Raw genomic sequence first — 140,349 nt, forward strand, 5'->3', positions numbered from 1 at the left:
CCCGCACAGCGTGCTCTACACGTCCGTAATGCCAGCACTGCTGATTTGCAGGAGCTGGAGGAGTTTTGCTTCAAGTTCGCGTTAAACCACATGACGGCTGTGACACAGACGGAGAACTTCGCCAGGTTGGACGAAAAAACGGTTAAGACCTTCATCTGCAAGGCCGCCCAGTCCGGCATTTTCAAGACGTAATTTGGTCCAGCTTAAGAAAGACGTCCACGGTGGTCACGGTAGCACGCGTTCGGACGAAAGGGAGCCTCGGTTCGTTTCGCCCGAACCTCCGCCGTTCCTTGTCGCACGCACACATGTGATTACATATTCGGTAGTCGATTAAGTCGAGGCGCACGTTAGTTAATCAGGAGGCGAAGTCGCCGATTTCTCTCGTGCATTTCCTTCCTTCCCCCCTCCCCCCGCCTCCGCATTTCGTCGTTAGCATTTCCCGCGCGAATGCCCGGCCACTTCGAGTGTTAGTCCGCGATAGCGCACAGTCGTCCGCGTGCGAACGAGCGCGCACGCGGACCATCCTCGCTCACCAATGCTCTCCGCTCGAAAAGAGGCTGCTCTCTACGAAACGAGATATCCTAGATTATTCTCTTTCATTAGATTTTACGAGATTCACTCTGTAGGTTTTACTCTATTTAGGCTTTACTTTCGCGTATCGACGATGGAGAAAAAAGAAATGAAAGGGAAAAAAGACGAGTTCGCCTCGATCGCCTCACAGTTGTGAGAAAGGCTCTCTTTTTTTTCCGCAAGGATTCATTACTCTACACGAAGCGTTGGCTACACATTATCTAAGGTATCTTTTTGGATAATACATAGTTGAGATAATATGTAGCAAGACAGCTATTTGGTGTAACGCGTACTGTTCCTTGCTGAAAACAGCCCAAGATTCAATCTCGCGTTGTACGCGAGATTAATCCGTCAATTCGAGAGCGATCGATCAAGCGCGACAACGAGTACTTTATCTTTCCGTCTATATCGTGTCATTCCTAAATGGTAGTTTAGTCATTTTTTTGGTATGTGCGTTTAGCTGCCCATGTGCCCGGCTCGCGAGAGGCCGGGGTCTTTCCACGATTCTTTTTTCCCACCGGACCGGCGTTCCCGCCCGCCCGCGGGGTTCGTGTCTATGTAGTACTCTTCACTATATACTTGTATGTTAATAAAGTTTTATATCATTGTTCGACAACGTAACATTGTCGTTAAACATTCTTACTCCCGGCGCTATTAATAGAGGGCGGAATAAATAAACTATAAATAAACGTTAGAAGAGAGTGAGAGAGAGATAGAGAAAGAGAGAGAGAGAGAGAGAGATGGGGAAGGGTCGATGAGAGGGAGAGAGTCTGCATTGCGTTCGTTCATACATCATTTTATTACGATATTCTCAATATATACAAGCGATAAATTTTGTCGATCGTATAATACGTACGTATCTACTGATTAATAATCATCATCATGAGATGTTTAATATACATACATATATACTTTGTGAAACACAGGAACGACCAACGTCGCTCCGCGACTCGGTGTGGATAAACTCCGATAAATCTGTACATATAACTTCTTTCCGCCCCGCGGTCCCTCCTCCACCACCATCTTCTCCTGCTCCTCCACTCCTCCTGCCCGGTTGTCGTCCGAGTCGCCGGAATGCCGTCGGTCCTTCTTATTTCAAACCGTATATAGAAGTATACAAGATATACATATACGGAGCGTCTCTATTTTACAGTGGCCAACCGCAAAACGTACACTCTGTGCACATATATACGTATCTTTTTTTTATTTTATTCATTTATTTAAATATATTTATATATGTATAAGTAATTATTATTAAATTAGGTAATCGGCCGAGAGTTCGCGATTCGCCGACCGGAAACCTCTCCTCACTTGTGTTCACACCGACCAGCGCGTGCAACGGCGAGCGCGTCGTCTCTCATTACGATGCGAATAAAAATCGTACACGCACACACATATTTTCATACACTCTCTCTCTCTCTCTCTTTTCCTCTCTTTCTCCCCCTCTCTCTCTCTCGCTTTCATGATCGAGAAAGAAGCTGCACACCATTATCGCTCGCGGTATTTCGATCGCCACGCGATACACTCGATATACCAACGGGATTCTACTCCCCCCGTATTCGTGATGATAACGCGGAGCGGACGATGAATTACACACGCAAATTCGCGCCGCCTCCGGCGAGCCGGAGGCTCGTCATTGTTCGAGTCCATCCAGACCGTCGCTCGTTCGACGTTATCGCGATGGATGCTGAGAGTACACATAGCACGAGCACACAACACGGATAGCAAATTTGGCTTCCACGAGGAACCAACTTGAAAAGAATTTCTCTCTCTATCTCTCCGTACGATCGAATCTGGGCGCGCGGTTGCACGCGCTCGCGCGTCGCCGATCGCTCTTCGACGCGTCGGGGCCGTCGAAGACGCAATCGGCTACCCCCGGGTTAGCTGGAACGGCTCACCGTCGATCTCCCTAGTTTCATTAGCGTAGTAGTCGTTTTCTCTTCTCCTCCTCTTCTTCTTCTTTTTTTTGAGTTTTTTTCCTTTTGGTTTTCTTTTGAATTAATTAGAGCGTATTTAGGCCTGCGGGCTACTTTTCTCCAGCGACGCGCTGTAGATCCCATCAACGACAAAAGTGAGACTTGCCCTCCTTCCCGTCTTCTTCTTTCTCTTCCTCTTTTTCCTCTTCTTCGTCTTCGACGTCTCTCGCACGCGCCAATCGAATATCATCCCTCGTTAGATAAACTCGTGAGGTGGCGAAATGAAAGAAAGAAAGAGAGAGAGAGAGAGAGAGAGAGATGGGCAACCTTAGCGATTTTACCGGTGTGTTATTTTTTCCTTTCGTTTTTTGTATAATCATGCGGCGTTCCTGCGCCCTTCGGTGAACGTCCGGTCCTCCCATCGCACGACAGCACAGCGACCCGTCCTTACCGACCAACAGAGCGTCGGCGAGCACCGACTTGGACAAATCGTAGTCCTCCTGCGCGATCTGCGCGCGATTTTCTCTTTCTCTTTTTTTTTTTTTGGTTTTTATACACTAACTTAACGTGTCGTCTGCGTAGAAACAAGTGTGGATTGTCCGTGCGGCGTTTACCCCGCCGCGTTTTCGCCTTTCCCACCTTTTTTCCCCTTTTTTGCATCTTTTTAATTTTCCTCCGTTTCGTCTGATTTTCCCGTATATTTATTTCTTTGTCCCCGTCGCTACGCAGGATCGTCGATCACGCACGGCTATAACGAGAGATTTACGGAGAGTTTACGGTGAAGCAGCGGTGGTTCTGCGGGAGGAAGGCTTACACGACACACATGTTCACACACACACACACACACATACATACACACAGCTGATAAACTCCGCGCTTATCTAGACGGATCGCTCGGCCGCTCTAACGCTACACTCCTCTCCGAGATAATCGCTATTTCGAGACTTCGCGCCAAAGTCGCGCCGCGCTTCCGTCTCTTTGTGTGCGCGGCTTTTCTCCTTTTTTTTTCTTTTATGTCGCGCCAATGGATCACCCGTTGTTGTTTACCGCGCCGTCGTGAAGAGAGGAGGGGGGAAAAAAGTCGCTCGACCATACCGTTTACGTAGATAACGCAGAAACGCGCGCACGTACACGTCGACACGTGTGATCAGGGATGGATCTCCCTTCCCCCGGAGGGAGAGAAGATGGAGGATGGAAGAGAAAAAGTTTTGGAAGTGCGAAGACCGAAGGAAGACCGATCTCTCTCGAGTTCCCTTCTGTGCACTCCCGTCTCCTCTCCGTGTTCTTTTGCTTTCTCCCCCTCCCCCCTCTTTTTACCGAAACTCGCTCGTCACGCCTCCGTCATTCCCCCTTCCTTCGACCTACCGGAACCGATACATCGTTACTTTTATTATCTCGCCGCTATTGGCTCCCTCCTAGTACCGTTAACGCTACTAGTTTATTCATTTATCGTTATAATTAGCGTTACCATTATCATTATTATCGTTATCTTTTTACCGTTATTGTTACAGTTATTGGTATTATTATCATATCATCATCATCATCACACCGTCACATCATTATCCTCGTTATCTTTTTTTGCCACTGTTAATCGTATCCGATAGCATAGCTGCGCACCGTCTGCTTCTTATCACTATTTGTATTATTATTCTTAATCTTATTATCATTATCGTTATTATTTTATTAGCGTGATTAGAGCGTCGCGTCCCTTAACGTATGGTCGCCGCGCCGTCGCGCACCGTTCGCAGGACAAAAAGGAGTAAAAATGACGCCTGTGTGTCGGATCAGGGCTCGGGTCAACGACCGAGTTATCGATATTTCGCGGAGGACCGGCGTATGTACCTCTCTCTCCCTCTCTCTCTCTCTCTCTCTTTCGCTTCTTTTTACTGTACACATAAAATCGCTGTACACGGAGTCTCGCGATTAACCCTAGAACGCCGACGGCCCGCCGACGAAGGAGCTTGCCGAGGACTCGGCGGGTGGCGGACAAAAAATGACGGTCGTAAATTTAAATCGAGTAATCGCGCGTCGGAAAAGAGCTGGCGTGCGATAGGTTCGAGGCTCTCCTAAAGAGATTACCCACCGGAGGAGGAAGGAAGAGATTGGATCACGAAGGTACCGGGAGTGGAAGTCGGGAGGGAAAGTGAATATGGCAGGATCCCGAGGATACCGCTTCTTCGCGTCCTAGGGTTAACGGCGCGATCACTTCGATCGCGGCGCCGACGAGAAATGCGTCGTGACTGAAATTTTGGGATATTTTGGGCTACCTCTTCGTCTTTCCCGAGGAGAAAGGAAGGAACCTCATCTCAAGGGAAAATTGTCGCAACTTTAAATTATTAATTCTACACATCTGGCGATTTTCCCGATTAATTTCTCGAATCACTTTTCTCCATCAGATAACATAGGCAGTAAGCAGCTTTGTGTCAAATCTAATGTTTTCAGGGAAAAAAATGTAGCAACCCCGAATTATTAATTCTGCGCATCCGGCGATATTTACGATTATTTAAATTTCGGTTAATTAAATATTAAATACGGTTAATTAAATTTCTTTAATTTCTTCTTTTCTGTCAAATAACATATCCGAAAATATTGTGTTAAATTTAACATTTTTCCACACGTTCCAGTTTTTGTGTTAATTTAACACAATATGAATATGTTAGAAAGTAACACAAATATTGCGTCAAAAATGAACACGCAAATTTAATATCCATAACATGTTAATCTACACTGAAGCATAAAATGTGTTACTTTAATACTTTACACGTATTGAATATCGGCTCAACACATAAAATATTAATATAACATATTACAAAATATTAATATAACAAACACAATATGTCGAATAACACACGATTATGTTAAAAATTTGACACAAAATTTTAACAAGGACCGATTTTAATTCAAGTACAAAATGATCTTTACCGTACGTCGAGAAGCGAAGAGTATTTGAGAAGAACGGAAGACAGCAGTTTTTCACGGTCTTCACAGACGCGATACTTTTCTCGTCGGTGCCCCGTCGACTCGCCTCTCCCTTTCCTCTTTTTCACTCCTTCATTTTTTCTCTACAGATATATCTTATAATTAATCGCGCTGCTCGGCTCTTTTAATGGACCGAGAGCGTATCCTCGTCTCTCTCTCTCTCTCTCTTTCTCTCACTCGCTCGCTCGTTCTCTCTCTTTCTCTCTCTCTTTCTCTTTCATCTCCTTTTGTTGCTATATTACTTTTGATCGATCTCGACGATTTTCTCCGTGTCGTGCGACTTTGTCGTGGACGACGCGCGTCGCAGTGCTCATCGCGCGGGATTATCGTTTAGAGTCCTTTGTACAGACTTCTGATAAATCGTACCTATAACTTTTGCCGTTTGTCTTATGTGCTAAACTTTTTTTTCTCTTACTGCAAAGCTAACTCACTTTTCTCTCTCTCTCTCTCTCTCTCTCAGCGCTCGTTCGTTCTCTCGTTCGTTCTCTTTCTCACGGTCTCTCTTTCTCTCATTCTCACTCTCTCACTCTCTCTCTCTCTTTATACATCTGTATCTATTTTTAACGGTGCTTGTACAGCTAAATCAGCTAGATATGGGCTAAGGGGCTCCAGGATGAGGTGGAAACTCCGATTCTCCCGATCGCTCCCGTGGATCCCTTCGTCTTTAAGCCGAGGGGATGCTGCTGCTCCGGAGACCGGCGTGCGTGCTGGAGCGGCGCCAACGACCCAAGGAGAGACGATCTCCGAACTCGAGAAAAACGATCACAACGCGAAGCAATTCGCCGGCTAAATATAGACCGGACTTTTGTGGCTTTCTGTTTATTAGCTAAATATAGCCGCGTCTCACTCTCTTTCTCTCTCTCTCTCTCCCTCTCTCTCTTTCTCTCTCCCTCTCTTTATTAACTGAGTACAGTTACGTTTACATTCAATTAGCCAGTGTTCGGTGGCTGGAACTCCCGGACAATGGGACTTGCGAGGCAGACGGTCGCAAGTCGTCATCCTCGTCATCGTCGCGATTATCATCATCATCATCATCGTCGTCGTCGTCGTCATCATCATGCGCTCGACGGGGCCGGAGTGCGCTCGTTATCGAATCAAGCACGGTATAAGCGCGCGCGTGTTTGTGTGTGTATGTGTGTGTGTGTGATGTGCAATAAGTAGCTACTATTATCTAATCGAAACCGGAAAAAATGCAAGTCCGATGCTCACCTCACTGGATTTACGTGCCCCCGCCTCTGCCTGCCGCTCGCCCGCCTGCATCCGACTCGTTTCTGTGGTTATATCGTCCGCGAGAGCGGCCAGGATTTACCGATTTGTTTCCCGATTCGGCGTCGCGATTATTCTTTCTCGCCGGGAGCGCATATGAGCGCACACGAAACAAATATTTCGCGCGGCGCAAACTCTCGCGAGACTTGCGGTCTTTCACCTTGCAGCGAACGCGTGGGTGACACACACACACACGCGTGCGCGCATACAAACACGTGCACACGTTATAACCGGTCTTTTCTTTTTCTTTTTCTCTCCCTCTCTCTCTTTCTCTCTCTTTATCTATTTATTTCTCTCGCCCCCGATACGGTAAAATCCGCGCCACGAGCGGATCCTCTCTCGGCCGACTAATAACGTTGTAATTTCGTGCTCGGCGAGCGACACGAGGACGAGAAATCGACTCGAGCCTCCCCTACGGCTCCTCCACAACGGAGTTCTAGAAGGCTGTGGTTGATATGGGAACGAGGTTTCCGAAGGGACGTCTAATTTCGCAAACGGGCGCACGCGATGCGCCAACGTGCCCGTTCGCCCGAGAAAAACCAGTCGACTTAAGCGGAGCGGTTGAAAAAGGCGATAAGGCCGACCCGTCACTGAGTGATGGCTGAGAAAGAGGATAATTGCGCCCCCCCCCCCCCTCTTTCCGCCTACAAGATGCCTCCGATCGAATCGCTGACTCGTGTCCGCTGACTGACGTCTAGACGGAAGAAGACGAAGGAAGAAGAAGAAGAACACGAAGATCCGCGCGAGGCTCGCACGCCAGCGGCGAAAGCGAAATAAAAATCAATAGAGCGCGAGCGGCCCTCCTGGAAATATTCCAGCTGAGACGCTATTATTCGGCCCGAAGTCGCTCTTCCTTCCAAGACGAGGAGGAGGAGGATCGCACGAAGAAAAGCGACAACGACGACGACAGCAAGAAAGTATGCCGCGCGCTGCGCCGCGTTCTTGTCGTCCCGTTCTTCCCGATCGATTCTTTTTCTATTTCGCCCTTTTCCGCCGCTCTTTCTCCCCTTTTTTCCTCCCTTCGCAAAATCGAGTTTCGCGTTTCCGGAGTACACAGCCAGCCGGGTCGTCGCGTTCGCTTCGCTTATAAAGAGGCGGGAGAAGCGAGCCGCGAAGCGTCATTTAATTCTTTCGGTTCGAGCGGGCTTAACTCGCGCGTGGCGCAGTCTCTCCTCTCTCTCTCTCTCTTTCTCTATCTATCTATCTATCTCTCCCGCCAGGGAGAAGCGCGTTCTCGGAAGAGGTCAAACGTACACACGGAGCCGGATATCGCGCACCACTGCTGCCGGGCCGGAGAGAGATAGGGGAAATTTTTACGTGCGCGATCGACTGTACAATTCGCGCATTCGTGTACGTGGGCGAACGTGCGCGCGTATCGGGCCGTATAGATCGAATTGCGGAGCCCATTACCACCTCGAGCCGCGGCGAGCTAGGCGCACGTACACTCTCTCTCTCTAGTTTGCTTTAACAACGCTTCGCACACACTCCTCCCGATCAAGTTACGCGGAGCGTCTAGAAATGCATCGAATGCTCACGATCTCGAAAGCGACTACTTGTAAGCCCGCAATCGGTCATGACAGCGGCCGAAGCGATGGCACATCGGACAGCCGACGGAGTCACATGCGCGACGAAGGACTCGGGAAAATGTTTAAGGCTTAGTTGCACAGATCTTCGATAGGAACCTTCCAAGTGGCAATGTATTTTCATTACCTTCGGGGCGGCAAGCAGGATCATTTATGTCTTCCTCGATTTTTCTTCTCTTGAAAGAACTACTCGAAAAAAATCTCCAAAATTGATCGGCATTTCCCTTATCCTCCTGCTTGAAGAGCACACAGCTGTTTTGTCAACGATAAATTGCTAAATATTTTATTTTTAGCGATTTTGTTTTGAGAAGCATTTCTTGTAGTAGTCCGGATAAAAGTGGCCCTGGTTGCCACTCGGAGGTTTAAGCGACGATTAATTTGCAGGGTTGCAACTAAAATTTCCAACTCCTTCCGTGTCTCTATTTTTCTTCCACGACAAAAATTTCAATCGGTGGTAAGTTAATCGTCGCTCAGCTTAATCGAAGTTTAATGCAAACTTAAATCACTTTCGTCGTTACTCTGCCTCTAGAAGCGAGCCGGAACGTTTACGAAATGTCGGAAACAAACCCATAAAGGCCGCGATATTAAGCCGGAAGCCAGATCGATCAAAAGTGCAGGGATTTTTATTGTACCTTTATCTATCGGGTGAGATTACCGTGCACAAGCCCGTGCGGGCAGTGGCTCGCAATTATGGCCATTGCCGCGCGCCCGACTTCATCGAGGAAAAAAACATGTGCGAACCGTGATGCAAATGTAGTGCGCACGTATACTCGGTATTTCGATACCGTTTGAACTCTTTTTATCTTTCCCGATACAGCTTGGAACGCAGCCGATGGTTTAACAAGAGAGCTTAAAGTAGCTGTAGCGTAAAACGAGATTTTTAAGAATTCACTCGAACTCACGTTATACATAGATTTAAATGTGACCCAATTATCGGCGCAATTAGAAAACGATTGACCTGAAGGTGACATTTTTTGTACATTTTATGTATTCCTCGAGGTTAATGTCCTATTTTTAATTTCCTCCGAACCATATTTAGCATTTTAATAAAATACTACTGACATTGAGGATTAATATGGAAACGTTATGCGACAATTTTAGAATTATTGAAAATGTAGCCACAGAAAATTTACAATCTGGAGTAATATCCGTGATACATATTTCAATACTTATATATCACTTTCTATTACGTGTGTACCTATATTAATTCAAATGGCATATAAATGAAGCACTAATAAGGAACGTAAAAAATAAATAATATATCTCCGTATTTGTAATATTGTGTATATATTTGTCTTAATTTCGTTCAGAAAATTAATATTTATTACTTGGATAATTAAATAAAGTTACAGGAAAGTTCTTTTTTCACTAAATAATAAACTTATGTAGGGGCACTGATTTACGATACAACTATTTTAACTACTGGAAATTAATAAAAAAACAAGTTCTCTTATCGGCCTTGTACCGAGAAAAAGAGTTCGAACCGTTTTGAAACCAAGTGTACACACGGACTGCATAAAGACGATGACGACGACGATGCAGGTGCAGATAGAGAGACGCAGCCGGTGATGAACGGTAGTCTGTCTGTCTGTACATTGCTCGGGGGGCCGACGGCAATTTCACGCGACATTGCGCTCATCTTCGTCGGCTGTTAGGTATGAATACGGCGCATGCCGTCGCCGAAGAGCGCGAAAGCACCTGTGCGCCTTCTCTCTCTATCTCTCTCTCTCTCTCTCGAGGGGATCGCGGGGGGATCGCGTTTTTTTGTTCCACTCGAATTCTTAAACAGAGGATGATTTTGACGCGGGGGATACGCTGCCTGGTTTTTCGGGGAGTATCTCGCGAAGGGATGAGATCTTTCTTTTATCAATGCGTCCGCTTACGTAGACCGGATCTTTAATTCGACATCGAGAACGAGAGAGAGAGAGAGAGAGAGAGAGAGAAAGAGAGAGAGAGAGAGGTGCAGAACCGCGTTCTATACATCGTTTGCGGGTGCAATCGGAAATTTAGATCGAGCAGCGAGCCCGCGTTGCTGCACGGGCAGCACTTGCGCGTATTTGCGTCGCGGTAATCGAATGGAGTAAGAGACGAGATAAGGGATTTGTCGAATCTGTCAGATAATTCGACTTGTCTCAGCCCATCACGTAATACGCGATTATATTGCGGTGTTCTTTTAATCCAGCCGCATCCCGCCCTGAAGATGAGTTCTTTCTGGAGAGCGAAAGGAGGAGAGGGGGACATACGGATACTCTCGCTCGGATTTTTGGCACGGTTTCCGACGTGCCGGCTGAATTTCCGCGGGTTGCTGCGCAACGAGGACGTGACGTGATCCAGGTGGACCGTGATATTACGCCGCATGGGTCCGGCGAAGCTTTCGAGGAGAATTACGATCTTACAACGGATGCTCTCCGTTGTGGCTCGATATAGTCCCCCCCCTTCCCGATATACGAGCATGCCTGGTCCCCCGGGATAACGTCTGGGCAAACGCGACGCGACACGGCGCGATTCGTGTTCGTAAAACCCTCGCTGACGGCGGCGGTGACCCACATAATAACAGCCTGGCGGCGCGGGGGGAGGAGGGGGCGTCGTTGATGTTTCACAGCCGGGATATGCGCGTTCTGGGGCGACGGAACGTCGAACCGGCGAGTTTTATGATACGCGGACGCGGCAAATTCCTCCTCGCGGTATCGTTGTCGATCAGGAACGTTTCCGCAGTCTCGAATCCTCACGGACTTCGCGGAACCCCGCGATTTGTCGTGCACCCTCGCGCACCTTCCGGGCCGTCCGTTAACCGTCCGCGCGCTCCCGGATTTCTCGCATTCCCATATCATGCCTCCGAGTTCTCGCCGCATTGGAGTTTCCGGCGGGCCGCTTCGTTGCGAGCGATCGTTCTCGCAGCGAACCTCGTAGGAACTGATAATTGCTGGTAATTAACCACCGGCGCGTGCAGTTTCGCCGATAGTTTTGCGAGCTATTCTCTCTCCCCTCCCCCTCCTTTCTCTCTTTATCTATTCAACTATCTCTCCCACCCCGCTCGGACCGCGCTCGCAGAGTCTCGCGTTGTATTTCTCTTACCTCCTCTCTCTTTCTGTCTCTCTCTCTTTCCCGTGAGTCGTCGTCATTGTTGGATCGTTGTTCGTCGCCTGTGTCCTTTCATCATCGATCCGTCCACTCGTTTCCTTCGGCCTCTCGATCCTCGTGCCCCTCGGCTACGCATACGACATGGCGGCGGGTCGAGCTCTCTCGTTCCTTCTTCCACCGAACCCTGGAGCCCCCGGGAGTTTTGCCGACGCAAGATCTTTTCTCTCTCGTTGGCGGGCGCGTTCTCTTTTTTCTTTTTCTCTTATTGTTATTTTTTCCTTTTTTTATTCTTTTTTACTGTTGTTGTTGTTGTCGTCGTCGTCGTTTCGTCATCGTCGATCCCCCGGCGATCGAGCACTCGTCTACTACTGATATGTCTGTTTCTCTCGCGGTTGCCGTCATTTCCCGATTTCGCTCTCGTCTCTCTCTCGCTCTCTCTTTCTCTCCCTCTCTTTTTCTCGCTTCCTTTCGCTCTCTTCCTTTCGCTCACTCTCTCTCGCTCGCTCGCTCTCACTCTCATGTCCGTTCGCGCTCGCTCGCGCTCGCGTTCGTACGTTCATTCTCCTCCTCAGGGAAACGGGCCGCTCGACGGAGCTAGGACGGCTCGGCCGACCGAACCGGCCGGGAGCTAGACGATGTCGTCGGGTAAGAGGATAGTGAGGCCGGTCAATAACAGGCTCAGGATCTGGAGTATCCAGGTCACGCGGGAATCGGTGAGGCTGGTGCCGCTGCACGTATCCTTGGACGCGACCTCCAGTTTCGCTGTAACAGAAGCGCCGATCCCGTAGTATCTCTTAGCATCGCTGAGCTTCACGTGTCGAACGTGAGAACTATCTTAAAGCTACATGGGTGTGTGTGTGTGTGTGTATGTGTGTCTATACAGACCGTTCAGTCTTACGAGTGCAAACTAATTTCACTTTCGCGCGCTTGACGAGGAGGAAGCGATTCCCGAGCGGCCGGAAGACTGTTCCCGAGCGCTCTCGAGAATACGTGTGTGTATTCGCGCTGATATCGCGGATGTATCGGCTCGTGTTTACCTGTTAAATCTCTCGGGTCAAATCTTTTACAGTTGGAAGACCGAAATGAGGAAGTTTTACACACTCAAAAATATTTTGCGGGTAGATCGTTAATTATCTTGAGGACAGCGAAAAGATTTGCTACATGGAAAAAATAACTTTGCTGTTGTAGCAAAATTTGCGACAACGATCAAGATTTAGTTGGTATAATCAAGTTATTTTGTTGTACATATGTCCCACAAACGGCAATTAATACACTTACCAAATCCTTTTGCTGTTCGAACAAATTTTTCTGCTATCTCCACAGTAACTAACAATTTGCTGTACCAGCAAAATATTTTTCGCCGACTGCGTCGACTGGGAGCCGCGATGGATCATCGGTGACTGGTATCATGATTTTGCCAAAGTCTCATTAATTTACGGATAAGACCTAACTAATTGCACAGATCGAATAAAATACGCGTGGGGTCAATAAGGAGCTGTGATGAAACTAGTTAGCAAATGTATGCATCGGGAAATATGTGCACGAAGAAAAATAATTTTGCTGTTGTAGCGAAACCGTCGTTGTTATCGCATACTCGTTGCAACAGCGATAAAACTTAATTGGCATAATTAAACTAACCAATTATATGTAATTGCAGAGCAGAAATAGTTTTGCCGTCAGGATAGAAAAATGTTGCTGAGTGAATTTGTCCTTCGGACACGTCGATTTGCTGTTAGAACAAAGTAATATTTTTCTATATTTGCTAATTTGTCCTTAATCCAGCGAATAGCAATTAGTACTCTTGACAGATCGTTTTACTGTCTACACAGTAATCGACAGATTTCGCTGCGGCAGCGTAAAATTCGATTATTTTTCGATTATTTTTTCTCCGAAATATATTTAACTTAGCTTTATCTCTCCGAGATTTATTTAACTTACTTAAAGCCGTAACTTTACTATAAACTTTGATTAGTCAACCTAGCCTAGGAATCAAGCCTAGGAATAATTCATTGAAATCAATGTAGCAGTCAATGTGTTAATAATGGGCTTTGAAAATTCGCCAGAATATACTCTGCTGATTCAAGTCCTAACAATTGTGATGTCGTAACGGCACATTCATGTACAACGCCAAGGCCGAAGTCGGCTCACGCATCAACGAGCCACGTGCCGCGCCGGTTATCGTCGTTCCGACGATTTCTTACAGTTACGTACCGCTAACGAGAGTCCGACGAGCTCGGGTTATCGCGTCTCGGGTTAAATGTCACAGTCTAAACATGACATTTCCGAAGGTGCACGGGGAGCACCGCAAATCGCACGAAAAGCAACGTCGTACGCTGCATTCGCGATCATTTATCTCCTGTCCGCGCGGCGGAGTACCTGAGGAGGTCTCTTGGACGCCCGGAAGAACAGCACAAAGAAGCGTATATCAGAGAATACCAACTATCTCAAATACAGAGCGGCGCGATAGCCTTAATACGTGAAGTCATACCATCACTTTAGAGCTTCCCATCCCGTGACACACAGATTGACATGATAGCCTCAATATGCAACGCAACTAGATTGTTAGGTTTTCCTAACACAATCGTACAAGCATTGTTGATTTATTATTTATTGATTGTTCGAAGAAGGACAACGTCAACAATATGTCAAAGCGGCAAACTGTCATTATGATAGTTTTATGTCACCTAGAAAAACAAATATATTAGTAAAAAAAAATTAGTAACAAAAAAGCAAATAAAAATATTGGTATTCTGATTAAAAATATTAGTATAACTTAGGAAAAATATTATATTGATGAAAAAATACTACATTCGAGTAAATAATTAGTTAGTTCTCCAATAGTTCGGAGCAAATTTTTACTTGGATCAAGTAAATATTAATTGAATTTACTAGAACTTTTTGGTTGCATTCAAGTAATATTTACTTGATCCAAATAAAAATTGTTCTCAGAACTATTGGAGTAATTATTTACTTGAATGTAGCACTTTTTTTTCGGTGTAGCAATCAAAAATATAACAACAAAAAATATAACAAATATTAGCAACAGAAAATATTAGTAACTTGATTATAACTTGATTAATGTGTTAAAGCTGTTGTTCCGTTTATCTATGTACAGTGTATATTTCAGAAGGGTATACTTCGCGTGTACATCACGGGAAATTTCAAGCTGAAATTTCGAGATAAGATCATTCTAAATTCGCCTTCTTCCACCTTCCTCGTCCTTTCTTGGTGTATCCGCCGTCGACAAGAACGTCGGAGCGTTGAGACGCGCGTTGACGAGGCGTCGAACTTGTTCTACCTACTTGTTAGACTCGAAGAATTTCTTCAACAGCAAGCAACCATATGCAAGCTCGCGGATTCAACGCGCTTTCGACGCAAGAGTTTTCACAGCATCGACCCGCCCTGCCTGCCTGCCTGCCTACCTGCCTGTATACCTGCCTGCCTGGTTGACTGGTGGTCACTATCACTCCCTGCGCCCCGACACGGCTAGTGCTGATCTAGTATACTATCCTCGTTTACTCCGCTTTGCTTTGTCCGTCTGTCCGTCCGTCCGTCCGTTCGTTTGTTTTGCTACGCCACGTCGAGGCGAACGTGCGCGATCGGCCATCCTTCTTCAACATCCCTCTTTTCTCCCCCCTCCCCCCTCCCATTTCTCTCTCTCTCTCTCTCTCGTCGATTTTGCGACGCACATCGTGTAATTTGTCTATCTCTAGTCTATGTTACTGATTCAAAGAAACCATCATGTTCCACTCGGTCGCGTAAAAGCTTTTTTTTCGTTTTCTCCTGGCCGCGAGATCACTCGGCTCGAGCAATCTGCAGCCTTGTTGCACGTGGACAGCTTCCGGTGGAACGTTCGCAGGAAGAAACATATGGTAAAATGCTCAGAGCAGAGCGAGGAAATGAGTGGAGGAACAAAGGAGGGGAGAGGGAGGAGGGTGGGGAACGTTTTTACGGAGAAATAACAGACACACGCACACACTCCGCGCCTCTCTGGACCGGACGGATTTCAAACGTCGGCGGCGTGCCCCCGACGTTTCTCGTGGGAGTGTTTTCTTTCCTACGGTCGGCCCGAAACCGGCCCCCTAATTCCATCCGAAGTTATTCAGGCAATTTACGGGAGTTCGTTATCGCGGCTCTTTTTCGTCTCGACCTCTCGATGTCACTCCTCCTGTCAGCGTGTCATGGACTGATAGAGTCCCTAACGAGGCTGATATTTTCGTATGACCCACGTGGCGAGAAAGAGAGAGAGAGAGAGAGAGAGAGAGAAAGAGAGATAGAGAATAGGGGGGAAAAGGAAGAGCGAGAGAAAGAGTTTCACAGTATAACTATCTTCATTACCGGATCCCCTTTCTCTCTTTATAGATTTTTCTTTCTCTCTCTCTCTTTTTCTCTCTTTCTCCCAGTCGTATGCGACACGATCGTCGTGAAACGGCGCGGCATTCACTCACTTTCGTGACCGCGATGACACGCTCGCACGCCACGCCGTTTAATCTCGGCCCGTGCGTGCGGTTAAGCCGCGACAGAGCTTACCGTCGTAATTATCATATAAAGCGACGTTGTTACTCGGGCGACTACAAATTTCAGACTTTTATCGCGAGCGTGGAACCATGTAGACCGGGAACTGCCGGTGAAACAGTCCATTAACGAGCCGCGAGCCCACGCGGACGATAAGAATTTCTGGTGCGCGACGCGATCTCTCTGTGTACGAATAAATTGTCGTCGTGACGGCATTCGTTCGTCGAACGTTCGCTCGAGGAGACGTCGGGGGAGGTGGTAGAGAACGGGGGGATGGGTCTGGATTTAGAAAATTGGATAATTACGAATTTATGGGTTATCAACACATATGTTTCGGCGGAAACACGAACGCGGTGGCCTGCTTCGGCAAGTAATCAAAATGAATATTACAAAGCCGAGCCACGTGAGCACGACGTGGAGACCACGTCGTCTTTCGTGGCTTGTCTTATAGTACGGAGGGCTTATTATTATTAACCGGCAGCTATAATCGTCGCCGAGCCCTTGTTTATTACATTGAATTAGCATCGATTCGCCGGCTGATCCGGAGTTGTAATTAATTGAGGTTTGCTTCGACATCCGTCGAACCGCTTACTGACCACAAACGCGACGCGCTATTTCTCTCGGAGCGTCAACGTGCCGCGCACAACACCAGCGACAGGGCTGCAGGGAATCGAAGACGAGATCGAGGAAATGGAAACGCGACGCCCGAAAATATGTATTTTAATTACTTCCTGTTACGTGACGTGCGACGAGACTATTGAATCCGTCGTGTTCATCGACCCGATCGCGAAGTAATCCACGATTCATCGGCAATTTTTCGACTAGAGAATCGTACTTTCGAAGGAAATCAAGTCTCAGACACAATGAATGGAATAAAGAATAATGAATTAAATATAAGGAATTGGAGATAAGGAATTAACTTCAACATGTAGACAAACATGCTTCAATACATAATAAAAGAAATAGAGAATTAAGATTAGGAACACTGTCGGAATTCTGTTCCTTATAATTTGTGTGCTTATATTGTTGACTGCATGTTAACTTTTAAAATATTGAATAATCATCAATACATAAATAGAAATCAGTTCGAATCAATCAACAATTGTCAAGAAATTGATGAAAGTGTTAAAATAACGACAGTAGAGATTTGTTAAAAAATAGTAAAAGAGGTGATCTCGTTTTAAAGAGTTCTTATATTTTATTCTTTATTTTTTTTACTGTGTTTTATGTCATAACTTATCTTCAATATTTTATTTCTAATTTCCTAACAGAGAAAATGGTTTTTTGGATTTAGAATACGAATTTGTTCGACTTGGGTTTGTTTAATACAAACAATATAATTTAACATCAAACATCATTTTATTTGAATAAGAATATTATTTTACTAGAGTAAACCATATTGTTTGACAGAAAAAAACATTATTTGGAAGAAAAAATACTTCGTTTTTAATAAAACAATTTATTTAATTATATATTAAATATTGTTCTATTAAAATAAAAAAAGTTCTTTAATATTTTTCTAATATAGTATTACTTCTTTCAAATAACTTATTGCTTGTAACCAATGTAATGTTTGGAATATGTTATTTGACGTAAAGATATTTATTGTTTGACAAACTGAAAAATTCTATTTGTTCGATCAAACAGTCATTTATTTTCTCTATTTCAAAAAGCACACTTAGTTCAAAGAAATTTTATTAAATCACAAAAAAATCCTTTTCTCCGTATATTTAATTCCTTTTTTCTCTCACTGTATCTGAGCCCTTGACATTCTGATGTGCTAATTGGCATACAAACCACAACGTGAATAGCAAGCCGCATTGTTAACATCGCGAAAACTTTTCCGGGCGTCTAAAATTTTTTTCAGAATTTTCATCCAGGATTTCCGCCCTACTGCCGTTGTGAAAATTTCCTCTCTCCCACGACTCGACCCTTTTATTTATCGTTTTTCTTCCGCAGTTTCCCCTCCAATTATTCAGATTTCAAATTACACGTTGCTCCCCCCACGACTTGTAAACCCGAGCGCGAAGCTATTTACGCTGTTATCGCGTCCGACCAGTAACCGATCCGCGAAGGTGCGATTATTCGTCGAGACTACGATGAGTGACTACGACCCCGGCAATAGCCGTAGTAGAAGCGGTGACACCCCATCGCATCCGTCGAGGCGATGAGACTGCGAAAAAGGTGAACAGACGGCGCGAGGACTGTACACGTCGTCTCCGGGACTTTCTCACGAGATCTCTCATCGTCGAAGCCGCGCAGTCACGCGGCCACGTACAGCCCGGCGGCTTTAAGTGGGACACTTGGCGAGGCGCACTTGATAGCGGTTCTGAATAAATGATGTAAACTCGAGCGTCGGTAGAGTGTACATACAATAGCGTCCTCTGCGAACCGACGGAGAGAGAGAGGGAGAAACCGTTCTGCAGGAAAAACGTCCGTTCTTCGGTCTGACCCTTTCGCGCAGGCCGATCAGCGCTTCACGCTTCACGCTTCCGCGCGGCACCGTCGCCAAATGCGTTCGGCACGTCGTAATTACTCTCTTACCCCCCCCCCCCGGGTCGCAGTTGGAGCGAGTAAAAAGGAGAAAAGGTACGCTCCAGTTTGCCGCACGCGTCAGTTTGCTGATTCGAGCAAAGCGGCTTTTATAATAAAATAACAGCCGATTATGTGTTGCCGGTGCGATCAGCCGAGGACGAGCGCGAGGGACGAGGCGATCTCTCCCACGGCGGACGGAGGCGTCTCGTCGGTTCATGTACGCGCACGCATTGTTCCACGTAAGTTATGTTGGAGCGATTTCAGCAATCGCGCCAGCCAGTCGGCCGTGCGAACAATCAAACGTACTTGGCGGCTCAACAGGTGTCATACAAGACAATCCGCGCGGCGCGGCGCCGGCGACGTGAGTAACGCGGCCGATTCGACGAATCAGTCGCCTCGATCGGCGAGCCCGGCGAGAATTGAACTCGCGGGATCATCGATCCGATCATCTCGATGTCGAGTCTGCCGACGGTGTATACTCACACGTGGCGGTGAGCAGCTGCGGCAGGTATTTCTTCCAGAAGGTGCACTGCCTCACCCTGGGACCGCTGCCGACCTCCGTATTATTGACGTCCAGGGTCAGGTATTCCTTGTTCACGGAGGTGTGCTGCGGCCACTGCGCCAGCATCCACGAGTCGATCTCACCCGTGTTCGGATCCCTGCCCGAAACGAAAGGGACACATGTCCGTAAGATGCTCGTGGCACTACGCGCTGCCCACGTCCGCGAAACGACTCTCTGGGTCTTGTCGGAATCCGCGAGCAGTCGACGTTGAATCTCTCGTAATGCGGGATATAAAAGAGGTATTTTTTCAAGCACAGCTTTGAGGATGAAATTTCGATGAATTGTCACGTTTCACGGACTTCCAAAAGTGTTTAAGCACGTTTCGAAATTCTCTTACATTCTCTTGTAAGTTTGATATTAAAATTCTATCGGAGCAAAGTCCAAATCGATCGAAGAATATCCAAGCAGTTTACTGGAAGCTCTTGTTTTCAATTATTAATTATAACCACGTTACGTATATATTTTCCTCGAGAAAAGGAACGATCTCGATTTTATGATCAAGAAATCCACTACACAGTGAAAAACGTTTTGTAATTGTTAAAATCAGTTCTTGTTAAAACTTTTGCGTTAAATTCTTGACATACCCGTGTGTTAATTTAACATATTTTGTGTTAGCACAATATTTTGTAATGAGTTGATATTCAACGTATATAAATGCTAAAATAACACATTCCGTACTTCGGTGTCGATTAACACATGGATGTTAATTTTGTGTCAATGTTTGACATAAATGTGTTGTTTTTCAACACGTTCGCCTTGTGCTAAATTAACGTAAAAATTTGTATGGACTGTTTAGGATACGTGAAATGTATGTAAAACTCAGCACAAAACATTTTTACTGTGTAAGAACGAAAGTAGCCCTTCGCGATTGCGTCGAGCCGCGAATTAAAGCGCGCTTCTTACCCCGTTTTCGCGAAGTTCGCCCAGTATCTCATCATCCTCTTAGAGAGCTGCACTTCCTCGGCTGTGTAGCCCCTGGACGGGTCCAATGGTTCCCCGAAGATGTAGTTGATCTCGTCGGCGTGCATGACTCCGGTCCACCTTGGCCAGGGGTTGTTTGCGGATCTGCTCGAAAGCGGGGTGGTGTCACATTTTTCTCGTAACTCGCGGAAAGCGAAGAGAAGTTCATTCCGAGAAGAGAAAGGTGTCTCATTCTCGCTCGAGGGCGATTTACCTGTGCTTGAAGTAGTACATGTAGACGTTGTTGCCGGTGTCGGCGTATCGGCCGGCAAACTCGTTGACGTTGCAGGTGAACTGATAGTCGCCGACGATCTTGTCGATGGCGTCGCGGTTGAGATTCGGGTCGTCCGGGTGCAGCCAGTCCGTGTACTCGTAGATGATGGCGTGCCGACCGATTTGATTGACGTAGGGATTCAGCTCGGATATCGCGCTAATGAACTGATCGCGCGACACCTTGACATCCTCGGCGCCGTCGATGCGGAATAGCTCCGTGAGATAATAGATGATGAAGTAGAAGCCCTCCTCCGTGTTGGAGCCCATCATGATGTTCGTCTTCTTGAAGGAGGACGTGGCCAGCGAACGCTGGGGCGTCTCATCGAGGAACGAGCCGTCGATCACCGGCACGAAGGGGAATTCGCAGATGCCCAGGGTGCCCCATTCGTTCTTCACCAGCTCCAACGCGTCCTTCTTCACCAAGCAATCGATTACCTCCCGCAGATTGCTGCGATCGTGCGGACAGCCGACCGCCTCCGCCAGCCTGATGCCGCGTACTATCGATTCTTCGCGCGAGATTATCGCCCAGGGCGCGGTCGGCGATCCGGACTGCATTATTGCCTGGTTGAAGAGGTGCCTGAAACCGAGCAAGCGGTGGCTCTCGCGCTCGAGGCTCGCGCCTACCTCGCGGGAGGATGCGAGGGAGATCGAGCACGCAATGTTAACCCGTCGCAGCGGCCACAGTGTCTGTCTGCGTTCATGGGACACGCCTCCCCCCCCCCCCCNAATATCACTCGATTTGACATTTGAGGCTTTTGCGATGCGGAGAAATGATGGATTTGGCTCCCGGGCTGCAGCCCTTGCTTTTTGCGAATTCGTTTCGCAAGCGCGTTTCAGTTCGCTCCGTCCGGCGGACTGTTCATAAAACGTTCGCGAGAAACACTGTGGAAGCAAATCCACAAAAAAAAACGCCACTGTAGTCCGGGAGCGCCGAATTCGGCGAAATCACTTATTGATGTGTCATTTTATTTGGATGTTTTCGCCACCTGATTCTCTCTCCCGGTTATATCCACGTCCTCGATAAAAATGCTTTCGAAATATTAATCCGAGGCTCTCTCAGGCAAATGAACTGACTAATGTTCCAATTGAAGTTGTTGTCTGTAAAATATAAACTTGATTCGGAGTCTCTCTCTCCATGGAATACACGTTTTTCCGGCATTTTTCTGTTCGAAAATTTTTTTTGGTTTTACGAGAAAAGACTTTCAGGTTAACGTGAGCTCGCGTCGCGATTCTCTTCGTGTTTGCTTTCACGAGCAAGATACTCGATCTCTCTCTTTCCTCGTTCAATGAACTGAAGAAAAAAAACTGACCTAGACAGCGGCGACAACAGATGCATGGACACGGAGACGGCACCGGCGCTCTCGCCGAAGAGCGTCACATTGTCGGGATTGCCGCCGAAGTAGGCGATGTTGTCGCGCACCCACTGCAGGGCCATCATCTGGTCGAAGAGCCCGGCGTTCCCGGGCACGTCGGAGGTGCCGAAGTACAGGAAGCCCAGGCTAGCCACGCGATACTGCATGGAGACCAGTATGACGTTCTCCTCCGAGACGATCGTCTTGTGATCGTACACGTCGAGGGTGGCCGAGCCGGAGTAGAAGCCACCTGGAAGACAGGTCGAGACTCGGTCGTACTCGGGCGCATCTGGGCGTCCTTGTTGAAAAAAAGAACCAAGTAGGAATCCATGTAGGAAGTCCACGTGGAATCCTATGATTATCTCTGGGGCCGAAAACTTAGGTCCTCTTAACCTTCTAACGACAAAGTGGACTTTCAACGTATCCAGGAAAATGGGGGTTGGACCCCGTTTTGTTCGCTTTTCATATAATTAACGTACAAAATGGACGAAAGAAGCAAATAATAACGTGAAGTATTCCTTAAAAAGAGAAACGGCGCGCTGTAAAATAAACGAAGTCACAGGGTCAATCTGATCTCACCTCACCGATAGAGAGTGAAAAAAACCGGGGAGAAATTGGAAAAAAACCGAATTTTCTCCGAGCCTTTAAAACTATAATTTCAGATAACAATCCATGTGGATTCCTGTATGGTTTTTTTAATATCCTGCATGGATTCGCAAGAGTTCCCTTGGAGATTTCCGTGGGAGTCCACCTGGTGATTTTCAACAGGGGGGGAGTACGGGCGTGCTGGGGAATCGATTCTCTCGTCACTGGGAACTCACCACCGAATATCCATACCATGACAGCGGCGTTCGTAGGCCTCGGCCGCGGCACTACCACGTTCACATACAGGCAATCCTCGTTCAGCTCGGTGTTCGGGTTCCACATGGTCGCGCCCGGGAAGTCGCCGAACACCGTGTCGAGTATCTGCACGCAGCTGTTCGGCAGGGCGGTCGCGTTCAGCACGTCCGACCAGTGCTCAGTCGGCCGTGGATGCCGAAACCTCAGGGAGCCTGCGACAAAGGTCGAGCGTCGAGAGAGCCTCGATTCTCCCGGAGGTGTCGTCGCCGCTCGGTATGCCCGTCCGTATATCGCCGGCGTGCTCGCGCGCCGTACTCGTCGATTGATGACGGGTCGTTCTCAATTTCCGACCGCGAGCGTGATTAGTTATTTAGGACGGTTCTCGTAATCGAAAGTGTCGTCGATCGTTCTCGGCTTTCGGCCGTTCGATTGCGAGCGTAATTGGCGGAAAATCTGCCGAGCTATCCGAAACGAATAATTGACATTTTTCGATTGGCACTCTCTGCGAACGGTAGTTGGAGGAATCGTCGTCATTAATTCGCGCACGATAACAGCGCGACGTTTGATTATCGCATCGAGCGCGCTCGCCGAACGATTCGCCCGGTGAGTTGCTGCGCGATGCGATCAATCGGGACCTGCTTTGATATTTGTTAAGCTACTTACTCGTCATCGCGAACTCGAGCTTCCGTTCTTCGTGAGAAAACGGATTATGCGGAAGAAGAGATCGCGCGCGATGATAGAGGTACGATGTCCGGACAGCGACAGGTTTACGTTCGCTTTTTGTTCCTGCACTGGCCAGTTCGAGTGTACATTCCGATATTCACTGCCGGTACTGCAAATCTATAGTTCATATTGCGTACATTGTAGATTTGCAGGCGGTGAATGTCGGAACGCATACTTCTTGAACTAGTGCAGCCAATGTAGGAACGAAAAACAAATCCTTTAAGTGCACAGTAAAAAATGCTGTGCTAAATTTAACAACAGATAAATATGTTGAAAAGTAACACAAATATTAAGTCAAAAATTAACACGAAATTAATATATTAATCAATATATATATATATATGATCAACATGAATGTTAAATACGAGTGTTAAAATAACACATTTTATATACTAAAGTATATATATATTTTATACAAAATGTCCCAAACCGTCCTCATCACGAGAGCCGAAATTAGTTTGGAACGCCCTGTATAAAATGTGTTATCTTAACACTCACATTTAACACTCATGTTGAATATCTATACAACACAAAATATACATATTGAGATAGCATAAACGCAATATGTTAGATTAACACACGGATACGTTAAAAATGTAACACCAAATTTTACGTAAAACTTCAAAGAAAAATTCAACACGAAAATTTGAACCCAAAGACCGATTTGAACACAAAATGCTTTTTACTGTATGCATGTATATCATTCGTATAATGAACGTCGCTCGTTAACCGGACGGAGGAAGTAATCTCCGCGAAGACATCAGCCGGCATCTCTCTCGGGGATCACCGCGAGGATCACGAGACACGTTTCGAAGGGACGCGCAGACCGACGGGCGATCGCGCGCGATCGCAGGCGGCCGACGACGGGCGTCGACTCTCGGCGCGAGCGAAAACGTACCGACGGGTTTCTGGGCGTAGGGTATGCCGTACCAGGCGTCGACTTCCTTGCCCGTGGTGGCGGTCAAGGTCTTGCCGCGGACGAAGCCCTTCTTGGTGCGAACGATCAGCGGATCGTTGGTGAGGGCGGCAGGTCGCGGGAGCTCCTCGCTCGTCAACCTGGCGCTCCTGGCGTCCTCGCGCGACGATTCCGCGTGCTCGTGGTCGTGCTCATGGTGCCTGCTACGGTGGGACGGCGAGCCGTGGCTGGTGTCCGGCTGGACGAGCAGCAGGATCAGACTCAGCGCCAGCAGGACCTCCGATCTGCTGGTCCGCGAGGAACTTGGATTTCGCGATTTCATCGTGTCCGCTCGGCTGCAACGAACAACCGCGCAACTAGTGTGCAACGGGCTCTCGGATGTGCTCGCGATAATCGAGTATGTCGCGAGCTTTCGGCAGCGGACGCGGCAAGTTTTCGGGATATTTTCGGAGCCGAATGTGTCTGAAGTCTCGAAAGTTTCCAGCGCCTCGACGGCAGTCGCGTTTGGAGGTCGACTATTGTCGCGACGCAGTCCACGATGTGTGCGGGTGTGGGTGTGTGTGGGTGTAGGTTTATCTATACGTCTCTGACGCGGGCACATCTGCATCCGTTATCAATACCTAAGAATCCGAGACTTTCGAGGCACTTTTGGAGGAACTTCTGGCTGCGAGCGATATTCCGAGCGATTCGGGCCGTCGTTCGACCGGTTAATTCGGAGACTTCCGAGTTCGGCGGATCCAACTTGGGGACCCGAACGTTCATTATCAACCGCGACGTTTCCGAACATTGTGTTATCATCATAAATATTATCATTGCAAATATAATTATCATTACTGTTTTCTTGCGTTTCAGGCACCTTTTCTCGCACTTCACGAGGTATTTCGCTTTCCTCGACTCGCGCGTATCTCGCGGACCAGCGGGACGCAAAATCGATGCTTCGGCGACACCCCGCAAGCGTTATCGTGCGCGAGCACTTTAACTGGAAAACCAAAGTTCATGCCCGAAACAAACTTTTTATATATTCGATATCCGTTTTTTCTTTCTTTTTTTTTTATCGATCTCACCGAGCACGAGAATCGAGGAAGAATTAATGACCCGCAGAAATTCGAATCTTCATTGAGGAAAAATTTTTTGCTGGCCCAGTAGATTCAAACAGTAAAGTATTAACTGCTATTTACTGGATATATGAGCAGCAAAATGGCCGTGCCAATTAAATTCGATCGCTGTCGCAACGACGCTTTGCTGCAACGACAAAATTCTCTTTTCCATGTTATTTACAAATTATTAACAAGATACTTTTCTCCGTGTTCGTTATCGAGTTTCCCCTGCAAATTACGAATTAATCGTTCTAGGCAATAACCGCATTTGTAAGCATTCTCTAATCGTTCGTGACGAATTTCCAACGTTCATTCAAGGCACGATCTCGCGGTTCCACGCGAATCGAAAATTCGGCAGGAAAGAGATACGGCCGGCGGATACGAAAGTGAACCGGGCGATTCGGCGGCCGGATCGGGACGGTGACGGGAAATGAGTTCTTTTTCCTCGAGGATTCGGGTGTCCTTTAGGCGCTCAGGCCGGTTCGCACAGCGGCTCTGCGCGCGAGAAATACGTGTGCCCGATAACGCGTCGGCATTTATCCCTCTCTCTCCCTCTGTCTCACACATGTTAGGAGGGATTAGTAGGATAGTATTCTCTAGTTACACACGAAGGTCCACGTTGATTAGCAACTTCCTTCTACGTGTTCCGTGCGTGCCTACGTACGCTCGGTCACACGCAGCGTCCACGGGAACGTCGTACGCGGAAGTTTACACGAGGCGAGACCGTGCGTTAATGTCACGAGAAATTAGGATTTATTGGTCATGCACGACAGAACCCCGAACGCGCGCTGATACTCGAAAGCCGCGGCGAGATCGCGTGCCGTACGACTCGATCGGGACGAGCTTTTCCGTCCGGGCGCGACTGCCGATCGATCCAGTGCTAGCGATTCGATTTTACACTATCGGGGAAAGATTTAATCGCGTCGATCTGGATCGTGGGAAAAGAGAAAGAGAAAGAGAGAAAGAGAGAGAGAGGGAGAGGGAAAAAGAGGCAGGAAGACACAGAGCTCGGTGGGGGTCTCGATCAACTTCCGTTAAGGAAGCGGACAAAAGCGAGAGAAAGTAGGGCGCAGCGAGGGGATCGAATTGATCATGGATTCAAATGTTTTCTTTTTTTTTTCGCCGCTCTCTACAATCAATATAAATTTTCCGGGGATGCACTCACCGTGGTTGCTCTCGACGATGCGACGCTTGTCGTGTGACAAACGACGGCTCGCTCTCTACTACCTCTCTCTCTCTCTCTCTCTCTCTCTCTCTCTCTCTTTGTTTCTCTCTCTATCTTTCTCTCTCCTTCTCTCTCTCTCTCTCTCTCTCGTCTTCTGGTCTCTCGCGCGATACTTATCCAATTAACGACGCGTTCTCGCGCGAAGAAACGCGGGGTTATCGTGGTCTGTCGCAACGTCGCGACGACGAAATAGCGATTTCGGCGAGCGGAGGCGGCGATGACGACGACGGCGACGAGATATGACCCGCTGACGGAGCACTGACGGCTGTGAGAGACGGTCACGAGAGTGACAGCGAACGGTGCCGCATTATTAGAGCGCGGCTAGTTACTTCCCTTGGCACTGCGGCAGCATTATACATGTGCACTACACGCGTGCATTACACGTACGCACGCAGGCACGCATGCACGTACGTGCGTACGTAGGGTCGTCGCGATTCCAGCCAGCCGAGGCGCGAAACAAGGGGAGCCCGTGACGCGCGACTCGCCGATGATCTCCTCTTTCTCCTCGCCTCTGTCGCGAGGATACCTTTTATACCCTGAATTGCCGAGTGTCTTCGGGCCGATTAATTGAGGACTGATTATGGTGAACGATGATAGCGCCAAACAGGAAATTTGTGTTTCCAGTGTTGCCGTCCAGTCACCGGAGCGAAAAAATAGTGAAATAGTGACCGCTTCTTGACAGAAAAGCTAACGAAAAGCGATCTCTTCTCTCCTCGAAATGCACAGAAAACAATAGTTTAAAATCAAGAATAGATATTTTCCTATATTCATACAGCTTAAATGTACGCAAAAAATAGCCCAGAGTCGTCCCAGAGATATTCGGACATTCTGAGAAGTCTGTAGGATGTCTTTATGCTATATGGTATAAGTAAGAATATTATAATCTGCTTAGATTTTTATCCTTGACTTGGTTGAATTTGTATTGATGCATGTACTATTTGAACTCAGTTCGCGACGAAAAATCTTCCAAGAATATTATAATATCCTTGCTTGTGTATGAGAATATCTATTTTGATTTAAGACTAATTTTTTTTCTACATAGTGACTAAAAGTAACATTTTTTGTCAAATTCCTGAGAGTAACTAAGACCATTCAAGCAATAAAGTAACATTTACTCTTACCTTCCTAAGTTTATTTTTGGATAACTTAACACATAGCGGGAGGTTTTTTTCATAATACAGTTTAAAAATTCATAATGAAACCAAGGACATAAACGATACAAATACGCTTTCGAAGCGATGTTATTAAGAGAGACAGCAAAAATATATATAGAAAGTTTATGTTTTACGAATTTAAAATTCAGTTAAAAAGAAAAGCGACTGTAGTGACCCATTTTAAATGATAGTGAATTTTTTAGTAACTTATCAAGAAAAAGCGACAAAAGGTAACTTAAACGACTGGAAGCATTGCACTGAGAAATTTAATTGACTCAAACAAAATGCCTGTTTAGATACGGGCAAACAAATGTTTTGGTTACGAGAGCCAAAATGTGGTTCTCTAAATCAAAGTTTTAGTTTTTTGAATTAAACCTTTTTTTCTGTTTCAGTTCTTCGTTTCAGAGAACAAAGTTTTGACTCTCACAACCAAAACATTTGTTTCTTCACATCCAAACAAGCATTTTGTTTAAGTTAACTGAACAGATTTCTAAACGTGTGTTCTCCACACTGAGAAAAAGACTTAAAAATTTATTTGCGAAATATAAAGTTTACTTCACAAAAATAAATTTTTTTTTTAATGCGACGAAATAAAATTTTATTCTTAGCAAATGAACCAATTAATACAAAAACCTAACTATATTACATAAAAATATATTTCGTCATCATAGCTAAATTTCTTTCTAACCAAATGTCGAGGAAAATGTTAAGGAAAATGTCACAAAAAATATTTACTTTGCAAAATTTCAATTTTTTTCTCAGTGCAGGTTACTCCGCAAGTGTATTGATCATCAACGACATTTTACGTAAAGAATTGCGTTCAAACCGAATTTTTTTAGCATATTCCACGTTCACCAGGTTATAAAGGGTGGCTCATACTACTACTATGTTCGGGAAAACGGAAATTAGAATTTTGGTGCTTTCATCGTTTGCCACGTTCACTCTTCAATCAACGTTCGCAGCAACTCGATGTGTCTTTTCACTCTTCATTGTCTTTTCTCTTTCCGGCGCTGCCGACTTCTCCTCTCACCTGCCGGGAGATCGTTTCAATGTTTGTGTTCGATACTTACAGCGAGAAAGGCGCGAGGAAGGTGCTCGACGCGGCTCGAGGCGATTAGACTTCAGAGTCGGCGATGTCCTCGGCTGAATCCGCGACACTGGCAGATCCGCGCTCCTTGCCCTCTGCTTTCTCTACATTCTTCGTCCTTGGATCATCGTGCGTCTCTGCAACAACACGTTCGATTGAGACATCGGACAGAGGTATTTTTTAAACGAATCTCTTACACGCGTTGTTATGTTCGCGTATATTTATAATCGAAACTCCGTTTCGGGATATATCAAAGTCGATCTCACCCATACACGACGATACATTGTTTCGAGAGAAAGGTAGAAGGAGAAAGAGAAAGTTAGAGAGATAGATAGATAGAGAGATAAAGATAGATAGATAGATAGATAGGTAGAGAGAGAGAGAGAGAGAGAGAACTTTATTTATTATGCATTTTGAGAAATTTCCCCTTAAGAGCAAAATAAAGAATATAGTGAAAGTTTTAATTGTACACATTATAAGTGTTTTCAAATTATATCATTAACTATATATAAATTTGACTTAGCAGATACAATAAGACCCTATAGATTACAAATTAGAGGATACTACGTGTTAAATAAGAAGATAGTGAGGACAATGTATAACTAAAAGAAAGTAAGGCTAATGATGTCACGGTAAGATGTTGTTTCAGATAGTTTTATCAATGTATGACATAATCAGAGGTAAATCAGAGAGAGAGAAAGAAAGAAAGAGAGAGAGAGAGAGAGAGAGAGAGAGAGTGAAATCGCGCTTTCATTTCGGTTTACGAGCCGTCTAAATTCATTATCCGCGAATTCCACGTGCGTCGCGCGCTCTTCGCTCAGCGAATGCCGAAAGTGGGGCGTGCGCGCTTATTAGAAATTCCAGTCGCCTGTATTTGCCTTACCGCCGAGCGACATGGAATTCGCATATGAGCGGATGAAAGGTAGTGAAGAGGGGAAGGGTGGAGAACGGATCTTTCCCCGCCCTCCGTGTCGCCGTGAATAAAGCGGCGGATACGTATCTCTCCGGCGAAATACGATACTTTCGCGAAATTACTCTCGCCAAAGTTCGCCCGGCGAAAATTGAACCTGGGGTCTTTAAGATACCGAGAAGCGGCGGGAGGTGAAGCGCGTAGACGGCGCGTTCGACATGAAGGGGTTGCTATCGCGGCACCCGTCGCTCTCGCTCGCTCGCTCGCGCGCGCGCATGCTAGCTTGCGGAACGTCGGCGAATTTTCGTTAGCACACGCACGCACACACGGACGAACGTTGACCGAGAAACGAAAGGTCAGGGCGTCACTGGCTGCACTGCAGAGCGGGGCTGAATTTCGCGGCGCGGACATTTAGGAAATTACGCCTCGCGCTGGGTGAAAGATGAACCGGCCGGGGAAATATGCATCGGCATATTCGTGTCCCGTACAGGACGACCCAAAACCGCTTTCAGTGTTCCCTCCTCCCTCCCCGCGACCTCACCGCCGGGATCCGCGATTGGCTTTCGCCCCGATTCGCGGAAAGTCGAAGATGCTTCTGGCTGTCGGATAATCGTAGGCGCAAGGGATGTTCGACGAGTTAAGACAAGCTAAACTCCTGGGGAGCGACGGAAGATCTCTCGCGCGGATTCTTCCTCGGGCGATTCGCGGAATTTCAACGTGAGGCTCGGTCTCCACGAGGATACGTTGTCGTATTGAGGATCGTAGAGATCCGCGATGCACGACGATCGTCGTTAGGAAAAAAAGGGATAAGAAAAAAAGGATGTTCTCCGCGGAATCTGGCGCGGTTTTGGAGCATCCTGTAGGAAGGATCCGATTACGGCGACTTCTCCGGAGGAATTTCCACGGGAATAGAGCGAGCAGCGTTTTTTTCTCTCTCGACGGCGCGGAATTCTCCATTGCTCCGGAATTAGTCAAGACCGCGGCATTGTTTGCGCCTCCGATCGCCCGCTCTTTCGTCCGATTTATGTCATTCAGATACGTCATCATCATTGTTATCGTCCCCGTTCTCCTCCTTCCCCTCTGTTTCGTCATCGTCGTCGTCGTCGTCGTTCGTCGACGTCGTCCTTCTTTCCGTGTGACAACGAAAGCTCGTCGATCAGCGATGTTCGCCGCCAGGTCGTTGGCGAACGTCCACGAGCGCGCAGGCAGGCAAGCAGGCAGGTCAGTCGGACTCGCAGTCCGCAGTCTCTATGACAGGGTAAAAGCGAGCGTGTATCGCCGGTATCATCGGGGTTATGGATGGCCCATGGACACGCTAACCCAGTGACATCTCTAGGTCAGCCCTGCCGCGCTCTTACCGTGTATTTTCAGGCTCCGGTTAAGGCCAGAGAGAGAGAGAGAGAGAGAGGGGGGGAGCAGAGGGGGTTGAGATACTTTAACGTCGTAACGTATCCGAAAAACTGGGCGAAACGCAGACCGGGAAAGAGCGGGCACAGGTAACGACGCGCGCGACGGCCCGGGAGGAGGGGGGAGGGGGGCGTGCGAGAGATATCATCGATAACACGTATCGGAACGATAGACGCATTCGGTAGTGACCGATCCTTGACCCAGTTATCCCCGTAGCGAACCAAATATTGACCTAATCTACGGACTTTCGCGCGCGCGTCCGAAGCCTCCGTTTTTTTTCCTTCGCTCCTTTCTTTTTTTTTTTTCGTACGGAGGAGTCGTTAAAAGCAAAAGGTCTCGTCTGTCTCACCCCCGACGACCCTCGCGCCACTCTCTCGCCTCCTGCTTCCCGCCCGCTTTGCTCGTTATTCTCTCTCTTTCTTTTTTTCTCTTTTTCGTTCCACCAGCGGTCGACGAGGATCCCGTATACATTAACGATAATAAGCGGCCACAGTGTCGGGCGATACGCCAACTCGCATGGAAAATTAAGTACATATCGCGCGGGCGAGAGACGTGCGGGGACCGTCTTTCCCTGTGTGTCCTGCGGAAACTAATTTTTCGTTTCGCGCGCCTCGCGCGACGATCCTCATTCTGCGACGATTCACCGACGAGACGGAGTTATTACCCGGCCGTCCGGGCTCTTGCTCCATAAATAATTCCCCCGTGAGAAAGAAAGAAAACGGTCATGTGTGTGCGAGCGGTGAGACGGGGGGGGNGGGCGAAGGAGAACGCTATTTGATATTTGACGGGTCGACACTTTTCGCCAAGCGAGCCAATCGACTGTCGTCGGCAATCGAAAATTCGGCCTTTCGTGTGTGCGGCATACGCGATAAGATAGCGGAACGGCAAATAGAGATGGAGAGAGAAAGAGAGAAAGTTGAGAGAAGGAAAGAAAGAAAGAGAGAGAGAGAGAGAGTACCAGGCACCGCATCAGACACCGAGTCCTATTTTCTCTCGCTCGCGGTCTCGTTTCACCGCTCGCGTTTCCACCCCCCGCATCTGGGGGTGCGCGCGCGAGACTCCCACTTTTTCTTCTTCCCCTCTCCACCCGCTCTCGCCCTCTTCTTTTCTTTCCTCCGGTCGGTCTCCGCGACCGAAATCGAGCCGGGATCAAGCTCGGCCGCGCGCGCGTGACCTCGTAAGTCTTATTTATTTTTTCCTCTCTGTCTCCCTTTCTCTCTCTCTCTTCTTCTCTTTTCCTCGCTATATATCGGTCGCTATAGAGAGTATTTATTTTTCCCACGCGTCCGATAGCCGCACCGGCGGGCTCGATTACGCGCGGATGGTACCGCATTTTCGATACGAGCGCACACGGACGGCGTGCGTCGCATCGCATCGCGTCGCGTCGCGCCGTGCCGCGCCGCGCCGCGTCGCAGCCGCAATGCAGCGCGCCGGCAAAGAAAAATCGTTCGCCGGCCGAAACTTCGTTCCTCTTGCTTTCGTTTGCCCTCGCACCGGTTGCTTCCGCAACGGAGGGAGATATATATATATATATGTATATATATGTATAGATATATATAAAACTCTAGATACGTATGTATATATATAGAGGATATGCCGCGCGCGGCTGTTTAAACATCGACGAGCCTATACTCCCGGGCCGCGCTGGCCTGAGACCCATCTGTAGTTTTAAGAGCCGGAGATTGCGTTTTAAAAAGCTCGAACGCTGGCGAAACCGCTTTGAATCCGTATTTTCATAAAATGTAAATTGTGCGCCTCATGGAGATACGTATAGAAGGAAAGCGGGCATATAATTCCCATCTTCTGAAAATGCGGATTCGAGACTTTCGCGATTTTCCCTTGCGGCTTTTTAACGCAATCCACGATTTATTAAAAAGATGCGGACTTGAGCAAGCTCCTTAATAATTTAACGGAGGCGTGTTCTGCTCCAACGATTGCGTTTATTATTCCGATTACGACGGTCCCGCTGCGAGGAAATCTTTCTCCTGCTATAATTTCTTTTTCTTTATAATCAATGATAATTAACATAATTCTTGCATGCGGGGCGAAAGTAAAAGAGCGAGAGAGAAAGAAAAAGAGAGAGAAGGTGAGAAGGTCGGGAAAGAGAATCGATTCAATCAATCGATAAGGCGAGAGATACGATCGGAAAATCCGGCAAATAATTATTGCAGCGTGGAGTTCGTTATTTCGCCGGTTTATCGGTCGAAGAAATCACGTTCAGGGACTTAGGTACACTCTCGCGAGGCGCAGCCACTCTTTAAGTGCTGATTTCATCAAACGCTCGAACGTGACTCCGCAACTGCGAGGGCGCTTTAAGCGTTTATCTGTGAAAGATTTCACGGCGCGACTGTTGTTTACTCACGTTTAACAAGAAGATATTCTTAACATTCCGCAGCGCGCGAAAATCCCTGCTCTCTCTCTCTCTCTCTCTCTCTGTGACGATCGATGAAGGGAGCGACAAACGACAAACGAAGAAAGAAGAGAAGAGAAAAAACAGAAGGAGGAAAGGAAAATCGACCCCGTCTCCCTCGCCAACACAGAGTCGGGTCGTCGGAGTTAATGAGTTAATTACAGAACGCGAAGAATCGCGTGTATTTTTCGCGCGTGCGTTTAGCTTCTTTCGTGTTTAATTCCTCTTTTCTCTTTCTCTCTCTTTCTTTCTTAGTTGCTTAGTCTACTTTCGCCGCGCACGACTCGTCGGGACTCGCGAAAGCGCAGAGACAGATTTTCGCATTGAACGCGAACGGGCAATCGACGAGCCGATCGCATCGATCTCACCGCATCGCGCCGAGTCCGCGCGTCGCGGCCGCGCCGGCTGAAAAATAGTCGGGGTGAATCGAGGAAATGCATAATTGTGGAATCGAGCGTAGTTCGGTCACGGCGCCTATTTTTAGTCCGATCCTGATTGGGTGTGCAAACGGAAGGCAAAGGCCACCCCTGGTGTGCGTCCAACATTTGCTCTACGTCGAGCGAGCGAGCGAGTAAGCGAACGAATGAACAGCCGGCCCGGTCGTTCGTTCGTTCGTCACACTCCTCCCCTGCCCACCCGACCCTCGCGGCCGCTCGTTGCTTTCTAGCTTTTCGCTCTTCCAGTTAGGTCGATTTTCGCGCTTTACCGAGCTTTCGGCACGAGCGACGTAGTGCGACGTACGATGACGTGCCGGGCGACCGCGCGACCGTGAATTTTTTTGCGGAAAACGCGGACTCCCCGATCCAGTCGCGACAGAGGACGATCGGTTCGGGAATCGCGCGAGCTACACGCTGGTCGAGAGTAACACGCACCGTATCGTAATCGGCGAATCTCGATGCCGATAAATTACGGATGCTGAACGAGGAGGTTCGCCCGAGCTCAGTATAACTTTAGATAAAAATAGAAGACGACTTAGGTAGTGAATGTACGTGTATGTGTGTGTGTATATTTATATGGGTATGCATGCGTGTGTGTCCGCGAGCGTGTTAGTAAATAATAGCGGGATACGATCGAAGTAGTGTATTAAAGTATTTACGGAGGCCTGCGGTAAAAGCGATACGACGTTAAAGTCGTCTCGAGCCTGGCGCGCGTTACCGTCCGCTCGCCCGAGCCGCTTGAAAAGACGCGAGTCGCGGTGTCGTCGCGCAAAGTCCTCCGCCGGAAATTGACGTACCACAAGGTAGCCCGAACCGACTCGCTTAACGGATGACACATTGCTGGTCAGCTCTGTGCCACGCTCGTCCCGGCGTCATTGTTTATCGCCTGCTACGTCACTACTTATCATTGTGCCGTGTTGCAGACTAATCGGATTACGGGCGAACGATCGTGACCTAAAATCGATCGTGTCGTTTCGTGGTACACTGCTGCAGAGCGGTTAATTATTCTACCACGAGCGAGGGGGAGGGGACAGGGAGGAGCGAGAGGGTAGGGAGGGCGACAGGGGAGGAGAAGGTAACGGTGCGGGCTTTAATCGACACATTATCCAGTATACCGTGCGCGTAAAAAGCATGTGCAGATATACGAATCGAGGAGGAGAGAGAAAGAGAGAGACAGAGAGTTTAACGGGGAAACGTAAATTGCAAAATCGCGCACGAGCGAACCAGAGCGTGAGAGCGGCACTACGTGTGTTCGCACAACTGGAAAATTAACTACTAAACTTTTTTTTTCAGAGGGAGAGAGAAGAAGAGAGAAAGAGAGGGAAAGAGAGGGGGAACAGCGTGCCGAAGGTCTGCGGTTTGGCGGAACAGTCGCGGGAAGCTTTCGTATTCGGCACGCGCACACGGCATTCGCGACCGTTTCTCTCGTTTTTCTCTCGCGCGTTACAAAATGCGCGTTGTCAAATGCAAGAGTGTCCCGCGAACCGGGATTATATCGAATGATACAAATCTACACCGAGATTTCTCTCGCGCGACGAGTCAAACGTACCGCCGCGGTCCGTGCGTTCGACGCAGATCCCGTTGGCTGCGATCGCGCGCAGGGCCTCCCCGTGGAACAATCGCTGCCCGAGTGCTGCGAGTTGCGACGGCCGCGCGCGCGAGAGAGAGAGAGAGAGAGAACCGTCGTCGCACCAGCCACCTCTTGTGTCATCATCCCTACGCAGCCCCACGCAGGTCCACGCAGTTTCCCGGCGGCTCCGCGGTACGCGATTACGCGCTGTGCCAGCCCGCGTATATCGCATATATCGGCCGCGCGCGCGGCCTTCTGCGTCGCGTTTCCACACGCACAGGTACACACCACGGCGGGATATAACGAGCGTAACGCGCGCGCTTCTCCTCGCGGGGAGTAACGAGAGCGAAGAGAGCGTGTTATGATGATGACGATGAGGAGAAGGACGAAAAAGACGAAGAGGAAGAAGAAGAGAAGAGAAAGAAAAAGAAAGGCGAGAGGAGAGCCGCAAAGCAAGACGAAGCGACGGGCGAGGGTGAGAGCGCGTGGAAGCGAGAGCAAACGAAAGACGTACACTTTTACTCGAGCCCGTGGCAGATAAAACGGAGAGAGAGAGAGAGAGAGAGAGAGAGAGAGTGAGAGAGAGAGAGAGAGAGAGGAATCGATCTTCGGCACACCGAGAGACGCGAGAGACACTTACGGCTTCCCGCGGGCAGAGCGGGGCGTCCGTTCGTCGTCCGTTCCGTTGGCGAAACGAGCCGTCGTCGACGACGGGAGAAAGAGAGAGAGAGAGAGAGAGAGAGAGAAAAAGAGAGAGAGACCAGCCGACGGGGGCGATCCCGTGTGCTCGTCGCGCTTCCCGTATGTGCGTGCGTGCGTGCGTGCGTGTCTCCGTCCTCTGTCGCGCGATTCTCTCTCGTCCGGGTAGAGTAGCTCGCACGAAATTACTCTCGGGCGACCACGCGCGGCTACGCTTTGTGTACTCGGGCTATACTTGGCGCACAGTCCGCGGGAAACAGTCCGCGCGCGCCGCGCCTCCGAAAAACCAGCCTCGGAATGCGCGAGCCACCCTTGGAGTTTTCCTTTAGGCCGGCTATCCGCGGCGGCGGCGGCGACGACGGGGTGAGAGTGCCACGGCGAACTGCTGCGGAGGCTGCGAGCCGCTCTCGCGGAGACAAGGTGAGTGAGAGGGAGAGAGAGTGTGTGTCCTCCTCTCGCGCTTGTCTCGCGTTCCTCTCGTGGTGTTACATCGACGTGTTAGGTCGGGTACACCGCGAGCACCCCGGAGATAACGGTGTAACCGCGCCGACGACGACTTTAATGACGACGACGATGATGATGCCGATGACGACGACGGTGACGATGACAACGACGACGTCGACGACAAGCACGATGACGACGACGATGAAGGCTGGCGGGACCAACGCCGAAGAAACAGCAGAGAGAGAGAAGTAGGCCGGTTAACCGTTCAGGCCGCACTGAAGAGTCGAGCGAGCCGCGGGTTAGTGAGGGTGAACCGGCCTGGCATCCCTCCTCTCGAACGCACCCCGCTTCACCCGAGCACCTTCACCCTCTCTCGCCACCGCCACCGCTGCTGCCGCCGCCGCTGCCTCCTCCGCCACCGCCGCCGCCACCACCACCGCCACCATCGTCGTCAGCCACCCGCTCTCGTTCCGCCGCTCTCTCTCTCTTTCTTGCTCGCTATCTCATTCTCTCATCCCCTCTCTCTCTCTCTCTCTCTCGCTCTCCTCTAACCCCGCTGGTGGCCCCCGACCGACCGGCCTGTACGCGAGTACCTCGTAATCGCGACGCACTCGAGTACGGATATTTATTCGAATGCCGCATCCCTTAGGAACTCGGTCGATATCCAGCTGGATCGGGCAGGTACCGAGATTGTCGGGGGCATGGGGGGGGAGGGTGATCAGCGGAGGGATCGAAGTTATCGGCGATAATTCAACGGGCGATTGAAATGTCGGCAGAATCCGCGTGAGATTTGTAACTTGCGTGAACTTTTTACCTGCGACGGAACGGGGCGAATATTCGCTGCAGTTTAGAGGAAGAAGAAGAATAAAAAGAAGCGACGTGTGTCGCTCTCTCGATAACTTTCGAACAGTCCGAACGAGAGAAATGGACATCAGCTTTTTTTCTTTCTTCAATGTACAGATTTATCTTATCCCAGGATGTGAAAAATCCCTTTAGGCGCACACGCACACACACGCACACACACACACACACACGCACACACAGACGAGGCGTGTTGTCCATAAATGTTATTATAAATAAATTGTACGCAGACGGCTGCAAGCAGTGCGGCAGCAGTATCTAAAATAGTAATAGCGGCGACGAAAATAATAATAGGAAGAAAAAAATAACAACGATCTAGAGAAAGGAAGAAGGGAGAGAGAGAGAGAGAGAGAGAGAGAAAGAGCGCCGCCTTAAATTAGAATTCTATTTCGAAGTTGACTGCCGTATTCGGTGAGTCTTGGAAAAAGCAACACAAGGTTTCGATCATCCCCGCAAGGCTTTTCCATAAAAAAAAACAAGGGCTCTATAGTCAAAGGATCAAGCGACGCGCGGTAGCGCCCGACAGCCACAAGCATGAAATAAAATGACAGCTTGATAACAGGTCGAATGCTCACAATGAAACATCGAGGCGCTACCAAATAGCTTATCCGCAGTTTTCGCGCCAATCGAACCTCGATTGAGATTTCTCGCATACCTAAGCCAGATTCAACGGCACTTCTCTGATAAGACGTTGATGTAAGCCCTCGATTGCGATTAAAATCGACGCAGCCAATCTCGAGATCTCAAGATTTCGTTTGCAAAATTTTTCGCGCGCGACCTGAACGTGCCAAATTTTTACATCTCGATGTTATATTTTCTCGCAATTTCCCGCTTGGCCACTAGAGCGTATAGTCATTAATAAAACCGATATAACATATATGTAGCAAATCACATTGTTTGCAAAATTGTTAAATTAGAAAATTTTATACAGGCAAAATCTTCGTAGCAAAACTATTTTTTACTCGATGTGGGGCAAATAATAAACTAACGATCATCATCATTATTTTATTAATGAGAATAATTATTAGGTGACAAAAAATAATTTTTGCATAAAAAAATTTTTATAAAGAGCGATATGAAGAAGAATGATATGTAACAATATAGCGACAGATTGTTAAGAAACAGCAGCAACAAATAATAATGATAATAATGAACTATATGAAAATGAACCATAATAATATGGTTAAGTTATTATATACAATGAGAGGTTAAGTTATTATGCACAATATATATATGAGTAATATTGAAATGAACCATAATACCATAAGAACCATAATAACATTAAAATGAACCATAATAATATGGTTAAGTTATTATATACAATGAGAGGTTAAGTTATTATGTACAATATATATATGAGTAATATTGAAAGTATGAATGAGCAAAGATAGATCAAAAATTAAAAAAAGAGATATGTAAATAAATAATAAAGAAAAATATAAATGATAATTTTGTCGGAATAATAATTAATTATTAATTATCAGAATTATAATTACTAATCAAAGTTATAATTAAAAAAAATTATCCATCCATGTTTCAATAAAAGGATTTGTAGAAGTGAATTTTTTAACGGCGATAGCATATCGTCAAAAAATGTAATATTAAGGAAGCTTCATTAATTAATATACAAAATTTGTTTATAGAAATAAAATTAACATTGATGTTCTATAAACTTCAACATGTAAAATTGTTGATGTGTGTCCAAATATTTTTGACCATCGGCGTTGAACACGTTCAATTTGTTTAATAAGGTTACTGGAATAAAGATTATCACTGATAATTATTAGCCAATTTACTTCTTTCTATATTTTTCTATCTTTGTAAGATGTGTTTGATAAGATATATCTATCTAAAGGTGAGGAATGCTTCCCTATCTTTCTTCTTTTCGTTGCCAGGCGCAACGGCGCTGCGACGAACATCGATTTCGCTTAGTATCGCGAGACTCGTGTAGACTTTTGATACTTTCTCAGCCGAAGCGTACCGAGGCGAAATCTCGCGGTTTCTTTTTATGGCGGGCGGAAAAGGAGGGCGGTCGGTGATATAAAAATTCACTCAATAAATCACAAATCGCTACGATATACGCGCCGCTGTACACATCACAAACAGATAATTAATCCGGTAAATGAAGAAACTGTTTACAACTGATTATTGCGCAAATTAAAACTGTCAATCGCTTTTGTAATCTAATCTCAAATCGATCTTAACGAGATAAAACGTGATACTTATAAAAAATGGCCAAACGACAGGCACGCTCTTAAGCGGGATACACAATGTAGCAAACAATTGATTTCATAGATTAATGTGACGCGCAATTCCCCCGAATGGGAAACGAATAATATTATCGAGGCATCGTCGATTAATTGATACCTGCGCACTCCAAACAATGGAAATTTTTTCTAAGAAGAATAGAAAAAAGAAAAAAAAACGCACACACAAACACAAAGCGTATTTTTGTCGGTGTTTCGAACTTTTGAACGGATTGATTGAATTGTTGCACAATATCATGTACGATAAGGGATCTTAATGCCGAGGTATCGGTGATACCGGCGACGTCTATTGTGTGCATATATATATACACGCTACCGTGTTCTTTCCGACCGCAGTCTCGTTCGAGCTATTTTCTTAATTACAAGCAGTAATACTCTCTTATCGTGTCTCACGTGAAACGGCCAATTGATTCATCGACAGGAACCAGTGACACGTTGCTACACGACTCGTACGTAATATTATAATTAGTGCAATCGTCGTTTTTCGCCTTTATAAACGCGAATATCGTAGTAATGAAAACGCGAGTACAACGGAATATGAGGGTACAATATTGGAGGAAACAATATTCAAGGACTACTGTTCAATCGGATACTTTATGACGCACTGCGACGCGGTCATGAATCTACCGATCTTGCCTCTTTTTCGTGCCACCTCGATTTCGCACGTGCGACGTGTCGTTTTTGTCCCTCGCGCGTTGTTAATTCGTGAAAATAGAATAAATGTACGGCTTTGAGATGTGAAAACGTTAATATAGAAACGGGTTAACAAGAGCCATACGTAAATAACGTTCAACGGAAATCCAAATTGTCAGTAAATATCGTACAGAAATAAAAATGCTAGATTCAGGTTGAATATTTACTCGAATACTCGTTAGCAAATTTTCACTCGGTAAATATTTTACTTTACAACACACACTCTCTTTACAATAATAATAATTATCCACTCGTTTTCACATTAATGTCGCTAAAAGGACACAGCCGATAACCGCGACCTTCTGTCGTTCGTTACGTGAGATAATGAGTCGCGATCGGGTGTCGGTGATGTAACGAACCCGTAGTAACGAATTACGGCGGCATCAAGGATGATATCCCGGGCTCTTTCTCCCGATTTTGCCGTTCGAAGTAGCTCACTAAATCGACCATATTTTCTACTTTGTGCAGAAAAATGAGCCTATCCGCAACGTTCGGACTTATCCTGATCTGTTTCCATGCCTTGGCAATTGAGACGAACGGTTATCGTAAGTGAATACACGCACACTCACATGTGTGTATGTATGTGTGTGTGTATGTATGTGTGTTTTATACGCCTCCTTGCTCTAGTATTTTTCTATGCGATATATCGAATGGTTATATATTTTTGCAGAAAAGTATTTACGTTTATTTCGTATGCGCACTTATATTCACGTCCTACTTATTTCCGAACCACTCGTTCGGCCATCTATTCTGGCAAATTTATCATCCCTCGATAACGATTCTGTCAACTGTTCATTTCCCAGTGGGCTATCTTTGAGTAGTTTGTTTTCGCGTGCGCAATTCGCCTTTTAATAAACAGCCTATGAACACGCGAGTTTGGCGCTCTTGTTACGCGGTATTTGTTTCTTTTCTCGTTTCAAGTGACAATAGCCTTCTGGAAACGTGTCGTTTTCACTAATTATATTAATTTGCATCTACCGTGCGCTCTTAAGTCGAATCAGCGAAAGTGTCACTGATTGAATCAGTAAAACAGTATTGTACCAAGATAATCAGCGGATATTCATTAATTTTTACTGGAAACATTTTCACTTAGTTCTTTTTTGCCCTTATTAATTTTGGCCGATGAAAGATTCATTGCAAATTGCTATTACGTGTCCCGTACAAGTATATATATATATATATATGTACATATATATATATTCAACCATATGCCGTATTTGGAATAGTTCATACACGGAGAAACAAATTTGCTAGAATAGCAAATTGTTCGTTAATATAGTGATAGCAAAAAAAAATTTGAACCGCAGAAAGATTTGTTAAGAGTATTAATTGCTATTTGCCAGATATATGGACAGCAAAATCATTTGGTTATGCCAATTAAATTTTATTGTTGTCGCAACGAAGTTTCGTTACAACAGCAAAATTATTTTTCAACTAAATACAGTTAAAAATATTTCAGATAAAATTACTGACAACGCCTTAAGAATGTGATCAAGATAATAAAAAGGAAGTAAAAAATAATATTTTTTTTTACTGTTTCTGCAGTTATAATAGATTTCCCGGAAACAAGTCGCTGATATTAACTTTCACAGCGAAATTTTGCTGATTTGCGTAGCTATACTTATAACTATAACTACTAGTGAATATTAACTGTTTCTTAATGATGATACACTGATTGCACTTTAGAGAGACTTACAGACTCGTAACCGATGGTTCAATACTCGAAAAGTAGGTGTTTCCCCGTGGAAAACTTCGGTTTCCTGCAAAAAAAGATCTTATCCCATATTCCCGACTTATCGTCTTTTTCGATTTATACTAGACATTCATTTATAGGACACTTTGTATATGATAAAATTCTGTTCTCAGATATACAAGAACATGCTGCATACGCTACCTCCATTAAGGGATTCATTGAGAGCTTGAAACCCATAATAAGGTCGGGGAATGAGTCGCTCGGAATCCCGCCTCTCGACCCGTTCCTCGCCGAGGAACTGCCGATTGAAGTCGACCTCGAAGATGTAGTCAAGTGCGTGCCGATTTGATTTCACGTCGGATTATCATGTGCAATGTATTCGCGAGCGCGGTGTAAAGAAACTAATCTGCCGCTGTACAATTCCATTATCCCATTCTTAAAATGTCTTTCTTCAAAATTCCAGAGTGAAGTTGGATCTCTTTGACGTCGACGTGCGTGGCTTGTCCGAGTTCGATGTCAACAAAGGCGAGTTCGAAATGCTCAGTATGAAGTTAGTGATAGACCTCACGTGGCCGCTTGTGTACGCGACCGCTAATTACAACATAAATGGCACTCTGGGCGGGGAGATGCCGATTTTCGGCAAGGGCGACATCACGTGAGTACTTTCATGTTTTCTAGAGAGGATCGAAACCGGCGTGTTCACTTTCCGATTATGAACGAGACAGACAGATGATGAGAACAAACAATTCCCGCCTCGTGAAAAAGATTCATCAAGCTCGGGTTTTCGGTACAAAAAAAAAACTTGGTTATATTTACCAGAAATGGAACAGCCAGATGCATTTTAGTCGAAGGAAACGGAATTTCTGGTTATAAGAACCACATTTGAGTCATCATCAGAACTAGAAATTCTATTCCCTTTAAGAACGCATCTGGTTGTTCCGGTCTTTCTAGTTAACACAACCAGATTTTTTTTCCGTGTGGACATTGTACTTCATGATATGCTTTATTTTGTGCGATATTCGTACATTAGCCACGCCTTTTTTTCGTGCAACTTTCTTAGTTAAGATATCAACATCTCAACAACATTTTAATTTCTCGCAAAAGAAGCAGAGGCGCGTCTTGTGCACCAAATTTCACTTCGGTGCAACCGTGCCGGCTTCAAATTACCATCGCCCACAATAATTCATTAATATAATATAAATTAATTATTATGATATTATCAATATTAACAATAGTACTTATCATTATCGTAATTGCACATTAAAATTATTCCTGATTCCGACCCACCTATCCACCCAGCCGGCCTTCCTCAACCCGCTCTCACTCACCCGCAACCTTGCGCTTGCTCGACGTGCCGTCCCATTTCGCCCCATCTATATTAAATACAACGATTGAAATATGCACGCGAAAAAAAAGGGGAAAAGGAAAAATGAGAGCTGCGGTGACTGACAATGAATCACGCCGTTCTTCATTCAACCGCGTTCCCGACTTTATCGAACGGCCGACTGCGACAAAGGGTGTTATTAAACCGCGACTGAATTTATCTGGCTCGTGTGACACGCGATCGTGCCGATCTCGACGAGTTTTCTTACAGCGCCAGTGCTACCGGTTTTGGCATGCGCGACGTCCAATTTGGGATCGCTTTGACGATATCCGCGGCCTGAGTCGGAATATAATTAAAATCGACGCGGAAGGTGTCCGTTGCCCCAAGTCGAAATTTTGATATTATTCCGACGTTCTTAAGGAGAGTTTAACGCCTACTAAAGCGGGATCTACAATGAAAATTTAAGGCGTAAATCTTAAGAAACTGATTAATCACAGTCGATTATTCTCCTTATATTCGACTGTGATCGGTCAATTTCTTGAGATATACGCCTTAAATTCTCATTGTAGACTCCGCTTCAGACGGTTTATAGACTAATAAAGATCTATTTTAACGATACTGACACTTTTTAACTTCTCTCTTGAAACCTTGATTCTACAGAGTAAATTTTAATGTTACTTTCAATAACCAATTTTGACGTTAAAATGGCGAAAACAGAAATTTAAAATATTATCAAAGTAGAGGTTATATTATATTATTAAAATTGAAATTATGTGAATCTATTTTGCTATCATAGCCCCTATTATGTTGTAGAATTAAAGATTTACGTAAGACCAAATTTCGACGCGGGGCGACTTTCCACGAGATTCCGAATGAAGTTGGAGAACCAGAAACGGTTTTTCAGAAAGATAAACGGAAAAGAAGTTGTTTTTTTATTTAAGAACGTGTAAATTGTGCGTGCTATGGCTGTCTTGATCTATTATAAGTCAACTTCTACTTGAGTTGGTTTTGCTTTAATCGGAGAAGCACGACGGAAACCCTTCGTGTCGATCTATAATTATCAAGCCAAGTCAAATAATGCATTTATGTTTGCTCCAATTTCCTTCCGATTGGAAGTAAAAATGCGAAGAGGTGTCGTTGAGCGTACATAGCAAAAAATATTTTGTACTTGTGTTAAAATCGATCCTTGTTAAAATTTTCCATGTTAAATTTTTAACATTCCCGTGTGTTAATTTAACATATTGTGTTAATGTTATCTCAATATTTTGTATGTCGAGTCGATATTCAACATGTATGAATGTTAAAATAACACTTAATAACACAAATGTTAAAATAACACATTTTATACCTCTATGCCGATTAATATATTATAGATATTAATTTTGTGTTAATTTTTTACTATGATAATATTTGTGTTACTTTTCAACATACTCACTATGTGTTAAATTAACACAAAAATTTATATGGACCATTTGGGATATGCAAAATGTATTAAATTTAACGCAAAAATCTGTTTATGTATTTCTTACATATATAAACATAAGTGCGATATATATATATGAACGCGATGAATTATGTTTTATTCTGTTTTACCGTATCTAACAGAAAATCTAACTAAAATATGCAGGATGTTCCAAACCGTTCTCGTGGTGTGTAGGTAGAACGGCTGAAACTGAACAGAAAAGTCGTATACCATTTTGCAAAATTCGCAATAGTTAGCGAAAAATTAATTATTTTGTCTGGATTAATGAACGCACGGGAAATGATAGGCTAGACTCTATATAAAGAAAAATGACTTACTTCTGAAAATCTTCTAGCAACAATAAATATTAATTGATAGCGAGAGACTTGTTTCTTTTAGGCGTGCAATCGATCACAGGACGGTTGCAAGAGTTTTTTTCTTATTTCAGGGCACATAAAAAATATAACGAAGAGAGCGTATAATTAATGAACATGCGCAATAGATATTCAGACACAACTGTCAAAATTAGATACATATATATGTCAAAATTATATATTGTTATGTAATGTTGACAATTGTTTTGGCTATCTATCGTACTATAGATTCGCTTCTTCGTATTTTTGTGTTTTCCGAAACATGTAAAAGAAAAACTGTTGCAACCGTGACCGATTACAGCTCTGTGTCATATGCCGTTCGTTACTTGCTACGTTACTTCGCGTTTAGAAATTAATTGATACTAGATTGTTGCTAGATCTTCAGAAGTAAACCATTTTTCTTTATATAGTACCCGGCCTCTTTTCGTGCGTTCCGACAAAATAATTAATTCATCATTAACTGTTGCGAATTTTGCAAAATAATACATGACTTTTCTGTTCTAATACATGTTCTTTTCTGACTTTTCGGTTTCATATATTCTACTTACACATCGCGAGAACGGACAGCTTGTATAAAAATTTTTCTGCAAACTTTTCGTATCATTTTAGGCTTCTAAATTTCATTGAAAAAAGTGTAAAAATGTTCTTTAAAATTTATTCAATTTTCAGAGCGGGAGTTAAGGGCTTTAATTTCTTCACGGAAATTAGTTTCAAACTAAAGAACTTGAAATATGTGGAAGTGAAGAACATAATATTGAAGATTGCACTCGGAGGTCTAGACGTAAGTTGACGAGCTAATGTGACATTTCCCGTCGGATCTCTTCTCTTTTTCGCCCACTCATTATCTATTTGCAATCGGTATTCGTTTGCAAGAAAATAAAGCAATTTGCCACGCGAGTAAGCTTTTGTCACTTTCGAGAGTCGAGTTCGTATAATTTTCGCTATTTTCGAAGTATGAGTTAAAAAAATATTTCACCATAGTTTCTCTCAACGCGATCCCCGTTTTTATTTAAAAAGTCAAATTCAGTGAAGTTTGAGTATCTTAAGCCCTTCGATCACATTTGAGAGACGAATGTACGATTAATCGTGCGATTTTTGCAGTTCAAAATTACGGGTCTCTTCAACGATGAAGAACTGTCCGAATTGGTGAGCTCTATGATTTCGGAAATGGTGCCCGATCTAATCAAGGAAAATCACGATGAGATCGTAGGCTACATAATACCTATCCTCAAAGACAAAATCAACGAAATCCTCGAGGGTAAAACGATCTCAGACATAATCAAAATAATCGGGGGATATTCACAGGAAAATCAGATTAAATTAATCAATGGTGTGTAATGTAAATAGTACAACTATTAAGAACAAGTTTTAGAAACACGACACGAATTCAAATGATATCCATCGACCAAACTATGTTGTGTAAATTATGAATTCAGTTAAATCTCTATGAATAAACTTGACAAAATCTAAACGATATTTTAACTCTTTTCCTATCTTTGCGTATTTATTCCTCTTTTGTTACAAATGTTCCCGATCAAGACATCACCATGCCCGAAATCGGGACATAAGATATCTTTAAGACATCTTTAAGACGTCTTATGTCCCAGTTTTGAACATTATGCTGTCTGAGGAGTTATAATTATATCGAAATGACGCATTTAAAGTTGAATTATTAATTCATTTATATATATATGTTAATCACATCTGTTTGCACATCTATATCTATGTATAAATGAGTAAATAAATAAATAATTAGGAATTTGATACAGTGTTTTTTATTTCCTCTTTCCTCTTTCTTCCCTCCCTCACCCTCACTCTCCCTGAAACGGTTATAAACAATTTATAGTTAGCATTAGCACGTTATATTTCTATAATGGATAAAAAAGCATCATGCTTTCTTTGTCTCACGTGTAAACCACACACGTGTGCACACACGACGTGTAATCAAGCACACGTGACACGTACTACGCTAGCCGAGACGCACTGTTTTATCGACAACGCGGATAATTGGAGAGTACCGACACATCACTGACATTCATTCGATAGAAGTGTCCGAACGATTAACACGTGCGCCGCAGTATTACAATTGTGATTTATCGCGTTATTTTCGCGAAATTTTCCCCATATATGCGCAAGGCAGGGAATTTGCATATAATTACATACAGATCTGCATACGATTTATATGTATAATTTATATGCAAATGCATTTCCATTGTTATTATTCGCAAAGCGCTCGCGTTTCACGAGATAGATACTCATTTCCGGCATCTGTTCGAGGAATACTCAGCAACATTTCGTCGTGAAACTCACTTTTAATGCTCCCGTGGTGAGGATTCGCGAGCGAGACCTCCCTCTGGCGTGTCAAATTGCGGAGCCCGGCGAGCGGAAGATTCGAACTTCAAATCGCCATGACGCCGCAAACGCGCGATCCCTTCGCTCGTCACTCCCGACACAGTTCGTCACGCGAAATATTCACTCGCAGCGGTCGCTAGAGGCGTCTCGCATGACGAACATGCGGAATTCGTTCTCCCGGCGCTCCCGACGATGACGATTCGCGCGCGGGGTTCACCCACGACCGGCCAGAATCACGAGAAACGCGGAGGGCTTCTTCGAATCCGGCTTACCGCGCCATATTGCATTTCGCAACTAACGTACTATCGCAACGCCTGCGATTCTCATGTCATTTGATCGTATCGACTCTCGTAGTTGTCGAGTCTCCCGACATTATCGACTCTCGATCGAGGCAGCCCCGTTCGATATCGAGCTACACCATGCACGCACTTGTCGTATTTAGTGGGAAACGGGTGAGTGAGAATTGCCACAAGGACGTGGGAGAGCAAGAAATTGCGAAAATGTGCAGGGAAAAGGCGAGTGAATCATTTATTCATTAATACTCCCCGAAGTATGCGAAGTTACCGTCCGTGTAGTCGAATTGTGCGATATCGATGGTATCGTACAACGTAATCAGCGTGTCTATATTCTGTTAAAATTAAAATAAGTAAATATAGTACATTATATAGCGAAGGAGAGGATTATTTCTTTCGCGGTAAGAGTTTTTTTTTTGTAGTTCACAATCTAATCGAAATGTCGTCTCTTCATCTTATCGACAGAAATAGTGACAGTGACAGCCCTGTTTCATCGGCAGAGCGAGCGAGCGATCGGACGGAATTAGTCAACGGCGTATCGGCGTACGTACGGATGACAAATCCGTCGCGATCTGTCCACGGTGCCCGATTATCGTTATCGTAACGTACGTTGGACGTGAGTCTTCCTGCCCGGCGCAATAATGATTTTGCTCGAGATACACAATAGGATACTAGAGGAAACGTTAACGAACAAAATCAAGAATGCCTTGTCGGGGTAAGCGGCGCGTGTGCATGCGATTTTCTACGTGAAAAACCGTACGCTTATCTGCATAACCTCCATTCCGGAGGATGTGGCGCCGGGGCGGTGTCCGTCGTCACGTTTATATTTTCCCGGGAGAAATTCCTCTCCCAGGTGTAATTGATCGAATTTCGTTCGCGTTATCTTCGATTCGCCCACGTTTCCTTATCCTGGACTCTGCTCCAAGTGTCCTGCTCAGCTCTTCCCCAATCTCGACTTGTCCTGATCAGTCTTGTCTCTGAGATTCTGTCAAATTGAGAGCTGTAATTATCATTCTTGCGATTGTTCTTCCTCCAACAGAATGTTTCTTTCGCAGACACAAGCAGGAGTCGACGGACGTCGTCATAGCAGACTTTGACGGAGTGTTGTTTCATATTTCAAATCTCAGCGGAGACAAGTCGAAGCTTAGAGTAAGCTCGTGTTACTCTAGAGTATTTTTAAGCCAAAGCTTGTTGCTTTTCTTCTATCTAACATTGAGAATATGTTTCCACACAGATAAGTATCCTGCTCAAATTTTATAAACAGTTACAAGAACATGGTGCGGACGAGCTGCTCAAACGAGAATACGGGTCTCACCTTATTGCGCCAGAGAGTGGTTAGACATTTGCTTCTAATTACTCTGTAATTCTTACACTTCATCGATGAAAGTGACAAGTTATTGTAAATCATGTGTCGCTTCTTTAGGTTATAATGTATCGGTAATCATAGACCTGGAGAAGTTACCAGAAGACTGGGAGGCATTAGTGAGAAAAGTCGCGTTGCTGAAGAGGCATTGCTTCGCCAGTGTTTTCGAGAAGTACTTTGACTTTCAGGAGGAATACTTTGATTCACCAGGCAGGCCGTTGCAAAAGAGGGCAGTTATCCAGTACAGAGATGAAGAGACAATGTGAGAAATATGTTTCATATGCTTGCGTTTTCCAATTGTTCCTAGCGTGTTCAATGTGTCGTTGATTCCCATTGCAGGTATGTGGAGGCTAAGAGCGACAGAGTCACAGTAGTGTTCAGTACGATATTCAAGGATGAGGACGACATGGTTATTGGCAAATTGTTCCTTCAAGAATTGAAAGAAGGCAGGCGGGCCAGCCATACTGCGCCCCAAGTCTTGTTTAACCATCGCGAGCCACCGTTGGAATTGCAGGATTCCGAAGCAGCCGTGGGAGATTGCATCGGCTATATTACATTTGGTATAAACATCTGTCGTCTCTCAGGACATTGTGTCACTCTTTCCTTCCTAAACTTTTCGAAGGAGGATGTGTGTTCAATGATTCGAGGGAGGAAAATGTATTTCACTATCCATCCACTTTACCTTTTGATCCTTAAACGCGTTTAATTTTGACTTCTAGTGCTGTTCCCACGTCACACTAACCGGGAATCTCGCGATAACACTATCGATCTGATACACATGTTTAGAAACTATTTGCACTACCACATTAAGTGCAGTAAAGTTTACATCCACTCCAGAATGCGTACCAAGACGACGGATTTCCTCAAGGTGCTCAACAGAGCGAGATCTCAGTCTAAGAACACTGAGAAGAAGACTATCACGTAAGTGTCCGGTCACTAAATTAAATAATGCACCGAAGTCGAGTACTGAGACAAATAATAACATGCGATAAATACGAAGGAACGAAATCTTTTTGCATATTTAAAGGACGAGATTCCATAAGCTAAAAGCTATAAAATTCAAAGTATCTTGTTTACTCAATGATCATCAAACACTGTTTGCAATAAGTTATTTTGATCTTTCTCTCGTGTAATAACATTTGACCTAACTTGCCTTCTGTAAGAATTAAATCTACATCGACCCTTGCAGTGTACATTCGAATTTTCTTACAGGGGACGAACATTCATCAGGAAAGAATGAACATGCTGGTGGGACAAAAGTGTTATCACTTCTTAAAAAGAGAGGGAAAGACGGAGAGAGAGAGGAAAGGAGAACGAAACGGATTGTCGCACGGAGTGCGGTCAGAAGGCGCCGACTGCCACGTGCAAGATTTTCCACGTTGGCATTCCTTGATTCGCGCTATCGGCAAGTCGAGTGCTTCGGACCTTTGAGTTTCAACCTGTTTATTGAACAGTGCCCTACTTAGGAAAAATTTAGCGTCGCGGTTTAAGTGGATGAGAAGAGAAGTTGGTCGCATTTCTTGTCTCATCGTTGACTTACTCGCGCACGCATCAAGCTGCCCGCACAGAGGGAGAGGATACTCGAAGACACTGAGGAGTTACTGTACCTATCTGTGTACCAATACGGTAATCGCTCGAGTATCGGTCGTTACAAAAATTCTCGTCGGTCTCTTCACAGTGTTTCTAGGATTCAACGATGGGTAGCGCTGAAACTTGGAAGGAGAAAGGTTTCACGGATTCGGTTACTTACTACTACTACTACTACTATTACTACTACGCTGGTTGTTACCTCGAACGATTTATCATACGTTACGGCATCCTCCCAATTACGTCCGGCTACTCCGTGTACGAGTGCATGAAAAACGCGTATTAGTGTTACGGCGATCGGCGCACCGCTGCGAGATATCTGCGATACCTACAGCGGACAAGCATGAGATACACACATTTAAAAGATACGTAGAACGTTCAATTAACTATCGAGCTGTCGAGTCTGTGATTTCATCCCGTTGCGAAATTTCCTCGGAGCAGCGTTGTGCGAGCGGTACCGACATAAACCGGAAGCTGACAGAGAGAGAGAGAGAGAGAGAGAGAAAGAGAGAGAGAGATAATGATTATAACATGACACTCTTACTTTCCACATAGCATTTCTCGTAACGACGAACGGGTCGCCGAGCGAGCGAGGTATTGTTAAAGAATAGCGCTCGATTGTTTCTTCCTTCAATATTTTTATCGTCTCTATCTTTATCGCTATACACACACTTTTGGCTATTGTGAGATAATAAAAACGGCATTAACAATCCACACCTGAGAGGTACTTCTGCGCCACCCGCGCCTGCGTATTGATTTGTAATCAGTGAGCAACGTAAAAGGGAGTGTCGGAGCTCGTCGTTCAATTAACGCAACCACACCCATTCCACCGGCATGAATTTTTCTCTTAGTTCAGCGGCGTTCTCTCAGGGCGGATATATACGTCAACGCATTCGACCGCGCGAGGAGATCCGAGAGAAAGAGAGAGAGAGAGAGAGAGAGAGAGAGAGAGAGAGAGACAACTGATATTTACCGATACCGTTACTCAAGTAAAAAAAAATATATATATATTAATTAATCCAACTTGCACGTTTGTGCAGACTCGTTAACCGTGACCGAGACGATCGTGCTTCACACGTGAATAGTTTGTATCGGAGTCCAAAACTAGTCGGATTCCTCAGGACCTTCGGCAATCTCCAAAGATTCGAGAGGCCGAGAATGGGGGAGCAGACGATGACGACGGCGACGCTACCGACGAGCACTTCGTCTCCGTGCTCCAGCGAGATCTCTGCGAAGGTGGACGACTGCGCGGTGCAGGGTGCGGTGGAGCAGTGGCTGGAAAACGAGGCGTTTTCGGGCTTTCGAGTCTGGCAGCTTGCCGGTATTGTCCTCTCCGTGCTGTTGTCCATCATGATCGGCCTCTGCTGCTGCATCCGCTTCCGCGTGCCCCGCACCAAGCAAGAGATCGAGGCGGACTACATTCGGAAGAGGATCACCAGGAGCTTCCGGCGTGAGCTCTCGAAGATCAGCAACACGGAGATGGACGAGATGGACTTACAGAAAGGTAAAGGGACGCGCTACGTCCGTACGAAGAGGAAGTTCCGAGGAGGCAGCGCGGCTAAGTAGTAGACCGCGGCCTTGGGCCTAACATCGCTTTTCACACCGCAGCTCTGGACAGAATCCAAAATGAGGGCGACGCCCCGGTGGCGAAGGAGCGCGCGGACGTGTCGCAGGACTGTCGGGCCGCTCAGCGTTGCTTTCGATCCAGATTCAGCGCCGTCTTCGACGGCATGCGTGCGCGTCTCGGTCAGCGCCAGCACGCCGTGAAGTCGAGCGTCATGATATGAATAATCGGCACGCGTTCTTGATATAACGGGTGCACACGCGTTATTTGTTTATTTGTGTAAACGGGGCAACCTTTCCTTCTGACGATATAGAAGAAGGATGAAAGAGAAACGGGGAAGAAAATGGTTACAGGAATTCATGAATATTATCTGTTTACTCAGTTCTATATTTATAGTCCGATCTCTTATTTAAGGTCGTTTTAAGTTCATCTTCAAATGTTCCCTTCGTACGCGGAAAAAAATGAGCATCAATTTAAGATTTATATTCTCAGCGAAAATATATAAAATAATTGAAAAAAATAACGACTATTAAATATTCTTTATAAAATATCCTTGAATTTTTTCCGTACAGCCAATAAAATATCTAAAGATGAACTTGAGACGATCTTAAATATAAGATCTGATTATAAATGAACGTCGATTTTAGAATTATTGTCCGGCAAGCCGAAGTGTCACCCAAGGTAACACCCAAGTTACTTCGAGTCACGTATAACAAACGGTATCAGTAGGAGCCTAAGACAGATACCCAGATCCATGTGAAAATCTATTCCTACCAGAGAATTTATCGTTAAATGCAGTTTACTTCGTCCACGTGCAGAGATTTCGTGTGAAGCGACGCGTTATTGTCAATATCGTTATTTCACTATCGTATGTTCTTTCGAATACACAGTCGTCTAATCCAGATGTTCGGTTTCCTAGTTATTAAACTTGTATATCGATGGTGCTATTACTAACGACTCGGTAGAAGTAGAATCTCTGGGAAGATCTTTGGGAGAGATCGAGAAACAAGTTGAGAGGAGAGCGCGAAAAGCGCGCAAAGCCGAGCGTGAGTTCCGGAAGGGGAGAGTCAGCGTCGGGCATTAATAAATTGTGTGTGACACTTTCATTGACTAAATATAATCTTTATTTCATAGATATATTTTTACACAAATTTATTTACTTTTAGCATGCAACAGTGATCTATAGCAACGGATAATATGCTTTAGAAAGCACTCCCACGGTATGTGTATGTGTGTGTGTGTGTGTGTGTTTGCATATCGTATGTGTGTCTATGTTTTATAGTGTGTGTACTTTTTTCTACCGTGTCGAGATTGCTATCGATTAAATCCTTTATATCGATTAATTATTTGTACTCTCTCGTTTAACTGCTTATCTTATTTTACCGCACACCGATTGTTCATATCTGTTTATCTGTAATCAATAGAATTCATCGGAAACTATTTGGATTTAATAATTTAATAATCAGTGACAATATGCGGCGGTGTTGATACGAAATCGAAGTGTATTATGAAAAAAAAAAAATCGTACCAAAAGTATAAGGTGAAAAAAAAGTAACGGAAAGAGAACGATACTCGAAAAATCGAGAAAGGATTGCGACGTGCAACGAGAGACGTCGATGTGTCACCGGGTACTGAGCGAATATGCAATTCCTGTCGAAGTTCCTGCACCGATGGTGCATTTACTATCGCGCTTTGCGAACCTGCTTTGTTTTTTTCTCGAACTACGACGATTTTACTGCGCGCAATTTCCTCGGTTCTGAAGTCACCTAACTGACATGGTCGCAGTAAGATATTTCGGAGGAATCTTAAGGCGATTTTGTTTTTTGTTCGTGCGAGCGACGATCACGAGACAATCTCCTTTTGATAAATAAATAAAATGCAGGAGACGAGGAAGCTTGACAAAATAAAAGGCAATGGAAGATGCGTGTTTATGAAAATGATTTATTTTTTTATCCGGAAAACATACAAGAGGTGGATCCTGCGCGGAATCGTTGTATACGACGAAAACGATAACTTGTTAATTCCGCAACATAATTATAAACAACTTTATAATTATGGCAACATTAAAAAAAAATGTATCACTCCGTTGTACGCTTCGGCATGTAAATAAAAAAAAAGGGGAAGAGAAGGGGGAGGGGGACTAATTGCGATTGCCGATTGATTGATTGAGCGAGCGAGCGTCCGGACCGAGAATCGCAGCGAGAAGCGAATCCATCGGGAATACCAATCCATGCAACGTACACTGATTTGATTATCTCAACCCTGCGCGCGACAGTCGTCGCAAAGTTATACTCGAGCGAGTGGGAACGAGTGTGTATATGTACGTTATCAACTGCTTCGTATTATCATAAATAATAGCGGCTACTATTAACTAAGAAACAAAGTAGGAACCAAACAATAAAAAATACATAAAAAATTTGGCGTCGCCTATCGACGGCGTTCGAGCGCGCTGATAATTGTTCGAATCGCATGACATCTCTTAGTCGACTCATCATATCGAGGGTTGTTCATCGACGTGACTGTTCAATCATTACTCGGTCATAATCCGAAGGACGATTGACCTATCATCGCTCTTGTATCGCGTGTGTGCGCACGATTCTAATGAAGAAATTTTAATCACGATGCATGACAAAATCTAACATGGGTGACGTAATCTTAACTTTCCGACGAGTCTTTCTCTCGTAACTTTCGTCTCGACGGGAATTTATGCGAGAAAAATTATTTGAGGTATACTCGAGATATATACCTGTACAATCTCTTCGATTAGCGAAGCGAGGTAACCGAGGTTACCTCTCAGAGCGGCTTCTCCGTCTCGTTCATTTTAATATCGTGCGAATTATTCTCTCCGCGACATTTTATGTATCGTTACTTCGCCGAGCGTGCTCCTCCTCGATGACGATATCAGAAATCAAGGCTATCCGAAACAATGCTCTGTCACGCCTCTGTTAACGGGAAATCAACTCGGAAAATTCATTGAGGGGGGGGGATTATATATCTGCTCGTTAGACGCATAGATTTTTCTTTCAATGTCTTTGGATCCTTACATTCTAGAATCTTCGAATGCTTCGATTATTGTTGGATCGCGCTATCTGTGACAGTAGCCTGGATCCTTACGCTCTACGATGTTGAAGTCCTTAAATTTTAAGATCTCTGAATCCTTACGTTCTAAGATCTTTGCGTACTTAGATTCTAGGGTCTTTGGATTGTTATAGGTTTTTAGGATCTGCGGATCCTTAGATTCTAGGAACTGTGGATCCTTACACTCTACGATCTTTAGGTTTCTTGGGTGTTACGGAATTTTTGCGCTCTTAGATTCTAGGGTCTTCAAGTATCCTTTTTTTTCTGAGGTCTGTGATAACGGAAACGAGCGAAGATACGGAAACTCAGTGAGTCCGATGGATCGTTTAAGCGACTATTAAATGACACAGGGTGCCCAAGAAGCCCCGATCCGCTTCTTAAGTAATCCCTCTAACAGTAATCACTAGCATCGATTTTGTCTCCGACCTGGAAGAATATCTGTCGTCCTCTCGTGCCCTACCCGCCTCCAACGATAGAAAATCAATTGAAAAAAAAAAAAAAATCCGAACCGGGACTTCACGGGCGTTTCACGTGATCTGAAACACATCTCTCCTGGATCGTGGAACATTCAGCGGGTAATCCCTAAAACATCACAGGACCACGGGAACTAAAACACGATGTTCTCCCCGAGCGGGTTCGGAAAAACAGGAGAAGAGATCTACCTTGCGCGCGCCAGAATAAAAAGGCGAGTATCGAGAGTATCGGAGGGAGAGGGATTTCGATCGACTAGAGGATCCGACGACGCGTGACAACGTCGGCGTGACAGACATACGACGATCGTCATCACGCTTCTCCCGCGAGTCGACAACTAGAGAGAGAGATCGTTACAAAAGAGTCTGCAAGTGATTCTCCTTCGTAGAAAGACTGCCCGCCCCGGCGGCTCGGGTCGTAATCGCTCGATCTTAATTTCACTGTAGAAATCTCGGAAACACCAAAAACTGTACGTCAACTGGCGTCCGCGTCGGGACATCGGTAGGTCATCGCGTCAACGACGTGTCGCGATCTCGAGGAATGCTAGTTTTATTAGAGTTTACCGACTTCTGCATTGTTTAAACACACGTTTAAGCACGCGTCAATAACGAATAACTACGAGATCTAACGATGGATTCCTCTAATTGACGAAGACCGGCCGGAAGTGGGTTAAACGGATAGATAAAAGGAGATTTGCAGACAGGCAGGAGCGGATCAAAGGAGCTGGAAACGGAGAAGGAGAGAGAGAAAACGAGTTCGCTACGAGGTAAAACCCACGGCACACCGATGGCGCGGTTTCTGGCGTCTGCAATCATTCTAATTGCAACATGCGGCCTACCGTTTAGTCGTCGTTTGTGTCATCAGTCGCGCGCGCGAGTCTACTATATATTTATTGCCAGAGAGATTCTAGTAATAAATAAATGATCGAATAAGAGTAAGCCGGGCGCGCGCTCAAATCCAACGCGAGAAACGCAAGGGAGGGGTGCGCCGCAGACTTAAGAGAGAGGTATCTTAGCTCGGGGTAACGTCGCGATGCGGCGACTGCGGCGGCGGCGGCGTCGATGGCGCCTACGCGTGCCTTCACGAGATCTTGTTCCGCCACCAGGAGAATTTCATCTTCGGGCTGAGATACTGGAAACTGATGACCGACTGCGGGATGAGCGCGAGTATCGGCAAGAAGCTGCCGCAGCTGCGGCCCTTCGGCTCCTCGTCACTCTCCACCGTGGTCGTGGTCGTGGTAGTCGTGGTGGTCGCCGTTGTGGTGGTGGTCGTCGCCGGCGTCGAGTACGGATAAGGTGTCGACAGAGGGTTGCACGTGATGCGAACGTCCTCGGGATTCCACTTGTCGCTCTCTTTCTCGGGGCTGCCGCCGCCGCTTCGCCTCTTCTGCTTCTTCTCGGTGCTCACGTATCGCACGACACCGTTCTTCTCGGATATGTCGCCGTCGCCGTTCACCTCGCACGTGAGCGGGCTCTTGAGGGACGCCTTGCGATACACCTTGGACCTCGGCGTCTTCGTCGTCGTTGTCGTCAGCTGCGGCGACGACGCCGAGCGCGTCGCGTCGGCGTTGCGAGATGTCTGAGAGGTCGGTGATGATGTCGGGGGGAAATGCTTCTTCTCTCCGCTTTTTAGGGTCGCCGTCGCCGTCCTCGTTGTTGTTATCGTCGTGCCGGCGCAACGGCGATTCTTATGAGGAAGGCCGAGACGACCGGCGGTCAATTGCGCTTCATAGGCCCCAGCCGGGACGAATGAAGCGTTCTTGAACCCTCAGCTATGCCGGCGCGAGTAAAAAGCGCAAGTCAAATCGTATTTTTTGAAGTGACAGTACTGCACGTCGGTGCGCAGCCATTCGCCGGTGCGGTTCAGAAAATCGGAATTCTTGAGATCGTGCGGACAATTAGCGGCCGCGGACTCCTTGTTGGCGAAGATCGTGACAAGGAACTTGCCTGGATTGAATGTATCGAGCACCCGTTTGATTATCTCGTCGTATGACGCCTCTGCGACGTTGCTCTCGAAGGACACATAGGAAAACTCCGGCTCCGGCGTGATGTGAATCGTCATGTACTTGCCCTGAAAAGGAGAGCGCGGCCGGCCGAGAAGACGGGCACGATTAATCGTCGTCGTCGGATACAATCGATCAGAAAGAAGAACCCGGGGTTGCCGCAGAAGAGGAGTTTTGAAATTCTATCCGATCTTTCCCATGTTTCCCAGGGGACTATGCTGAACTTTCCAATGACCAATGTATAATCTTAAGTTTTTAATTTTAACGTTTGGAAGCAGAGATTGCAAGAAAGATGTTATTAGAAGTAACGCAAAAACTTAGGCCCGTATTAATAATTGTTACTTAAAACTTGTCTCAAATGAGATATTTAGATTTGAATTCAGGATATTCAGAGATAGATGCGAGTTTTTCAGTTGAATAGCGCATACAAATATAAAGTCGAATATATCATATCGAATATATCATAAATTAAACTGAAAAATTCAGATTTAATTTTGAATTAAAAGTCTCAGTATCTCACATGAGATGAGTTTCAAATGGCAATTATTAAAAAAATATAGGCCTTAGAAATAACATATCCTAAATTCAGGCCAAAAAATGAATATTGGACAAAGAATGCAATTATGACAGGAAACTGAATCAAAACGCTGGATAAAATTGCTCAATCAAATTCGACTCTTCTCCTTACGGTCAAGGAATAATCGACTATTTGGTCACTTTTCTTACTGCTTAACCCCTCGCCATACCACTTAACTCGGAAGAATCCGGGCCCAAGCGATGCGCTCGATGGGTCGGAAAAGGATTAGGACAAAAGAACCCATTCGAGACATTCATACTTGGCCCGAGATTAAGACCACGAATTCGACTCGTGATATTTATGTTTGGTTCGAAATGTCAATTACGAGTCAAACTCGTGATATTCACGTTTGACATGAAATTAGACCACGAGCCTGACTTGTGATATTCAGGTTTGGCCCAAAATTCTCATCACGAGTCAGATTCGTCAAAGTACGGCAAGGGGTTAAATTTTTCTATATACCGCGGCCTTAACACGAGAGAAATAATTTATAATATGCGTGAATCTTGAACGCTTGACTATAAATGTTAGATATAATATTAAAAGAGATTATAAGTACTCTCTTTAGTATAAGATGATTTAAGGATTTATTTATTAATTGTGAGGAAAGTTCAACATTCCAGATTTTTTCATATTATCTTTCCTTGACTTTTCCGGGTTTTCCCTGACCAATTTAAATTTCCATGACTTTTCTCGCTTTTTCCCAGTCTGTGGCAACCATGAAGATGAATCGAAAAAAGAAGCTCGACTCACATTCTTCGACACTCCGTTCATGGAGTATCCACAAGGTTCGAACAGGAAGTCATCTATAATCATGTCGGGGATCAAATTATTGATGCCTGACTTCACCGTCGCCTCGTCGGCGGACGAGCAGATGTCTTTGGTGAAGATCGACATTATTTCCGGATCCAAATGCGTCATGAGTATCTCCAAAGTCTGATCCGGCTCCGGCGGGTCCTGCAGAGCCTTGTCCTTGAATAAGGCGTATAGATACCAGCACTCCTCATCCGGGTTTGAGCCCAAGCAGTAAGCATCGCCGCCTGCAATACGAAGTGAGGCCGCGTCACGAGACTCGCAAGTTATTTTCGCACAATTTAATTAATGCCAATCTCTAGATAGATTCAATAGATCTCAATATTTTAGCACTTTTTGAGTTTAACGTCCCTGCTAGCTGCCTTAAAAAATATCCGCTTTTCTTTATTTCGTATTATCGGACACTATATGGCTGGTTTAAATGAAGTTCGTTGTTTTTTTATTTTTTCCTCTTTTCTATTTGTCCTTAACATTTTCTTTTGCTTCTGTAAGAAAAGAAAAATTTTCCCGTTCGTACTATAAATAAATAAATAAATAAAGAGCTGATCGTCCGACTTTTCCGCAAGTTATCTTTACTATTTTACTTTTTTCTCGTCGAGCGACTGAAAGTAATTGACGAGAAGAGACGTAAAGACGTGAGATAATTACCGCCGAAAAGGGAATGTAGTAGAGTGACTTCCTCATTGAAAGTTTGGTGCGGCGAGATCTGGAGCTCCGGTCTCTTGTAATTCTTTCGCGAGTAAAAGACGTTCTGAAACATGCGCGAATGATAATGACTATGATTAAACGGCTATCCGCTTGGGTTTCCGCGAACGAGCGGAATTTTTATTTGGACGTACGAAAGACAAAGAACGACGATCGACCGTTATCGTCGAGAATGAAGCTACACGACCCTTATCAGGTCCGGATAAGACTTCTTCGCTCGCCGAACTACTCGATAGCGAGCACTTCTGTAGCACGCGACACTTATTCGCGTAGTTTTTCAAATCTGCGATCTCAGCGCTTTCGGATCGAATGTAAAAATCGTGTTTATCTCTTTCTCTCTCTCTCATACTTGTGACTCAGGGCTCGACGATTTGTCAGCAACGCTTCACATGCAGAGCACTAAGAACGTGCTAAGGTTAACTGATAAACGATCTGTTTTCAACGCTATTCAGTTCATCGCAACACAAAAAACAAATCTCGAATTCTTTAATTAACAATTACAATTGTAATTCACACGAATGCCTTGACGCGCGATACCCTCGATTCGGAAACGCCTGAGTCGGAACTGGATGGCATCGGTAACGGCGCCGAGTGCGGTATCATTAATGAACAGTGATAATCATGCTATAACTTATCGCTACTTACAAATAATTATTAGCACTCGTATCAATTGCCGATGGTTGCGAAAGAAAGATCCAATCCGCAAAATTTAATTTTCTTATTCTTTTGAGACTTTATTATCAACGGGTACTTTATTCTTCCCACATAAAATAAGAAGATCCAAGGCTTACACAGGCGTCTAAAATTAATTAAAAAACAATTTTTACTTTCTACCAGTTGTGCCATTTTTTACTAGTTGCGTATTTTCACCCATTTTGCTTGCAGGAAGAAATGAATAAACGGGTGACCCTTAAAAAAATAAAAACGGACCATGCTTGATTTCTTGAACGATTGTAAAGAAGCTCCGTGCTATTTATACTTTTTTAAATCACGTTTCGAATTTTCATCTTCATTCTTCTCGAAACGTGCTTCATGTGAGTCGGACGGATCTCTCTTGCATAACTATGGCCAATTGATAATCACTCGTGAGCCTGCCTCTTTCGCTCGACGTCTTATCGATCGATCCAAGAGTTCGGCTTACCGAGTTGTAACTCGAGCCGTCCGTATCCTCGAAAAAGAGAAGCCTTCCCCGCAATCCCGTGTCCTCGGAAATCGCACGTAATTTTAAAACAGCGGACACGAGCGGGGCCCTCAATACGATCTTCATTTTTGACGGAATCAATCTAGGACGGCCCGAAAATAAACTCGTCGATTGATAACCGGGAGGAAGAGGAAAAAAAAGAAGAAGCGCGTTGGATTTTATAAAGGCAGGCGAGAGATCCTCGTGCGGAGACTCCGCGCGCTCGATCGGCGGGTCCGGCTGCCTCAGTCGAGATTTGTCGCAGAGAATCGTCGCGGTCGCGGAAACGCATTTCGGGCAAGAGAACACCGCGCGCGTACACGGGGGGTATTATATCCCGCGAGATAGCCGAGATCAATAAACCAGAAGGCAGAGACGCGTCTCACGTGGCGGAGAGAGAGACACACACACACACACACGCTCCCCGCGTGTGTATATAGTCGCGTTTCTTATCCATGCACTAGGTCAAGTTATATAGCTAAGCACTCCTAAACTGTACGCTTCGCCCGCTCGGGAGGTGCCGGGGATCTCTCTCGAAAAGGTCGTCGCGTGCTCCCGTGAATTTCTCGCGGCGAAATCTCGATCAAGGTGGAACAGTGGAAGATCACCGGGCGAAGAATCACTCGATTTCTCGAGCGACTCCGAGAACAGAGTGAATTCTTCGCTCGGAGAGCCGCCGAGTGAATATTGTCACTCGGAATTGGAGGATGAAACTCCGAATATGTGTTCCGCTGCTGTTCAGAGGAACAATTTCGCTCTAATCGATTGAAACATTCGCTCGTGCGGAGTCGGGATCCACTCGAGTGAAGCTTTCGCGAAGTATCGGCGGTGTTTCCCCACTGTCGCTTTGATGGAGGATTTCGCGAGAAATTCACCGAGCAAGTGCTCTCTGCGCGCTTGGCCATGCTTCCTCCTCTTCGTCTCCTGTTCATCCTCAGCCGACGTTACCTTACCTCGACTTCGTCGCAACCGGTATACTCCTTGATGAGCTTTAGCAACGGCTGCAGACACTGTAGGGGTGTGGTGGTGCCGCATGTCTTCAGTATAAACCTGCGCTGCGACACGAACATGCTGCTCTCGCTGCGGACGAAATGAACGTGGTGAACGATTAAGCGCCGTCCCCGCGATTCGCACGGAGCATTACGTTAATAATGCGCGAGATGTAATTATGGGAGGAGAAAGAATCAGCTCTCGACAGTTAAAAGTTAACTCCCGAGGGGGTGAAAATTCGACTATTCGAATGATACAACTGAAATTTAATTAATTTCGCTCATCTCGTTTGTCCCTTTGCGTCCTTGGTTTTTTCCAACTTCCATTGCTAGGTCTGGTAATTAAAAGACGACGAGTAAAATAAGCCAATTTTCGTCTAATTGATGGAACCTTCTTCGTGCGTGTTTTTCTATACTCTTTGATGCGTTGAATCATTCACCAAATGTTAATCCCGAATCGATGGGAAAATATTGAAAATATCGCATTCAAAGGACAGTTTCGTCGAAGTCTGAACAAAAGCTCAAGAATATATAACATTTTCTCATCTTCTTTTCTCTCGTGTTCACCGTGTTTGTCAAAAGTGCAGTTAAAAAAAGAAGTGTCACGCAGTTTTAAGAGCAATTTCTATCGATCGACAATCGTTGCGGACTCGAACGCATGTTTCTGGCTCCTGCTTGAGGTAAAATCCTAAAGACGTTTTCATGAATTCGAATCGGCAAATTTACTTGGAACACGGTTTTTTAGGGAAATGAACCTCGTAGTTCAATTATAGAGGTTAATGACCACTTTGTATCGTCACTTTAGATTCCAACGTTGACTGTGAGTAAAACTCGCTCGTTGGAGGTCATGAGAAGCACACGTGGCATAGATTAAAACGGTGAAAATTCTTAGTACCGACCAATAACCGGTCGTCAGAATTTGTGTTATTCTCTACTTTGTAATTTTCAGCTTATCAAACAAAATATTTCAGAGGTTGTTACTTTTCTTACTTTCAAGATAAGAAATGGTACATACACCATTAGAGAAAGATAGCACTCCAGTTCCCGAGGATTTGAATAGTAGGAAGATAAGTTTGATAAACCGAGTAATCGTTCACTGTCGAATGCAAGATAAGTTCAAGAACTTTTTAAGAAGAACGGATTCGATCAAATGTACCGCGACTTGTGAGAACAATCGACATTGCCGCATTCTGAAGACTCCAAAGTGGCAGGAAGTTAATCTTGATGAACTGTATAATCGGGCACTGTTGAGAGAGATAATTCAAGACCTTTCTAAAAATAGCTCGAAGAAAAGAGGAAATTCTTCAATCGAGAGTACCGCAAACTATCGGAAGAAAACAACATTGTTACATTCCGGAGATCTCATCGTGCATCCTTAAACTAATCTTCACATTCCTTCGATCCATTAACGGCTCCGTTTACTCAAATATTTTCAGATACTATCGGTGCCCGCCACAATTGTACATAAGGATGGGCGACAGATAATCTGAACCCTGACGAAGCACGAAGCGGACCACCACCTAGAGAGGTGTTCGTCAATCGCGAAGATTCCGGATTCCGCGGGTACTCCCGGAAGGTACGAAGTACTCGAAGATCGGCGAAGAATGAAGGTTATTAAAAGATATCTACTTGGCTACCGTTGCCGGCTATTTCCGGAGCTATGGCAGTTCGCTATTAGGCAGACTCGTGTATAAAGACAAGCCGCCCGAACACAAATATTCGCACTTTCCGCGAAAACGAGAAGAAGAAACGCTGACGTGCGGGCAACGACGTTACATCAACAACGCATCATCGTCGTCCCGATAAGCCCATTCACAGAATTAATTATACTCATTCATTAGCTATATTAAGAACTCGCGGCCGGAGTTTCATCCAATCGTTCACCGACATCTTTCCTTTGGTTTCTCGTCGTGAACTTCCAATCACCGTTCCGTGATGTCTCGTCTGGAGACGTCCGAATTTTTTCCAAATTCGTCGAGACGACCCCCACGGACGACGCGGTCCGAAACGGTGAATCTTCTTCGTTTTTTGGCGTTTCTCCTTGAGCTTCGGCGGTGAAAGCCGCCGGAAAGTAAAACCACCGTAAAAGCTCATTATAGCGCCGTCGAAGGTTATCAAGGATAGACGGTGACCTTTGATGATGCGAGACAAACGAGCGATAATGAGAAGTAGAGAGAGAAGAAATATCTTTCTCTCTCACATGGTTGTCTAAATATAATACGATAAATGGACGAAAGAGTCGATAACGCCGACCAGTGACTGTGTCACACGCGGCATTGAGCAAGCAAAAATTCCACCAGTCCCATCCGAAGAGAAATTAATTAAAATTAAAGGAATCTCCGGGGGAGGCGGCTCAAATTTCAATTTCAGCCGTGAGAGCCATCGTTGGTTCAAGTTCAAGTAGCGGATCTGCAGCAGATACGTCTCTCTTAGTTATCGACACGCATTCACATATGACATATCCGCTTGCTAAACTGACTGCTATTTCCCATACGACGATGCGCGCTGAGAGGATGCAACGACGAACAAACATCGAGGTTCCAGGAAGAGAGACCGGTCTACATCGTAAAAGATATCGATCGCTCGTGGTTAGTCGGTTTAGTTCACGAAGGCCGAAGGATGCCTTGAAGATCTATAAATCTCCGCGAGTATTGATTATCCCGACGTCCTCCCGTAATGAAGTCGCAGTTTCACTCACGGGGAGAAACGAGGATTCGCGGCAATTCTCTTTCCCCCGGCGAAGATGCCGAGGCTGACGCTTGTTGTATCACCGATATCCCCCGATTCTCCCCGATCCCCAAAATCCCGTTCCAGGTATAAATTCCAGGACAACCCGGCCTCATCGTGCGAATTTTCCTCCCTCGTAATTCGTTTTGCCGACGAGCCCTTCGTCCTTTCGAGGACGCACGTGTCTCAAGCGTAGTAGAAAATAGGATTGCCACATTTCAAATGAATTTTGAATTCCCCCAACTTCGTTGTGTTTTCCAGACGACAGTAGAGAATTTCTCATGACCAATATGTGACCTCAAATTTTAATGCTTAGAAGCAGAATTATAGAAATGATAGTTTATATTATTAGAAGTAATATTAACTTAGACCTATATTAAGAATTGTTACTTAAAACTCAGATTTGAATTCAGAGTTAGTTTTTCAGTCGAATAGCGCTTATAAAATATAAGGTCAAATACATCATGAGATTCAGCTGAAAAATTCAGATCTACTTCTGAATTAGAAATTTGAGTATGTCACATGAGTATGTCACATGAGACGAGTTTCAAATCGCAACTATTAAAAAAAAAATTCCAGCCTTTAAAATTTAACGACATAATGTAATCCTGAATGCAAATTCAGGCTAACAAAAAATAAATGAGTATTGGAAAAGAACGCAATTATGACGGAAAAGGACGATTATGAATAAAAACGCGGAATAAAATCGATCAGTCACAATCGATTTTTCTCCTCGAGGACTGACCGACTGTAATTTTTCTTACCGCTCAAGTTTTTCCACGTGCTTAACATTTAAGAAATGACTTGCAAAGTGCGCAAGTCTCAAATGCATTTAACTACAAATTTTAGATATGGTATTAAAAAAAAGTACTCTTTATAAAAGAAGAGAGCATTTAAGGAAATTATGAGCAAAGTTCAAAATTTCAGACTCTTTGTATCTTTCCCTGACTTTTCCCAGTTTTCCAGGTCTGCGGCGATCAGGTCTGAGGAAACCTTGATCCAACGGAGCTGAAGAATCTACGAAGGGATAAGGACCCTCGCCAACAGCAAAACCACGGATAATACTTTCCGGGTTTTCCCGGCCGGGTGAATCCAACATTTCGCGAGACGCATTCGTGGATTTGAGGCGGACGAGGGGTTGAACCGTGCGCCGAAGTGTCACCTTGGCTATATTTATTTATAGGGGCGGATCAGCAGCAGTGGGTCGAGCCGCGCACCCTCGAATATTCTGGAACCGGGGCATAGCGCGTAGCGTTGCGTCGCGTCACGTAGTCGTCATCGTCGTGGCCGGCCGGGCCGGCCCGGACGGTGCACCTTCCATCAAAACAATTCGATATATCGATTAACCACCGGCACACGGGTGAGTGCCTCTCGGTCGCCGCTGCTTCCTCTCTCTCTCTTTCTCTCCCGGAATATCCCCGCGCCGCGCGAAAAATTGCGCCGTTGTTTCGCCGCGGCGTTCGCTTCCTCCTTCTCCTCCTCTTCCTCCCTCGCCGACTCTTCGGAACGGATCCCGAAACCGCCGTGTCCTTCGGCCACGAGCAGTACGCGAAGACACCATTCGTCAGATTCCCGCGCGTCGTCGCAAGTCATTTTTCTAAGTCCTCGTAGTGAATGGCGTGACAAATTGAAGCCTGCCGGGAATCCGGCTTTCCAAAATTTCTCTCGGGAAAGGTTTCCCCGCTCACCTGAAACTTCGAGCTCAACAATCCGTCTTCCCGACGAATATTTCTCCGTTGCCTGCCATAAGAAGCGATATCAAGTGCCTCTAGGAAAAGCAAATGACGAATTTGCGGGTTTGCGAAAATCACCACCGCAAATTTTACTAAATTCGGTAAATCAATGGTCTGAGTGGAAATCAGTAAGACGGCAGATGAATATCAGCGGGGTACTTATTTGCGAATCTGGGTGTTCAGGTGTAGGAGACTAAACCGGTTTCCAGAGGCAATATTAATAAGAACAATGATCGAATTTGTCAATCGTCACAAAAACTATGAATTTATACCGAACTTACGCGGACGAATTTACTGCAGGTAAATTTTTGCGTAATTTTTCGATGTGAATTCAATTGCTGACTATTATGACGACGTTCCCGCGTTAAGTTGAAACATATCGGAGGCATCGACGACGAGCGACAACTTTCACACGTAGAAAATTTCTTCTCCTAACAAACTTCCAATTTTTCTAATTATGGAGAAATCATCGCTGCTACTGAATATTCGTTGCGACAGCAATAAAATTTAGTTGGCATAACCAAGTTGTTTTGCTGTTCCATATGTCCAGCAAATAGCAATTAATACTCTTAACAAATCTTTCTATTGTCCAAACAAATTTTTTCTGCTGTCACTATATCAACGAACAATTTGTTGTTCTAGCAAAATTTTCTTCTCCGTGTGACAGATTTCGCTGTGGTAGCATGAAATTTATTATATACTAGCAAACTATATTTCTTCGTATAAGAATTGATATTCAAGGAAAATGCAAGAAAAAGAGCAGGCCAGAGAAGGGAGGGAGAAGAGAATTTACCTAAGTATGAAAGTATATACTTGGCCAAGTTTAGTAAACTCACGCTATGTATATTAGGGTTAAACGATCGTAATCTCTTCGACCCTCGAGTAACAACGACGCAAAATTCGACGCTGCTCGAGCGGGTGTGAGTCAGTCCACACTGAGAAAAATCAGTCGCCAGAACAAACTATATATTTTTTCAACTATATAACAAAAGGCTTCTTAGAAAAATTACAATCAAATATATATATATATATTTGATTGTAATTTGATTGTAATTTGCTGGTGATCACCTAAAAATTTTGCTTCTAACGTCTATCACACACACACACACACACACACACACACACACACACACACACACACACACACACGTTAAATTTATCAAAAAACTTTTTTGTTAATTAAAGATCTGTAGGGAAACAGTTACCGAAAATGTTACTGTTGCTAATCGCGCATCATCATTTGTTATTTCAAACAAACCACCACCATTTGTTATATCAAACAAACCACCACCGAGCCAATGCAGAGAAGTATTTGTTAAAGCAACGAATTAAAGGTACAAATTATTTGCACTACGGGGTCATTTTGTTGTCCCACATCTGCAAACCATTTGTCGCGGTTATATCTTGTTGTTAAATCGACGATCAATTATCTGTTAAATCAACAAAAGCGTTTCTTCCAACACGGTCAGCTATACACAATTAACGAAGACGGACGGAGACTTACCTGAGAACGTAGGCGTCTACTTGTTCACTGCGACAGAAGCTAATGATCTCGCAACGAACAATCTTCAGCAACGCTTCCCACTTTTGCCTGAAAAACAACGGAAATTCAGTCAGTAGCGTTCAGACACACGCCGGGCAAATTGTTCGGCCGGGAGCCGATCTGCGAATTCGCGTGACAGGACGGGCGACGAAGTTTCTCTCTGAAATCTCGTCGCACGAAAACGCGGAAAACGTCCGTGAACATTTTACAGAAAGTTGCATATGCGATATCTCGTCCGGAAGTTCGTCGCAAATTAGGAAGGAGCGAACAACTGAAGCGGATTTTACGCGCGAATCGGCGGCAATCTCGTGCAACAAAGCGACTCGTGAGAGTGAGTGAGTGAGTGAGTGAGTGAGTGAATGAATGAATGAATGAATGAATGAGTGAGAGAGAGAGAGAGAAGTGAGATCCCGTTAAATCGAATTAAAATTTAATTGAATCTTTGATGCCCCTGTGGAAAAGGTCCACGCACGAGCCGGTTGAAACAGAATTCATCCAAGAGATCCGATTAAGCGAGCGATTCCAGCTGCGGCACTTTTTACTACGCTCTTACAAAAGGCTCTACTCTTTACACTTTCTGCGCTATTAATTAAGGACTCAGGTCTCTGCTAGGACATCCAATTCTCGCGCGAAAGACTCGGGGCTTTCGCGCTAGAAGCCTTACTCGAGGAGCGAAAGAAACGTCCACCACGAGAAAAATCCGTTTTCTCGGAACTATATCATATCGCAGTTATCTCGATATCGAGAAACTCGGCAACTCAAAAATAACACCGACTCGAGAATCAAGCCGAAAAGGAGCTAGCAATTACCATGATGAAGGAAAAATAGATAATCGAGAGTAGATGAAAATACCATCGAACAATCTTCCGGAACACCTTAAGAGGTACCGAATGTTTGCCGTTCGTGACGGATGTTTCTTTAAGACCGCCGACAGAGGCCATTTTTCCGATTCTTGACGAAACAAAAGAACTCGTCAAAATGAAGCCGATGATAAATCAGCCGAATGACCGTTTTGTCACGTTCTCGGGCCGCCTCCGAGACGTTAAATCTTCCTCGGGTCGTCGGAAGGCCCTTTCTCGATATCTTCGCCTCGACGAAATCGTCGACCTGACCGATCTGATAAATAATTTAGGACACGAAACATCTGTCATTCCAGATTGACTCACGTGACTAAGCGGGCAAGTTGAAATTTCGCGCGCGTCCGAAAGGTAGGCCCGATGTCGGACCTTGAGCGCCTCGTATCCGGGGTGTAGTCGCCCCCGGGTCAGGCGGGCGCTCTAAATTTATTGCCTCTCGCCGCGCCGAGATATGCCGAAATAAACAGTACTCGCGGTAGCGCAGGCTCCACCTGAGGCGTACACCCAGGAGGTTCAACGACATTCTGACGGAGCGTAAACGGCCGTAACTCGCGCGGCCTCTATCAATCACCAGTTACATAATTGACGCCATGCGGACGACGGAACAAGGTTCGTCCGAATTATTGCCAAATATTTTCGCGGCCCGAACGCGCGCGCCTTTCCTGCCCAAGTTCTTCGTGACGTTATGACATTTTTGGACGAGATCGAGCTGGCCGACCGCGCGATCGAGCGCGAAAAGACGCCGTCTGCGAAGGTTCCAGGACACCTATCATGGAACTCGGTATCGATTGTGTAATTTTCCTCCAGATTTGAAATGTGAAAGGTGGAAATTCCGAATGTTTTCAAATTGGAAAATTTGTATTTTTCACGAGTTCACGCTAGAAGGGAAGATTCGTTACTCCCTGGTGGTTGAACATGAATTTTCTCCTGTAACGTGAACTCGTGAAAAGTGAACATTTTCAAATTTAAAGACACTTAGAACTTTCATTCTTCACTACCGCTTTAGGAAAAAATTATACAATCGGTGACCTTGTTAGGAAAGGTTTCCACTAGGTATCGCTCAATTATTAATTCCTTAGATTTCCATCTTGTATTTTCTAGGAAATAACTGAACAATTCTGACCGGAACAGGAAATTTCGTATGGACATATTCAGAATCGATTTCGAACGGAATCTTTTAATTATTCTCTATTTTAAGTGTTTCCAAGTTAGAAAATTTGACATTTTTCACGCTAGCGAATATTCATGGTCCCTTGGGAGTTCAGTTAGAAATCTTCTTTTCTAGTGTTAACTCGTGAAAAATATAAATTTCCTAATTTGAAGACATTTGGGATTTCCAACTTTCATTTTTCGACCGTGAGGAAAAGTTATAAGACCTAGTTTGTTCTTTTCAACTGAAGTACTTTGCAGTCGTTTCTTTTAGAATTAAAAAAGGTATTCAATCACGCGTCGAAGGAAAAAGAAACAACGTTTCTATGCAGCATTAGATAAATGCAGTATTAGAAAAATAAAGGCTCGGAAATAATCAACTTTTATCCAACTTTCTCGCAGATCTTTTCAGTTTCTGTCCTAAAAGTAGAAAAAAATAGGAAGATTTACGTGTGCCCGGTCAAAACCTACCACGTTTATTTTTTTCCATAAAGAAGACAAGAAATCGAAATAATCCGCAAAAAAATGGGACGAAAACCAGCTTTTTTCTAAACTTTTCGAATTATATAGCATTAACGCAAAAAAAAAAACGAATGAAGAAAAAGGTGGAGACGCGAAAAAAGAATTAGCTCCCACATCTAAAAACTAGCAACCCCATATAATATAATTGAAATCAAATTGCCAGACGTAGTTTTTTAATTAAGGAAAGTAATTTTCTCCCGACTAGAGTCGTACGACTATAGTCACAGCTGCGTGCGACAGTAGTTATAAAAATTATCTCCCACAGCTACAAATTAGGTTTGATAACTGAAAATTTCAGTTGTGTCACATGGATGGCTAGCTTTTAGCTGTGGAAACCAATTCTTATTGTTTCCATGAAGAACGGGTCTTTCGAATTTCCATCGGCAGGCTGTTCCTACGGCCGTTTCCGACGTGCGCTCTGAAAAATCGCGGGCAGAGACTTCTAACAGCGGGAAGAAGACCCCGGGAAGAAGTCCGAAGGAATTCGCCGCGATATCGAAGAATGACTCTCGCTATTGCGGGTTCGTAACAGTGCGATAACACGAACGGCACATGTCGCGGGACGCTTTGGACTTTCAACTCCCTTCAACGGGGACGACCCAATCGCTGGCAAAGTGGCCGCAGGAGCTGCACCTGTGAGGAACGTCCGTCTTACGACCTCAGCAGAATGGTCGACTTACAATTTTAAGACGATCTGTCTCGTGCCCTACTCTTTATCTAAATTATAACTTGTTTGCTTTTTTTTTATTAACCAATGGCTTGTTATCGATCACAAGCAGGCTTTTTAATTTAAACTCAAGTCATTCAGTGCGTTGCTTAAAGACAAACGAACTCTCTTATTGATAAAAGTGCTTCTAAAAGTGACTTAGAAGCCACCTGATTAGCCGGGGAGACACGTTTAAGGCACTTTTATCGATAAAAAAAATGCACACTACAAGCCAGAGGTTTAGAAATATAAAACATTGTCTGAGACCTGGATTTCCATTTTTCGACTAACTTATGGTTTAGACTCAAACTGATGACAATGCAAACATTGTTTTCCTACCCACGGTTAATCGTTAAACTGATGTTTCTGTGATGGTAATCCTTAGAGTTTAATGATTAACCACGAGTAGGAAAGCATAATTTCCACATTATCGTCAGGTTAAACTTAAAGCACGGGGTAGCAAGCGGAAAATGAAAAACCGGGCACAGGAAGAAAAGAGTCAACCATTCTGGTAAGGTCCTTAACGTTGCGCTACACAAGCATCGGCGGAGGTCTTCGCCGAGGGTCCCGCAACGTACGCGCGCGAAATCGCGACACCCTTGCTGACGTCTCAATCTTCTCTTGCCGCGCCGACTTGCCGCTCGATAATATACGTGACATGCGACGTGTCGGCGGTCGCACGCGGAACATCGTCGAGCGCGCGTCCGCGACTACGTCTCCGCGACCTTCGTCTGATCCACGGTCTATCATTTTCTGGTCAACTTGCGGCTTAGACTCGTCTGACAACCTGACGATAATGTGAAAATTACGCATCTCTATTCATAGTTGTGCAATCCCGCGCTAAAATTTAAAAGTTACAAAATCCGAGTTTAACGTTAATCAACCGTGAAACAGGGAAATACGATTTTTGCATCACATCGGACTGAGTTGAACTATAAATCAATTCGATAATGTTAAACCAGACGACGGGAGAATCCGGTCGGGGGATATCCCGAGCAGCTGCCGTCTGCGCGCTAAGTCGCCTCGTTGAAATTCGACGGGAGAGAAGAACGTCGTCGATTCCGCGTCTTCCTTTCAGAGACTCCTCGAGCCGAGGATGTCCTCGTGAACCCTAGCCACCCCCGTCAGCACCGCTCGCAGAGATACATTGTCGAGCGCGAAACTGGCAAGGTCACGAAAGTTCGGCCTCGCTGGCCGCTGCGTCCGCTTGTTCGACGCTGCTCGTCCTGAATGCGTGGACACCTGGCGAGCTTCGTAGGTGGTGGGCGACGGTCCCTGCGCCGCTTTAGCGTTCATTCTTGGAAAATTGTCAAGAGTACGTCGCGAGCGAGCGAGCGAGCAAGCGCGTCTGGGTGCACACGCTAGGTACATAAACGCCAGCCGTCGACATCGACCGGGACGACGATCAACATGAGGCCGCCGAGGCTGAGACTTCCAACGGTCGACGCCGGCGCGTCTCGTCGGTGTCCGTCCTCTGGCCGGCGTCGACTGTCATCGTCGTCATCGTCGCCGCGCGCGCAAGAGAGAGAGAGAGAGATAGAACGAGCAACGCGCCGGCGGCGCAACTTACCGCGGTATCTGCCGCAGATCGCCTCGCTGGCTGTCCTTGGAGGAGCTGGTGAACCAGATCTCCAGAAGCTTCTCCACTCCTTCGAAGAACTGCACGCTGTCGGCGCAGTTGTCTCTCGTGTCCGCCATCCTCTGGACAGAGATAGAGAGAGAGAGACACACAGACAGAGAGAGAGGAGAGAGTACCTCGCGCTCGGTTGCCGCTGCTACTGCTGCTGCTCCGCCGTTTTCCCCGGCGCAGCGGTGGCGCGATGCTCGTCGTCGTCCCGCGACGTATCTTCGCTTCTTCTCTCACTTTTGCTCGCCCGAGATCTCTCACGGGATCTCCTCTCCTTCTCGCGCGCTCTCTCCCTTGGTGTGCCGCGAACCGGATCGCGGGTCTTCGGTGACACGAAGCAGTAATAATCGAACACTCCCGGTGGGACACCGATGACGAGCACCGCCGTCCGAGCGCTCGTACACTGACTGACACACTGACCACACCAGATCACACACTGCTGACTGGGATTGACTGACGGATCCGCCGGTGCTGCCAGACACGCTGCGCCGCCGCCGCCGCCGCTTATATACCGCGCCGGCGCCGTCGCCTATATATCGCGCCGGCGCTCCGCCCGACAGCCCTTGCTTCCCGGCATCCCATTGGTTCCTTCCACTCGCCCTCGAGGACGATTGGCCGGGATCCGCCACCTCGCACGCACGTACTCCCGCGCGCACCCACCCAGCCAGGCACCGACCTGTCACGTGACTGCCGGCAGGTGCGTACGTAGTCCGGACGATCGTGCGGATTTTTCGCGCTTTTCCCCTCCGCCATTTCGGCCGAATACGCGCGACGATACCTTCCGGGGCGTTCTCCCGTCGCATGCCTGCGCCGTCAAGGATCGGACCGTCGGCCCTCCGTTGACACTGCTCTCGCGGAACGCACGTAGAATTCGTCCTCTTCCACCCGGAAAACCGCCGCCTTCCTCGCCTTCTTTCGCTCGCGCGTCTGCAGAGTGGCGTCGCCCACGGCGGCGGGCGGAACCAATCCTGTTCCAATCGCCGATAAGGGGTGAGTTGCCGACGCGCAACGTGTGGCAATTTCACGCAATGCTTCGCGCCTAGTAACCCGGGAGAAATTTGTTCTTCGAGCGACGAAGCGATCACGCCGCTGATTTTCGAGTCTTAACGAACTCGTCGCGCTTTGTTCACATTTTCTATTTGTTATTGTTTCTCAATCGCCGGATCGTTATTGTTTTATACTTGTGGAAATTTGCGAGCGAACTGGATCCAGTTACTTCTCGGATCGCGCGATTTTCGTAGCTAACTTCACGGAAAAATTAAACTTTCAATGGTACCATATAATTAAAATTTTTAAAAGATCGGAGGAACAACTTGTTAACGAGCCAATTGTTGGAAGACCAATCATCTTCGGTGATGAATAATACTTGAGATACTAAATAAAGAATGTTTTAAATAATGTTTGATATGACGTTCATGAGATTAACACTTTGAAGCCTTGGCCTTAAAGATGATTTATTAATGGGATCTTGGACAATTTTGATGTCTATTAACCCTTTGCCATATCATTTAACTCGGAAGAATCCGGGCCCAAGTGATGCGCCCGGGAAAAGATTGGGCAAAAGAATCCATTCGAGACATTCATACTTGGCCCGAGATTGAAATCACGAGTTCGACTCATGATATTTATGTTTAGTTCGAAATGTCGATTACGAGTCAGACTCATGATATTCACGTTTGACATGAAATTTTACCACGAGCCTGACTCGTGATATTCAGGTTTGGCCCAAAATTCTCATCACGAATCAGACTCGTCAAAGTATGGCAAGGGGTTAAGAAATTTTCATTGTTGATGTATGTCGTTGTAACTTAGCAACCAATATATCAATTTTAAGTGTGAAAAGTGTGGAATTAAATAGCCAAGCCCGAGTTATACTTGGGCTTCCGCAGTTGTCGTCTGCGCGCTACCCCGACCTATACTCGGGCTTAGGAGAAAGAGTGTTAACGATATCAATGTGTGAGCATGCATGCATTGTGTGTGTGTGTGTGTGTGTAGATTCCGTAAGTTAGTTTTATAAATAACGACATAGATAATCAATGTAAAATAATTAATTCTCACAGTCCAGTACAAGGTACGTATTGCATTTTACATCATATAGTTTTTCTTATTCCCGTTTCTTCTTTTCGTTCTTCATGCTATTTTTCTTCTGTTTATCGATACGTCGTTTCACCGCGGGTTGTTTTTGCACCAGCATGTCCTCGGTCATGGGTTCAATCACTTGACCGGATTTGGTGACCACCGATGGCTGAATCAACCGTCTGTGAGCGTTCTCCGGCACGAAGGTCCTACCCAGAGGAGCTCTCATGCTCGCCTCGAAGTCCCCGACGGTAGTGAACGGATACGGCAGTTCGCTGATGAGATGCTCTTTCAGCTTCTTGTTCTCACTCTCGAAGATGATCACATCGCCTTTATTCTCGTCCTTACGCGGCGTGTCCTTGGGAAATTTCGTTATAAATCTTTTGTTCTTACGCTTCCCCTTCCCCTCCTTGATGTTTGTTCCCGCCCAGGAACCCCACCCGGGCAAGCTCAAGTCGATGTTCTGCGGCTGCGAATTCTTTATCTAGAAACATTTGGTACATATTAATTTTTGCACTAACATAATTAGATTCACTGATACTCAATTAACATATAAATTAAGGTCAATAAAAACCAATCGTTCCAAAAATATGAAAAGAAAATCATGAATATCAAGTAACAGCAAAGTTTTAAGCAGGTTCGGTAGTGATGGTTTTTTATGATGAAAATTTTTGAAATTTTAATAGATTATTCGGAATAATAGTATTATATCACAACTAAATTTTTGAAGGATTTCACTACACCGTTTGTAAGATATATTGACCTAAAAAAACGACATTTTAACATGTAGGCTTATGGAGAAATCACTTAAAATTCAAATAAAAAAAAACGGCTCAATGAAGATGCTTTTTTTTTATATGAAAGAATATTATTAAAATAACATTCTCAGTCAAAGTTTGAGCGAGCCCCACTACATATTTCTATTAAAAAATAGCTAAAAATGTGGTTGCAACAGACGACTTGGCAACGCTGTTTTCGGTGCGCGCTTTGAAATTCAATGTATAGTAAAAAAAACTTCTTTTGTAATTTAAAACGTTTCATTGAAAATATTATTTTTATTAACACAATCGAAATTAACAACTCTTTCACCGTCAACAGGAATGTCAACTTTGTTCATTTCAACTGAAGAATTTTAAGACTTTGAGCTTTTTCTCTCATTTCACTTAACATTTTGCCTCGTAAGTGTCTATCTACTTTTAATTTTTTAACAAACTTTCCATTAAAACGAATTCTTTCTTTGCCAGCAGCATCCGTAGTAATTTGAAGGTTATTTGTTTTTCTTTTAACTTTACCCATTTTAAACATCAAAGTCACACGATTTCAACAAGTACATTCATTTAAATTTAACAAATAAATTATTTTTTACAGTCAATTTTCAATTTATTAATTATAATAATTTTAATAGAGTACACAAGTACAATGTCAATAGACGACGACGACGACGTGTCAGCAGCCGAAAAAATTTGCGGCGTTGTCAGACGTTCTCTCTCCCCTTGCCTCTCTAAGATTTCCCCCCGCTAACACTACCGAACCTCCTTAATTGATTCATTAGCGCAACTACAAATAGTTTTACGCAATCAGTTATTTAAAATATTCTTTGCATACCTCTTCCTCCTTCTCTCTCCTAAATTCTTCCACAACATCGTCGTCTGCGAATGCCTCACTCATTATCTTGTGAGTCTCTTCTTCCAGTTCATCGTTGTCCAGTATATTCTCCCCATCTACATCCAAATCTGGCATCTGTGTCTTCAGATGTTTCGGCTTTATACTCAAATATTTCTGCGGATCGATTTCCGCGGTATAATTATTCGATTTGTCCGCGGTTTCTCGCTCAGAGTTCATTATTGCCTTCAAGTCCGTTAAATCATGCTGTGGATTTTCCTTGGAAGTGGTTTCCTCCAACGGAACATCCAACTCGGGTTTCTGCTTAGAATTTTTGAATTCAAGATTTGGCGTGTAATCTTTGTTCCCCTTATCTTGCTCCTTCTCGTGTCTATTCACTTTGTTCCCCTCCTCGAGTTTCTTTTTTATCCTTTGCAGCTTCAAGTCGACTTTCTGTTTTATATTTTCTTCCACGGAATCGAACATGTCGTCTACGTTTACTTCATATTTCTTAGATGTCTTAGACTGCCTTGTATCTTTCTTCGCCTTAAAGTCGGTTTCCTCATTACGCTGCAATTCTTCGACATGCCATGTAGAGGTAGCTCCTACGGCGCACTTATTCCTCGTTTTGGCTTCGGTCTTCTTGTCGAATAACTTCACCTTTTTCTTTCTCGATCCTGTCTCATTCGAAGATACGATACAGCTGCTGTCCATTTTTTTCTTTACCCTTTTATTTTGGATAGATTCACTAGTCTTTTGGCTTGTAGAAGTAACAACAGAAGTAATCGTATCATCTAGAACAGAGTACGTCAGAGATTATCATATTATACAATAAGAAATATCACTAAATTTTCTTGTAAACACGATTAAACGAGTAAGTGCGTACCCGCTTTATTTGGCTTATCAGAAATCTGTTTCTCTGATTTATCATCTAATTTACGTTTGTTGGCAGCTGGCTTGGGCTCAACCTCCGCGACAATTTCTTCCTCAGCTTTCTTCTTCTTCTTATCATGGTACTTCCGGTAACTCTTAATAAACTCATCGATCTCGGATTCCTTTTTCACAGAGTTCATCCATGGGTTATCCTTATCACTACTTAAAAGCACTAACGGTGCCTCATTCTCATCGTTCTCATCATCTTCGCCACTATCATCGGCTGGCCTAACTTTCTGCGTCAATTCTCTACCAATAGACAATTGTTCGGCAAGCACCTGTCGAGTCTAACGATAAGAATTACGTTAGATAGAATATATCGTTTCCCAACGACTATTCGTCCTCATTAATAATCAATCTTCCTTGTCGAGCTTTAGATGAAGATGATACTCACTTCCTTGTCATATCTGGCTCTGATTTGCTTATTCTTGGCCCACTGACCCGTGCTCTTGTGCCTCAGCGACATTCGCTCCTCAGCACGAGTCCTGTCCAGTTGTTGCAGCTTCGCTAAGGCTTCTTCTGGATTAGTTTTCTGCAACTCTTCGAACTCCTTCAACTGCTGCTTGATTTTCTTCTTCCGTTCGATACGGTGAAACTTCTTGCTTTTAATCTTGCGCTCACGATGCGCCTTCGCCTCTTGATACGACTAAAAAAAAAAAAATGTAGTCTAAGACGATCTCTTATTAGTTTACTATTGAATTGTTTTGTCCCTTGTAATCCCTTAGTAATTATTTCATAATCGCATCGTAACTTGTTCCCTTTTACCTGCTGTGCTCTGAGTCTGGCGGCTTCATGTCTTTTCAACTTCATTTCCTCCAACGTCAACTCAGGTTTATCTTTTACTTCATCCTTCTCTTCAGGTGCAAGTTTCTCTACCGTGGATTCTACTTCTTCTTCTAACGCTTCCAACTTGCGTTGCAATTCAGACTTTAATCTGAGGCCATCTAGGAAGTGTGGGATGGGTTTATTTTTTCCTTTTTTTTTAAAGGTGGCCAATGGAAAGGATAAATGTGTCGCTGTCCTGTTTCTGGCGACTACAGCGTCCCATTTGTGCAAATCTTTCTTGACATGGTCAAAGTGTAGCTGCCTTCCTAACTATATATGATTTTAATTAATACAACTTCATATTACATATGATTTTATATAAATGATTTTATGTTAATTTGATTTTTTTTAGGCTTTCATAGTATGGAATTCACGAGGTAGCTACTGCCACATCTTTCTCACCTATGATCTTTCATCATTCATTTCACTGCTTCAGGGAAAGGAATAATTTAAAATTGACTCGTCCCTCAGTAAGAATTCTTTTATAATTGTATAAAAGAATAATCGGGGGAAGAAGGAAAGGATAATATTAGGATTGGTCAATTATAAGGATTTTTATAGAACTGAGAGGATAGAATCAGAAAGCCTCACATGTTAAGTTAGACTGCATTCAAAAACTATGCCTAGATACATCATTGAAGCTTACAATATTTGAAAATGTTTGAAGTATATAAGTATGATAATGATGGTCTTATTGGTTTAACCATAGTAGATGTAGGAAGAAAATTTCCCATCCTGAAATTTTAGGTAGATAGATGAAATTGCAGATAACTTGGATTTTAAATATTTTCAACTATAGCAAGAATGCATATATTGATCAAAAGAAAGACATCGAAAGTTATGGCGAAAATAACCAGCCAATATATGGTCCTCCAGGGATCATTGATAATATTTGATATATTTGTGTTTGAAAATTATCCATACTCTAAGTAAAACCAACCTGCCTCCAAACTACCATGTGTTCTGGTTTTTATTTTATTCTCAGGATATTTTCAAACACAGTCTTATATGTTTTATGTTAAAGTAACTTGATAACAACTTACTTTTTTAGCAAGTGGCGCAGGCAATGGCTTTGAAAGATGTTTGCTTTTCTTCTGAACAGATCGAACTTTTTTTGAAATTTGACTCTGAAATCCTTTCTGCTTCAGTGATTTCAGCAGGTCTCCAACATGTACAGCATCTTTGTTAGTTATTCCACTTTTTACAAGATGGTATTCCGATACCTCTAAAGTAGGTTCGTTCCTTTCTGCTTTATTCACTCTGCAAAAAGATTAAAAAAAAAACAATAAAATCATTCAATAGATCAATAGAGGCAATGTTTAGGTCTAGTCGTTTAACAATGCAATATTCTTTTCACTTTTACCTTTGTTTTTTATCAAGCTGTTCTACAGCTTCGATAAGCTTCGAGTGATTTTTCGAAACTTCTCTATCACTGTCTTCTAAGTCATTCATCTTAGCTTGGCCAGCGTTTCTGCTTTGAGCTTCTCGATTTTCCTCACCAGCGTGTTCACCAGGCAGAAAATGTTAATTTTATCTATGGTACATTTATGGTCGATTTAGGTTAACATATTTTTGAGTTAAACAAAAGGTCTGTTCGTTTTCGCTGCACCGTTAAACTAGTGCAGTAAGTTGAAGTAAGGAAACATATACTTGTCTCGCTTCAACTTATTGCGCTAGTTCAGCGGTGCAGCGAAAACGAACAGATCTAATAAGGCATAGGAAATGAACTACAGTTGCAGTTCTGCAAACATTTCCTCAAATTATTCACACAATTGGTTGGATTATATTTTTTCACAATTTCTCGACCGTGTACCTTCATCATATGAGATTTGGTCTGTTCTTTTTAGATGCACCGGCTGATTAGATCAAGAAATTTACGTATACATATTTTTAAATTAGAAAATTTACTTTTTACGAATTCACGCTAAAGGAGAAAATTCATGATCATCCCTTAGAGGTACGTTTAAAAATCCCTCGATGGTAGAGCATTTAAATGATTATGAGCAAAGATTGCTTCATCATGATTGGTTAATAAATGCTACTCTACCCGTCGAGTAAGATTTCTGAACACACCTCATGAATCTTTTTTTCTAAGTTCCGGTTTACAGTGTTTTAAACCTTAGTTCGGATCTACAATAGGTGGAATAAGTTTTAAGCAGTAAAAAATTGATCAATCACAATCGATTGTGAGAGGAATAATCGATTGGCCAATTTTTTACGTCTTAAGGCTCACTATACCTATTGTATATATCCGGATTTAAACTTTAAAAAAACTGGCCATTTACAGTCGATTATTCTCCTCACATTCGGCTGTGATTGGTCGATTTCTTAAAGCTCAAGGCTTAAAATGCCTATTGTAAATTGGGGCTAACATGAACTCGTGAAAAAATGCAAATTTTCAAATCGCATGCACTTGGAATTTTCACTTTCATGTCTCCGACTTAGGGAAGAATTACATGATTGGTACTCAAGTTATTCTGGTAGCAGAGTCCGAGTGTCTGATTGGCTGGACCACCATCTTCTTTGCGGTAACTCCGGCAGATGTCTCGGCGGTTCGCCGCAAAGTGCGCGATGAGTCGCGGAACGCCGCGCCACTTTTTCGGCCGCAAACAGTCGGCGAGCGAGAACAGCTGATCCTGTTTCTACGGTGCCGCTCCTACGAGCACATGTCCGCGCAATAATTACGCACGATATTGCGATTTTCTCGTGTCAGCTTGGGCAGTCCGAGCGACGGTGCGGAAGCAAGGTAACGTAGCGGTGCGCGAGAGAACGTCGGCGACAGCGCTCGTGTTCGTGTGCGATGAGCAGCCGGCGATAACCGGCGAATCCGTCGCCCACCCCGTCACCTTCGTCGTCGTTGTTGCTGCCGTCGTCCTTGTTGCGGGGAAACATGGCCGATCGCGATAGCGCGTCCGAGAGTGACTCGAGCTCCATCGACGGCGGGCCCATCATCATGATGCCGCCGTCGCCTGTGACGCGCGAGCAACTTCAAAAACGCATCGAGTCGCTGCAGCAGCACAACCGCGTGCTCAAGGTCGAGCTGGAGACGTACAAGCTGCGTGTCAAGGCCCTGCAGGAAGAGAACCGCGGCCTGCGCCAAGCGTCTGTCATCATAGTGAGTAGTTCTTTTTTTGTCCTCTTACCCGTCCACCCGCGATTCCTTTGTCGCGAGACTAACGCAAACTGGGGCTCTGGTGTTACTCGACAAAAATAGCGCACGGGACAAACGCGTGTGCTTGAATATCCGCCGAAATGACGGACGTTCTTAATATTGTTCTAAGTTTTCAGGAGAGTTCCATTATATCGAGCTTGAATCCTTTACTATGCAATTTATGTTCTATATTCGCAGCAAGCTAAAGCCGAGCAGGAAGAAGAGTTCATAAGCAACACTTTGCTGAAGAAAATCCAGGCCCTTAAGAAGGAAAAGGAAACTTTGGCTCATCATTATGAACAAGAGGAAGAATGCCTCACCAACGATCTGTCGAGGAAGTTGAATCAGCTGCGGCAGGAGAAGTGTAGACTGGAGCAGACCTTGGAGCAGGAGCAGGAGTGTCTGGTGAACAAGCTGATGAGGAAAATCGAGAAGCTCGAAGCAGAAACGCTGGCCAAGCAGAGCAACCTGGAGCAGCTACGGCGTGAGAAAGTGGAGCTGGAGAATACGTTGGAGCAGGAGCAAGAGGCATTAGTCAACAAACTGTGGAAGAGAATGGACAAGTTGGAAGCTGAGAAGAGAATGCTGCAGATAAAGCTGGACCAGCCGGTCTCGGATCCGACATCGCCCAGGGAGATCAGCAACGGCGATACCGCCACGAATTTGAGCACGCACATTCAAACTCTGAGAAGCGAAGTCGCCAGATTAAGGCACACCCTACTGATCTCGCAGCAAGAACGTAAGTAACTTCTTTTCCCTTGTGCTTCTGCTTGTATATTGCGAAAGCATCACTCGACTTCGGGCTTGATGCCCTAAACTCATCGGTTGTCCCTCAGATACGGAGAAGATGCAACGATACGTGAACGAGGAGAAGCAGATACGCGAGGAGAATCTGAGACTGCAGAGAAAGTTGCAACTAGAGGTGGAGCGTCGCGAGGCCTTGTGCAGACATCTGTCGGAGTCCGAGTCCAGGTTGGTGTTTGAATTCGATTGAGCTCACGTTACACACGCTCGACGTTTCACGAGCCCAACTGGCGCTCCGCATTGTACATGTCTAACTCGTTTCTTCATGGTTCTCTCTTTCTCTCTCTCTCTCTCTCTCTCTTTCTCTCTTTTACTTTCTTTCTATCTTTCTTTTTTTCTTCTACTTTGCTTTCCTTTACGACGCAGTTAGTTCGACAACTATAACCTGAGCAAGAGACATTTGTCCGATCTCACAGACAACTTGATGATGATTTTCGCAGCTTGGAGATGGAAGAAGAACGGCACTACAACGAAATCGTCATGTCCGGCGGCAACATAAGGACCCGCACAGTGTCCAGCCCCGTGCCCTACAATCCTTCGCCTAGTTCCTCGAGGCCGCTGAGCCCGGGTGAGTCCCAGTAGACATTCGTCTATGTAGCGGAGTCACAGAGGTATAGCGTACATAACAATATCGCAATTACAATTAGAACGAAAAATATAATTAATCGTACACGGTAAAGTAATATATCAAATTTATGCAAATGGTATTCATCAACGTATATATAAAGTGTTCTACTCTTGCTTGTACATATATATATATATATATATATATATATATGTACAAGCAAAAGTAGAACACTTTCTCCGAGTGCGCGTTCAGTGTGGTCGTTGGATTGAGCGCGCATTTTATCAATAGGTGTTAACGTGCTAGGTTCCACATCCAGAGAGGGCTTCAGCACTAACCGATGCTACGCTTGCGGCCAGCCGAGCACTCTTCCGTTCGCGAGCTCATCGCCACCCTCAGCGGTAAATTATCATATAGGGAAATGTCGTTAATGCTGGAAACTAATTCGTCACACATAGGCCGGCACTCATAGTCAGATCTTATATTTAAAACCGTCTCAAGTTCATCTTCAGATGCTTTATAGTCAATGAGTCGTACATCTGAAGATGGACTTAAGATTGTCTTAAATGTAAGATTCGATCATAAATACCTGTCTTAGATTCGTGTGCTCAACGTATGTTTCGAATACATGTTAATCCGGATCTATAATAATAATAAATTTCTTAGTCTTTTGCTCTAAGCAATCAAATATAACGTAATTTCTGAAAAAGGTGTTACCGTCTCAAATGTAACAACGCTTAAAACTTAGAAATTGCGATGTCTGATAGCGCTGGAAACACTTTTTGCTAGAAATTATGTTACAATTTGCTGTTTAGAGCAAAAGGATTTAGGGATATGACACACGGAAAAACTTAAACAATAAAACTTAGGTCTGATTTTTCATTTTCTAGTTAACTTGTGCTTTAAACTTAAACTAATAGTAATGCAAAAATTATGTTTTTTCTACTTATCGTTAATCATTAAACTAATGATTTTGTCGTGGTAATTTTTAAAGTTTAATGATTAACCATGAATTGAAGAACATAATTTTTATCTCATTAGATTAAATCTATAAACCACAAGATAACCAAGAAATAAAAAACTGAGGCTTAAACGATAAGCAAATTGATCAGTCATAGTCGATTATTCTTTGATTGTAAGAAGAACAATCTACTGTGATAAATCGATTTTCTTACTGCTTAAAGCTGCGTTAGGTTTCGCAAATCGGAAACATCGGTTTATTCTTAAGATTATCTTAACACATTAAAGGTGGGAGTCGTAGTACTACGATTTATCTCGACTGCGGCTTAAAGGCGGGAGTCGTAGTAATACGATTTAGCTCGACTGCGGCTTAAAGGCGGGAGTTGTAGTAATACGATTTAGCTCGACTGTACCTTAAAGTTTTTATGATCACACAAAATATCGCCCGCTCTAGGCGCTCTACTTTCGTCGAGATCGCCCACCGTTAATGTGTTAAGATAATATTTACCCAATGAAACTACTTTCCTGTAGCAACCAGAGCAAACCGATGTCTTCAATTTACAAGATCGAACTTAACGAAACCCTTTTAGTGCCGAGCAAAAGTATCGTACCTATGCGAAGAATACCGAGCCAATTTGACGAATTTGTTAAGGTTTGGGAAAAAGCTCATAAAAACCAAACTAAAAATGATATTTACAAAATTCAAAAAGTAGCATATTACGAAAGAAAGAAAGAATAAAGTAATGCCAATTATATTTCAATATTTGTTGAAAATCATACGAATAACAACAATATAAAACATGATGAAAAACATAGAAACAAATTTCTCTTCTACAAACAATATTTGCACATAAGAATAATCATCGTTTGATCACAGTTTTATGTAGATCACGTAGTATGAAGTATAAGTATTACATTTTCAATCATTTTTAACAAAATAACTAATATCAGACCTGAGAACGAAACTGTCCCGTGTCGAGTTTCTACCTTATCGCTCCAGCGTATACAGAGCCTCGGCACCAACCAGCATAGGATATAACAAAAAGTTAAACCCAAAACCAATTTTTTAAATTCTTCTGCAATGAAATTAGACCGTTTATAACGTTTTATAAATTTATTTTGAGATAGAGCTTTCTCGCAATGCGAATAGTAAGACGCCCTCGGATACGCGACGGTATATCGTCGTTGGCACTTTTCGCAAATGTTGCGAACGATATATCGGCACTAAAAGGGTTAAGCTCTTACTGCTTACGTTTTTGTGTGTGCTACGGCCCTTATTATAGTTGCTTTTCAACAAGAAGAAATCCAAGTCGACACAAGTCTAATTACATTATTTATTATTATTTTCTCCATTAAATGCGAAGTAAGGATAAATAACGATACAATTAAACTCGTGTTTTTTGCTGAAAAGCAACCTATACCTATTATAGATTCAGACTTGAAGAAAGCACGAAACTTGCTGGAGCTTCGTCCTTATCGTTTGAAGCTCCCCAATTAGCGGCTAGCATTACGAGCGATCGTGGCTGATCGTGAGATTGCGGTCTCACAGCTCAACAAGTCGCAAGTTTATTCATGAACGTTTGCCAGCAGGGACACATCGTGGCACCGTCCAGCAGACGTACATCGGACCGCTTCGTCAAGCCGGCTATTCCGCCCACCATCGTGAGCCCAGGCGGGCCGCCGACCATCGCTAATCCCATAACCGCCGCCGCCGCCGTTGCCGCGGGATCGCCTATGGACATCGCGAAGACATAAGTCGTCGGGCGGGCTCTACGGAAAACCCTTCTTATGTAGTCGCGCAAGGTACTTCTCTAAACGGTGCGTCCTAGCTAGGACACCGGAAGTTCGCCCGGCACTTCGCCGTCGCACTCGTTCGCGAGCGGCCACCCCCGTTCGTTAACTATTACTACTATTACTACTACTACTACTACTACTACTACTACTATTCTAATGTAACACGGGCTACGGCTAAGACACACATGGGACTTAATTAATCCGATTGAATCGCGGTTAGAGTTAAAACAGCGCGGTTCGCAGAGCCTCTTTTCGTCGCAGCGGGCGAACGAGCGGTCTTGGCGCCGCTCCGCCTGGCGGCGATTTCTCGTATGATGCCTGAAGTACCCATTCAGACGAGCTCTTTATCGTACGCAATTATATCATTTGAGTGTTCTACATAAAAAAAAGAAACATTGACATTGTTGCTTCCATGTTCCAAGTAACCATAGTATAAATGTCGAACGAATGCTGATGGACAGCTACGCGGTAAACGGAAACGCCCGATTATACCGTATTTCACGTGCGCTAAGAACATAACGAAAGTAACTAGAGTGTAGTGTTCGCGCGGTGTTCACACTTTTAACAGATACGCATTTGTTTAGCTTTCAGCCTGAGTAATCACTAGACACACACACACACACACACACACACACACGCACACGCACACACACACACACACACACACGGTACCGAGGCAGCAGGCGTAATTCTACTAGAGGGGAAGGTTTCGTTGGTTCTTTCAGCAAAGTTTCACCGACGGTGAAGCGCGCGAAGTAATCGATCACGCCAGAGATCTCTCGCTGATCTCGGGGACTATCGCGTCGTTTGACAGTCGTCATCATACTCGAGAATTGCGGATCACGCAGATTCGGAGATTTAAGGCCTTAAAGCTTCGACGATCCAGCGACCTCGCGATACTTAAATCTGAGAACTCGCGGATCCGAAGACTAGATTACGCATTCAGACAGCTTAAACATGTAAACAGTCCAAGAACTTCGATCCGAAAATTTGAGGACTCGAGTATGCGAGCTTTTAACGTTCAATCTCCGAGGTAACGCCGAGGTATTTCTCAATATTGCGCTAATTCCGGGAAATCTGAGTGTGTGGAGAAAATTGTGAGAAAAAGAACCCCCAGAATTTCCGTAAACTCCTTTCCGTCGAATTTTAAGTTGAGTAGTTCTGTCGAGTTCTGAGCGAGCTGAGTGTATTTCTTCCCCGAATTTTCGAATCTCGAAGTTCTTGATCGCCAACACCTACAGAGCACAACGCATTGGAACTTTGGTCTCTCTAATCTTAGATCTCTTAATGTTAGAACGTTGGGAATTTAGAATTTTGAAGCTTTGATACGTTGGAGCCACACGAAGCCTCGGCATCTTGATATCTCGAGAAGTGCTAAATATAATGGATGAGAGACAGATATTATATGTATTACGTTGAACAGAAGAGAGTTTGTTTGCTAATAAAAAATTGTTTTATACACACCAACGATAATTACGTAATAGTTTCGGGACTATTGTTGTTTATTATTGTGTTACATCGAAATCGGTCCTCGAAACTTCGTGGTTTCAGTTAAGTAGGAGCGTTCGCAGATGATCGGTTTTCGCTAATTCATTTTTTGGAAAGTCGGAACTCTCAAAACTTCTTTCACAGAGTGAAAGTACCCCGACATCTGCTTCCTGAAACCTTCACAACCGGGTAGCCCTTGTTTGAAGACCGCGGAATCTAGTGAAAATCTTGCATTCTGAAAGTTTGAGGAACGATAGAGATCAGCACGAACGGATCTTATCTTCTTTTCGTTCGAAGATTCTCGCCACTTTTCAACATCGGTTACGGGGCGAATTGCGAAACGACTGCGAGGAAATGTACTTTACAAGCTTACTTTTGCTTACGAAGCTCGACTACCTATCAAATGGTTACTCGCAGTTTCTTCGCTTCGACTTCGTGATGCAACGTGGCTCATGTAAACAATAAGAACCTTGTTTGTCAAACTGGTGTATTATACATGAAAAGTACACGCGAATCCGGTCAAAGTGTTGTTTATTATGTTATATCGAACGATATAGATATATATATAAAAATAAAAATATATATAAATATAAATATATATAGACGGTCGTATATATATATATATATATATATAATATAGAATTTTATTATAACATCAAGTTCTCTCATCGATAATTATAATACGCAGATATGCTTCACAGCTGCATAGTATGTATTTTACTCAAGCTTTTATGAAATACAGTCACGTTTTTGCTATTACATATTGCGTTTGTCTCTTCCTGCGAGCTCGGTGACGTTAAGATCAATCTTCGGACATCTTATTTTTGTAAAATTATTGGTAATGTTTTCTGTATCTATTTTAACTCTCTGACATCGACATCGTGATTATGTTTAATTATTCCTTTGACATACTTCTATTTACGTCTTAGGCTATCATCCACTTGCTGATTGCACGTCTCTAAAAGTCTAGTATTATTTCATTTTATTATGTTAATGTCTTTTCACGACATTGATACTTATATTGCGGTTATTCGTAATTCAAACTATGCTATTATATACCGCCTTGGCGGTTATCTTTTCTCTGCGAAGCAGTATCGGTAACGAAGTTGCAGGGAAATTATCGACTGTACCGTCGTAATTAGCGGAGAAGAGAACCTCTTAAGTTCGTGTCTCCTCGGTGCACGTGCTAAAGATCAAACGATTTCACAATGTGTCAAAGAATGTCGCTTGCTGATCGGTGTGTTTTTTGAAACGTCGTGGACAGGTGTTATTTTACTCGAAATGTCCTAGACGCCTCGCAAGTAAGTCTTACGTTTTCCAAAGTGGTAGCTCAATTGGTTTTGTACACGCACTTTGATCTCGTTAATAATCGCTAACTATATATGTTTACAGCAAGTAAACAAACCTATTGTAACGGTATATATTGCTGGATTCGAGATTACCCGTTTCACGCAAGTACTGTGCAAGTAAAACAGTTTATTTTTGAAGCAACGAGTAGAGTGTAAAAATCGCAATATCAAGGCATGATGAATTCTTGCTCGAAGAAGAATAAAGAGGTACTGGCAGAAGTACTCGATCTGTTCCTTTTGCCGGATTACAACGTTGTCTCGTCCACTTACTTGGATCATTTGCTGGGCCATATCGCGGAGAACACGAAAGATTGTGAGAAAAGGATATTTTTTAAAGATATTCAGCTTTAATATTTCACTGTAGACATATATGCACGCACGTCTTGTAACCTTATTCTGCAGGTGCTGCAATCGATTATGAGTACTGCGAGGTTTTTCAGAAGTGGATACCAAAGGCTTTGGCAATATGGGAGTCTGGACAAGTGGCTTCGCAGCCGGTGATCACATTCACATTGAAGCTTGTAGGGGTTATCTCCAAATATGAGCTTCGTTATCACTACTGGCAGTGCCAGGATGTGTACAACAGACTCTGCATAACTTTAGACTTAAACAGAGAGGACTTGCCTGCGTCCATTAAAATGGCATACACAACAATGCTGTCGGATTTAATTGTTCACCGAAGTGGCAGGCAATGGGTGATACAGTCTGGTGAGGACTTAGCAAAATTGCCGTAATTTATATCGATTGTTCCTTGTTAATAATATTAAATTATAATATCAAAGAATAGTGCACGTTCAAAATGATAAAAGCATGCCACTCGTATTTCTGCGTTAATTTCCCTATTTGTATTTAAACGCAACAGGTGCATGGAAGAATATTGTAAATTGCGCTCATTGGAATCATACGATGTACGTCACAAGGGAGAGCCAGAAGTTTCTGTGGACGTTGCTCTTGTACGAAAATAAGAACGTCGAAGCTTGCAAAGAGATTATCCTAGCCATTGCCGCGCCGCTCATGAGGAATTCGTTGGATTCGGAGGTGCACGAGGTGCTGGAGGAAACGTACTTTGAGCAGAACAAGCTGCTGTGCTCCACACTGGACATGTTGACCAACATTTTGGAGAACACGCTGTTTGTAAATCTGGACAACAGCATTCCCGAGTTGCTCGAGGAACTTATCAACCTCGACAAGAGGGTGAAGGCACTGTTCGAAGCTTGCATCAGCACCAGGTTCCTTCATCATGTGCACAAGCTGCTGTTGCTATCATTGTTCCTGAAGCTGAGGCAGGGTGTCAAGAAAAACACCGAGGTGATCGACCTTGACATCTGGCAAAAGTTCCGCAACGGCATATGCTACAGTTCTATGATGCTACTGTCGAAAAAGCAAATCGTCGAACTGGTCAAGACTTACAAGTTAGCTATGGTGTATTGGAAGAAGTTGCGCTGCTTACAGCAATTTTCCACGCCGGAGCCGTACAAATTTGAACATCAGGCGATTGCTTTAATGGTAAATCGGTCGTTTACACGTCGCCTGTACTCCATCACGTGTATCTCGAACGACGAATGAAGGTATAATTATTCCTATTTGTTGACAGATATTACCGTTGTGCGTATGCATAAAGAAGAATCACATAAATCACGACTTCTTGGATATGTTCCTCAGCAAGATCTTCGAGGTAACGTGCACCACCGTGCAGAGACTTGCTTACCATATAAGAGACATCATACGGAACGAGGATCTCCCCATGGAACAAATTTGTAAAGTGTCTATCGATCTGCTGCTTGAAATATTAGATGTGATGGATAGAGTGAGTACATGTATCAGAACCAGACGAACATGTTATGAACATAAAATATAGATTAAAGATGAATCGATTGTAAAATCAAAACTATTGTTACACACAATTTGTTTATAATTACATGATTATTTCGATTGATCTTGAAAGTTGATAAAATTTTACTTATTCGAGATGTACTTTACACTTTTTCCAGGACGTAGTGGTGATCACTTTTCAAGCCTTGTGTCATGTCCTGAAGAGTTACATGCCGGATATATGTGAGGAGACGAAGAATCGCGCGTCGTCAGAAGCGAACTGCACATTCACGCCGGAACATCCACGAAAGCTCGTATACAAATCGATTTTAAAAAGCGATCCCATAGTCGATAATCCTATACTGCTGGCATCACTGTTAGACGGTTTAGCCGTCATGACGGAGAAGTTTAAACTGAAGTGGCAGGAATGCGTGGAAACGATATGCGTGTTATCCCTCGCGCAAGAAATCCTGAAACACCCCGGGATACTGCCGATGGTAAGCCGTCGATAAATCTCGCAAACTATTTGCTTCTCGCCATAGCCATGGTATCAAACAAACCCTCGAATTCTACGTAGATATGCGTGAAGGCGTTGAAGCTGTGCGAACTTGCCATCCATAACTTTATGCCGCCCAACTTGGCGTTGCTCGTGGACTCGGACAGCCACATGAACGAGATTGGGCCTACGCTCTTCAAGAGGTTACATGATCCCAACTGGGAAGTGAGAGACAGCGTTCTCGAGGTGCTCAACACTATCGCAACGATTTCCGAAGACAGTAAGCGAAGATGGCTTGGAATTATTGACTGTACAACGAAATTAAGGCCACTAACTCACGTCCCCTTCGAAATCCTATAACTTTTACCTAAAACATTTTTTTTGCACGAGATATGGGAAATAACATATTTAAGTGGAGACATTAAAATGATCCAACCTGTATATGTAGTGACATAGTATAATTATTTCCAAATGTCGTCATTAACGCGAATAATAGATTTTGTTGCACGTCAATCGTCCCTTTCTTTTCGCAGAGTACCCGGCGTATCAAGGCTTCCTGGTGGTTAACCGATTTCCGGAGGTGGCGGTCGAGATGGCCAAAACGGATGCTGAGAGTTACGTGCGAGCGTCAGCGTTGACGTTCATCGCGAGCACCGTTCGTATCGGCAAGCTGTGGGAGCAGCAGCTGTCGCGGATGAATTTAACCGTGTGTATATATATATATTTACGCATTACTCATTCATCTTCCGGGTACCGGTGGCAAAAAGTACAGACGGACGGTTATGCGAATCGATGGTTTTATAGGAAATGGCGATTTATTTACTTGAGAACGAGAGCGAAGCGGTAGTAAGGAGGGAGGCAGTGAATTTAATAAAGGAACTGTACGTTCATCGGAAATGGCCGTACGTGGAATTCTTGTTTGTAGTCTGGTAATGGTCACAACGGCTCACTGCTAATTGATGTCGATTGATTCGCAGAAAGGAAGTTATCGATTCGATGTTGCGAGCCATGTCTGTGGCGGCTGTGTTCGACTTGCACTGGGAAGTGAAGACGAACGCGTTGACTTTCTGGGACCACTTCGTCAAGTCGCATCTGACGGATCAGGGGATGCTCGACGACTCCTTCCCGAACGTGACGTTCTCAAAAGAGCACAGAAAGATCGTGTCGTTGAACGAGGCGGAAATCAAGCGGAGACTGAATAAAGCGCTCGACGAACTGGCGAGGCAACGTTGTCTAGGCGTAAGTAAATCACCGTGATTTGGAAAATTGTTAATCTTAAATTCTTAACTTTGTGTCTAGAGAGACTTTCAAGATGTATGCAAGATATATAGAATATGAAATGAGCAGAGATAATTCCGCCAATTTGCGAGAGGTTCATTTTCAACTTCTAGGTGCTTCTGGTCGCTCTGAAGGACGACAGTGATTTCGAAGTGTGCAAAGCATCCGCAGCGATAATCGGCAAATTGAAGTCCTGCTTGCTCAAGTACAAGTTGGACGAACCGTCGCCGGCGGAGACGCTTCCGGAGAACAGTGCGATATACGACACCGCCTACGTCAAGGTGACACCGTCGATATCCTCGCTTGTCAGCGAAGACACGTCTAACGCCTCACACATCATCGATGAGATTGTCGACGCAAATGACGCCAATTTGCTGGCGATGATTTACAAGAGCTCCTTGAACATGGACGGCGAGGCGACGACGATGGGAGAAAAGAAGGACGGGGAGAACGAAGAGAGGGAGAGGAAGAAGAAGAAGATGCTCCGTTACATCCCGTCCGTGACGCGCCAAGACTTCCTTCGCGCAATCTTCAATTCCGACATCGAGGCTTACGTCGAGGAGAGGAACCGTTGGCTGAAAACGTACACCAACAGCTTCGAGTCGGTCCTCGACGATATTCTGATGATGTACAAGAAGAAAGACGTCAATTCGATGGACTGCTACTGAAAACAAGCGACCGGAATCCTCCCACAGGCGTGCCTTAAGCGACTTCGCATCCTACTTGACGCATTATTTGCATTTCCCTTTTATCGAGATCGTCGAACTACCGGATGTTGTTAATATAGTCACAAATTATATTACACACTTTAGTACTTATTATTCTTATATTTCGTATAAATATCGGAGTTATCGTATCAAACGTATATTTCTCGAGCTTAATCAAACCTTTGTAAATTTAGCATGAAGTATATATATGTATATAATGCGGAATACTGCCTTCGATCGATGATTGTTCTCACGATGCGACGATCAAATATTTTCAAGTTGTACGAATCCCCCTGAAACCTTTATCCATTAGCTGCTTGCATAATTTTTAAGTTTCGGGGAGAAACTATTTTTTCTCCATTTTTCCATAAATTTTTTAGTTTCTTCTATATAGGAAAAAAATGTGGCAGGTTTTAATTGATCACACGTGAATTTTTCTAAGTGGATACCTTTAAGACACCGAAGAAATTATTGGAAAAATAGGGAAAAAGCAGAGTTTTCCGAAATTTTTAAAACAATTTTACTATGTATATATTTTACGTGGAAATCATAAAAGTGATACCAGTTTATCAATTTGATTACAAACAGAGAAAGATATTGAAATCTCTGACGGAAAACAAACGGTGAGAATAAGGCTTCAAAGACACAATACTTGAGGGTAGAGTGGCATTTAATTGACCAATCATGATAAAGAAATCTTGATTCTTCTTGTCCTAATTGGCCAATTAAATGTCACTCTACTCTCAATATGATGTTTCCGGGCACAGCTTAAAAGGCTGACTAGACCCATTTTGATTTCATCCTCCCGCAAATATTTCAAATTTCGTGCTAACACACCCAGCGACAGATCCAATCGCGAGTCTCAGCGCCCTCTCGCAACGCGAAGGCAGCGCGCGGTCGATCGCAGGCGCATGCGCGCGCTCGCTTTTTCAAACGCCAGCCGTTCGCGGCGCGCGCGCGCCAGTGGCGCGCGAACCTTCGCAACGGACGGGTCGGTTTGAGTGAGTGAAGTTGACGGGAGACGTCGAGTGATCAGATCGCTGGGTGAAGTTGTCGGGCAATCGACACGACGATCGATCTTCGTGCCTCCGCGCGACGACGACGCAACCGACGATGTCGTTCTACTTCCGCGATGCGCCGAGATTCGCGGATCGTCTGCGCGGCAAGTCTGGCGACGAGCTGCTGCAGGAGATCAAGCAGCGTTTCAACGAGGACAACGACTTCTTCGAACCCGCCGGCAGAAACTCCAGGGACCCTTTCGAGCGACAACACGCTTCCGCCTTCTCGAGAGTGAGTAACTTATTCACGATCGTGCACGTACGAGCGCACATTCTCGCTCTCTTTCGCTCTCTCTTTCTATCTCCCGCTTTTGCTCTCTCCTTCGCTCTGTCCATTCCGCGTGCGTGTTCGGAATTTGATCATGTTTGAATAATACCTGCGAATACCGACGCGCTTTCTCATCGACCTTTATTTTCGCCCACCCACCTCGATCGATCTGGGATCGATCGGAAGTCGCAAGTACTCGCCTCCGAATCGAATGTCCGCCAACATTTTCGGCAACGTTTGCCAATCTGACGACGTTCGAATTTGCGACGAGTACGCATTTTGCGTTATCGTGTCGCGCACGGTTGAACAATATGTACACCATAGGCGTTAACGATAGGTAGAGTCTCTGCGTCAACGTTCGTCGGTGTAAACGCGAGATAGAGATAGAGAAGGAGAGGGAGAGAGAGAGAGAGAGATAAGAAACATATTAATTTAAATACAGACATCAGTGTTTTGATAAACACCGACGTAGACGTTGGGCGAGCATTGTTGATTTGTCGACCTCTAATAGCGCGCGAAATTTAAATTCAAGACGGATCGGCGCCGAAGCAGCCGTCGTGTCTCGCGCTCATTGTACCGAATTTCTTTATATTTATAGAGCCGTCCTAATTCTCTTTCTCTCTCTCGTTCTCGCTCTTCCGTCGAACTAATCGGCGTCGGCGACGACGAAGTTTTACCGCCGAGTGGACTCGCTTTTTTCCGTTTTGCCCGGTTATTCTTATCATCGCGATATTTTCAGATCGTAAAACAACGAGAAAGAAAGAGAGAGAGAGAGAGAGAGATTCACGAAGTGCCGAGCCCGATGTTTTCGCGAGAGGACATCCACGCGCATTCGATCTCTCTCGAACAGGCGCGAATGTCGAAATTGTATGGCAGTCTTTATTTTATTATCTAATTAGAACACGATCTTTAATTAGAACATGATCACCAAACAAATTATATAAATATGTTATTATTAATGTAGCGAAACATCGATTATATGTACTAACGATGACAGACATCTATTAATTTTAATATTCTAATAAAGATTGTTATTGTTGATTGTTATTAATGTCAATTTCAGAAATAAAAGAAGTGACACTAAATAAGCTCAATTCCCGATCGACCTGATACATGGTCGTGTAGAAAAGAGAACGAGCGAGGCATTTCGATCGTCCCGGTATTACGGGGCGAATATTGCCGCGTCTTGACGGGGATGAACCTCGTCGGTCGTTTCACACGCAGCGCTTTCTCGTCTCGTAACTGCAATATCCTGCGAATCTATCGGGCTTTTATCGCGGCGCATCGCTCGCCGTGAGCAGCTCTGAAAAGCCTGCGAAATAGCGTCGGGCTCTGAGCAGACCCTTCCGAGAACGAGTCCCGATGATATATTAAGGGTAGCCGCCCTTATCGATCTCGGCTTGCCCTGAGAAACGGCACATTTCCCGACCCTTCTGCGCGCCCTGCCCTCGAGATCCCTTCTAATAAACGAGCGACGCGTTTGATAGGAATCCCGCACGAGCCGGTCGGCCGCTCGTGCGCGATTCCGACGCAACTGCGTGCCGCTCGAGGATTGTTTATCTAATTGGAGCGCTCCGAAAATACGAAAGTGTAGAGAATTCGCCGATCCGAAATCGCGCAATGCGATTTTCAACATGGAGATACGTCGTCGTCGACCAGGCACTCTTCGCATATACACCAAGAAAAAAAGTGTATGAAACTTTGTCCAAAAAAGTCGTAAGGCGAAATGGATTTGATAAGAATTCGATGTAACTTGCACGAGGTGTACGTTAGAATATTATTTGACTGTTTATGTAATTAGAAAAAAATTGACCGTTCGAGAACTGAGATATTTGTAACTAATGTTGACACTTTTTTTATACGTATTTTTTGAGATTAGCGTGCTATTTCCAATTTGTACTTTTGATATCTTCTAAACTAAAAAGTTTTCGACGAAAATTTTACTGTGACATTAAAGACTAATATACAGATATTATATATACATTTTAGAATTATTGACCGTTTTGTTTGGAAAATACGACAGTGCAATGTTCAGCCTGTTGGAAGAATTACGCGGTCGCTATAATGACTTATCAATTGATTCGCGACGATCGCGACTTGGTCAGCAACTGTATCAACGTATCGTTGCGCCAACATGTTATATGTTCAATAGACGCGATATTTTTTATCGACCGTCAATTTTGACGATCTGACCACTTTCTTTTTCGGCGTAGAGAGTTGTGACAATTTCTCAACGCCTCGTCATCGGCTTCTCGCGAGACGACACGGCGGCGCTTTCGCTCGCTTCGTGCCGCTTCGCGTAACGCACCGCAGTTCACCGGAGTTCAATCGCGAACGCAGTAATTCCCGATCGTCCCAATCGGGACGACCTCGTCGTCGACTCGGGCTCTTTGTTCGTCGAACGGAAGGAAGCGTTTTCCCCGACTATCGTGAGAAAAGCAAAGACGGACTTCCGAGCGAGATAGCGGACTATGCGTATCGCGCCGCTTGATATCTCGAGTCTTCCCTGCTTGCGATAAATTCGCCTGAGAACGATCAGGCGAAAGAAAGCACTCGAACCCGGCGGACTCGAGGATCGATAACGATTCCGGGAAACGATTATCGTGGCAGATAATGCCGCGCTATATGTTCTGCGAGCGCGCTCGCGCGCCTTCGTCTACCGCGAAGTATGTTAATTGGCGCGCCGACAATGCGGAACAGGTGATTCGGTTATGTATAGCGGCCGATAGATGCAGGAGAGAAGAAGGGAAAAGGTTCTCTCGATTACGTAAAGCGAACTGCCGAATGGAGCGCGCCGGACGGCTCTTTTCGACTTCCTTCGTCCTTAATCGTCGGCGAGAAGGAAGGACACCACGACGTTTATTTACGACGCAATCGAGAGAGAAGCCGCTTATTTACGCGTGAAAAAATAATTCGCGCCAGCACAAGGAACGAATCCTCTCTCTCTCCTTTTTTTCCTCCTGAGGTACGGAGTTCTCCGTGAGAACCGACTGCGGAAATTGAGAATAAGACCGCCGTGGGATCTCGTCGGGACTAAGAACGGTGTGCTGCGAATCTACGCACGGTCGTGTACACGGTTGGCAGTGCGTTAGCGTTATTTATACACATTTAACGTATTAAAGTTGCCTTCGTCTGTTGCACAACAGCGCTTGCGTAACAAAAGAGCGCGATTGTGTATCCGCGTGCGATCCTCCTCCCTTTAGCGATCTCCGATTCGATTTCCGACATGATTATGGGGCCACAACGGAAGCACGTGGAAACGGGTTAACGCGAGTTCGACTCGGGAGAGACCGGGATAGATGGCGAGCGAGAGAATGTGTCTCTTAAAACGACCCTTCGCATGCGACGTCGCGTGCATAAGCGAAAGTAATTTGCAGATCGATGAAAAAGTTACACGTCAAGGGTCAAGAGCATTCGCTTTTTTCCCCTCCCATAAATGATACATGCAGTTTTTACTCATAATGCGACAGCCGCTGTCGAGACGACGAGTTTAAGTGACATATCGCAGAGATTATCAGCTAAGCTTGATAAAAGCGGGAAAGATATTAATTCGATTAATCTCTGTAGTATTAATTTTATCGAGTTTTATTAATTTTACTAATTATTTTACTATACCAATGTTTATTATATTATATTAATCTTATTACTATAACTTTATTAATTTATTTATATGCGAAATTTTCAGTATATACCGTGTGTCATCTAAAATTGTCATCTAAAATAACTTACATCTATTTAAGTCTGTTCTATTCGAAAATTAGATTAGAATTTATACGATTCAAGATAAAAAAACGGTTTATATTATTTTATAATAAATCACAAACACCAAACACACGCACGCATTTGGCAATAACACTCCGCGTAAATTCGAGGAAGAGGGAGATAGCGAACAGCGAGACAAGAAATAATTCAGTCGTCATTAATGGGTTAAGGAAATTTCACGCTGCGCGTCGCCTGCGTCGAGAACGCCGCATGAATGAGCCTTTCGCCGGTGGGCTGCGCTCGCGGCCGTCGCTCGCGCGCGAGACCTCCTCGTGCCTCGTGCTCTCCTGGCAGCGCTATCGATCACCGTAGATCATCGATCGTCATTATCGATGATCCTGAGAACGATCGAGAGGCGCGCACGCGCGACGCGCCGCGATCTTCGAGAACGACTCGCGCTCCAGTTCGGGAGTCCATAAAGCCGTTCGTTATTGTTGACATCATGCGCGTCCCGCGTCTCATTTTCCCGTCGATTAATCGTACGCGCTAAAAGCTGCCGTACCGTAACTCCATTTACGGTTACCGGCCGAACGTTCTTTCTGCATGCGCGCGAGTCATTTTCGCCGAATTCATTATCTCGCGCGCATAACTCGACAATTCTCTCATCGCTGAATCTCGCTACCTTTGTTTTTATCTCCTTAACTCGAGATAGTCATCTGGGGTCATTTCAGACCCCAGTGGTCAAAAAATTTGGCTGAACGCCGCAATACAGATTTTTTTACTAATCAGGAACCCATACCTACCTTTCATTTGGACATTCAGAGACTTAATCTGTGCAACAGGAACTGACTGTGTATTGTTTTATTCATAATATAAGCCTGTAAAAATACGTTGGGGTACAAAACGACCCCAGGTGATCGTTCATGTTCAAAAAATTAGCCGAGCATGGTAAAAGTTCGTGTTATAAATACAAGGCAATGATAAGTTTGAATGAGGTTATGTATACCCACACCCAATAAACACCAAGCAATATTTATATTATTACATCTGATACTGACTGATAAAAAATGTTCAGAAAAGTAGGCAGACGTGCAATTATTAAATATTTAATATTTATTATTTACAATTAACACATAGTTAACATTAATATTTATTATAAGTAAAATGAATAGTTTAAACTACATTTTTTATTTAATGTTAAACATAAAAACATCTATATTTTTTAAAATTTATTATTTTTTTGTTTGAAAATATTTGCATGTCATACATTCATATAATATAATGAAAAAATATAAAAGTAAGTCATTTTTATTTACATATATAATAAAACAGCGTTTTTTAGTTGATATCTTTATTCGTTAGAAATACTGCCATAATAAAATGCTCGATATGCTTATTTCGCTTTTTAAATATTTTTTTGTTTTCTCTCCATTTTTTACAAAAGTGGCGAATAAACCTGTATATACAATGCCCTAAATAATAATAAATTAAATAACAATAAAAATTAATAATAATAATAAATAAATTAACTTACCTACAATGTACCTACAATGCTCCCCAAATGACAATAAATCACAGAGCGGTCGACGGTATGCTACATTTTGTTAATAATAGTGATTTTTAATCGGGGCCTAAAATGATCCCAGGTGTTCGTTCACGTGAAAAAAAAAGAAAGATGACTATTGCCGGGTTGAACACGCGCGTGTTTTTCTCTCCTTCCAGAATGTATCGACACATGCATATCGAAATGTACATTCAATCGATGCTCTCGACGTATCGTTCGTTCGAACGTGCGCTATCAGGCGCCCCGATGAGCCTATAAAGTAACACCGTTCCCCTAAAAATACCGGTTACAAGTCGTGTTGCGTGTTGAAAACAAGCTTCCATATCGTCCGTTCTGCGCGACGAACTCTCGACGGTTCCCGACGACTCCGCGTGTTCGAGGTTATAAGCGAGAAGCTTCTGGTAAGTTCTCGCATGCTCTCGGCCGCCGCTACCGCCCGCGCGCTCTCTCGGCGACGGTCACGTGGTTGCGCGCGGCACGGCGCGCGACCCACGCGCAATCGCATTTAAGTTGCTTCCGCGACCCGCGCTATTGTCAGTCCCGCTGTCACCTGCGCTCGCGACGGTTCCGTGCCCGCTCGAGTACGCGCAAGCACGTTTTTCCCCTTCACCGAGGCGACCTTGAAAAGTACCTGACGGAGTGAGCGAGAGAAAAAGAAAAAGATATATAGAGAGGACACAAGAGAGAGAGAGAGAGAGAAAGAGAGAGAAACAAAAGCACACAGGAGCTCTTTTATAGTGGCGGCACTTATGTAATCGCGACGGAGGTAGAGGAGGATACGAGGAAAAGCCGTGGTGAGAACTACGTGTGAGTGTCTCAGCATCTATTGCGAGAGAGCGAGAGAGTGAGCGAACGAGCGAAAGAGAGAGAGAGAGAGTGAGAGCGAGAGAGATCGCGAGAATCTGACGGAGATTTCCAGAAAGAATTTCACGTGAAAAGCGCGAGATTGTTCGGCGCTTTTGAATCGCGCTCCGGAGCCCCGCGTGCTCGATTATATATATATTAAGCGGGTGCTCGAAAGTCTCGGAGGAAATATTTCGATACGCAGAGAGAAAGAGAGAGAGAGAGAGAGAGAGATTGAGTGAGCGAGCGGGAGAGAGAGAGAGAGAGAGAGTTTCACGTATCCAAAAACGGACGCGGGCCAACGGGTCCAGAAAATGGACTCGCCTGTCATCGTGGACGCAGCATCCAAATTCGGACGAGGGATCGATCTGGACCGCGCGTTCCCCGTAAGTGACGTACCTTTTTCTTTTCTTTTCTCTCTCTCTCTCTCTCCGCTTCCTACCCTCCCCCTCCCCGGAGGGGCCGTAAAATGCGCGTGGGACGGTGTCGGTTTCAGAGAAACGCCCGCTCTCGTCGTGTCGCGAACCGTCGACGAATTGTAAACCTCGCGCCTCGAGTTCAAACGTCGTCGTGCGCGACGACTGGTGTTCTCAGCTGAACGCCGATGGTGCCAGTTCGAAGGGAAATTTACCCACGCCAAAGCTTTAGAGGAGAATTCACACCTTGACGGAAAAGCAGAAGCTAATTCGTGAATTCGCGCAACTGGTAGTCGACAGTTTTTGCTTTATATACTACTTACTACCAGCGCATGTTCTGATTGGCTTCTGCTTTTCTGCTTTCTGTTAACGTGTGAATTCATCCGGAGAATTCCGCACTTCCTGTATCCTGGCTAGCACGGTTAATTTCGGTAGTATTTTTACGTTCTTCAAACGTCTGTAATACGATTGTGAAACGTTACATATGTTTAAGAAAAAAAAAAAACATATTTGAAACTAACCTGTGCTACCTGGCTGCGCTTCAACGTGCACGTAAATTTCTCGAACTTCTGGTGCAGAGCCAGTTCAACTGAAAAGCGCAAGCCGAACGTTATACACTTCTCCGTATTCAGGAATCATTCCGCTTCGTTCTAAAAAAAATTAACACACGAAATAAAAAGTAACATGTCACAAGTGTGACACGAGAGACTCACTGCCAGCGAGTCTCATTTATGCGGAAGCGCCGAGAGGTCAGACGCGAGTCCCTTCCTTGCGGAAAGCTTGTTCCATTTGCGGACGATTACGTTGCTCGCCAACGACGACGTTTCGCGGGTACGCGCCTCGCGTAGACGTTCTACGTCACCGATTACGCCGCGCGCGGTTCAGACCTCGCGACGCACCGCTTAAGTCCCGATCAAACGAGATCGATATGGCATCTCTCTGTTTCTCTCTCTCTCTCTCTCTCTCTTTCTCTTCCAACGAAGACATAGACCAGACCTTAACGCGATCGGCGTGAATCGTTCCCATACGTTCCGCTCTTTATTCGCCATGCTCTCACAACTCTACAACTCGTCTCCCCGCCGATACATGCCGCTCTATTCACCTTCTCCTCCTCCTTCTCCGCGCATTCCGCATCGGCGGGGGGGGGGGGGGGGNGGGGGATCGGCGTGGAAATCAGAAATAGCATTTGCGTGGAACGAACGCGCGCGCGTATTTTTGCGGTCGCGCGTCGCGAGCGGACGAGCGCCGATTCGAGAAAATCGGAACGAAATTCTCAAGGATTTCGCGGGGTGAATTTCGTCCGGGATGGACACACGGGCCTAAAACGGGACCCGGTTATTTGCGGGGAGGAGCGCTGAGAGAGAATCGACTCGGTTATCGATCGGTTATCACGTGGATTACGTGACCGTCAAACGCGCCGCCGCGCTGGCAGTGACGTCACGAACGCATTTAGGCGCTTCGGAAGCGCCATTATTGCATGATCGATAATATACACTAACATGTTACGTCGAAAGGCGCGGCACCGCGAATCCGCGTGACGTCACGACATCGAGGCACGTTATCAAATGCCGCGCGCGAAGGTGTGCTCTCTCGATGGACGTCGCCCTGCGGTGTAAAGTTCCCGACCCGCAAGGACGATCACGGAGATTTCTTGATTTATATATGACGATGCCAATCGCTAATAAATATCACAGAGGAGGAGCGATTCTGCGAAGAAGCGCGCGGTAAAGATCCAAGTTGCGATTGCTGCGGCTTCGGTTCGTCTCGTGATTTCATGCGTCTTGGATGTAATCCGGACGTATCGCATCAGTTTGTTATTGTTGTCGTTTATTTGTTGTTGTTGTCGTGGACATTTTGTAGCCACGCTTTGAAACTAAAGTAGTTGTATCGTAGAGTGCCTGATTTTCAGTAAAAAACAAATATTTTCCTTCAACTTTATTTAACTATCTAAGTAACAAATGTTAATCTGGAGCGAAATTAAGAGATATGTATATACACAATTACAAACATAGAGATATTATTTATTTTTAGTTTTCTTATTAATGCTTTTTTTATACGTCAGTTGAGCTAATAAAAGTGTACACGTAATAGGAAGTATAAATATTATAAATAATAAATAAATAATATAAAGGAATATATAAATATTTAAATATACATATATATGTATATATATCGCGGGTGTTACTATTAAATTGTAAATTCTCTATGGCTATATTTAAAAAAAAATGGTCAATGATTCTGAGATTTTTGTACAATGTCTCTGTATCAGTTTTTAATATCGTACTTTATTATTAAAATCCCAAATGTGATTTAGAAGAAATTAAAATTAGAAATTAAAATTAGAAATTAAAAATAGACATTAACCTCAATAAACACATAAAAAGTCATTCTCAGTTGCAAATATATCAGCTGCCAAATAGCCAATCTACTTATAATGGCGCCAGTAATTAAGTCATATTTAAGTTTACGTATAGTGTAAATTTCCGCGAATTCTTAAACTCATTTTATGCCATAATCATTTTAAGAAGTCGACAAATATCGTTGAAAAGTGCGGAACAACGTTACAGGTAGAATCTCGCGGGTACTCTGTACGCAGTATTAGCGCGCAACAACGTCTTCAATACGTCGCAATGACGTTTCTCAGCTCGTTCTGGAACGCGCGACGGACGTCGTTCGCGTGCAGGCGTGGGTGTATTTGCGCGTGCTCCAACGAGGTGGAGAGGGAGAAAGAGAGAGAGAGAGAGAGAGAGAAGCAGAGAAGAAAGACGAGAACGGCCGATAGTTTCCCCGTATGAAATCATCCGGTGGAAATAAAAGAAATCTTTCAAAAATTCGGACTCATCGCTCGGAGCGTCGGGCACTCAGCCATCGCATTTCACGAACGAATCGCGCATGCAAATGTCTTAATTACGTAAACAGTAAACACTCGCTCATAAGTTGCGCGTATGACCAGCCATAAAAAGTTTGCAACACTTTTCTACATGTTTAGGAACGCATCCCCCGTCCGATGGAAGAATTTTATTTTTTTTTGCAGATTTTTTCGGTTTCTTTCGCGGGAAATAATTGAAAAAAAAACCGGGCTTTTAAAACTAGACAAGAGATATATTTTCTGTTGAACACGGGATGCGTTGCGAAACTCATTAAAAAAAAATGTAACTTTTTATGATTGACCATACATAGAAAAAAATTATTTTTAAATCAAGAATAGATATTTTCATCGATAAGCACAAATATTATAATCTTCTTAGAAGATTTTTAATTTTTATTTGATTGAATTTGTATTGATGCAAATATTACTTGAACTCAATTCAAGACTAAAAATCTTCAAGTATCTAGTTCTAATACTATAATATTCTTGCTTATATATGAGAATTTTTACCATTAATTTATAAAACTATTTTTCTATGTGCAATTATACGTTTAATTGTCGCCAGAAGTCCGGCGTATTTGTCGAGATAAATTTTACAAATCGGAATCACCGTCATCGTCGACGCCAATTAGGCTTTTTTCTTCATTTCGAAAGAGACTGCTCTATTTCCATTGAAAAAAATGTTCCCGAGAACTCGTTAATTTAACTGTCAAAAGCGAACTCCATCAACGTCGGGAACGTCCGCTCTAATTTAACGTATCACAAATGGAACCGCTGGTAATTCCCGATCGTGCTTTTGTGCGATTCGCACCTGGAGAATTATCCGCGCCGGTCGATCACCGCGGACAATCGACACGACGTACGCCGTGTCTCGCCACGGTTGGTCGCGCGATCGTTCGTCGATCGGGCTCATCGGCGGCGGTGGCAAGTAACGGCCGATTAAAATCTAAAAATTGTTCGTGTGCACGCCCGACGCGCGAAGTCGCGTCATTTTCGCGTCGTTGACAGGCAAAAGTCGCGGCAACGCAGTGAATTCGCGTGCCAGCAACCGGCAACGTCGTGCCGAAAATAGGAAAATCCGATTATCGGGCGTAGGTGCGTGCAGGCGCTCTACTCTCGTTCTCCCTCACCCTCCAATTTAATCTCCCCTCCCTCTCTCTCTTTTCTCTGCCTTCGCTACGTTCACCCCTCCCGCTTCCCTTCCTTTTTTTATCAATTTCCTGACCGTGCGGAGCGTGTATAATTTCACGTCATTCATCGGTACACACTTACAATGCGCGATCTTTCACCGGGTGCACTCGAGGGACTTGATCGCGGCGTAACGTGATAAATTACCTCTCCTTCTTTCTTCTCGTTGGTCTCTTTCCTTTTCTCTCTTTCATTCCTCGCGCGTCGACTTTCTTGCAAAGCCACCGCCGCCGCTAAGTGGAACGACGCGTGACCTCGATTCGCCGGAGGATTCGTCACCTCGTGCTCGATTACGCGAATTTCCTCGGCGCCCTTGCAGCGCAGGTCGATCGGCGCCGATGCGATTTGAACGTACGTAGAAGACTTCATTATCAATGCTGTTCAATCCCCTAGGCATAGTGACATCGAACTTTTCCAATCGGGAGCATCGTGCGCGAATATTTGCGCATCATGACTGTTTATAATTTGATCAATCGGCAACGATCATCCTGCAAAACAGCAATCATGATGCCCAAATATTCAGAAATAAATCGCCTAGTCAGAAATTTTCAATGTTACTATGTCTGGGGAAATGGGACGGCATTAACGGAGTCTTCTGTACAGTACCGTGTATTGATGCTGTCCCATTTCCTAGGCATAGTAATGTTGGAAATTCCAGATCATCATTGCCGAATATTCGTGCCGGCTGATTATTCCGCGAATAAACCAGCAACGATGCTTCAAAGCAGCAGTTGTGATGTCCGAATATTCAGAAATACGCGAAACACGCCTAATTCGAAATTTTCGATATCACTGCGTTGCGGGAACGGCAGCATTAATGCGTAGCACTGTACATCACGCGCGCAAGGCGACGCGCGGCTTCTGCGATTATAAAGGGTATCCCGAGACTTAACGACCGAGCTGTGCCAAGACTCGTTTCTCTACGAAGTAGAAACTAGAGAAAAAGAGAGAGAGGGGGGAAGGGAGGCGGGAGATGTTACGTAAACACGATTCCAGAAATGCACGAATGCAGGGTGCTTCGTAACGAGAAACGAGATATGAGTCGGAAATTTTTCGTATCCGTTATGAAACACTGTGCACGTCGGCGTAGGTGACTAGATAATTGGCTGATCGGTTGACTGGCAAGGTCAAAACTGCGGCGGATGATTTGAGATTAGCGTCCGATGTGAGCTTTTCAGCAGAATCACGATTACAAATGTACGTCGTACGATGTATTGTCGTGCGATTCAAGTAAAAAAAACTCGTATCTAACTCTAAATCTATCTAATTCAAACCCGAGTGTCTCGAGACGTGTTTTAAGCAATTATTTAACTAACACGGGCCTGAGGCAGTAAGACGTCCAAGAGACGCCTTTAAGGCCTGTATTAATAGTCCTTACTTGAAGTCTTGCCTCATGCGAGATATTCGGATTTAAATTTAGAGTTTGATCCGTGAGTTTTTCAGTCGAATCGTGTGTGATATATATGATATTATGTCTGTAATCGCAATTCAATCGAAAAATTCACATCTAATTCTGAATTCAAATGTGAGTATCTCACATGAGCCAAGTTTCAAGTAATGATTATTAAGATGGTTGTAGAATGCCGGATTTTCAGTGGCGATATTAAAGGAGCTATCTACATAAGTTTATTATTTACTGAAAAAGAAAGACTTCTGTAACTTTATTTATATGTCTAAATAATAAATATTAATTTTGAGCGAAATTAAGAGAATTATACACGCAATGCCACAAACACGCAGATATTATTTATTTCTTATTTTTCTTATTAATGCCTTATTCATATGTCAATTGAATAGAAGTGCACACATAAATACGTGAATATGTTCATATATTATTACAAATTATAAATTTCTTATGGCTATATTTTCAAAACAAAATGGTCGGCAATTTTTAAACTTTTATATTATGTCTCTATCCTTGATCCTATCCTTAATACTTGATATCACGGCAATCTATAATTAAAATCCTAAATATGATTAAGAAAAAATTGGAAATAGGACGTTAACTTTAAGGAATAACCTCAAAATATAAAAAAATGTCATCCTTAGTTGCGAGAATATATCTCAGCTTCCGAATGATCAATCCTTTTCTTTTGCGCTAATAATTACGTCCTGTTCAAATTTATATCCAGGGTTTGTTCCAGCAACAGGAAAACGCATAAATCTGTATCTTGGATCCCTAAATATGGGAGTCTTATAAAATAACCTTCCACGGTGTTCCTTCTTCGAAGCCATTCGAACTATGTTCCAAATATTTCTCATATCACTAAAAATAAAGGAGATATTATCTGTTCTCTTTACGTTGGGACACCCTATATAGAAGAAATTTGAACGAATTCTGAAGAAATTCATTTGATGCTACAACTATCTTAGTGCGGGTCTTCCGATTGGACACGCGTATTGCGTAGAAACTTGGCGGAATATCGTGTTGAAAATCGCGAGACCAGAGAGAGAGAGAGAGAGACCTTTGACTAACTTCAGCTTACCTGCCGCTCTGCCACAGGGTTTCCCGTTCGACGACGACGACAGCGACAACAGCTTCGGCCGTCGCAGCGACGGCATCCGCGCCCACCTCGACGATCTCGCGTCACGCCACCCCGAGCTCGCCGAGCACCTGCTCGGTCCGCCTTGGGGCGACGCGCCCCTTCACGGCTCCCTGTTACGCGGCCGCCGCCGGCGCCGCGGTTCCGGTAGCAGCGGCGGCCAGGGTTACCAAGGTCACCAGGTGGACGAGGACGCGCGTAGCCAAGCGAGCGGTAGCAGTGCCGCGAGTGGCGCAAGCGCCGTCAGCTCGCACAGTGGTGAGCCGGACTCTTCGGTGCCGACGTCGATACCGCATTACGGTCTCCGGAACACGGTGGATATAGGTCAGCAGCAACGACGCGACATGGAGAACCCGGAGAAGGGCGAGCGCGGCCAGCGCTCGATGTCGGCGCCGCCGGAGAATCGGCAGCAGCAGCAACCTGATCAGTCGCGACAGCAGCAACAACCTCAAGGTCAAAGATTCGTCTCCCGGGTGGACATCACGCCGCAGCACAATCAGCAACGCGCCCAGTCGCCTAAGCAGCAGCCGCCTTCGGCGTCCAGCAACGTCAGGCACATCCCCATCTTCGTTGAGGGTCGTGACGAGCCGGTGATGCCGAAGGTCGCGGAGGATGCATCACCTCCGTCGTCCTACCAACGGCAACCGTCACCGCCGCAATTCCACAGACCGTCGCACTTCAACGAACACTTCGCGCGGCAGCAGTGGCCGCCGCCGCACTTCCAGAACGCCTTCTACGACCAAGGCTTCGAGCAGCCCATGCGCCGTCACCAGCAATATCCGCCGCCGCCACAGCAGCACAATCAACAGTACTATCAGCAGCCCCAGCAGCAGCCCCAGTACTATAACCAGCAGTCTCAGCAGCCGCAATACTTCAATAAGCAACCTCAACAATCTCAATACTACAACCAGCAGTATCAACAGCCACCGCAGCAGCAACAGCAGCCTCAACAACCACACAATCAGCAGCAGCCGGCCCAACAGCAGCAGCAGGAAGCGGCCAAACCAAAACCCCCGGTGCCGAAGGATCCTCTCGAGAAAGTCGCTCAGGTGCAGAAAGAGGTGGACAACTTGGCCGAGCAAGTGCAACGTTACGTTGGCGGCTCCCGGCAGGACAAGGAGTACGTTTACCTGGACGAGATGTTGACGCGCGAGCTGATCAAGCTGGACGACATCGAGACGGAGGGTAGAGAGAACGTACGGCAGGCGCGCAAGAACGCTATCAAGAGCATACAGGACACGATCAGCCTCTTGGAGACGAAGGCGCCTCTCGCCGGCCAGCAGGAACAGCCGCGCGGAGAGGAGGAATGCGCGGAGAAGAATCAGCGAGAAGAAGCTCCACAAACGGAAGCTATGGAGGTAGATACGAAGCAGGAGAAACCGATGAACGAGCCGATTCCGCTTCCGCCGGCGCCATCGTCGCCCACAGAGGTGAGGAGGATGATGAAACGAACAGCGCGTTGTTGCACAGCACTGTCACAACGTTGCTCTGACTGCCTTATATGATTACAATGGGCAATTAAGTATCTGTGACGTCACGCAACTATATGTTCTAATTCTAATGTACAGAGTGTTTCAGACCAACAAAGACTTCGTGAAGACGTAGAACGGATTGAGAACGTGAACGTAAAGTACCATTTTGCAAACAATACGCGAATTTTTGAGTTATCAATTATATTCTATTAATTATACCCTCACTAAGTTTGCCCATATTGATCTGCGACACCCTGTATACTTTATTTTCTGTTACAATTATGCGGACAAATTTTATACCATTTATTTCTTAATTTTATCAATTGTGACACATCTTTTGTCATTATATATATATGTTATAATTCTCTGCAAAAGAATTTCACATTGATTTCTTAATTCTACTAATTTGAAGTTTATTTTCTCCTTCTCGTCGTTGATACCGTTCTTCTCGTGTCGCAGACGAAAGCAGAATCTTCGGATAAAGAAAGTGGCGCGACAGCCGTCCCGGAGGCCGCGAATCAGAGTGTCACAGCCGCTAAGGAAGACACGGAACGGACCGAAGTGACCGCCGGGCGGAAAACCGAGGAGAGTCGCGCGACGGAAACCGCAGAGGCCGTCGTCGCTCCGACGGCGACGGACGAGTCAGTGCGCGAAACGAGTGAGAACCCGTCGAAGACGGGGAGCGACGACGGCAAGAACGCGGAACGAAAGAACGGCGATGTGATGACGCAAACGGAAAAGGGTGACTCGATGGCGGTTGCGACGCTGGAGCTGGTCGAGAAGGAGGCGAAAGAAGGGGGAAAGACGGAGGACGGACAAAAGCCGAGGCTGCTGAAGAAGGCGAAGAAGACGAAGAAGCAGCCGCAGCAGCCGGTGTCCGAGCAGGCGATTCCGTTGCCGCCGCCGCCGCCGACGGAGAGTGCAAAGTAGACGAACACCGGACGTTGAAGTGTCATAATCGAATGTCTGAGAGAGAGGAAAAAAAGGAGCGAGAAGAGAACAATTCGAGAGTGTCAGCATACGAGAAATGGAGAGGGGAAGAGAGAGGGAGAGAAAGAAAGAAAGGAAGAGAGGGAGATTTCGTGGACGAAATTTTATGTGGGTAAGGGAAAGAACGAGGGTGAATTTCGTTAGATGGCGAAAGAAACGCACGACGATGCGGACGATGCGGACGATGCTCGTCGAAGGACATCGATTAACCGAATTGCGCGCGCGCGTAAGATGGCTAGGCGAGTGTGTGTGTGTGTGTGTGTGTGTGTCAGTCTGTTTGTCTGTCTGTAAGACGCTGACAGCTACTTTCTTGATTTTTTTTTTACTTTTCCCGAGACCAAGCTGAAGGAGTTCTCCCGGCTGCGGAGGCGCGCGCGCGTGTCGTCACAGTCGGGAGCGACCCGTAGAGTAGCGAGCCGAGCAACGGGCGACTCTGCCGAGTCGCTCGAACGGTTGCCTTAGGACCGAAGCCTTCTTCGCAGCTCTCGATTTATGAAAGGTACGAAGCGCGCAAGAGCGGACTACTGTGTGAAGTGAACGCGCGACGGTAGTACCGCCTATAGGCTCGTAAATAACCGGCTTTCCTCCCGAGGGATAGAATGAGACGGCATCTACGATTTGAAGAATTTGAAGGAGAGGCGCGTGTTCCGCTATTGTATTTTCTCCTTCCTCCATCACGAGGTGAAGGAAATTTACGTTAAGAACGCGCGGTGAGATCGACTTTTTCTCCTTCTTCCACTCCGCCGATAATCTCTCTCGCCGTTCTTCTAATTTATTGATGTTTTTTCGCGTCCGATTCGCGTCCAATACGCCGTATGTCGTCGAAGTCGCGCGATCATTCTCAGCGAGTTTTGAGCGTGCTGAGAGGAAAAAATTCTCTTCCGACCAGCGACATTTTAGCAGTCCGGCGCGACTCCGGCGGCGCCGTGTTGAAAAAGGCGACGTTTATCAAAGGTTTCGCGTCGCAGTGTAGCGTTTTTATATACTTACCTTAATCAAGCAGACCAAACCGTCACGTTGTGCCGCATTATCGACAGCATTTAATCGAAGTTAATCATAGGAAAAATATCCGTTACTTTGTAATCGCTCGAAAAAAATTCATTTCGTTCTATGTGAACACAATAGACGTGGTCTCCGCGAAGATGGATTCGGAACGAGAGAGAGGAAAAAGAATCGTTTTGCTGTATGGTCTTCCGTAAGCGCACGTGCGTAAACGTACGTACGTACGTATATTCAGTCGAATGACAACGGAACGTGACGCAACAGCGGATTACGCACGGTCTGCCTGGTGAGTATACGATCGCCGTATTCGGTGTAGTATACACGCGGAGTGCATCACGTAACGCGTCACGATAACACGACGGCGATCGACGGCGACGACGACGACGATGATGATGATAAGTTAATGTTAATTTCTAATTTATTGTGTGCCTGCCTATGGAGATAATCGCGCGCGTTCCAGCACCTTTGACGCTAATTCGCTGCATCACACGCATCATGTGTCACTTCCGACGAAGCACGCGTGTGTATGTATGTATGCGTGTGTGTAAGAGTATTGCGATGTGTGTAAATACTATATCAGAGCCGCGAATGTGCGTCGAGAAGACACCACCCGTCCTTCGCGTATCGGCTTATATCGGTGCAGCTCGCCTCGCTATTTCAGCTATCTTAGGAGGCTCGACGCGAGCCGGACACGCGCGAGAGAAAAAGGCAGCTCGCCAGAGGCCGGCCTCGATGTTTCGCGGATCTTATTTAAGAGTTTCGTGAAAAATCTTCATTCGCGGAATCGCGAGGGACGGAGGAGCACGGGATAGATATGTGCGTCATTTCTCGGTTTCTTGTTTTCATTTACGGTAATCGTTGGACCTTCATCTTTTATTCTTTCTCATCTGTACGATGATAATGATTCGTTCGTGCGTAGCGACGTCATTTTTCGGCTGGAAATTTTGTATTTTTCCTGATGTATGCGTGTGTGTGCGTGTACATGTGAAGATATGTGGGGATGTGTGGATATATATTGTGTATGTAAGAGAGAGAAAGAGAGAGAGATGTGGTGTGACGAAGATATATATATATATATATAAGTATACGGCGAAAGTATAAAGTATATATACGAGGGCAGTCCGATAAGTATTTAGCCTACAAAAGAAAAACGAAAATTTTGGAAAAGTGGCGATTTATTTCTCAACATAGTCTCCTTTTAGCTCGATACACTTGACCCAGCGATGCTCCAACTTCTTTAACCCATCTGAAAAATACGTTTTCTCGAAGTCTGCAAAGTAGGCCTCCGTGGCGGCGATGACCTCCTCATTCGGCCAAATTGGTCGAATTGGACTACGAACTGCTGCTCCATCCACCGTATTCTCCAGATTTGGCCCCGTGCGACTTTTTTTTGTTTCCAAACTTGAAAAAGTCACTCGCCGGGCAGAAATTTGAGTCGAATGAGGAGGTCATCGCCGCCACGGAGGCCTTTGCAGACTTCGAGAAAACGTATTTTTCAGATGGGTTAAAGAAGTTGGAGCATCGCTGGGTCAAGTGTATCGAGCTAAAAGGAGACTATGTTGAGAAATAAATCGCCACTTTTCCAAAATTTTCGTTTTTCTTTTGTAGGCTAAGTACTTATCGGATCGCCCTCGTATATATACATAAGTATACGGCGAAAGTGTGACTATTTTATGAGATTAATCAGTGAAAATACAAAGTCTGCTCTATCAGTCGTTCGTTTGTTGCCTTTGCAGTTGGCCGGGCGAAAATGGCGGACGAAGATTCGGCTTAATTTACGTAACGCGCCCTCCCGAGGCACTTTTTGCTCGTTCGCGCAAATGGGAAATTCGCGCGGGTACCAATGACCTGCTAATAACAACATCCGTTAAACGCAGCTGTCTCGTGCATTGCCAAATTCCTGGGAATTGTTTGCACTTGACGCGCGCTCGATTCTTGTCATCCGGGAATACCCGCGGGGCGGTCATGTGGAGGGGAGGGAAACAAATTCGACGTTAGTCAGCCGCTCCCTCGTGGCTCAGGAACGGCTATTATTTATACATCTCACGTGTCAATATATTATGTCTCGTTGCGCTCGCGCAAAGCTTGTCGGCTGTGCGGATTGGCAGGCGAATTTTCGCGGACGATAGAGGGTGAGAACGACGATTTGCTGCACCGGCTTCGTTCGTTGAGCGAGAGAGAAACGTGAAGATATAATCGCGTGGGAAAGAATCTCTCGTGTGTTCGCGCATCTCGATTTGCCAAAAACGAGCTCTCCGGCGCTACCCAGTGAGCGGGAAACGTTAAATCGATCTCTCGAAACATTGGTTTTACACGGATTTTGTATTAAACATTTTGGTGTAATATTTGATAAATGTTTACAAACATCGTTATTTGATACTCCTGAATGTTAAATCTTAGTGTAGAAATATTTTTAATGTTGGGTCACATAAATATCGCTAACAACGACGTTGCACGCAACATGAAGAACCATACAGAGAACGTTGAGAACGTTACATGTTATAAAAAATATAAAACGTCATCGCGTGGTAACGCGTTGTGTTCGTGATTTCTCGCTTACTCGATCGTTCTCGCAATCAAGGCATTATGTGCCTTTTGTTCCATCACCCGAAATGTTTCGAGAGCGTCCCTTGGAAAACGTAGATCTACAATATATATATATGCACATTACAAATCGACAGCGCGAATGCCTTTCCTCTGCGCGACTTTTGACTCTCTCGTAAAGATGTAATTTTGCCGCGAAGCGTGCGAGAAGAGGATACGTCTCGGCCGGTGGTACTTTCGGGAGCCCCGAGGACTGGCCAGGTTTTATTGTGATTATTTATCGTCGAAGCGCCTTTTACACATATACGTATGCATTCGGCCCGATTATTTGTTTCCAGCTGCCGCGCGGCCGAGACGCGAGCGGAACGCCCGTTTCGCGCGAACTTGGCACACGGCGGGGAGAGCGCACGTATATAGTGCCAAAAATAGCGCCGGCGTGGCGCGGTTAAGCCGTTAGAGGAGCGAACTGTTTTTGCGTCGCGACGTGGTCGCGTTCTCCGGGGAAACCCCGGTCGAGGACGCGGCGTTGACGATGCACTGGCGCGCGCTGTGTCGCCGGATGCCAGAATGGAAAGTTGAATGTTTACTATTCTCGGCTGGCCGGAAAATGAAAAAAAAATCGGCGGAATTTTCAACAGGCTGGTAACTTCCGCGAGAACTAACGGGACTAACGGGACGGTTTGGGAGGATGACTCGTTTCGCGGATTCTGAAGTCTGAAATCATCACAGTTTGTGGATATATATATTTGCGGAAAAGAAAATTTATTTTCCAGAATGATGCGCAAATATGTATAAACGGAGCTGCGCCGAGTGCCAACATTTTCTGACAAGTCATAGATATTGTTCTCTCGCGACGCACCTTGCGCGTATGGCGTATGTATCGTTGGAAAATGAGGACTTTTCCCATTGATTCGCGTGCAAAAATGATGGTGTTGTGTGTTTTCTTCACTGAATTATTCTACGTGGAAAATGAAATACACGGCCAATTTATTTATTTAGTCGCGCTACGACTTCGACTTTTCGTCGAGGAAAGCAGAGGCCCGTAACGAAGAGACTTTGGAAATACTCGGAAGAAGAGCAATGTCGCAATTTTCAGCCCAAAATCGGAGCAAATTTATTCACTTTAAAACAATCTCAATTAGTAATACAATACCGTAGCTTTTTATATCTTTCGGCCGTTGATTTTGCTATCTTTCGGATAACTGCACAATTTCCAACGCGAAGAAGTCGGGCCTTCTCTCAGCACAGAACATGTGGAAAATCTTTTTATGATCGGTATTCACGGTTGGATCTTATATTTAAGATCGTCTTAAGTTCATCTTCAGATGCTTCGTAGCCAATGAAATGAGCCATACAGCATCTGAAGATATACTTAAGAGAATCATATGTATAAGATCCGACTATAAATACCGATCATACTTGTTTTACGCTAACTATAAACAGTGCATCTTAGTTTAGGAACATAAAGCAGATCTAACGTTGAAGTTTCTTTCTAATAAAACACACTAAAGCCATCTATTGAGTAAATACGACACTACATTCTTCTTAACCCAATATTTTTTGGTTTAGACTTGAACCATTTTAGCCGGGACTCGAACCCTTTTTGGCAACGAGCTTCGCCAACGCAGCTAGATGACGCTAGACGGATCTATTAGCGCTATGGATGTAGGAATATATGAATGGAACGTAAGCTGAGTTTACGGGTAAGAGAGGCGGAGCCGATTTGAGGGACAAGATATTGTGGAGATTAAAAGGGATAGCCCGGGAAGAATCAAGGCATGTGCCCACTGAGTACTCGGCACAAAGAATAAGAAAGGCTCTTTTATTGCGTAGAGAAACACTATAACGATGCAGCTCTAACAGCGGGCTAGTCTCCACTGTTTTACTGCCGTACAGCGACAAATGGCTAGCTCACCGGCGGAGTGGTGGGGGGCGAGCTCGCATACAAGCGAGACAGAGTATAGCCGCCACAATATCTCTAAAACTGTGCCTAGGTTTGATTGGTTGAGTTGTATTCATGTGTGTTACCGCTAACTATAAACGAAATAATAAGAACATGAATTCAGAATAATACGTGAAAAATTAATAACATAGTGGATATGAGGCGATTTTATGCAAATCTTCTTTTGGAATACTATGAAGAATATGTAAAAATAGCCTGTTTTTCATTTACAGTTCATAATCATTAAAAGGTTATCTTACCTATGAAATGTGATTTTTCTTTAATTTTGCGTGTGTTTTTTCCAATTTTGGCAGTCCGATCTGCTTTTGCACAAAGAAACATAACATTTATTAACAATAAACAATAAGGCAATACTTGCTAACCTCCTCGCACATGCTCATGCACGTTACATGGACGCTTAGATGGACGCGAAGACGGTATTATGTACGCTTGCGCATAATAAAAACCAATCAAAACCAGGCACAGTTTTTACCTCGTCTCCCTTTCTTTGTAGCTTCATCCCACTGAGATTACACTCCATCCATATATTCCCACATTCATGATTAGCACGTAAAATAGCGGGTCTGACAATCTCAGAGTTCCTCAGACCCGTTAGTTCTTGGCTTGACATTGCAAATTAGTTCCATAGTTTCCACTACGAGCCTCCACCGTCCTATAATGAAATGTCGAGTCGTGGTATGACTAAACGATAGGGTCGGACTTGATTTTATTTTTAAGAAATGCAAGTCAACGATAAGTCAGAACACTTATTTTCAAATTAATACTGCATAACGACAATTAAACCTATTTAATATAATCCACTGATTTGTTTTATATAGGAACATCTAAGTAAATATAATGTCGTATTATTATTATTATTATTATTATTATCGTACTTTTATATATATATTTAATATGTGTGTTTATGTATATAAATTAATTGATATTTCTGGATTAATTATTTTATTATTTTAGGAAAGTTAAGCCCGTTGAGTTTTTGTGGTCGAGAACAGTATAACTGTTTAACCTTCATATATCTGTATAGAATATAATAATTCAATATATATATATAAATATAATTTAGTATATGTAACAAAACATGTATTTCACAATCATGACGCGCCGAAATCGCAGCGGCCGAGTACGGAATCCCTACTCGGCGAAAGGAGGGAGACACGTCGTTATTTACCCTCGCGCGACTATCTGCTCGTCGTCACCCATATGTCTTACATAATACGTTTGCTAAAAATATGAAAGTAGCAATAAGCCGCCAGTGAACGTACGAAAGCGCGAGTTAGAGTTTCATTGTTGCGCGCCGAAGTGGGAAATCGGCGATGATCGGCGAAGGTCGTTGAAACCTGAGGTGAGTCGTGTAAAGAAGCGACCTTTTGCAGGGTACAACGTCAACCCTTCGAGCACTACATCAGCATCATGTAATGTGTCAAGTAATTCGCGAATAATTTTGCTCGTGCGCGGTTGCGTTGCTCGACGGATGAACGGACGGAGTTCGAGCGAAACGGCATTTCGAGCACACGACATTACCGAGCATGCACATATGTGGACAGCGCAAAGTCCGAAAATCGGGACATAAGATGTTTTTAAAACATCTTTAAGACGTCTTAAAGACGTTTTGTGTCTCGATTTTCGGACTCTGTGCTGTCTGGGATGCTAATCCTTATGTATGTTATCGTAATATTCGAGTTAATCGGACGCGGACGGACGGTCGGTGGCGAGGAGGAGGATGTTTTTCGCAGACCCGATGACGCACGCGGCGCGTTTTTATTTTTCTTTCTTTCTTTCGATTCGTCAGAATGGCGGATGATAAGATCGCGTGCGGAAAGAGTTCGATATTTGTTTGATGTCATGCGCGAACACGATCAAGTGGGTCGGTCGTTTGAAGTTCATAGTACGGAGACCGTGACCTCGGAGATTCGGCGGTGCTTGCAGGTTCTCAATAATTGTTTCGTCTGTTTCTGTTTATCTTCTTCTATGCTTCCTCCTTATCGTGCAAAATGCTTTTATACTCTTTGACGTCCTTTAGGACGATTTAAAGTAGCTAGTTCGTAAAGTGGCAGATTTCCTGAGGCAAAATTAAACGGCCCTTTCATAAGTTTGTTATTTACCGAAAAAGAGACCTTCTTGTAATTTTATTTAATTATCGGAGCAGTAAATTTGAATTTCGGACGAAATTAGAAGAAACATACTCGCAATATTATAAACAAGGAGATGTTATTAATTTTCTTATCTATGCTTTGTTCATGTGTTGGTTGAGTTAATAAAGGTGTACATGTAATGGAAAATGTGATATATAAATATTTAAATTTACATATACATGTACATTTGTTACGTAAAAAAATGGTCGAAAACTTAAATTCTTCCATAACGTTTCTGTATTAGTTATTAATATCGCATAGTAGTTTTCCGTTAAAATCCCAAATGTGTTAGAAGAAATTAAGGTTTAGGATATTAATTTTCCAAGGGACACATATAAAAAGTGTCATTTTCAGTTGCAAATATCTCAGCTTTTGAGTGGTCAATCGTTTTCAAACTTTACAGACGTGTAGATAATATAGTTTAGTGTGTAGATGCTGTACGGTAAATAGTATTTTTGTCAATAAGCACCTGAAATTTAAAAGGATTCCTAAGAAAAGTTAGTTTGACAGACCAATTATCTTAATGCTCAGATTCAGTTACGAAAAATTATCTTTCTCGGAAAGGTCGTGTTCGACGTGTCCCGATTCCCAGATAACGAGTCGTGCCGAATATTTCTACGAGCGTGACGCACGCGATGCGTGCTTACGCCAATCGAAAGCGCACGAGCGACCCAGGTGGAATAGAAAATTATGATAACGTCGAAACGACGAAAGGACTCTCTTATCGATCATGATTCGATTTTATCATTTTCGATGAAGATTTTCCATTCCAGGGAAAAAGAAACGTTTACATATAATCATATAAAATTACATATAATTATACACAACTATACGTGACTTATACATGAATTTTGTTCCTATAAGGCTACACATATAATTATATATGTCCATACAAAATAAAAATACTGTTGAATGCAAAAAAAGGAGAAATTAGTTTGTTTCAATTAAGTGTTTACATCATGGACAGCCATAAACATAAGCATTTACTTCAATTATATTCATATAATAACATTTCTTAGGTGTGGAACATATATCATATTTGATTACATATGACCATATAAAAACAAAATTCGTATATAATCGTTTTCTCCCGGGGTTCTACCTGGAAATCCTTCGAGTGCTCGGAATCTGCGTCTGACCTAAAACGATTCGAAGCGTTCGGGTTTAATCGAACGTGCAAGAAAACAAGACTGGTTTAGGAGAGTCACTGGTTATCGACGAGCGTGATCGCGTCATCTCAACGGAGATAATCGGAGGTCGGGGAACAAGCCCGCGCCTGCGTCTGGGATACAGTCCAGTGACATCGTGAGATTTGTACCGCAGCTTCTGCAGTCGGAATAAGGATCTCCCACTGGTGCGGTAGAGAATTGCGGCGCGAATCCAGTGACCATCTCGATAACTTAATCGACGTGTTTCTGCACTTAGAACACAACGGGAACGCTTCTCGACAGGGAGATAAAGAGACCCAGGTAGAATAGGATAACGCGATAACGTTAGAATGACGAGAAAATGATCGAAAAGTGAGTTGCCGTTAAAAAATATTTCATACATAATTGTGTATAAATATACATATTGTGGATAATTATATTAAATTATGTATGAAATTTATCCATATATAATTATTTAATACTAATTATATATATATATATATATATATATATATATATATGATTAGATAAAATAATCTAATTGCTATTGAGCATCTTTGATGCTGTAAAAAACTTGTAGTCGTTTCTTTTACGTTGAGACTTAAAAACTTGTTGGGACCTTGCATGTGTAGAGAAAACAAATTTCATAACAGTAATTAAATAATTATGTCTAATCATATCTACACGGAAAAAGAAATCTGGTTGCATTAACCAGAAAGGGAACAATCAGATGCGTTCTGGTTGAAAAAAAAACAGAATTTCCAGTTCTCACGACCCAGAAATGTAGTTTTTAAAACCAGAAATTTTGTTTCCTTCAACCAAAATGTATCTGGTTGTTCCCTTTTTGATTAATATAATCAATCTAATCATACATAATTATGTATGATTAGTATTAAAGAATTACGTATGGACAAATTTCATGTATGATTTAGTATAATTATGCAATTTCATGTATAATTTAGTATAATTATGCATAGTCACGTATATTTTTACACGATTATGTATTAAACATTTTTTAACGGTTTTTACTACATTTTTAAATGCTTGAAAAATATCCGGCTTTTACAATTTACTCGCGATTTATTTCTTTTTCTTCCCGCGAACGACCGAAAAAAGTGGGAAAAACGCGAATTCTGTAATTTCTCCGCAGATTTTCTCAGATTTTCTTTCCGAGTAAAAATTGAAAGAAGCGGGTTTTTCCTCAACTACACATTTTATGATCATTTTCCCGTCGTTTCGACGTCACCGTCATTTCCCATCTTATCCGGGGGGAAAGAACGGCGACGGGGAGCAATGTGACGTCGGCGTGCGCGGAGGAGCTTGTTCGCTCATCCCCGGGTATTCGGTGGAATCACATCTCTCCTCTCGAAGAGTTATCGTCGGCCGATACTTCGTATCTCGCGAAACAATCGCACAGAGCGCAAATCGAACGCCTGGCGCGTTCATAAAGGCGCGCCAGCACTTCGCTCTCTCGGTTCGCGAGAGCTCGTCCTCAGACGGTCCCCAGGTGGCGCGATCACTGGGGATCGAACTCCACCTTGACGCAGTGGTGGTTCGAATTTGCATCGTCTCCCTCCTCTCCGTCTTCCGTTCCTCGTGCAACGTAACGTTCGTGCCTGGTGAGATTGACACGTGTGAATGTGTGTGCGTGCTCGCGCGATCACCGGGATCGATCGAGGACGATTGTGAAGCCGTGGAAACGACGGTTGAGCCGTGTTCGTGGACAGCAGGTGGTGACGTTCGAAGGAGGTCGCCGTTGGGTAGCCGCAGAGGGGCAGACGGGGTGGACAGAGATTGTCTCCGAAGGCGAGGAAGACCGGACGACAGATCAGTAGAGACGAAGACGACGAAGAAGCGGTAAACGAAGATAAGAGGGTGACTGCTGAGCATGTCGCACGCGCGTCTGCGGAACGCCGCGATCGCCGGCGGCTGGTCGTCCAGGACGTCAGCGGCGGCGGTTAAAAGACCGACCAGGGACGGCGGTAGCGGGGCGCTGGTTGCGCGAGGAGTAGGGACAACGGCGGCGGATAGGCGCGCCGTTGGCAGGCCGGTATCCCGCTCACCGATGCTGCTACGGCCGCTCATTCCCTGTCGCGGTATGGCGGTTGCCGGGTCCGGCAAGGTCCTCACCGGGGACAACGTGTTTGAGAACCTGCGCAAGATGGAGTACGCAGTGCGGGGGCCGCTGCTCCTCAGGGCGCTGGAGATCGAGAAGGAGCTGCAAAAGGTAAGGTAAGCCTTTTCTTGAAGGGCGGAAGGGCTGAGCGCGCCGACTGAGCGGGAGGACGCGACGCGCGTCAAACGCGAGGTTGCTATGGTGAAACGCCGATTGTGGGTGGTGAGCGCGGAGTGAGCGGCTCGGCAGGGGCGAGGGGGGGGAGAGGGCCGGAAAGATAATCGGTAATTGGCAGGCTACTGCGGAGTATATAAATGTGAGCGTGAATGAAAGTTCGCCGCAGGGATCGAATGTAATCGCGTGTCGGTCTGGTCGAAAAGGCAGCTGATAGGCCTGTTTCCTGTCTCTGGATCTAGCTTGCATTTTTCATCGTTAGAGGCAAATATGTAAGTATCTGGCGTTGAAAAGAAAAGAAACGAAATTCCGATACAGTCCTGGTTTGGGAAACGGAAAAAACAGACCTCTAAACCGATTGGTTTCGCCTTTGCATGAATTTATCTAATGGGTAAGTCTGAAGAGCGTTCTCATACACGGGAAAAAATTAGTCTTGGATCCAATAATAGATATTCTTATATGTTACGTCCTAAAAGAGGATGTACGCAACAAACATCGCATACCCGCGCACTCGCGAGGCTTAAACGTACTGGCAGGTCTGTGAATCAGATCAAAGTTCGAGAGGCCCATTTACTCCAGAACGTATGTTAGGTGGTCCTTTATTTAGGTCAAAGAACTTAATCTCTTTACCTAGGATAGGACCATATGAGTGTTGAAGGGGAATTCAGATTTAAGTAATGAAAAGGAAATGAATGGATAATTTTAACAACTTGGTTAAATTTAGGACATTTTGAATAAAACAGTTTATTAATTATACTAATAACATAATTTGGTTCTCACATGGATTAATAATAGTGATAAATTGATGAGAAAAGTAATTGTAAATGATACAATATTTAAAAGATGAAACAGTTAGCTAAAGTTAAACAATGAGATATATGGGTTAACATTAAACAAACTTTTATAAATCAGCATTATTGGAATAATGCAAATACAAGATGAAGATTAAAGTAAGATTAAGTAAAAAAATTAATCCGTGTAACTTAATTTAATACAATCGGATTTAACGTAACAAGAATGTTTAACGTATCGATATGGCGAGAAAAATATCATTATATAATACAAGGAAGATAATAATTACGCAGTGTATGTGTGTGTTTTAAGGAGTGAAGTGGGGTTGGAGATTGGATTGAAACGATTAAAAGTCATGTTTAAATATGAAATAGAGATTTACGATTTAGGTGAATCGACTGTAGTGAATAGTACGTAGAACATGGGTTCGTTAATACTCAGCAGAAGAAGAAGAAGAAGAAAACGGATTGACTGACTGACTGACTGTGGAGTGGCCAGAGAGTAAGGTTTTATAGGAAAAATTTTGGGGGTGGCGGATGACGATCGCCAATGAGAGGAGTTTTCGTGGAAAACGGGGAACGGATATGGAAGATTAGAAAACGGACGGATCTGTTGGGAAACTCATGACGCATTTGGTGGCGTATGATCACATCCTTTTTACGGTAGCGCTGTTTCCTGATCATAAAAAAGGAATTTGTTGCTCCTGGAGTAACAAAACTATGCGCCTTACGCGAAGGCGGCAGAGATGACAGATACGTTGGGAAACACACGGTGCGTTTAACGGCGAGCCATCGTAATCTTATCCCCTTCACGGTAGCGTTTGCCCGACGTCCATCTGCTTCCCAATCATATATAAAAAAAAAGAAATTCGTAGTTCCCGAGGTATCCAGGACGTAACATATATTATATATAAGCAAGAATATTTATGATCAAAGAAGATTTTTAAATGTCTTGAATTGAGAGTTTAAGTAATGCTTGTGTCAATATAAATTCATTCGAGTCACGACTCAGGCTGGATCTTGAGTATAAAACCATTTTAAATTTATCTTCAAATGTTTGATTTATTTTATCATAAACGTGATGATAATGAGTGTAATGAAAATGATTAAGACTAAGATATGACCACGACTACCGGCTTAAAAGTCTTCTAAGAAGATTATATTAGTGTCCCATAAATTTCTTCCGCGCTACGCTATGAATAACTCTAGATGGCTGTGTTTATATAAACATGCAGGCTTATCTCTTGGCCGTTTAGGGCATCGGTTTCAGTCGTCCCAGAGCTCTTTTAAAGTACGTTTCATTGGTGACAAAGTCTCTTTAAAATTTTTTCTCTACGCCGTTCAATATGGATAGCCAAAAGAAGCATTTGCGGCATGTTATGGTTCATTGCTTTAAAAAAGATAATAGTGCAAAGGACACTGCAGACGATATTTGCACCGTTTACGGGAGTGGTACTACGACTATTAGGACCGTCCGCAATTGGTTTAAGAGATTTAGAACTGGCAATTTTGACTTGAAAGATGAAGACCGCAGCGGCCGCCCAGCAACGATGGATACGGAACTTTTCAAGGCTATGCTCGCTGAAAATCCTCGATATTGTGTGCGCGAGTTAGTGGATGCCACTAACATTCCCAGGACAACGGTGCATAAGCATTTAATCAAGATGGGATATGTGAATCGATGTGAAGTTTGGGTTCCACACCTATTAACGGAGACCGGCCGTATGAACCGCATCTCTACGTGCGATTTGCTTCTCCAGCGACATGAAAGAGATCCTTTCTTAAAGAGGCTTGTCACTGGAGACGAGACTTGGATTTTACATCAAAATGTACATCGAAAACGCACTTGGTTTAAGGAAAATAGACTTTCAATTGTTGTGAAGCCTGGACTTCATCCGAAGAAAGTTCTTTTGTGCCTTTGGTGGGACTGGAAAGGTGTAGTCTACTACGAGCTCCTTCCTCAACGTGAAACGATCAGCCAAGTATTGCAATCAACTCGATCAATTGAAAACCGCCATAGCCGAAAAACGGCCAGAACTGACGAACCGACGAGGCGTCGTTTTTCATCACGACAACGCAAAACCGTATGTTGCGTTGGTCGTAAGACAAAAACTATTGCAGTTTGATAGGGACGTTCTACCTCATCCTCCGTACTCTTCAGACCTTGCTCCATTCGATTGTTACTTGTTCCTCTCGTTAAAAAATTCTCTCCGTGATAAACGGTTCAAATCCGTAAGCGAAATAAAAACGCACCTTGATGAATATTTTGCAAGTAAGACTCAATAATTTTGGAAAGAGGGCATAATGAGGCTTCCTGAGAGATGGAAGAAGGTAATAGAGCAGAACGGTTCATATATAACACAATAAATCAACCTTAAACAACAAATATCGTGTATTCATTTCGCATCATAAAAAAGGAAGAAACTTATGGGACACTAATAGTACTCTGGTACATAAAAAAGGAAGGAACTTGGGAGACTAATAGTACTCTTGCTTATATCTATTCTTGACGTAAGATTAATTTTTTTCGTATACGGAAATAAGATACAAAAATATGTAAAAATTATTGGTGTACTATTGAAGAACAATAATGTGCCGGAAATTTTTTCGTATTCTTGCATTTCATTTCCACACGGGAGTGTTCTTTTGATATTTATCCGTTAGATAAAATTGAGAGAAGGAGAGACGAACCAAGTGTTCGTATTTGTTCAATATGGTCGCTGAAGAGCCGAACATTTCGGCCGCTTTTCCCTACACTTTCCGTGTTTTATTTTCTTTTGACGCGTTTTTAGACGAAGTAGGCGGTCGCATGCATGGAGAGAACGTTCGAAACGAAAAAAATATCAAAAGGAGAGAGAGAGAGAGAAATAATGTGTGTCACGGCTTATCTCACTTTGAAATATTTTTTACGTTACGTTAGCCTGCGGCCTGTGAGATAAACAATGTCCAGATTAAAGCGACATTGAGTATTCAGGATCCACACCGTTTCGAATCCGCGTTTTTAAACGAAGAACGAAGATTGCACGCTACAAAGTTGCCCGAAAAAGCCGGTTCCACGGTGTACGGATACAGCCGATGGAAAAATCAGTTCATCGATTACACATCCCACATGTCCGTTCTCGTGATTAATATTGATACGAACGCAGCTGAAGCAGATACAAGTGAATACTTCGACTGATTCGTTCGATGACTCGTCATGGCCACGTCTTGTTATCGAAGGCTATTCGTTAATATTGATATAACGAGCGGCTGAAGCATATGCAACGGGATCCTCGCAACTTACGGATTCTACTTATAATCGATATCTGGGCGCATATTGATTCACGCGATTACTAGTCGCATTTTTTGCCATTTTGTCGTTATCAGAGGCTATTTATTAATATTGATACGAAGATTCGAAAAACGTATGCAAACTGATATTTCCGCTTATCGCTGATATTCGATTGATTAGCGCGCGATTCCACGCGTCGTGGACGGCGCGTTTCGTCATCGGGAAGGATATAGGAAATAATACAACTGCAGGATAGCGTATTGGGATGTAATATATAGCGTATGTGGCGTGCGTCGCGTAATTGCGGTCGACGAAACCAGCTGCCAGCGTCATCGACTTGCCGTCGATTTACGCGCGTTCGGACAACGCGTGTGATTCGCGCCTCACTCTCGCTGTCTATGAACTAACTTTTATTATCGCGGCTGGTACCCCTTATCGCGTTGACGTTATGAGGGGAAATAAAATGATGTTTGCGAAGGCAGATACTTATAATCAACGGATAAGCTTAAGTAGCTTTAAAAAAGTCAGTAATCCCGTAAAATTATCTTTCCACAAGAGATCGGTTGAATTAACGCGATGATGAACGGACCAAACGCGTTTTCGCGTTGAAAGGAATTTCTGGTTTTTCTGGACAAAATTTAGTTCTTAGAAACCAGAAATTCCGCTTTTTTCAAAAAGGTTATACGTGTCGTATTTTCAATGACATACATACATGTAGAGGGAGCCATTTTTTTAAATTTGGTATTTATCAAGCAAAATTATATTCCTATATATTTTACTGCCTAAATAATAAATGTTAATTCGAAACGAAGTTAAGTTGGTAAACACATGTATAAAATATTACAATTATGGGAATTATTTTTTTGTCTTTCTTATTAATGCTATATTTATACACTTATCAGTTGGTCTAATAGAGATGCACAGATAAACTACACTAGAAAAAGATATAAGTGTTTAAATATACATATATGTATATTCGAATATTATTACAAATTTTGAATTTTATACCTATATTTTCAGAACAAAATGTTCAGTAATTCTGAAATTTATGAATTCTGATTAAACTGCTTCTTATCAAATTAATTATCAACTTCTTATCAAACTTCTTATCAAACTAATGCGCTTTATAACCTTCTTGCAGTAAAACGCATTTATTTCGTTCATTGTCATCCCAAGTAGCACATGTTAGTTTTGTATGCGTCTTTTTTAAACGTATGTAATGTTTTGTAATCATATTACGTATTTTTCGAGAACGTATATGAAACTAACTGTGCTACTAGGACATTAATTCAACCGATCCTTCTTTGACAATTCTTCTCCTCGTTCGTTTTTCTCCGTTAATTACGACTGTTGTGTCGATAATTATGATTATTATGCTAGTCACTACACGGAGATTGTCTCTCGGCAGAAATGCAAGGTGAAAAGTACGTCCAGCGTTTTTGGGACACCCTGTATCTTAAGAGCGTTGGAAAAGTTACACTTTAAAAATAGGAACTACATCCGCAACTAAAGCAACGCGAACACTCGGTGTTTGCTGCAGGAAAATATGTTTCATCGCGATATATAATTGTGCGTTGTGTACATTGGTGTGCGTGATAATCGCATCGTCAGTGAAGGCTTCTTTCAGCTTCGAACACAATTGCGTAACAGCCATCGTGCGATTACATTGTGTGAGTGTTGCCTGATTTCCGGAGAGAAAAAATACTCTGATTGTATGCCTATTTCCAAAATTGAAATATTGGCCCTATGTTAACCTTTAATTCTACAATATATTGTATTAAGAGCTAAAATATTAAAATAGGTTCAATTTTAATTCTAGTAATATGTAATATCTTAAATGATATCTTAAATTTCCGTTTTCGCTGTATTTAATGTTAAAATAGGGCGATGAAGGTAGCATTAACATTCAATTTGTAGAATTAAAGGTTTAAAAGAGAAGTTAAAAAGTATCAGTACCATTATAGTTTAGAGGAAGAATTCTGTATGAGCAATAAATAGTACAACATAAATGAACAGATAATCGTCGCAAGAAAAAAAAGAGGAAAAGCCAAGAGTGGAGAAATTTAGAATAAAAAGTGAGGTTAGTACGTAAAATAAGACACATTTGTGCGAACATGTACGTCCAAGCGGATGAAGTGTGTCGTTCTCCTAGATTGGACGAATTTGCGCGGCAAATTAGCGCGGACACGCGATCTCATTATTCCCACCTCTATTTAGCGTCATTTTCACGCGTGTTGCCTTTCACGCCGATCGCGTCACGCCGATCGTTAAATCGCAATTGTGTCTGCTCGCAGGGCGTCAAGAAACCCTTTAAAGAGGTGATCAAGGCCAACGTGGGGGACGCTCATGCGATGGGCCAGCAGCCCATCACGTTCCTGCGGCAGGTGCTGACTCTGACGGTATCCCCGAACCTGCTGGACGACCCTAGCTACCCGGAGGACGCCAAGGAACGCGCGAAAACGGTTCTCCACGGTTGCAAGGGCGGCAGCGTGGGCTCCTACTCGGAGTCCGCTGGCATCGAGTGCATCCGCAAGCATGTCGCGCAGTATATCCAGGAACGTGACGGCATACCATGCGACTATCGCAACATCATCCTGTCGAACGGCGCTTCCGACGGTATCAAGGTGTGCAGATTTGTTGATGCCTCGTTGCTCGCCTCGCTGTTTATGACGATTGGAGGCGGTGTTCATGATCAAATTTTATATTTAAAATCGTCTTTATCTTAAGATGTGACTTTAGGGTGGCCTTAACAAAATGGCTGACTTGTAATTTTAAGATAAAATGTTCCATATCCTAAATCTTTGTCTGAATTATCATTAAAAAAAATTTTTTTTTTTAATTATACAGCGATTTGTCGTCAGTCATGAACAGAACGGCTTTTTAGTTTAAAGGTCTATCCAGGCCTTCTTCCTCTTCAGGCCAAACTTTCACAATTACATATTGCATACGTATAAATCAAATCAGCCAATCATGATCCATACAATAAAAGAATGTCTTCTATATTAGACTGTGAAGCGATAATTCTAGGTGTAGGCGTTGGGGGATTGCGAATTGAAGATAGGAATTTGAGAGCAGAGAGAGTCGAAATTGGAATTGGTCGATTGAAATTTTAATCTCCAATCCAGAACTTTCAACCCCCAACAGCTAGTTTGATATAAGCTTGACATTTATTTAAGCGAGCGAGCGACCGTCTCATTCGTGTCTGCTTCTTCTTCGGGGAGGAGAGAAAAGGATACGTAGAACGAGACGGTCCGGCTCCGCCGAACGAATTCAATGCCTCGTGCGATTCTCAGCTGTCCGACTGGTCCCTTTTTCTTCTTTGCAGTCATTCCTGAAGTTGTTCAACGAGAAGATCAACGGCAAGCCATCCGGTGTGCTGATCCCAATTCCACAGTATCCTCTGTATTCCGCGACGCTCGCAGAGTTCGGCCTCACTCAGATCGGGTATTATCTCAACGAGGAGAACAAGTGGTCCTTGGACCTAGACGAGCTGGAGCGAGCCCTGAACGAGTGCAAGGGAAAATGCAATCCTCGAGTGCTGGTGGTGATAAATCCCGGTAACCCGACCGGGCAGGTACTGACGCGCTCCAACATCGAGAACATCATACGCTTCGCTCATAAGAACCACCTCTTCTTGCTCGCTGACGAGGTCTACCAGGACAACATATACGACAAGGACAGCGCGTTCCATTCCGTCAAGAAGGTGATGACGGAAATGGGCGAGCCATACTCGAAGATGGAGCTCGCGTCCTTCATGTCCATCTCGAAAGGTACGAGTGACGAGGAACGGAATCAGGGACATCGATCATTTCTTACAACTATCTTAACCGAACGAAATTAAAGTTTGCGACCAAACCAAGGTCGCTGATTTGTCGGACTAATCAGAACATTGTTGACAATCGGGAAATTTTGAACTGGTGGGAATGTTAAGTGATTCTCCCGGAGACTTGATTACCGAAACATTTCGTTTGCAGGCTACATGGGCGAGTGCGGGATACGTGGCGGCTACTCCGAGATCATCAATATGGATCCGGCGGCGATGGCGGTGTTGCTGAAGTCGATCTCCGCGATGCTGTGCCCCACCGTCCTCGGCCAGGTCGTGATGGACGTCGTGGTGAACCCACCGCGGCCGAACGAGCCATCGTACCAGCAGTTCCAGAAGGAAAAGGCCCAAACGCTGCGGTCTCTCGCGGAGAGGTCACAGCTCGTCGTTGATACGCTCAACAGTATTCCCGGGTTCAGGGTGAGTCACCTTCGAGAGCTGGGCTCGGTCGAACTCTCTCGGTGTCACGTCGAGTTCTGCTAACGCTCTTCGTCTTTCAGGCGAACCCGGCGATGGGTGCGATGTACGTGTTCCCGCGCTTTCAACTGCCACAGAAGGCGGTCGAGGCGGCCAAAGCGAAGGGCCAAGAGCCGGACATCTTCTACGCGTTTAAACTACTGGAAGCCACCGGCATCTGCGTGATCGCCGGCTCGGGCTTCGGCCAGAAACCCGGCACGTACCACTTTAGAACTACTATCCTGCCGCAGAAGGAGAAAATCAAAACGATGCTCGAGAGCCTGAAGCAGTTCCACGTCAAGTTCCTCGAGGAGTACAGTTAAACCAAACATCCCTAGACTAGTGCTGCCAATTTCGACTATCCGGCTACCCGAATATGCGATTGCTTTCAGATTATATCTGTTTATTGTTTTTGTTAATTTTTTCTGTTGATTTTATTGTTTTTGTTAAACAAACAAAGAACGAATGAAAGTATTATTATTTCAAAATTATAAGATTGAAGGTATTCTCCTAGCCTTTTTTAACATACTAGATACAGACGCTCGTGCTATTTAGCTAAATATTGTTGCACGGAGAAAAATCTCTGTTTACATAGCAAAATAAGCACCTGACTAAAATTCGTTGGTGAGGAGATTACATACTGTCAGGACGCATAACGCTGTGTGCGATGACAGTAGCGAGTCGAAGTAAATGACTCTCGTCGAGATCTCGGAAAAGAGACGAGAGATTTTTATAGCACGCCGTTCTTTTTAAAAGGAAGAAATTGCATGCTTTTTTATAATATTAAATTATATTAATTATAATATTAATATATTAATAAGTTATAATATTAATATATTAACGGCTCCGCACTTTTCGGTTCAAACGCGGGCAGCCTTATTTTAAGCGTTCGTACGCTTTCTACACGTGAAGCAACTTGCGGCTATTCAATTTTGTAGAAAGTACATCAAAGCGAGGTATCTTGGAATGATACGACGAGGTGATACACGGCGATAAAAAAAACGATTTTTTCAGTTATCTGGAATAATATTCGTAAATATAAATACGCTGGTAGCCGAATAGTACCCGGGTAATACCCATGGTTTTGAGTATTCTGGCAGTATTCAGATATGGAAATACCCGGATCATATCGACAGCACTAATCTCGAAGGGAACGAGGATTAGACAGGCGCGAGGGAATTGTACGATAGGGTTTGTGCATACTCACATATGAGGACTAGTCTCTCTCGTTCGAGCACGCGAATGTGTAATATTTTTATTACGGTCAAAACACCCACTGTTGAAGATCATTATTCAGCGGCGTGTTGTTGCGCACCGAACTGTATAGAAATTATAAATTATAATCACACTCTTTCAAATTGTATATGTATAAAATGTAAATCTCACCGGACGACGACGTACAAGAATATGTGTAAATACTAGTGTCTCGAAATTGTTATTGTTATGCCAACGACGGGGTTAATGCGTATAATGGATGGATTGTGGTGGAGCCCACTGCTAATAAAAAGAGAACAGCAAAGAAGATTTTGATCCCCCAGAATTTGCCGAGCGTCTCTTTCGCCAGTGATGCCAGAAGTCTGCCTCGGTAGCGCGCGCGGCAGCGTGTCGGGAAAAAATTATTATATATGATTACATATAATTATATAAGATCATATATGAATTTTGCCTATATACATGGTTACATATATAATCATATATGTCTATACGAAAAACAATGATGATTTGTCATCTAATTAAATGTCGATTTCATGTGCTGTCAGAAGCATTTATTTCAATTGTATTTACATATAATTTGTGAACAACAGTATTTTTTCGTTGCGGACGTATATGATTATACATATAGTCATATATGGATAAATTTCACATATGATTTTTTTCCCCCGGAGTGGAAAAGATGGCTCCCGTGTGTGCGTTCTGGCACCACTGCTTCTGCGACTCCAAACGTTCTCGCGTCGTACGTAGCCGCATGGCGAAAGCAAGCTCCTTATGATACATGTATGTCTTATCGCTAAGCCGCTATTTACAACATCTACAATTTGAATCGAACCGATCAGAGGTCCGCGGCGAGCCTTTCTATCTCATCCACGAAGAACTGCATGTCCGCCTCGGTCACTCCCGAGTTCTGCAGCACGAGCCTGAAGAAGTTGGGCATCTCCCTGAGCGGCTGATATGTCATCAACATCGTCCCAGCGCGCACCATGCGTTCCTTGATCATCGGCGCCACCTGCGACCGTCGTAGCGTTTTGATTAACGACCAGACGAATGATACAATCGAACTTGTGTTTTATCAGACATGAATTTCCGAATCTTTGGGATTCTCAACGCGTAGACTATCGTCTCGTTGATCTGCATAGAGAACATGTGAATACACCAATTTTAAGGGCTGGTTGTTCCACCTCCGGATAAATTTATCTAAATGGATAAATTTACTCCAAGATGGAACAACCGGATCTTTGATATCTGAAGACATCTTAAGGAGGCTCAAGCTTTGAATTTTTCTCTGGATTCTCTGGGTCTCGTGACCGACGCGTTAATTGTTTCATTTCAAGACAGCGCTTGTTATTGAAAAAGTTACCTTGTGCATCGCTTGGTCCAGTTGTGGGCCGGTCAAGTCTCTCATCGACGGCGGCACGTAGCGGAAGCAGACGTTAGTGCACTCCGGCTCGGCGAGCAAGTGCCAGCCATCACGCGTTCTCACGAGGTCCGCGAAGTAGCGCGAAAGCGCGAACACGCGGTCCACGTGCGCCTCGAGACCGCGGGTGCCTTTCGCCTTCCACATATACCAGAATTTGACCACATCCGCCCGTCGACCGCACTGCACATGCCGGTCGCCGCAGTCGTAGGACGCATCATAGAACTTATCGTTCTGGAAGAGATAGCTCGCGCCGCAGCCATGCGCCGATTGCAATAAACCTGCAATTCGTGCCGCCGAGCCGGACTTCGTTAATAAAAAAGAGATTACACAAGAATTGATAAGAAGATCGCAACATCGTGCGATGATTAAATATATTTAAATATGATTAATGATATAATCAAATGATTCAATATATTTAAATTTATAATTGAATATATTTCAATGTATTATTAAATATATTTAAATATATTTAATTATCATATCATGTGAGTATTCTTTTATCAATTATACATATTTAAATTATATTTTAAATACATGTTATTAGAGATAGGAAGAGAGAGAGAAAGAGAGAGAGAGAGAGAGATTTAAATATATTATTTTCTTTCTCTACTTCCACATGTCTGCCGTCGAAGGTTACCGACGTTAAAAACATGGAAAAAAAATGTTGGTTTATTCCAAAATGCTGTATGAGTTTCTTTCATGTTTGCACAACACTTGGTTGTCGGAACTAATAAAGAATTCGTATCAGAACTAGTAAAGAAACGCTTATTTGCTGCCACTTTGGCATACTTTGATAACTATCTACAAAATCCAATAAAGCTAATCGATCATTTTAAAGTTGCCGTCAGTCGAGCATTTTCTGCTTTATCTTGCCAACGCAGGTAGAAATTATGAATTTATCGATTATTTTTGAACTACAAGTTATATAAATGTTGATATTCGTGTTGGCAATTCTTATTATTATTCGTCGATTAACTTAGTTTCGGAGTTTGGTGAGAATCAACCACAATGAGATGTGTAATTAATTAAAATATGTTATTAACTATTGAATTAACCTTCGTGACGGAGCAACAAGGTGGAGCACTGCTGAGGCGCGGCGAGCAGTTTGTGAGGATTCCAGGTGACCGAGTCGGCGAGCTCGACGCCGTCCAAAAGACCGTGATACGTCCTGGAAACGAGAGCACCGCCGCCCCAGGCGGCGTCCACGTGGAACCACAAGCAGTACTTCCTGCACACCTCGGCGATGTCCTTCAGCGGATCGAACGCGCCCATTACAGTGGTACCCGCGGTGCTGGACACCATCAACGGTGTGGCACCCTCCTCGATGGCGCGGACGATCTGCGCCTCTAAGTCGGATACCACCATCTTGCCCTTGGAGTCGACCTTGACCAAGTACACGTTGTCGTAGCCGATACCCTGGAACGCCGCGAGCTTTTTCACGGAGTAATGCGCGTCCTCCGACGTGAAGATCACCAGCCGCGGTATCTGCGACAGTCCGGTCTGCTTTAAGTTCGGATACCTAGGTGAATGGACAAGCAGAGGCGTCTTTAGCTTTGTGGGAATTTCAAGACCTTCGTAAATAATAATTGATGAAAAAAATAATTAACATTTATATGTTAACACCCGGGAGAAAAAGTTTTTCATAATTATACATAATTATACGTAAAATATATTTATGTATAAATAAATAAATAAATATATATATATATATATATGTATATATAACATATAATCATCTCATATATAATTATATATAGTTGTATCTAATTATATATCTACTTATATATTATACATATTATAATTATATATATCTAACTTTATATAGAAAATCTTTTCTCGGGCATGTATTTAATGTTAATATTTTATATATATATTTTATCATTTTATTTATAGTTTTAAAGTTTCGGAAAAAGACCATTTTTTTCTCTATTTTTCCACGGATTGTTTGGTTTTTCGTCCTCTTTACGGAAATAAATAAATGTGGCAGGCTTTAACCAGACACACGTAAATTTTTCTAAACGAACTTTTGTATACTTGGGACAGAAACCGAAGAAATCCGCGGAAAAATAGGGGGCAAGGGAAGGAACAGAGTTTTTAATTCGAAACTTTAAAAACTATAATCTTATTTTTTCTTTTATATATACTTTATATATGTTATGAGATATATATTAACATATCCTGATATAAATTATCTTGTTCTATTTTATTACATATTAACATGTTACACATATTAAATTTTTTCTTTGCAGAACCAATGGACAGTTACCTATAGTGGCGCGCCAGGTTGATGGCGTATCCGTTCGCCATGGAGCCGCCTGGGCAGAAGAGGCCCTCGCCGCCCTGCCAGCCGATTATGCGACGCATCTCCCGCAGCACATCTTCCTCCATGAGAGAAAACACTGGAGACACCTCGTAGGTGTAGACGGACGGGTTGAGAGCGTCGGTGAGCCATTGGCCGAGTAGGCCGTACGGATCCAGGCTGGAGTAGAGCTGATTGACGAAATGCGGATGGCCAGTCTTCACGCTGTACTTGATGACGTTACACGTCAACGTCAGCAGCTCCTCGTGGCTGATGCCTTCGGCTGGCAGCGAGAGGTCGACGACGGAGCGCAGATCCATGGGATTCACCCATTCCACCACCCGCTCCTCGCCGGAAGTAGACTGCCCAAAAAGTCGGTTAGTCAACAAACGGTCAGGTGAGTCAATGCGGTCTCGGTCACGCGGTAGGAACGCGTGTTTCTGCGAAGCCGTAATTCGATCGAGAGCAGCCCCGGGTGCACCGGGGATGACGAAATCAGAATCGTGTCCGAGGAACTCGATCTCGCACGAGCGAGCGAGCGAGCGAGCAAACGCGTTTCTAGCTACCGGTGCCGTTTTTTTTCCCTGTGTCCCTGGTCGAGCACCTGTATAATTTGCGTCTAATTTGCCGGCGCGGAAAATGGCGCATAACAATAATAATAATGAGAGATCGATACTAGCGGTTTATAATAGCCGCGTCATTCGTAACATGATAGTAACTCGATTGCTATACTACACACACCGGCTCACCGCACAAGCGGCGTAATTATGCCGCATTCGTGATGAATGGAATGGCATTAGCGTTAGAAAATGCGATCGTGCGCTAATTAGAATCGTGCGCTGATCGAGATGTGTGCCCACGCAGGAGATATCCTCGGTCCGGGCAATTTGCACAATAATAATGTAAACCCGTACGCGCGAAGTACAAGTAATAAAATATATATATATATATATTTTTTTTTACTTTTACTTCGTTTTTACGGGAAATACGTTTTCGTCGGGGATTCTTTATCCTAGATTATCCCCCGTTCCCCCTAACTTCTTTACATTCTCCTACTTGCGCCACCGAGGATCTCTCTCTTTCTCTCCTCCCTCCCCATCCCCCTCTCTCTCTCTTTCTCTTTCTCGGAGTATTTGACATTAGCGTAACGATGTGTGAATTCAAGGCTCCGTAGGCGCATCGTACGCGTGTGCGGTCTACGCGAAAACGAGGTATTCGTGTGCACTACACCATCTTTGGAGTAATTTTATAGTCACGCGAGATAGAGAAGGACACCATAACAACACTCAACCAGTAAGCAAGAAGTCATTACCACAACTTTGTCACGATGATACTTTATAACACGCAACGTTTTCGAATATGTAGTTCTTAAGGTTATACACGACATCATTGTTAACGGCATTTGATCAAAACATTAAACATAATATTTCTACGGTATGATTTTAATATTTATATAGGAATGTTAATATTTACATAGGAATATATTTATATAAGAATATTATATTATCGAGTAACAATTGAAAAACATTTATCAAATCCATGTTTCAATATTTCGATCAATATTTCGATTTAATGTTTCTCGCTTACCGGGCAATAAACACCAGCTAATATTAACATTGTATTAATGTTATAATTTTTAGTTGGTGTCTACTGAGAATTTTATTATTATTAATTTTATTACTGTGCAGAGTGTCTGACGCAAGTTCCGCCATCACATACTTGTAGTTTAGGTAAATGTCAACAAAAAGGTTTTCTATCATCATTTTGCAAGTGACTAAGCAAAATTTTGAGTTATTAATTAAGGAGCCTCTATACGTGGTCATTTTCAGTAATTAATAACTCGAAATTTTGCATTAATTATTTGCGAAATAGAAGAGAACTTCCCTGCTTTAATCCGTTCTACCTTCACACGAGCATTTGGCCGAGGAGTTTCGGATACTCTGTGTATATTTCTTCTCAGAAAATACTTTTATTTGTAACATAACAAAATATCGAATCGAAAACTCTTTGTGTGTTTATATTTTTTTTTTCATTAAAAATTTTTGCTTTTTAGCAATCCCGAGAATTGACGGGGGGGGGGGGGGTGTGCNCTGTAGTTGCGGGGATCATCGTCAGTAAAAGGAAGACTACCGGAACACTCACCTGGAACACCGCTTGTTGCAACACGATCTCGAAGAAATCCCTGAAGAGCTTCTCGTGAATATCTCGACGAGGTACGCTGCGAAAGTTCCGTTTGTCAGTCAAGCTGCATTCCGGATCGTCGTCGACCGTCACTTCCGGGAGGAGCAGAGACGCGGAGTCCTGCAATCCTCCGGACACCTTTCGCTGAGACGGTGCGGGACTCATTCTTCCGGGCTCTATCCGCTCCAACGTTTCGTTGGAGGTATCTTCGTTGGCGGGCATGGTTTGCGACAGTATGGACCCGCGACAACGACGACGGTTTCCTTTATACGTATTAATTCCCGCGGACCAAGGACGCCTCCCTCCAGCGCGCGCTTTTCCACGTTTGCGACGCGAGCGGCGTTTCGACGATCGGCTCTCCGATGTCTGCTTCTGGAAATACCCGGAAGAACTTCCGGAGATGGTTTTTTCCTCGACCGTCCGGCCGATTCATACACTCGGACGGGCTCTTGAGATTTCTTAGCAGAGCAAAAGAACCGATGGGTGTCTGTGTTCAGAAAGGACAAGAAGGCTAAACGCCGAAGGTGAAGGTACGACTAATATTTGATCGAAAGTCGGTACGTATCACGCGTGCAAAAATTGGACCTTCATCTCGAATTATTCGCAACCTTTTTCTTTCTGTTAAGAATATATAACAAATGAATGGCGAATACCCGCAAAATATTAAACCGAGATAATGTGCTAGATATTCATTTTTCTCTTATGAGACTTTTAAGTTGTCAAGGAGAAAAATATTTAGAATAAAAGATTTCTTCGGTCTTTTTTCAAAAGTTTACAGGTGTCTCTGTGTATAGACTCGAAGAGAATTTTACAATATGACATATATAAGTAATGTAATTTAATGTAATATTTATTATTGTTTTTTTGTTAACACAATAATGAATATAACACAATTTTTAACTGTAACTTCTTAGTTTAATAACCTCTGGTTAATAATAGCGATTCTCGTCTGTCGTGGCAAATAAATCAATGAGAAGTAATTATGCAACGATCGCTCACGATCTCTTACGACCATGACAGGGAAAAGTAGGATCGCGAAGAACCTTCGAGTTGCGTTAAATGTTTCTCGTATATATATATATTTCTCTCTCTGTCTTCTCATCCCAGATAGCACAGAATGATGCATTCTTTGTAGCGTTAAACGTTACTCTCTCGTAAGAACATTTTTACAAAGCTGTCATTTTTTTTTATCATACTTTACGGCGAGAGCTGTAAGACTGTTGCAATAAGGTTTATTCACGACAACCAGGTTACTTACTACTTGCGGTCGAGGCTGCTGCTCGATAGAGCTTAGCTAAAATCGTTCATACGCTTGGATCGGACACTCATTACGGATAAAAACGTAATGAAAGTTCGTTTTGCATTAATTAAAATTCCGACGCTGCGACAAGACTCTACAGCTTCCGCCGCGCGACGTCCGAGAGAAAAAATGCGAACTTTGTGGAAATATTGTTACACAGGAGTAGACCAGACACGCAACATGGAATATTCATGGACCTATCTAACGGTAGCAATAGCGCTTTCGCGTTTTTTTTTGTCAGCGTGCCCGTCCTCGTTCCACGTGCCGCACCGGCAAGGCCACGCGCGATTCAATTATTAGTAAACTTGTAAAAGTCGGTCCGTTGTCGTTATATAGCAGATATTTTATACCGGAGTCTCTCTCTCTCTTTCTCTCTCTTTCTCTCTCTCTCCCCTTCTCCCTCCCTCTCTCACTCCTGTTTACACCCGGGAAAAAAAGGAGCGCCGAGCGAGGTTGTCGCTCGCGGGCGCATAAGAACTCCATTCGCATATTAAGCGCGTGCTGCATTATGTTCACATACTTCACATATATATAGAGTGTGTTGAAAGTGCATGCTGAAATTACCAGATATCTTTGTCAGATTTTTTGGTCGATTCGACATCGAATTCTTTCCTCGATGAAACGCCGACGCGAGATTCGTGATATCTGAATAATCAGCGTTGGCAAAGCCGCTTGCAAGTTAGTGGGAGACGATGAGAAATAGCAAAACCAATATGAAGAAAATTGTTGTAAAATTTTAATTCGAAAGTTGTAATGGGAAAAATGTACATTATTTAGAAATTGTACAGATTTCAATGTAAGTTTCTCTGCTAAGAGAAAGAGAGAGAGAGAGAGAAAGAGAGAGAGAGAGAGAGAGAGAGAATCAAGTAAGCAAAAAATCATTAACGTAACGTTATTACAATAATATTTTATAACAAGTAACATATTCGAATATGTACTTCTTGATGTATACAACGTCATTGTTAACAACATTTGACCCAAACATTAAAATAATATTTCTACACTATAACTTTAATATTTAGGAATATTATATTATCGAGTAACCGTTTAGAAACATTTATAAAATATGTCAAAATGTTTGTAAAATCCATATAAAATCAATGTTTTAAGAAGATTGATTTAAACATTTCTTGCTTACTGGGAATATTATCGGCTGAAAGAGCTGTGACCAAAAGAACATCCAGTAGATTTATAACCGTTACGGTTAGCACTAGTGTACATACACACAAGCCTATCTTTTTACTTATACCTGTTGTGCTACGATTATTATTTCTTTCTTTTCTTTTTTCTTTGTATGTACAGATATATAAATATATTAATATATATTTCATTTGAAATGCGCAATGAGTGCAACGAAGGGAGCAGATCCTTTTTTCTGAGTTCGGGGAGCACGCTTTTAGCATTATTATCATTTTATCAATAGTATATGTTTTCAACAACGACAAGTATATGTTTTCTCATTTCAACTTATTGCACTAGTGGTGCAGCGAAAACGAACAGACCTCTTGTTTCACGTCTAATAAGCGATAAAGATAGGATGGCGCAATAGCGCTGACAAGCGTGGTCCCCGAACGCAGGCTTAATTGAGATCGCTGAGTGAACGTGAGGATAACTCCCATGTGCGAACGCGGGAAACCGCGAGAGAGGAAATAGAACAGGAGAAGAAAAAAGGAGGAAAGTTCGATGCAGCTGTTATAAGCGGCAATTAAGCGGGTAATACCAGATAGCATCGAATTTCCTTTGACATTAGCGGCGCATTTGAAGGAAAATCCACTTTCGACCGATCGCTGATGTCATCATCTGACGTCATTTTTCCTGACTAGCGACCGCTGTCTCGTAGTCATTCAACGCGCAACGTCAATGCGAGGATTTACCCCAGTAAGCAAGAAGCAAGCATCAAATCAATCTTTTGAAACATTGATTTTGCCTGGATTTTATAAAGATTTCGATATAATATTGTATAAGTGTTTTTAAATTATTTCTGGACAATATAATATTCTTGAATATTAAAATCATAGTGTAGATATTATTTTTAATGTATGAGTCAAATATTCTTAACAATGATGTTGTATCAAGAGCTACATGTTTGAAAATGTTATATGTTATAAAACGCCACCGATTTATGTTAACGATTTCCTGTTTTCTGGGATTTGATTGCGAGATAACGGTCTCGATTCGAATCCTCGATATCAAGTTGCTGCAAAGAAATATTCAAATGAGGTAGAAGCCGAAGTGACATTGTAATCATGATTACAATGTCACTTCGGCTTCTACCATACACTTATGTATGAATCGATATCGTTTGTCTTTTATTTTTTTATGAACAGTTCTAAGATCTTTGATTTTATTTAAAGTGGAGTTGTATTGAAAAAACGACAAACCTTCTCGCAACGATTCTGTAGTTTTTCCCTTTAATTCCACTTGATTGTTACAAGTTTGTCTCTCGTCGGGTTTCTCACTACGATCAATCGAGTGTTGTATTACCGAGTATATCGGTGAATCTACAGCCTACAATTTGTAAAATTGCGGATATGTTCTGTAGATAAGAGTAACTATATGCGATTTATGCATGATAAGATAATAATATACGTGACGACACGGAAATTATCGAGAACCGGAAATACGATTGCACATGGAATGGCGCTTGATGAAGAAAAAAGACAAGGTAATCGATTATTCTCACGTTGCGTGCATGCATTTTTTCGACTACTCCTGGGAAAAACTGATTGCCGCTCGGC

The 140,349-nt window shown here is 44.1% G+C and overlaps 12 protein-coding genes across 24 annotated transcripts in view; 8 read left to right on the forward strand and 4 right to left on the reverse strand.

The window, feature by feature from the left end:
• Positions 1–1,191, forward strand: part of LOC106742838 (RCC1 and BTB domain-containing protein 1-like) — a 7,142-nt gene extending 5,951 nt beyond the window's left edge. For 2 of the 3 annotated variants that reach the window (XM_014616140.1, XM_014616138.1), the window contains one exon: positions 1–1,191. This exon is cut by the window's left edge and continues 54 nt beyond it. In XM_014616140.1, coding sequence (XP_014471626.1) covers positions 1–192 — 192 coding nt within the window. In that variant the 3' untranslated portion in view covers positions 193–1,191. The other variant, XM_014616139.1, reaches the window with a different exon arrangement.
• A 10,685-nt stretch (positions 1,192–11,876) lies between these two features.
• Positions 11,877–47,579, reverse strand: LOC106742837 (acetylcholinesterase-like). 2 transcript variants are annotated; one of them, XM_014616137.1, is made up of 9 exons: positions 47,496–47,579; positions 28,618–28,771; positions 24,054–24,406; positions 22,414–22,644; positions 21,551–21,842; positions 20,182–20,817; positions 19,911–20,072; positions 18,929–19,104; positions 11,877–12,157 (listed from the first exon to the last, which is right to left on the reverse strand). In XM_014616137.1, exons 3-9 carry the CDS (start codon positions 24,391–24,393, stop codon positions 12,024–12,026), a joined length of 1,971 nt encoding a protein of 656 aa, XP_014471623.1. In that variant the 5' UTR covers positions 24,394–24,406; positions 28,618–28,771; positions 47,496–47,579; the 3' UTR covers positions 11,877–12,023. The 2 variants fall into 2 exon arrangements, with proteins under 2 accessions (XP_014471623.1, XP_014471621.1); XM_014616135.1 differs by lacking the exons at positions 28,618–28,771; positions 47,496–47,579 and adding an exon at positions 26,334–26,439.
• On the forward strand, positions 39,909–46,621 carry LOC106742839. The gene is made up of 6 exons (XM_014616141.1): positions 39,909–40,088; positions 40,801–40,877; positions 42,199–42,358; positions 42,489–42,680; positions 45,855–45,966; positions 46,287–46,621. Exons 2-6 carry the CDS (start codon positions 40,805–40,807, stop codon positions 46,521–46,523), a joined length of 774 nt encoding a protein of 257 aa, XP_014471627.1. The 5' UTR covers positions 39,909–40,088; positions 40,801–40,804; the 3' UTR covers positions 46,524–46,621.
• Positions 47,580–47,952: 373 nt separating the features above from the next.
• On the forward strand, positions 47,953–51,494 carry LOC106742828 (probable actin-related protein 2/3 complex subunit 2). The gene is made up of 8 exons (XM_014616125.1): positions 47,953–47,989; positions 48,296–48,545; positions 48,886–48,979; positions 49,065–49,164; positions 49,254–49,455; positions 49,533–49,753; positions 49,913–50,114; positions 50,406–51,494. Exons 2-8 carry the CDS (start codon positions 48,472–48,474, stop codon positions 50,431–50,433), a joined length of 921 nt encoding a protein of 306 aa, XP_014471611.1. The 5' UTR covers positions 47,953–47,989; positions 48,296–48,471; the 3' UTR covers positions 50,434–51,494.
• Positions 51,495–51,585: 91 nt separating this feature from the next.
• On the forward strand, positions 51,586–55,907 carry LOC106742830 (transmembrane inner ear expressed protein). The gene is made up of 2 exons (XM_014616126.1): positions 51,586–52,284; positions 52,389–55,907. The coding sequence occupies exons 1-2, from the start codon at positions 51,939–51,941 to the stop codon at positions 52,565–52,567; spliced, it is 525 nt and encodes a 174-aa protein (XP_014471612.1). The 5' UTR covers positions 51,586–51,938; the 3' UTR covers positions 52,568–55,907.
• Positions 55,908–57,645: 1,738 nt separating this feature from the next.
• LOC106742827 (S-adenosylmethionine decarboxylase proenzyme) lies at positions 57,646–73,486 on the reverse strand. The gene is made up of 6 exons (XM_014616124.1): positions 72,967–73,486; positions 68,124–68,210; positions 62,124–62,250; positions 59,934–60,036; positions 59,226–59,512; positions 57,646–57,963 (listed from the first exon to the last, which is right to left on the reverse strand). The coding sequence occupies exons 1-6, from the start codon at positions 73,092–73,094 to the stop codon at positions 57,661–57,663; spliced, it is 1,035 nt and encodes a 344-aa protein (XP_014471610.1). The 5' UTR covers positions 73,095–73,486; the 3' UTR covers positions 57,646–57,660.
• Positions 73,487–75,053: 1,567 nt separating this feature from the next.
• LOC106742825 (U3 small nucleolar RNA-associated protein 14 homolog A) lies at positions 75,054–80,209 on the reverse strand. The gene is made up of 8 exons (XM_014616119.1): positions 80,191–80,209; positions 79,823–79,993; positions 79,503–79,719; positions 78,400–78,729; positions 78,029–78,280; positions 77,588–77,921; positions 76,705–77,495; positions 75,054–75,583 (listed from the first exon to the last, which is right to left on the reverse strand). Exons 2-8 carry the CDS (start codon positions 79,909–79,911, stop codon positions 75,128–75,130), a joined length of 2,469 nt encoding a protein of 822 aa, XP_014471605.1. The 5' UTR covers positions 79,912–79,993; positions 80,191–80,209; the 3' UTR covers positions 75,054–75,127.
• An 849-nt stretch (positions 80,210–81,058) lies between these two features.
• On the forward strand, positions 81,059–86,341 carry LOC106742826 (coiled-coil domain-containing protein 6). Of its 4 annotated transcripts, none has more exons than XM_014616120.1 (6): positions 81,059–81,574; positions 81,809–82,349; positions 82,447–82,582; positions 82,855–82,982; positions 83,271–83,380; positions 85,527–86,341. In XM_014616120.1, exons 1-6 carry the CDS (start codon positions 81,350–81,352, stop codon positions 85,692–85,694), a joined length of 1,308 nt encoding a protein of 435 aa, XP_014471606.1. In that variant the 5' UTR covers positions 81,059–81,349; the 3' UTR covers positions 85,695–86,341. The 4 variants fall into 4 exon arrangements, with proteins under 4 accessions (XP_014471606.1, XP_014471607.1, XP_014471608.1 ...); XM_014616121.1 differs by having other exon boundaries at positions 85,530–86,341; XM_014616122.1 differs by having other exon boundaries at positions 83,286–83,380.
• Positions 86,342–88,371: 2,030 nt separating this feature from the next.
• On the forward strand, positions 88,372–93,327 carry LOC106742896. The gene is made up of 11 exons (XM_014616253.1): positions 88,372–88,522; positions 88,614–88,883; positions 88,973–89,278; positions 89,433–90,076; positions 90,165–90,377; positions 90,562–90,879; positions 90,960–91,158; positions 91,412–91,584; positions 91,683–91,780; positions 91,856–92,117; positions 92,270–93,327. The coding sequence occupies exons 2-11, from the start codon at positions 88,745–88,747 to the stop codon at positions 92,822–92,824; spliced, it is 2,907 nt and encodes a 968-aa protein (XP_014471739.1). The 5' UTR covers positions 88,372–88,522; positions 88,614–88,744; the 3' UTR covers positions 92,825–93,327.
• Positions 93,328–93,837: 510 nt separating this feature from the next.
• LOC106742870 (BAG domain-containing protein Samui-like) lies at positions 93,838–110,373 on the forward strand. 2 transcript variants are annotated; one of them, XM_014616208.1, is made up of 3 exons: positions 93,838–94,153; positions 107,275–108,744; positions 109,246–110,373. In XM_014616208.1, exons 1-3 carry the CDS (start codon positions 93,977–93,979, stop codon positions 109,714–109,716), a joined length of 2,118 nt encoding a protein of 705 aa, XP_014471694.1. In that variant the 5' UTR covers positions 93,838–93,976; the 3' UTR covers positions 109,717–110,373. The 2 variants fall into 2 exon arrangements, with proteins under 2 accessions (XP_014471694.1, XP_014471695.1); XM_014616209.1 differs by lacking the exon at positions 93,838–94,153 and adding an exon at positions 99,965–100,684.
• Positions 110,374–116,520: 6,147 nt separating this feature from the next.
• On the forward strand, positions 116,521–130,559 carry LOC106742862 (alanine aminotransferase 1). Of its 6 annotated transcripts, none has more exons than XM_014616188.1 (7): positions 116,523–116,627; positions 118,573–118,886; positions 120,293–120,792; positions 127,212–127,541; positions 128,243–128,687; positions 128,892–129,160; positions 129,241–129,519. In XM_014616188.1, the coding sequence occupies exons 3-7, from the start codon at positions 120,454–120,456 to the stop codon at positions 129,517–129,519; spliced, it is 1,662 nt and encodes a 553-aa protein (XP_014471674.1). In that variant the 5' UTR covers positions 116,523–116,627; positions 118,573–118,886; positions 120,293–120,453. The 6 variants fall into 6 exon arrangements, with proteins under 6 accessions (XP_014471677.1, XP_014471674.1, XP_014471675.1 ...); XM_014616189.1 differs by having other exon boundaries at positions 116,540–116,627; positions 118,617–118,886; XM_014616190.1 differs by having other exon boundaries at positions 116,544–116,627; positions 118,741–118,886.
• A 449-nt stretch (positions 130,560–131,008) lies between these two features.
• Positions 131,009–136,557, reverse strand: LOC106742864 (cysteine sulfinic acid decarboxylase). The gene is made up of 5 exons (XM_014616195.1): positions 136,273–136,557; positions 134,098–134,492; positions 132,887–133,350; positions 131,772–132,109; positions 131,009–131,420 (listed from the first exon to the last, which is right to left on the reverse strand). The coding sequence occupies exons 1-5, from the start codon at positions 136,531–136,533 to the stop codon at positions 131,247–131,249; spliced, it is 1,632 nt and encodes a 543-aa protein (XP_014471681.1). The 5' UTR covers positions 136,534–136,557; the 3' UTR covers positions 131,009–131,246.
• Between the last annotated feature and the right edge of the window lie 3,792 nt (positions 136,558–140,349).

This window comes from Dinoponera quadriceps, unplaced genomic scaffold (genome assembly GCF_001313825.1).
Source record: "Dinoponera quadriceps isolate SergipeBrazil2010 unplaced genomic scaffold, ASM131382v1 scaffold781, whole genome shotgun sequence".
Classification (NCBI taxonomy): domain Eukaryota; kingdom Metazoa; phylum Arthropoda; class Insecta; order Hymenoptera; family Formicidae; genus Dinoponera; species Dinoponera quadriceps.

What these genes read in the sequence shown, in the direction of transcription:
- LOC106742837 (XM_014616137.1), bottom strand. Translation starts at nt 24,393, where the DNA reads ATGAAATCGCGAAATCCAAGTTCCTCGCGGACCAGCAGATCGGAGGTC. An exon ending in CTACGCCCAGAAACCCGTCG is followed by an intron (nt 22,645 to 24,053) that starts GTACGTTTTCGC and finishes CCTTTGTCGCAG; the next exon opens with GCTCCCTGAGGTTTCGGCAT. An exon ending in ATGTACTACTTCAAGCACAG is followed by an intron (nt 20,073 to 20,181) that starts GTAAATCGCCCT and finishes GCTTTCGAGCAG; the next exon opens with ATCCGCAAACAACCCCTGGC.
- LOC106742839 (XM_014616141.1), top strand. Translation starts at nt 40,805, where the DNA reads ATGAGCCTATCCGCAACGTTCGGACTTATCCTGATCTGTTTCCATGCC. An exon ending in GACCTCGAAGATGTAGTCAA is followed by an intron (nt 42,359 to 42,488) that starts GTGCGTGCCGAT and finishes TCAAAATTCCAG; the next exon opens with AGTGAAGTTGGATCTCTTTG. An exon ending in TTGCACTCGGAGGTCTAGAC is followed by an intron (nt 45,967 to 46,286) that starts GTAAGTTGACGA and finishes CGATTTTTGCAG; the next exon opens with TTCAAAATTACGGGTCTCTT.
- LOC106742828 (XM_014616125.1), top strand. Translation starts at nt 48,472, where the DNA reads ATGATTTTGCTCGAGATACACAATAGGATACTAGAGGAAACGTTAACG. An exon ending in ATCAAGAATGCCTTGTCGGG is followed by an intron (nt 48,546 to 48,885) that starts GTAAGCGGCGCG and finishes TTTCTTTCGCAG; the next exon opens with ACACAAGCAGGAGTCGACGG. An exon ending in GAGACAAGTCGAAGCTTAGA is followed by an intron (nt 48,980 to 49,064) that starts GTAAGCTCGTGT and finishes GTTTCCACACAG; the next exon opens with ATAAGTATCCTGCTCAAATT.
- LOC106742830 (XM_014616126.1), top strand. Translation starts at nt 51,939, where the DNA reads ATGGGGGAGCAGACGATGACGACGGCGACGCTACCGACGAGCACTTCG. An exon ending in CGAGATGGACTTACAGAAAG is followed by an intron (nt 52,285 to 52,388) that starts GTAAAGGGACGC and finishes TTCACACCGCAG; the next exon opens with CTCTGGACAGAATCCAAAAT.
- LOC106742827 (XM_014616124.1), bottom strand. Translation starts at nt 73,094, where the DNA reads ATGGCGGACACGAGAGACAACTGCGCCGACAGCGTGCAGTTCTTCGAA. An exon ending in GATCTGCGGCAGATACCGCG is followed by an intron (nt 68,211 to 72,966) that starts GTAAGTTGCGCC and finishes GTTGTTTTTCAG; the next exon opens with GCAAAAGTGGGAAGCGTTGC. An exon ending in TGAACGGAGTGTCGAAGAAT is followed by an intron (nt 57,964 to 59,225) that starts GTGAGTCGAGCT and finishes TCTCCTTTTCAG; the next exon opens with GGCAAGTACATGACGATTCA.
- LOC106742825 (XM_014616119.1), bottom strand. Translation starts at nt 79,911, where the DNA reads ATGAATGACTTAGAAGACAGTGATAGAGAAGTTTCGAAAAATCACTCG. An exon ending in CCAGACTCAGAGCACAGCAG is followed by an intron (nt 78,281 to 78,399) that starts GTAAAAGGGAAC and finishes TTTTTTTTTTAG; the next exon opens with TCGTATCAAGAGGCGAAGGC. An exon ending in TGATAAGCCAAATAAAGCGG is followed by an intron (nt 77,496 to 77,587) that starts GTACGCACTTAC and finishes ACTCTGTTCTAG; the next exon opens with ATGATACGATTACTTCTGTT.
- LOC106742826 (XM_014616120.1), top strand. Translation starts at nt 81,350, where the DNA reads ATGGCCGATCGCGATAGCGCGTCCGAGAGTGACTCGAGCTCCATCGAC. An exon ending in GCCAAGCGTCTGTCATCATA is followed by an intron (nt 81,575 to 81,808) that starts GTGAGTAGTTCT and finishes CTATATTCGCAG; the next exon opens with CAAGCTAAAGCCGAGCAGGA. An exon ending in GCTCATCGCCACCCTCAGCG is followed by an intron (nt 83,381 to 85,526) that starts GTAAATTATCAT and finishes AACGTTTGCCAG; the next exon opens with CAGGGACACATCGTGGCACC.
- LOC106742896 (XM_014616253.1), top strand. Translation starts at nt 88,745, where the DNA reads ATGATGAATTCTTGCTCGAAGAAGAATAAAGAGGTACTGGCAGAAGTA. An exon ending in GCAATGGGTGATACAGTCTG is followed by an intron (nt 89,279 to 89,432) that starts GTGAGGACTTAG and finishes TAAACGCAACAG; the next exon opens with GTGCATGGAAGAATATTGTA. An exon ending in CGCAACGATTTCCGAAGACA is followed by an intron (nt 91,159 to 91,411) that starts GTAAGCGAAGAT and finishes TTCTTTTCGCAG; the next exon opens with AGTACCCGGCGTATCAAGGC.
- LOC106742870 (XM_014616208.1), top strand. Translation starts at nt 93,977, where the DNA reads ATGTCGTTCTACTTCCGCGATGCGCCGAGATTCGCGGATCGTCTGCGC. An exon ending in ACGCTTCCGCCTTCTCGAGA is followed by an intron (nt 94,154 to 107,274) that starts GTGAGTAACTTA and finishes GCTCTGCCACAG; the next exon opens with GGTTTCCCGTTCGACGACGA. An exon ending in CGCCATCGTCGCCCACAGAG is followed by an intron (nt 108,745 to 109,245) that starts GTGAGGAGGATG and finishes CTCGTGTCGCAG; the next exon opens with ACGAAAGCAGAATCTTCGGA.
- LOC106742862 (XM_014616191.1), top strand. Translation starts at nt 120,454, where the DNA reads ATGTCGCACGCGCGTCTGCGGAACGCCGCGATCGCCGGCGGCTGGTCG. An exon ending in TCGAGAAGGAGCTGCAAAAG is followed by an intron (nt 120,793 to 127,211) that starts GTAAGGTAAGCC and finishes GTCTGCTCGCAG; the next exon opens with GGCGTCAAGAAACCCTTTAA. An exon ending in GCGCTTCCGACGGTATCAAG is followed by an intron (nt 127,542 to 128,242) that starts GTGTGCAGATTT and finishes TCTTCTTTGCAG; the next exon opens with TCATTCCTGAAGTTGTTCAA.
- LOC106742864 (XM_014616195.1), bottom strand. Translation starts at nt 136,533, where the DNA reads ATGCCCGCCAACGAAGATACCTCCAACGAAACGTTGGAGCGGATAGAG. An exon ending in AACCTGGCGCGCCACTATAG is followed by an intron (nt 133,351 to 134,097) that starts GTAACTGTCCAT and finishes CCATTCACCTAG; the next exon opens with GTATCCGAACTTAAAGCAGA. An exon ending in TGGACCAAGCGATGCACAAG is followed by an intron (nt 131,421 to 131,771) that starts GTAACTTTTTCA and finishes CGACGGTCGCAG; the next exon opens with GTGGCGCCGATGATCAAGGA.